The sequence below is a fragment of the Eptesicus fuscus genome, chromosome 13, assembly GCF_027574615.1.
Source record: "Eptesicus fuscus isolate TK198812 chromosome 13, DD_ASM_mEF_20220401, whole genome shotgun sequence".
In the NCBI taxonomy this organism is placed as follows: Eukaryota; Metazoa; Chordata; class Mammalia; order Chiroptera; family Vespertilionidae; genus Eptesicus; species Eptesicus fuscus.
Genome location: NC_072485.1, coordinates 7,946,420 through 8,065,258, shown reverse-complemented (window position 1 = coordinate 8,065,258; position 118,839 = coordinate 7,946,420). Strand labels below are relative to the sequence as shown.

The 118,839-nt window shown below is 46.8% G+C and overlaps 1 protein-coding gene across 1 annotated transcript; it reads right to left on the bottom strand.

Annotated features, from left to right (window-relative positions):
* Positions 1-20,846: 20,846 nt before the first annotated feature.
* On the bottom strand, positions 20,847-82,708 carry NCAM1 (neural cell adhesion molecule 1). The gene is made up of 24 exons (XM_054725004.1): positions 82,681-82,708; positions 82,125-82,199; positions 80,218-80,436; positions 79,017-79,160; positions 78,508-78,645; positions 77,190-77,307; positions 76,576-76,742; positions 69,573-69,715; positions 63,671-63,700; positions 60,009-60,159; positions 59,488-59,672; positions 59,019-59,115; positions 58,540-58,710; positions 57,400-57,531; positions 56,349-56,363; positions 52,641-52,688; positions 51,024-51,065; positions 50,527-50,529; positions 38,942-39,066; positions 36,291-36,471; positions 25,262-25,469; positions 24,168-24,284; positions 22,402-23,217; positions 20,847-20,967 (listed from the first exon to the last, which is right to left on the bottom strand). The coding sequence occupies exons 1-24, from the start codon at positions 82,706-82,708 to the stop codon at positions 20,847-20,849; spliced, it is 3,474 nt and encodes a 1,157-aa protein (XP_054580979.1).
* Between the last annotated feature and the right edge of the window lie 36,131 nt (positions 82,709-118,839).

Here is a 118,839-nt window from a genome sequence, read left to right as displayed (position 1 = left end):
TCCTGGGAGCAGACCAAGTCCAGCTCCTGCGGAGTGAGTCCCTTAGCATGTGGATTGTGATAGGAGGTGGTGGGGCCTGGGGACCCAGTAGTACCACCACAGTGGCTCTCCTGAGGGACTGCGATGTCTCCTGAGAAGAAGCAGGGAGTGGCGGTATCTGGCAGAGCGGGGGTGTGACTACCAGCCAAGCCTGGGGAATTCTCAGAAAGATGTGGGCACTCTACAGTGACCTTGAGCCCGTGGGAATGGATGGAGACAGGGATTATTACTATTAGTGGTTATTACTATCACCCCATTTTCCTCTCCGTCTTGTGAGGCCTTCAGCACACATAGGCTGGGTCTCCAACCCCAGAGTCTTGTCACTTTCGGGATAACAGTCATTTTTTTTCCCCCTTTTTAATATATATTTTTATTGATTTCAGAGAGGAAGGGAAAGGAATAGAGAGATAGAAACATCAATGATGAGAGAGAATCATTGGTCAGCTGCCTCCTGGATGCCTCACACTGAGGATCGAGCCCATAACCTGGGAATATGCCCTGATCTGGAATGGAACCATGACCTCCTGGTTCATAGGTCGACGCTCAACCACTGAACCACGCCAGTCTTAATTCCAAATCACTTACTCCACATCTCACTGTTTTCACCAAACTCCTGTACCTGGACTCCAGAGAGATGGGTAAGGCACGGGCTATCAAGGAGGGAACCTATAGGAAGAGTGTGAAGACAAGAGCCCAGGCAAGAGATGGGAGAGATGGCTGGGCAGGAAGGATGCAAAAGAGGAGGCAGGTAGGTCAAGCTGGAACAGCAACACTCAGCAGCCACAGACACTTGTGGCATCTTCAGGAGTCACTTCCATCTTGATGATGGTGACATGGATCTCTGTCTAGCCCAGGCCTCCTGCCACAGCCCAGCCCTACAAATCTGACAGGATCATTAGACTCTGAATCTCTTGGGAGTAGGGACTTTGTTTTATTTTTGTTTTAGTATTCCCAGTATTTGGCGCTTAGTTGGAGCTAAATAAAGATTCATTGAATAAGTGAGTTAATCTCTTGTTCAGTATGGAGGAAGGCTCAAGTCTAAGTTATTCCAGATGGAAAAGGAATAGGATGTTTATAGTTTCTCTACCTTAGGCTTCCCAGAGAGGTGCATCCTGGAGGACAAACATTGTTACAGTCATAAAATATGTTTTATGGTAAACCACATACTTAACAGGTGGATCACTTTAAAATGTCAGAAGTCCTAGGTAGTCACTGGGCTGTCTGAAAAGATTCCAATGTTCCTCCTTTCAGGTACAAGGTAGGTCCTCCTTTCCCTGTGCCCAGGTGACTTGCTTTGTTCAATGCTGTGTGGGAAGAAGTGAAGTGGGAAGGGTCTTTAAGAGCCAGTGTGTGACTACCATACAAGCTAGCCCTTCCACTTGCCCCAGCACCAGATGGTGGAGGCTGTGTCCGTCTGAGTCCCCAAGTGAGGGGACATGGACCAGAGATGCCTGTCTACCTTGATGGACATGTAGCATGCGTGAGCAATAGACCTTTCTTGTTATAATCCATAACGATTTTGAACCTGTTTGTTACACAGGCATAATATGTCTAATATGGCCATTCAGACCATTGTTCTTCATGTGCTACAATGACAAAACCTAAGGACTTGTGCCGGGGTGTACATACATTATAATCATTGTGATTTACATTTTAAGTGTCAATTCAAACACACAGAGGAAAACAGACTTTTAAAATGTGTGACATTTAGAGAAACTTTATGAATCATATTTTCATCACTGCTTCTTCCACCGACCCAAATCCCCGGTGTGGTACTTAAGATCTACTTTTTTATTATGTCCTCAATAAAGATTGTAGAACACTTGGTCACCTTCCACTGTACAGTGCAGTAAATTTGAGAGTTGGAGATTATTATAAGCCTTCTCTCCTCTCTTTCACTCTGCCCTGCCTTTTGTATAAATAATACTAGCCCTTTGCCTTTTGTCATCAATCATACTTTATAAGCTTAAGAGAAATAAAGAAGAAAAAACGCACATACATATTTTCTGAGGACAACTGCATGAGGAGTAAAGGGACCCTACCTTTGCTTGCAGGAAGTAAAGGGTGCAGACAAGGTCCATCTGGAGTGAGGAGCCACACAGACTGTGAAGATAGATGCCTGGTCGACCATGGATGCTGGGACTGCAATTCATTGGATAACTTTGGATTCAGGATTTAGAAAGGGAGGAAGCTGAAGGAAGTCAGTGCTGTTTCTTCCCTTCCATGATCTCACTCATTTGTGGAATATAATGAACAACATAAACTGATGAACAAAAATAGATCCAGGGACAGAGAAACATCAATCAGAACGTTAAACCTCAGGGAAGGTAGGGGACAGTGGGGGTAAGGAGGAGAGATCAACCAAAGGACTTATATGCATGCATATAAGCCTAATCAATGGACACAGACAACAGGGGGGTGGGGGCATGAATGGGAGGTGGGGGGTAATGGGGGAATAAGGACACATATGTAATACCTTAGTCAATAAAGAAATAAAAAAAAAGAACTCAGAAATTGCATTTGATTTTTACTGCCTAATCACATGTCCTTTTATTTAAAAAAAAACCAAAACAGCAAAAATTCTTGCCTCTTGCTCTTTCAGTTCCCACTTTATGGTGGATGAAGAAATAATTTGAGGAAATAGTTACAGATTTAGTCTGTGTGTCCAGAGAGAGTAAGAGGCTTCCTTGGCATCTCTATGTACAGTTAACAACACCACAATTATTAAACAGAACACGAACTATACCAAGTATCACACTCAATCCTTTATAAGCATTATCTAACTGAAATCTCTCAACAGCCCGACAAGGTCCTATTTCCATTTGAGACAGACAGACAGACAAACAAACAAACAACAAAACAAAACAAAAAAAAAGAAAAAAAGAAATGCAACCAGGGAAGTTATGTCACTTGCCTGAGGCTGAGCCAAGACGGGAAACCTGGTCTGATGGCCCCTTAGCTCATACTCTCCCATCTCATTACACCCCCCTGAGAGCCCTGTTTTCAACTCCTACTATCAGTGACCATCTCGGGACCTCTGGCCCTACTTTGGCCTGGTGGATGCATAAACCTCCATACAGAGAACCTCCATCAGTTTCACAGTCTGGTCCAAACATCTTTCCTAGACCCCGAAGGCCATGTCCGCCACTCCATTAAGAAAGACAGGATGACTCCAGCATGTCCTCCTCTGGAGCCTTTGTATGGATCACAGGACTTCTCTGTCTGAAGAGGAAAGGGGAGCTGGGCATAGAGTGCCAGGTGGAAACGGCGCCCTCCCAACTCCACCTGGTGTGGAGTAATACTGCCACCACGTGGGCAAGCCAGCTACACTTGGAAAACTTTGGTGGCAGAGCAGTCAGTCTGCTGTTCAGACATTTATTTTTATTACTTTTTAAAATATATTTTTGTTGATTTCAGAGAGGAAGGGAGAGAGATAGAGAAATAGAAACATCAACAATGAGAGAGAGTCATTGATTGGCTGCTTCCTGCACGCCCACTACAGGGGTTCAAGCCTGCAACCCAGGCTTGTGCCCTGACTGGGAATAAAACTTGATCTCCTGGTTCATAGGTCATCTCCTGGTTCAAACCACTGAGCCATACCAGCAGGGCCAGACATTTATTTAATGTCTGTTGAGCACCTACTGTTGTCACAGACTTGGCTAGGCTGCTGCTGCTGCTATTCCTTCTTCGATAGGGAATTAAATGATGCCAAGGATTTAGGCTCTAGTGAATGTTTAACATTTATTCATCATTTATTTGGGGCACCTTCATCTAGGGGTAATTTGTACCACTCAGAGGTTACAATGATGCATCAGCTTTGTGCAGCAGGGTTTTTTCCCCTCCAAAGTTTGGGGGACAAGAGGATCCTCAGAAAAATATAGGATTCCAGGATTGCTTACTGTCCTGATATGGTCTCCATCTCAATTGTTATAAAATAATGGGGATATGTGTTTCTTGAAAATTACTTTGCTTTTGTTGTATGAATAGTTTAATAGTAGATTAAAAGAATTTAGAAAATAGAGAAAAATAAAAAATCATCCATGATTTCTTTATCCTGACACCATCACTATTAATATTTTGATGTATTTCCTTTCTGTCTTTTGCACTTTTTTTGCAATGATGCAATGATGCTAGGAAAACAGTTGTCTATCTACATGTGGGCTTTGGTAAAAAGTTTGGGATGGAGATGAAAATGTGAGGTTATCAGTATATTTCTAGCATCCTGTAGCAATAGATACATATAGGCATCTATATACACATGCATGACTATTTCTCTTAAGCCAACATTAATTGTGAAAAGTAAAGTACACTAGACTTAAAGTCAGACAGATCTGTATTCAAATTCCAGTTCTGCCATTTACCTCCAGTGTCAAGATTCTCCAGAAAAATAGAACCAATAGAAGATTGACATCAAACATATAAGATAGATGATGTAGATAAAATCTATACTAATAATAGAGGAATATGCAAATTGTCCAGGACGCTGTCACAGTAACAGTAATGATCAAACAGAAGGCTGAATGGGGTGACAAGGCCAGCAGGGGGTTTAGTGAGGGATGACCAAATGACTTAGCAGTAGGCTGCATGGGGAGACCAGGCCGGCAGGGGGGAACAGTTAGGGGCCATCAGGCTGGCAGGGGAGGGCAGTTGGGGGCAATTGGGCTGGCAGAGGAGGACAGTTGGGGGCGATCTGGATGGCAGGGGAGCAGTTAGGCATCAATCAGGCAGGCAGGGGAGCGGTTAGGGGGTGATCAGGCTGGCAGGCAGAAGCAGTTAGGGGCAATCAGGCAGGCAGGCAGGTGGGTGTTTAGGAGCCAGCAGTCCCAGATTATGAGAGTGATGTCCAACTGCCGGTTTAGGCCTGATCGGGCAGGGACCCTGCCAGGTAGGGGTGGGGTGGGGGGGAGCCTCCCTTCCCCCAGCCGCCTGCTAGGGACCCTATCCATGCATGAATTTCTGCACTGGGCCTCTAGTGTTATATATGAGAGAGAGAGAGGAGGCGGGGGGGGGGGGGCAGGGGGTAGGAAGATTTGTTTTTGTTTTAAGGAATTGGCTCACACAATTGTGGGGGTCTGCAAGTCCATGATCCATAGGGCAGATGGGCAGATGAGCAGACTTAGAATTCAGGTAGAAGTTCATACTGCAGTCTTGAGGAAGAATTTATTCTTCAGGAAACCTCAGTTTTTGCTTGAAGGCCTTTCACCTGATTGGATGAGGATACACTCCTTTACTTAAAGTCTACTGATTTTAGACGTTTACTATATACAAAACACCCACACAACTTGAGCACAGGCCTGAACCTCTTTCAGCGGCGGTTCCACACAAGTGGCTTACCTTGGCCCATCCTGCAGACTTCTCTAAATCTCTGAAAGGTTTACAAACCCCAAACAAGTAGTGACTGGACTCAGTGCCATATACCTCTTGCAAAGTAGCTTCAACCTTGTCACTAGGTTGGTGGCAGCCAACCTCAGTTTATAGCACAGCCTCTCCCAGGCACCACGAAGCCAAGCACAGGGAGCTACCAACTGCAGATTACCTTGTAGCATCTATCAGGTGTCTCTGGGCTGGGCACAGGCAGCAGCTGACCTGGGCCTGTACCAGAGCTCCTTCCAAGAGGTCCCAAAACCAATACACCTGGTGACCAGCTTTAGACCACACAAGAGCACCACCCACATAGATGCACAAACGAAACACCCAAGGATGGTCTCAGGAGGCACCAGAGTATTAAATTCCAAGCAGGATGAGGAGGGTGTCCATGTGGAGAGGTGGCCTGAAATAGCGAGTTGGCACTTAAGAAGGGAGAGGAAGGTATCTGTGTGGTATATGCATGTGTGTGTTCACTGAGAAGGCCTGAGATCAGTAGCACCTCTTGCCTCCAGATCTTGGAACTAGGGCTACTTGTAGAAATGGTTGCTTCTGATGCTGAGGTAAAGAAAGTATAAGATGAGCCTGGAACATCTTGTGCCAGAATGAGATGAAGTACTCAAAAAACGATGGGGTTTCCCAACTGGCTTGGCTCAGTGGCTGAGCATCAACCTATGAACTAGGGGGTTACAGTTTGATTCTCGGTCAGGGCACATGCCTTGGTTGTGGACTCGATCCCCAGTAGTGGGCATGCAGGAGGCAGCTGATCAATGATTATATCTCATCATTGATGTTTTTCTCTCTCTCTCCCTCTCCCTTCCTTTCTGAAATCAATAGAAATATATGAGAAAACAAACACCAATGGGGTCATGTAAACAGGTACAGCTTGAATGGCCAGACAAAGAACAATTTGAGCATTAAATAAGTAATTACATTGGAAAAAAAAAAAGGAAACCAATTGTCTACAATATTACAAATAAAGAAATGAACTGATTAAGAGTTTGATGAGGAGAGATCCAAGATGGCGGTGGAGTAGGTACACTCACTTACTATGAGGATAAAACTTGAATTACAACTAAGTTATAGAATAATCATACTGAATAACCAACTGGAAACAAGCTGAAGAGAACTCTTATGACCAAGAATGATAGAAGAAGCCATATCAAGACTAGTAGGAAGGGTGGAGATGCAAAAAAGTATGGCCCCACACCCTCAGGCGGTGGCTGCGGTTCTGGAGATATGTCAGCGGCAGGGGTTTTCCCCTGAGAAAACTGGGGTTGAAAACCCAGGCCAGGGTCCGGTCCCCAAACCAGAGCACCAGAGCCAGGAAGGGGCACTCACATAACATATGGCTGTGAAAAGCGAGCTTTCTGACCACAATGGAGAGACAGGAGTCCATGAGGGAGAGACAGGAATCCACTAGAAAAATAGGCACAATCTTAAAAGGCCAATGCACATTTTATTTGCAGCTACTTACCCAGGGTTCCAGGGGAAGGAAGGCAGAATAGATGAGAGTCATGTGACATGAACCTGGGATTTATGACTCTGGAGAGCTGAAGGGACAGCCACCAAGATCTTTGTGCTCAGTCATTCTCCCATATTGTAGATGCTATCTTTATTGGGTTGAACACTCCCCGTTGTGCAATAGGAGCCTGGGGGAAAGCAATATCCCCCTCCTTTCTGTACTCCCTTTTATCTCACCCTGTGGTATTTAAGCATCACTGAGGAGTACAACCAGAGGGTCTGTGAGTGACTGAGCCTAACAGGCAGCCAGCAGATGGAGGCTGGTGAAGTTGCATTTCGGGATGCCTTGGGACTTTTGCTGACCTGCCCAGGGGCCTGGTGCTGGTAAAATCCAGCCTTGGTACACAACTTAGAACTTCCTGCACACACCAAGGCCCAGCAGAGGCAGCCACAAACTATGGATTGCTTATAGCTACAAGCAGGTTGCCAAGGGCCAGTCATAGGCAGCATCTTATATTGGCCCTCACCAATATCTTTCCAAAATTGACCTGTGGCCAGCTTCAGACATCAGATAAGCTTCACAACTAGCATATACAAAGGGAGATCTCAGTGGGCACCAAACCCTATTCAGATGAATTCTACTTCATATGGTCAGCACCTGCAGAGCAGCCCCCACTCTATAGTCACCTAGCCAGAGGGTTGATCCCATGCATGAATGGGCCAATAGCAATCAAAACTAAATTACAACAGGAGGGCCCACATAACTTACTCAAGAGACATTTCTGGAGCACCCAGCTCAGGTGATCAAGGAGAGTTCACCCCTAGACCCCATAGGACACCTATACATAAGACTACCTAATGAAGACTTGGAGTCATAGCAGATCTATAAAATTCATACAAACAAACAGAAAGAGGCAGCCCAAATGGGGAGATAAAAAAATTGGCTCCAAATAAAAGAATAGAAGAAATCACCAGAAAAAGAGCTAAATGAAATGGAGGCAAGCCATTGATTAGATATAGAATTTAAAGTAATGGTTATAAGAATGCTCAACAGCATGAAAAAGGACATAAAACCATAAAAAGGACCAGACAGAAATAAAGAATACAATATTTGAAATGAAGAATACACTGGAAGGAATTAACAGTAGGTTGGATGAAGCAGAGGACAGAATCAGCAATTTGGACGATGGGGTAAAAAAAAAAATCACCCAACCAGAGCAACAAAAAGACAAAAGAATAATTGTAAAAAATAATGCCCTGGCCAGTTTTGCTCAGTGGTTAGAGTGTTGGCCTGCCAACCAAAAGGTCAGAGGTTAAATTCCTGGTCAGTATCTGGGTTGCAGGTTCCATCAATCCCTGGCCCAGTCATGGCACATGTGGGAGACAGCCAATTGATGGATATCTTTCACATCAATCTTTCTCTCTGTCTCTCTCCCCCTCCATTCCACCCTCACTATAAATCAATGGAAAAAATATACCTACAGGTGAGTATTCACAACAAAAAATCAGGACAGTTTAAGGGACAATTGGAACAACATGAAGTGTAACAACATCCACATCATAGGGGTAGCAGAAGGAGAAGAGAAAGAACAAGAAAACGAGAACCTATTTGATGAATTAATGAGCAAAAATTTCCCTAACATGCTGAAGGGAAAAAATACACAAGTTCGGGAAGTGCAGAGAGTCCCAGACAAAGTGAACCCAAGAGGCCCACATCAAGACACATCATAATTAAAATGGCAAAGGTTAAAGACAAAGAGAGAATCTTAAAAGCATAAAGAGAAAGACAATTAGTTATCTACAAGGGAGCTCTAATAAGACTGATAGCTGATTTCTCAAGAGAAACATTTCAGGCCAGAATTAGCCTCAGTTGTTAAGAACTCTGACTAATGTAAGTACCAACGTGTATTTATCATATGCCATGTACTAAGCCTCTTTTAACTTTCAAACCATTCTGTGAAGTAGAAATTCTCATGTTATAGATGAAATAAACATACACAGAGAGGTTAAGTACTTTGTCCATGGTCACAGAGCTTGGACATGCCAGAGTCCAATGCAAGATATGTAGCTTTCTCGCTGGAGTCCGTGATCTTTCCAGTGCCATCAGGCCAGGGACATTATCTGTTACATTTGTCACTGTATCTCAGTACCCAACATAGTCCCTGACACACAGTAGGTACTGAATTAGTATTTGACCTTAATGAATACTGAACAAGTGAGTAAACAAAAATGGCACAGTCTTTTGTTCTTGGAGTGTGGTTGGGCTTGGATCATCTCCAGGGTGGGGCAAGTCCTGGTAAAATGGCAGGTGAGATTGTCTTTGTCACATTTCACCTCTGTCCTTAGAGCCCCTTCTCCCCAGCATCCCAGGTTATACTTGCTGCCCTGGAAGGTGAACTCGAATGATGGCTCTGATCAAGGTGGCAATGTGCTTCCTCTATGTTCAGTGCTACAGCCCTCCGTGGGAGTTAGAGCCATTGCTAGCAAAGGCAGCTAGAACCTGAACAGAATCAATGTGCATCTGATGCATCAGGCTCCTTCCCTGTGCCTGAGGAGTGGCTCCATTGAAAGACTCGACTATCTGCTCTTGGGGCTTCTGTGAGACAGTGGTGTTCCTTCTATGTGCATAAAGCTGGTTTCCTCATACTGTTGGTCTACATGAGCCCTCAGGAGTATTACATATTAATCCCACTTTTTCCTCTAAAGATAACCCTGGTGATGTGTGAAGGCAGCCACTTGAAGTCTCCTGGATTCTGCCTCACTTACCTCCTGCTTTGCTCACAGGGTTTCTGCCCCAAGCGAAACGTGCACACCTGCTGCCCACACTCCTCCTCAGACGTGGCTTGAGTTCCTTCACCTGCCCGTGGCTCTGTCCTGGATGTGCCTTCCTCTTGGGTGTGACAATACCACACGTGGTCTGCCCAGGGCAAGGCGGAGTGGTGGCCCGCATGCTCCTTGCTGTGAGTGCTTCCTGACTGGGTTCACATTCTGGCTCTGCTTCTCACTGGCTGTGACTTTGGGCAAATTATGACAGTTCCCTGTGCCTCAGTTTCCTTATCTATGAAATGGGGTTAGGAATATCCACCTCATAGAATTATTATAAGGACTAACAGTAAATATTTCAGTGCTTAGAAGAGTGTCTGACCTAGTTCAATAAGAATGTTGAGTAAAGAAAACCAAGATCAATGTCAGTATCGCAAGTATTTTTGAAAGTCTACACTGCATCATCTCTCATGCTGAGTTTATAGCCAATTAAAAACCCATCCTCTTTTTTTCTTTCTTTCTTTCTAAAAAGAACATATGCTCTGTTGCTAAGACCCATCACCATCAGCATGCGCTCTGGTCTTTGGATCTTCAAAGAGCGTGCAGGAGTTCACATCTGTCCTTCTGACATTACATCATCTCAGCTGCTCCCGGCCTTGCGGAGACTGGGCTTATTTGGGATGCTAACTGCGTTTCAGCATGTGCGGTGAGCTGTGCCGAGCCCGGGGAAGTGTCTTGCTGGCATCCAGACACTAAGCTGGATGTACAGAACTTCCTGCTGTCCCTATGGGACTGAGGAGCCTCCTGAAGGAGAGTCTCCCCAGCCCTTAGCTGGCCGGGGCTGGGCAAGATGCTCCCCAGCCGCCTGCTGCCTGTTCTTCGCATGCAGTCTAGGGACCATCTAGGGACCACGCACAGTGGAATCCGCTGCTCCAATCTGCAGCCTCAGTATTTGTGGGGGTGGGTGCAGTTTAGACAAGTGTCTCAGGAGACTCAGAACGCTGGCGTAGAAGGTGATGGAGGACCGGTGCTGCCTCTGACTTCCCAGTCAGGTCCCCATGCGCGTGCTGGCTGCTAGCGAGAGACCCTCGCCTTGTCTCAAAGAACCCATTGTCTTTCCTCCTGGACCGAGAGTTTGGGAGGAGTTGTGGGCTGGACCCCTGGGCTCCAAACTGTGGCTCCCTTGGAAAGATTCATGCCCTGTTGTTGGAGAGGTGTTCGCAACTTTGCTCCTCATGCTCACAGCCACATTTCCAATGGGCTGTTTATGGCCATCATGACGGGAAGCATTCCAAACAAACAGACTCCTGGGGGTTACCTTGTTCTGAGCTGGAGTTGGCAGCCAAGTGTCTGGGCTCACCTGTTCAGGAAGAGGAAATAGCACAGTGCTGTCCCTGGAAGGCCAAACCAGGACACCTAGACCTGGGACCGGCAGACCCTTCACAGATCCAGCTATCCTGTTTTGCCTCCCATTTGCTCTTCCCAGCCTCCCAAACAGAGGTTCCCACCTCCCCTGAGAAACCCTAAGGAAGGAGGGACTCTGATTTTGCTTGGGATGCCTTGTCCACCAGAACCCATGGCTTTGAATTACAGGCATGGGGTAAGTCCAATAGCAATGTTCCTGCCATTCTGGGTCCGCTAACCCAAGATTCCCCAGGCTGCTTTATCACTGGCTGGACATTGACACCAGCTAGAGAAAGGAGGAGGTATGGTGACCCATGATCAGGGACTGGGCCAGGGAGAGCACACCTTCTCCAGGCACAGGTGACTCCTGGGACTGAACCCCACCTTGGTCCCTGGTGTGGACTTGCTCAGGATTCTGGGCAGTGGACAGTGCTGTGTGATTCAAGTTTAAAGTCATCTTCCTTGGTCAGGTGTAGACTCTATTTGCACTTACACACACAGACCTGCAAAGATGAAAATGCAGGTGACCATGGCTGGTGTGCATGTATATTATCACTTCATTCATACATTTATTCACTCCGTCATGCATACAGCTAGCAAATATTAAGTTCCTACCTTGTGCCAGGTGCTGTACAAGGTACCAGGATAGAGTAGTGAATAAGACAGACACAGAACCTTCCCTGGAGGAGTTTAGAGTTCAGTGAAAAAGAGAAACATTAAATTAGAGATCAAACGAAGAGTGGCATCTTAGGATATAACTAGAAGGAATGTTAAAAATATTTTACAGACTGCATTCCATGGACATTAGCAATAGCACCAGAGCAGAACCCTGAGCCCTCTGCTAGGTTAGATGCTATGATCTGAGTTGCAAGATCTTAGGGCCATCTGAAGGAGCCTATGTGAGGGGCTGGGGAGAAAGCAGCTACTCACAGCAGTGAAGAAGCATTTCAATATTTTAGTAACCCAATACAGTACAACTGTCTACAAGTGCCAGCTATGTACTGGTCCTGGACAGAATGTAGACTGGGGGACTATGCAACTGGATCAGGTGTTAGGAAAGGTGATATTTAATCTGAGACCCGAGGATAAAGTAAGAGTCAAGGGTAGGTATGAGCATTGGGGGTGCTGAAGAGTCTTCCAGAGAAAGTAAGACATACTTTGGAGTACAAGAAGCCAGAGGTAAGAAAGAGCATGGCATTGTTAAAGAAATACACATTTTTCCACTCTTTCTGGCACATAAATTGTGATGGGCTTAGAGAGGTACTTAGAGGTCTCATTAGCCATATTGTGAGGGTTTAGGGGTGGGACCATAATTTGATGGAGATTACATTTCTACCACCCCATGAAATGGCAGATTGAAGAAAAAAATTACATTCAATATTAGAAAAAAGTTTCATTTCTAGTGTCTTACCCACCACATAAGCTTGCCAGTAGAGAAAGGCTCTATGTTCTGAGAAAGGCTCTGAGTTCTTGGAACAAATGCTCCTTTGAGTTTGTAAGTTCCTGTTTGTTTGTTTATTGGTTATCCTCACCCAAGGATATTTTTCTATTGATTTTTAGAGAGAGTGAAAAGGATGGGGAGAGGAAAGAGAGAGAAACATTGATGGGAGAGATTGCTTGCCTCCTGTATATGCCCTGACTGGGATGGGGATGGAGCCTGCAACTGAGGTATGTGCCCTCAACTGGAATCAAACCCAGGACCCTTCAGTCTGCAGGCTGAACTCTATCCACTGAGCCAAACCAGCCAGGGCTGTAGGTCCCTTTTTAAATGCCACCCCTTCAGAGAGCACATCCCTGATTATTCCATGTAAAAAAAAGTTCCTCCTTCATGACCCACTAGTCCCCTTGCCTCACTGCCTGCTTCTTACAGCATTCATCATCATGGACTTCTTATATACCTTTATTTAGAGCGTAAGCTCCATGAAAGTGGGGTTTTTGTTTCCCCAGCACCTAAAAAAGTCCCTGGCCTTGGAAGTTCCAATAAACATTGAAAGAATATTGAATGGATGAAGGAAGTCCCAATGAAAGTAGGAGAGAAAGGCCAATGTCCAGGGAAAGGGGAGATGCTGCTTCTGATGTGCAAGAGCAAAGGAAGAAGGGAGACCACGAATGCAGGTGGGTATGTAGATTTGGGATGGCCAACTGAGGGTGTTCTTTGGAAGAAGGAAGCAAGACCATTCACTAGCTGAGATGAAAAGGATGGCTGAGGGAGGGGTTAGTTTGGGGAAAGCGAAGACATTTTTGTAGAAGAGAATATGAAGGAGTCGGTGAGAAATACTAGTAGGATTGTCAGGCAGTACTAGTGTCAGAGACAAGTTGAGAGTGACTTTAATTATCTCTCGGTACTAATGTGCCTGGTTATGTGGTTTTTCTAGAACAGCACCCAGCTGTCCAGGTGTGAACAAAGAGATGGCAGACAGATGATTTTCCAGGGCTAGAGTTTTACAACATAGATGCAGAGCGAGACCATCAAGACAAGGAAGGTTTTAATAGCTGAGTGTGAGTGGTTGGAGAGCTGGACCAAAGAATCAAAGCTGGGTGTGTAGGGAGGTGAAGAGAGGACATGCTAAATAGGGAAAAATCTGGGAGTCAATAAGCAGAGGCCTCAGTAAGGACAAACAATTGACTTATCGGAAGTAGCGGAGTGAGAGAACTGGATGGGTCAAAGAGAGTGTTGGAGAGTAGGGAATCTGGAAATCTGATTCAGGCTGGTGATGATCAAGTCTACAGGTTGGTCAAGGTGGCTTACTTGGAGTGAAGGAGGTCAGTGGGGACAAGGATGTTAACATGAGGGACCTGTGTTTTGAAGGGGTTTTCTACAAAAAGCATTGAAGTCTCCCAGGATGATGGTGGAACTTGGGAGAGAGGATGATTATGGACCAAAAGCCAAGGTCTTTACAAATGAACAGCACATGATAGTGACAGCCTGGAATCGGTGGGATCAGATGGTCTTTCTTTCATCTTGTCAGTGCAGGCCTGGTCCTCCCCCTGTGCTCTAAGTGCCAGAAAAGGATCATGCATCATTTTCCTTGACATAGAGCTGCCTATGTCAAGGACAATTTTTTTTTCTGTGTCCCTTGGTTATTCTCTCCTCTTCTTAATCCATATTCATTTCCTTGGTGATCTCACCAAGTGCCAGGGGTTCAAAAACATGCTCTCTGATGACAGTTTCTACATGTATCTCCGAATGGACCTCTTGAACTTCAGCCTGTTCAAAATCTCCACTAAGGTGTTCACAGGTATCTCAGACTTAAAATTGTCCAGAACCAAACTCTGCAACCACCCAATTGGCTTCTCCTCCACTCCTTTTAGAAAGTAAATGCCAACTTCATCCTTTCAATTGTTTAGGCCCCAAATCTGGAAGATGTCCTTCATGCTTCTCTCAAACTCACATCCAATCCATTTTCCAATTTTGCTGGCTTCACCTCCAATAGAGAGATAGCATCTGGCCACTGTCCTCCCTCCACTGGAATCAACTTGCTCCAAGCACACTATCTTCTCCTGTCTACATCATTGCCGTGTGCTTGTGGTCTGTACTCAAACCAAAAGCCAGAGGTTTTTTGTTTGTTTGTTTTTGTTTTTAACTTCTCCAGTCAACAAAAGAGAAATGTTATTGAGGCTTCAGAGCCACAGGGTTCAGGCAGGAGGCTGCCCTGTGGGCTGAGGAGGTTGTGGTGGGGGCCCTACCTAACCTTTTCTTTGGGGTGCAGGTTGTTGGTGTGGCTGTACTTCTTGCAGCAGTTGACAGTGTGTGGTGCAGGGTCGGGGGCGGGGGGTAACACTTGCTGCAGTTGTTCTTCTGGGTGAGCTAGCACAATGAGGGCTCAGTGATGCCACTCCATAGACAAGGCACCGTGTGCAGGGTTCACTCTTTTTGGATATCAGAGTAAGAGAGTGCAGCCATCCTCTAGCTGTTTGCCCACAAAAATCAGATGCTGATGGTCAGGTGGGATCCCCTCCCTGTCTTGGATTTTAGCTTTATGTTCTCAGTGGTGTAACTGGGCTCGACCTTGAGGGTGATGGTCTTGCCAGTCAGGGTCTTCACAAAGATTCACATCTCTGTGTCTGCTGCGGAGGCTGCTTGGCTGCCTCATTGAAGACAGTGAGGGCCAGAGTGATCATTTCAAAAATCAAGTTAAGTCATCTCAGGCTCCTGCTTAAATTTTTTCCCTTGGCTTTCCATCTCACTTGAAGAAAAAGCCAAAATTCTCATGGTAGTCTACAGATCCCAGGTGACCTAGCTCATGGATGCCTCTGACTCATCTCCTGCCTCTTATGCCTCTACCCCACCCCTCCCTTCCTCTCTGCTCTAGCCACACTGGCCTCCTTGCTCTTCTTTGAATACACCAAGAGTCCCCATCTCAGGACCTTTGCCCTTGCTGTTTTTTTTTTTCTTCTGCCTGAGATATTCATTCAGATATTTGCATGGTTCAGTCCCTCACTTCTTTGAGGTCACTGCTCAAATGCCACCTTTTCAGAGAGGAGAACTCTGACCTCCCACTCACCTGGATTAAATCAGGAGCCTTCTCACTCTCATTTAGCCATAATAGTCTCTACACAATGCTGTGGTAACAGGTCTGAAGGTGAAGTGGCTTATAACATAAAGGAGTTATCCAGTGGTATGCTGGGGTCAGAGGGAACAATTTTTAAATTTCCAGGAAATTTTTGAGCCACTCATTAAGCATAGTCATTATTAAAAATTAAATTACAGAAATTTACCATTAAAATGATATTCAAAATGAAGGCAATAAATACTCAGAATGCATCACTTGTTATTTTACTGCATTTTGCCATGTGTGCATGTTTGTTATTACTGCATGTTACTATTATGTCTGTCTTGCAACTATTTATGTCTCCATTATCTTTATGCTGGAAATACCTTAATGATGTTCTGCTGTGCAGCTGGACCTAACTTCTCGTCCAGTGACACATTGAAATCAGCCACAGTGAGAATATTTATTATATGCCTCTAAAGCAATAAATGCTACAAATCAGGGTTTGATTTCTTTTTGGTGTCTGTCTAGACTTAAGAAAGTGATAGGGAAGATATTTATGATGCAGATTAAATTTTAAAATGTGCCATGACTGCAGCCATTACACTGTGAATAGCACAGAAAATTGAGGCAGTATTCTAGTATTCAAAAACTCCTGTATGATTCAGCAGAGGTCGCTCACACCATTGATGAATGAGTGAAGTTCTGACACATACATCTTTATTGTGCCACTTTCATCTCACTAGTTAACATAAATGAATATATTAACCAACATTTATGTTGGAACTGCACTCATTAGTCAATTACCACCATAGGTTAATTATGGATACTAAACTTCAGCAAAAATCAAAAGCAGTCTGTGAATTTCAACAGGATATATGGAATCTAAATATAGAATACTATATATTTTATTACTTGAAAATTACATTCTCTATATCAATGAAGTTTATAATATATGCACATACATGTGTGCACCATCGCACCTCCCCCTCCCCATATATATGTACATCCCCTGTCTCTTCCTCCAGAGAGCCAGCTGTTAAACAGTTTCCACTGGGTTTACTCCACAGGCACGCTTCATGTCTGTCATGAGTCACCTGCTCACATCCCTCACTGTGGACCCAGGTAATGGCACTGCCACCACCTGCAGCATTGCTGATTGCTGTGTTGAGGAAGAGGACCACAGTAAGACATACTGGCTGTCAAAGGCTCTCCTAGAAGTGACATGCACTATGCTGCTCGTATGCCGCTGACCACAGCCAGTTACTTGGCCATGCACACCCATTTTAAATGATCAAAGAAGTGTAAGCCTATCATGTGCCCAGAAGGAGAAAGAGAACTGGGAAATTGGTGAACCAGCCTAGTGACCACAACATAGCATCTGTGTGCTTATTGTCTGCCCCACCCCCACACTGGAATGAATGATCCACGAGAGAGCGAGCTGTTTCATTTGCTGCTATATCCTAAGCCCCTTGGAGATGCTCAATAAATACTTAGTGAATGTGAGAGACTAGTCTGAAGGAGGAAGGCTCTGGAAACAAGTCTTCATGGATTAATGAAGAGGGGTATCATTGTATGATTTCTCCAAATCTTGGTAAGCAATGTGCTTTACCCCTCAGCCCCTCCATGCAGCTGGACATTTGTGGCACAGGAAACCACATAGATGCATATGGCTCTGTGTCATTAGAGAAGGTCCAGGGCCAGTGAAAGAACCAGTCCTGAAGGATGCAGACACCACTGCGGGGGAAGACTCACTACCCAAGCCACGACTAGGATGAGGCACATAGGACACAAAAAGGAGGTGTCGCTCAGATTAGTGCAGTGTTGGGACCTGGAGTTGGACGCTGTCACACACCTGGGATGCCAACAGCACTCTCATTTGTTGAGTACCTACTATGTGCCAAGAAAGTGCTACACTGGCTTTCAGATTCAGTGCTTTATTCACTAACCAGTACCTCAACTCTATTAGCTTGATAGTTCCAGTTTGTCACAAGAGGAAACTGAGTCTTGGGGAGATTAAGGAACTCTTCCAAGGTCAAGAAAGTGGCAGAACCAGGATTTGCATAAAATCTTTTTGAATCTGACACCTGGACCTTCTAAACAAGGACTCCTCTATCATCCTGAGAGGAAAATTAGAAACCATCATTCAGGCCATTGGAACTCCAGACACTGCGTTTAACTGACCTTGTTCACAGGTCTAAATAAATAAATAAATAAATACATACATACATACACACATACCACCGGCTCCTCCACATTTGATCCACGACACTCACCCTGAATCGAAATAAATCCCAGTTTGACCATGACTGTTTTTTTTTTCTTTCCGTTTTTATTGAACACAAGTATTCTGACAGAATGCAAAGTCAAAATTCTCAGTTAGTACTCAGTATTTACACCAGTGAGAATGGAAACAAAGGTGGTCTCGATGTTTCACTTGGTAAAAAGTTTATAACAAGAGAGAAGGCCCCCGAAGTTGGGAATGCTGGGTAGGGATGTTAATGGAGGTCTGAAAACCGCCATCCAGACAGACAGCCTAGAGTGAAAACCTGGGGCTTGAAGGCTCCATACAAAAGTGTGAAAATAGAGTTCCACTTCCAGGGCTGCGCTGCGTACACTGCGGCCCCAGGGAGCGGAGGCCCGGGCGTCCGCCCGCGTGCCCCAGCAGGACTTGGCCATGCCGGCATTCATGTGAATACATATGTATGGCACATACACATATAGACACATAGACATTGGAAATCGGCAGAATTGATCCCCCTTCAAAAAATTAAAAAAGAAAAACTATAAGCTTTTATCTCTTAACATAAAAGATAGAACATCTTGAAAATAAAGTGACTCCCTCTTTGACTTTAGAGAAAGCATCGCTCTGTTTTATTTTATATTTTTAAGGAAAGGAAAGCTCACGCATGCAGATACAAATCTATGTATATTGGGAGAGAAGCCGACCAAAAGGTGGGCAGAGGGTTGGGTTCCAACTCATGGTGGACTCTTGGTGGAGGGTGACGGTCTGCTGTCCCGGGCCAGGTTATCTGAGGGTTGACTATACCTCTTTTTCTTCCTCATCATCGGAACAAAAATCAGTTTGCCTAACCACACTGGCTCAGAATGAAACGCAGTCTCCATGAGGTATAGTGTGGGCTTGGCCTTGGTCAAAGCCACGAACATCACAAGATGCAGAACTGATCCTACTGACAACCTGGTGACAGAAGAGCCACCAGTCCCTGCGGACCCTCCGCCTGACACGCAGGAGCTCCCGTTCTGCTGTGTGCTCTAAGAACTGTCTTCAAGGTGTTTGGGCCTGCGGGCCTGTGCCTCGGAACCAGAATTTGTGCGGCCCTAGAATCAAAGGGGCCGAGCGCTGTGGACTGGGATCCTCCATTTCCATCCCCAGGAGATGAGAAAATGCAAAATAACCCCACATTGAGCAAATGACAAGACCATTATTTTTCACAGTTTGAAATGATAATCTAGCACGTTGCCACTGATCAGGCTGCAGAAGTGTCAGGACCTGGGTGTGGCCCACAGCACGCCTCGCTGGTCTCGCCACCCTCACCTCTTGCTGTTGCACCTTCGGAAAGCAGCGCGTGCTGAGACCTGACTTCTGTTTACTTAGCATCATCATCATCAAAATCATTTTTATTCATTTTCTTTGTTTAAAGGCTTCAATTCCTTTTTAGAGTAAATTTTCTTTCCTGAATATTTTTTTTCTGAACTATCTGCTATACCTTCCACAACCAAACTATGTTGACGTTTTATTTCAATACTATGACAAAACACGTTTCACACTAAAATATTCACGCGTCCACAGTGCACAAGCTTGCAGTTCTAAAGTAGAATGAGAAAAAAAGCAAAATTTCTATACAAAGGGCTGGCTTTTCCCTTCTCCCCCCTCCCGTCCCCGTAAAGTTTCTGTATTTCTCCCCCACTTTGTTTCCAATCCAGGAAAGTTGTGTTATGACTCCAGACAGCAGGTTGGTTTTTTTTTTTTTTTCTCTTTTCTTTTGTTTCTACAAATGCTGCCTAAGTGAACAGAAGGCCGATGTTCCTTTACTTCAACAGATTTCCAAAAAAAGACACTAATTCCCTGAAGCACACGTGTTCTTCCGCTCAAATCTAGATTCTGGGCTCAACAAGAGTTGTATGTATGTATTTTATTTGGCTTTCTACAAAAGGGGGATGTTTGGGGTCAAAACGTGTGTTCACCAAGACCAGCCGCAGCTATACAGTCTTCTCGGCTCGGTCCACAAAGCCTAAGGAACCTTTCAAATATTCAGGAAGCTGGGAGCAGATCCCTTTTCCCAGGCACGGCAGGCGGCCGCTGCTAGAAAGCGGTCTACCCCCAGGGAAACACACAAAGAACCGAGAACCAAAAAGCAAAACCAGTCCGGAACGAGATGGATTTTCACCTGAGTTGGAGGCAGGCGAAAACGTCAACTCAGAATAGGGGATCACCGCTGTAAACGGTCATGCGTGTGAAGTTCCTGTGCTAAAGCAAACCTGTGGTGATCCTCCCACCTAGGCAGTATTTGGAACTTAAAAAAGAAAAGAAAAAGGCAACTACTTTACATGGACATTGAAATGCAATGGAAGTTAAACATTTGTCAACTTGTAAACACTGGAAAGCAAAGTTGGCAGAAAGAAAAAAAGAAGAATGAAAAGAAAAAAGAAGTCTGAATACTGCAAATTGAGATCTAGCCCCAGAAGCTGCAATTTGGCATTCTTTCTACAGAACAAGAGTCTACGTGGGAACTGAAGTCAGCTAGAAGGGGTGACACACTTTGCATACTGAACAAATACAAAGTGAACAGAAATTATAACTTACTTATGAGGTTTTTACAGAATTCAAACTCGACTGAGAGTATAAAAATAAACTTGGACTTTGTTCATCGGTTAGTTATAGTGCCTGGAAGTGTTTCTCTCTGAAACTGGTCTGTGCCAATTGGGCAATGCCAAGTGCAGTCTTCCTGAACCTAGATTTTTTTTTTTTGAGCTTCCTAGATTCTTAATTCGGGGTCCTTTTGTTTGATTTTTAAATGGTTTCAGGGAACGGAGTGTCCTAGTTTGGCTGTGGGGTTAACCTTTTTGTCTCATTTTCTTACAAGTGAGTGCACAACAAAGGAACCCTTTCTATAAACCTACAAAAAGGCGATCCCATGTTTATGTTTAGTTTTTTTTAAAGGCAAAAGACACTAGAGGGGTGAGATGTGTGTGTGTGTGTGTGTGTGTGTGTGTGTGTGAGTGTGTGATATTGGAAATGCTCTGGTGAAGCTGTGGTGTCACTTTTAATTTTGATCTTTGCTTGGCTCTCGTCACCCATCACGCTTTGCTCTCGTTCTCCTTTGTCTGTGTGGCATCGTTGGGGACCGTCTTCACTTCGGCTGGTGCGGGCTTCGTTTCTGTCTCCTGGCTCTCCGACTTTGCTTCTACCGGGCCCTTCCTGCAGAGAATCGGGGAAACAGTGCTGAGACCTCGGTCTGGAGTAACTCCCCCTTCAGCCAGCCCCGCAGGAGGGCTCCAGCTAGAGCAGCGGCCTCCAACCTTGGCTGCTGATCAGCGGCACCCGGAGCTCTATAAACCGCGACGCTGGGGCCATACCCCAGAATTGGTCTGGACATGGTGACTTCTAAAAGCACCCAAGTGATTCTAACGTGCAGTCCAAGCTGAGTGCCACTGACCCAGGGGAATGAGACCTCTCCCTTCCGGCCCTTACCTGGGGAGGTGGAGGGGCAGCAGACGCAGCCTTTCCTCACCCTGAGGGGCTGCGGGAGCAGCAGCTCAGCTCGGTATAAACGAGCTGTGCTGGGCTGGGCTCTCCAGGACTGTTTGCAGAGGGCCCTCCTGCAAACCCCCTGCTCTTGCCCGTCCCCATCCCAGCCCACTCCACCCCACCTACCCCTGTGCTCAGTATTGATGCCTCTGTGGCTTGCCTGGGCAGGGGGAGAATGCTCTTTGTTCCTGAGGCAGCTTTCCTGGGGAGTCTGCTGAGAGGCTAGAGTGGGCTGCCATGCTGCAGGGGAAGCTGAGTGGGTCGAGTGGGCAGGGCGATCGGAGCCCTTTTCCTTCCCCAGTGAGGCCCAGGGCTCCTGTGACGGTGCCCTTGTAGCTCTTGGTGGCAGCACCACAGCGCCCCGGGCATCAGCCTCAGGAGCCTCTAGGGAAACCTAGGTCTGACTCTGCCTCAGTCAGTTCCTGGAGCTGAGTCTGGTCTGAGGACACACAGGGCAGGCTCAGACCCCAGCCCCAGATGGTGCCACTGCATCTTGGCACCCCATTTAAAAAACATGTAAGCTTAAGGACCTTCCCTTAAACTTGAAGACCCAACAGTCATTGGATACTTGGAAACTCTGAGTCCTTCCAGCCACTCAGGGCAGAAGCAGGAGTAGATGGGGGTGTGTGGGCAACTGGGAGGGGGTGTGCAGGAGCCTTCTGGACCGCATCCTCTCCCCACAGCCCCGCCTCTCTGCACCCTGCAGAGCGGTACTGTTCTGGTGGGGACCCAGCCCGCCACTGGATCACATGCTGACTGCATCTGGGCCCCAGGATGGCCAATAGGGGCACCTTGGTCTCCTTAGCTCGCTTCCCAAATAATGCTCATCAGTGCCTGACTGCAAGGGTTCCCGAGGGAAAACAGACGCCGCTGCTAGGACGATCAGGATAAAGCATAATTAACATGGCCTACTTAGTGACAGGAGGCTGCTCGCCGCACCTGCTATGCGTCCCTCTGCTCTCTGCCTTATCCCAGCCCTTTGGTTGAGGGTTGCCTCAGAGAAGCCCTGGATTGGGCTGAGGAGACATCTAACAAGAAGGACACAGCACAAACGCACACTACCACGGGACACAACCCGACGACAGAGACAAGGAGAGGCCGTACTCGGTCTTTGCTGGTGCAGGCGAGACAGAGCTGTCTGCAGTGGAAGGAGCAAGCTCAGGGGCTTGTCCACTGGCCCCAGCGGCGGGAGCAGGAGAGCCCAGGGCTGCAAAAACATCCTTTGCAAGGTCAATATCTGGGGTCTTGAAGTTCCCTTCGTCCATTTTAAAGTCCTCGCCCTGGGCAGGGTGTGTGGCGTTGACAGAGGCAGCCTCGCTCTTCGGGCTAGTGAGGACCGTGGCTGCCTCGCTTGGGCTCTTCACAGCACCGGGCTGGGTGGGCTCGGGGTCCGGGCCTTTGATGCTGGGAGCCTCCTGCTTGACCTGGGGGGCTTCTATGGCAGGGGCAGCTGCTGCTGCTAGGGGACTGGCTGCCCCGGCTGAGGTGGGGGCTGGCGCAGGGGCTGGTTTGCTCACTGGGGGGGCCTTGGAGGCCTCCCCCACACTGGCAGGGGTGCTGGGGCTGAGCACAGCCCCCTGGTTAGCCAGGACACTAGAAGACAAATTGCTGGTGGCAGGGGCTGAGGTCGGGGTGTCGCTCAGGTCAACGAGGGGGGCCACCTTGGGGGCTGACGCTGGGGGTGGGGAGGAGGTGGCCACTCCGGGCCCCTTGGAAGGGGTGGCCTGGCCGGCGGGCACAGAGTTTGAGTCGGGCGTGGCCGTGGCTGGGGGGGCAATACTGGAGGTCAGGGTGGTGGTTTCACTGGTGGGGCTGTTCTGAGCAGTGGCAAAGGTGTCGGTGATAGTGTCAGAGTTAGCGGTGACGGTGGTGACAGAAGGCAGCATGTCCTCGACAGTGGCTGTGGTGTCAGCAGGCAGCCTGTGGGAGGACAGGAAGTAGAAGAGAATAGACAATGAAGCTGAGACGAGACAGAGGAGCGGGGGAGGGCCAGGCATGCAGCGACGCACAGGCACGGACACGGCCCACAGAGAAACGAGACGCGAGAGGAAGCACATGCCCAGGCGGGCAGAAGAGGAGACAGGAGACGACAGAGAACGCCGCAGTCAGGCCGAAGGGACCTGCTGGCCCTTTCTCCCTGCCGATCCCTCCACGCTCTGCACGGGACTCCCCGGGGGGCCTTTCTGAGCCTGCCGCACCTTCGGGTCAGCCTGCACCCCCGCAGCAGCCTGAGTCCCAGGGAACGGGGCCCAGCTGCCCTGCTGGGCACCACGGCCACGGTGGGGCACGTCAGGAGTAAGGTGGACAGTGAGTGTTCCAAAGCCCCTAAGAGCCTTGGGTTCTCCAGCCACAGGTTTTGTGCTTCCGTTAGACTCCATTCCCTTCAAACCCAGAGCAGCCATGCCAGCCAGGCGGTCATTACAACCACAGCCGGACGCTGTTTCTGACCGAGGCTGCCTGAGGCTGCAGAGGACAGGGGGGCCAGAGAGCTTTACCAGGTCCCCGTCCCCTCCTCTATTAGGAAGAATTCGGAAAGCCCTAGAATTCTTGGAAAACAGAGTGCTAAGTCTCATTCTCAAAGCTCATGTCCCTCAGTGAAGCTTCGCTCCTGTAAGCTACTTCCAGGGCGGGGGTGTGTGTGTGTGACCTGGGAACAGGGCCTAGGGATCCCACGTCCGCAAAAAGCCCTTTCAGGGCACCACAGCCACCCTAATAGAACCAAGAATGCCTTCTCTCAGGGAGAGAGTGGGGTCCGGCATTTCTTAGCCAAGAATCCCAGGCTGCAGTGCTTGGCCAGGAGCTGTGGGTGAGCCGTGGGCAGGGTGGGCAGGTGGCGAGGGGGTGGGGCTCTCTGCGGAGGTACCACGTACTCAGGCTCTGTCAGCGGTGTGGTCTCGTTGGGCTCTGTGTGCTTCCCTCCGTCGTGATTTGGGGTCCGCTCCTCCTCAGTGCGCACCTCCACGATGGGCTCCTTGGACTCATCTTTCCTGCAAAGAGAGTTCAGCTGGTTCAGTCCCGGGAGCTGGGGAGGGGCTTTCCCAGGGAAGCTGGCTGCAGCTCAGGCACCTAGGCCTGGCCCGAGGCGGGCAGGTGGCCTCTACAGCCAGGCCCAGCGCCTCCCCCTGATCCCCACTCTTGCTAGCTATGTGACCTTGAGCATCTGATTTGCTGCCTTGTCTCCATTTTCTCATCTGTAAAATGGGGCAAATAACAGTATCTACGTCACCTGGCTATTGTGAGCATTAACTGAGACAAGGAATGTAAAGTGCTCAGCACAGCACCTGGCACAGATAAATGCTAAAAGGATCTGTCCTTATATACATGTAAGTATGTACACGTATATGTACTGTATGTTCATGTGTATGAACATGTACATGTGTATGTGTATGCGTATGCAGTGCCTGGCACATGGTGGTGCTAAGCAATGCATTTCCTTGCTCTGTCCCTTCTCTCCTGGACCCAGCTCAGCACAGTGAGTCTGCAGAGCTCCTGCTGGCTCAGGCTCTGCTCCCAGGGACTCTGGGGGACACACTGGGTCCTCAGCTGGAGGAGGACAGGACTTCTCCTCTGTTCTGTTCACTGCTGTACCCAGAGCCTGGGAACAGCGCCTTGCCCAGAGTAGCTTCTTTGTGAATGAATGAGTGAATGGCAGCAAGGCAAGTGTGTCTCTTAAATGCTGCCCCCTCCCCATTTCAGCCCCCACCACCCAGGCTTAGCTCTGAAAATTCCCTCATTTTGTCCTAGGCAGGGATTTTCACACTTCCAGGAAGTTCTAAGGATAAGCTATGAGGTTGAGCTCGAGTCTGCTTTTCAAACAGGGATCCCCCAAAGCCAAGCTTTGAGAAACATTTCTCTAATGCTTGCTTCCCCTCGGGGTCTCCAAAATGGGGACTGAGGAAGCTCCGTGGCTGGGCCCTGGGCTGGGGCAGGGCCCAGACCGTGGTAGCGGCAGGTCTGCACTCACGAGAAGGCGGCTTTGCCCTCCTCCATGTCCTTGCCCTTGGCTCCTGGCCCCGCCTTTCCACACAGGTTGACGGCGATGCACATGAGCAGGCCACACTTGTTCAGGAAGTAGCAGGTGATGTCGACAACCACCAGGAGCAGGACAAAGGTGACAATGAGGATGCCCACGATGGCCCCGGTGCTCAGGCCTGCGGTGGGGCTTCCATTGGCTTGAGTGGGAGGGAGAGAGAGGGATGGCTGGTGGTTAACACACTGAGATGGAGACCCTGGGCCCTGTAAGCAGCAGCCCAGGAGTGTGGGGGAGGGCCCACAGCCCGGAGGACACAGCCATGGCATTTGTATGCGGAGTGGCACCTTGGCTGGTGTTGTATGTGTCCAGACAACAGTCTCTTTATATCTTCAAGAGGAAGGTGGAAACCTCATCTCAGAGACCAGGGGACACAGTCAGGATGAGAGTGGGGACTGGGAAATGGTCTCCATCTCTGCTCTGCACTCCTGCGCCTCCCCCAGACCTGCCCGCTGCCGGACCCCGTGAGCCTGGGAGCAGGAGGTAGGCAGTGCTCACTCGTTTCAGGCTTGGCTGTGGCTCCTGGGAGCCATCAGGGACAAGGTTCTAAATGGGGTGGCAGAGGGTTCCCCGGGCTTCCTTTGGGCTTGTGGGGATGTCAGGCACAATAGGAAGCCCAACACCCACCCCGCCCCGCTTCCTCTCCCCACTTTAGGAACAGCATTGGGCATTGGGCTACAGGGACTTCATGGTTTGCCCTTCTGCACTGCACCCAGGAGCCATGGAGGCCTCCCCGGCCTGGCGGGCCAGGTGCAAGGTCTGGGAATACTCACCATCTGGGAGCTCAGGCGCATTTGGATCAGACTTCAGGGAAACCAGCAGGCTCACCCAGTGATCCCACCCGCATGCACAGGCTCGCTCACACTCAGGACCAATCCACTGTAGACGGACACACATTCTCACACTCCCAGCTCCCACATCCCCATCTGGTGGGCTCTCCGTGAATGACTCAACCTCTGTGTCTCACTCCCTTGGTGTCTACCTAAAACCCCCCAGGGCCCTGGGCCACTGATGGCATTGCAGAGGGACCTCAGGCTCAGCCTTAGGGCCCCCAAAGCCTATGTTATTTGCTTGAAATGGACCCTCTGACCGCTAGGCAATTCCCACAGTGTCTGGGAGACCAGCATTCATGCTGCAGCAAGAAGAACCCATACAGCACTCTGTCTCTAAGCCCACGTGGCAACAGTGACCCCAGAATGAAACAGGGGCACTTCTGCTTTGCTCTTCTGGAAGAAGAAAGTTCCAGAACTGGCAGCTCCATCCCACCACCAAACTTGTCTGAAGCTTCTGCTGTCCTCAGGACCCACTGGGATCACCCAGGTGTGTTGACTGGAGGCAGGAACCATGGCCATACCTGGGTCTCACTCTGCCTTTGCTGAGAACCAAGCCAGGCCCAGAGGCCTGCCAGCACATACCGTTCCAGGTAATGGGACATGTGACCCAAGGTAATGGGCATCATAGAGGGGCACACATTCTTCTTTTTATCATCCATGTGGGCGGGGCCTCCTCTGTCTGCACGAGGGGTCCCTGTCAGGCCCTGCAACCAGCATTGGTCCCAGTCCACTGCTCCTTACTTCAAATTTCAATTCATGGTACGGGCTCCAGCCCCGCATGACACTCACCCAACCCAGGGCACAGGGGGCTCAGCTGGAAGAGACTCCCACGCTCTCAAATATGTTCTGCCCTTTTGGGACCTTGGTCTTGTTTCCAGCCCTTACTCCTCAGGGCTGTCTGTCTGGTCCCTAATAAGCCTGCACTGACGATCCCAGCCTGCCCCCCCAGGATAGCTCCATGGCTGGCCACGGGCTCTGTGCCCCGAGGACCCGGCTCTGGCTACCTTGTCCCTGGGCTCTGGCAGCAGGAAACTGGCCACTGGTTCCTGTGGTCAGCTAGAGCGGGTCTTTTCCCCAGCAGCTCAACAATGCACAATAAAGTCATCCACTCTGTTCCCCATCTCCTCACACATCCACCCAAAGAAGCACAGAAATGCAGGCCTCCCTGGTCTGTAGAATCCTGTATTAGGGAAGAAGCATCAGCCGTGGGCTTTCTCTCCATCTCAACACTGGGCTGCAGTTCCCTGACATCAGGACCCATAGGTATTAAGTACCCACTTCCTGCAGAAGGAACCCAAAGTCCTTGTGTGTGTGGGTATATGCATTTTAGATTCAATGGCACTAATTCTGCATTCTGAGGTTTATACATAAACTAGAGGCCCTGTGCACTGGTGGGGTCCCTCGGCCTGGCCTGCACCCTCTTACAATCTGGGACCCCTTGGGGGATGTCAGACTGCTGGTTTTGGCCCGATTTCCACAGGCAAGGCCGAGGGACCCCACTGGTGCAGAAATCCGTGCACCAGGCCTCTAGTATGCATATAAGATCTTTGGTTAATCTCTTCCTACCCTCCCCTTCCCCCTCTCCCCTCTGAGATTAATCAGTCTGTTCCATGTTTCCATGCCTGTGCGTTGAGTGTCTGCCCCGTGGTGGTCAGTGTGCATAATAGTTACTGGTGGAACAATCACAACGGTTGAACAGACACTTAGGCTTTTATATATATAGACAGTCCTCAGGTTACGTCTGACTCAATGAAACAGCCTTTGTTTCATGGTTACATCGCCATCTCCCATTTATTTATTTAAAAAAAATTCCGTCATTTCGACGTATGTACATATGTGCTTTATGTTTTTTATTATTTATTTACCACAAGTAAAGGTCAGGAATTGTTATCTTTCTTTTAATTTTTTTTTACTGCTTCACTTCATTACTGCTGTGTATGTGCTCCTTGTGAGTGACGTAGGTGCTTATGTAGGTGGGTTCCGACTTGTGGCGAAAATCACGTTATATCGTGCTGTCGGAACGGATCTCCAATGTAACCCGAGGACCTGGGGACTAACCATATCTCTAAAGAGGAAAAATAAACTCCTGGAGAGCTGCTGTATGTGCGGGAGAGGCAACGAAGCTGTCAGCGTGTGCTCTGGGCTCAGCAGACCAGCTCCAGTGCTGCACTGGTTCTGAAGGCAACTCACGAGCTCGTTCAGGGGAGGGCCAGAGGGCCAGGAGGGTGAAAGATTTTTTTAATGAAATGTCATTTTGGAGGTGGCGCAGGCAAGCCTCGGGCAGCATCTCCAGGCCTTGGTGCCTCTGCTCTCTAGTGGTAGGGCAGGGAGGGCACCTCCCCAAACCCAGAACCTGCATCTACCTGTCACTCACTGGCCCCACCCCCATGTCCGCCCAGCCAGAGCCTCAGTCAGCGTATTGGTGCTCCTTGTCTGATTGGATTCTGGGTCTCGGGGTGGGATGAAGCCAGGTGTCACCCTCAGCTGGGAGCCTGTGAGGAGACACCCAGCCCTGACCCTTGGCTCCCAGCTGTACCCCTGCCAGTCCCCCAACCCCCTGATCGCTATGCACCTCACTCTGGGTGTCTTGGTCTTTTATTTTTTTGTGTCATTTGTATAACTAAATGCCCATGATAGTAGCGTCATACTGGAAAGAACAAAATAAAATAACACAAAACAAAACAAACAAACAAACAAAGATTGACTGTGTTATTAAACCAAAAGTAGGGCAGTGATTTCCTGTTTCTTTTGATGTAAAATTAAAATTCTTTCTCCTGACTTAAAGGCCCTACACAAGCCATGGACTCTCCCCCTCCTCCAACCATTGTAATTCATGGCACTGACCCCATCCCATCTCTGTGCTCCAACTGCTTGAGCCTTTGTTTCACCTGCTGAACACACCCAGCTGTTCCCACCTCAGGGCCTGCGGATGCCTAACCTGGAACACTCCATCCCTATCACCTCATGGGTGGCTCTCTGTTGTCCTGCAAACCTCAGCTCCAATGTCACCCTACCCCCCATCTCTTATCTGCTTAGGCACTCCTACCCCAAATCTAGCATATTACCTGTTTTATTCTCTTCTCAGCACTAGTTACCATTTTCTGTTCATTTACATGTGCCCTCTAGATCTCCTAGCAGATAGCCTATCTGTCTTATGTCTCCCCAGCATCTAGGGAACCCAACTTACAGGAAATGTTCAAAGACCGCTTGTAAATGACAGGTTGTTTAGCCTGGACAGGAGAATGCTGTCTCCAGGTATTTACAGATGTGTTGTGAGAAGGAAGAGCAGTGTTATTTGGTTTCCCCCGTGGATATAAACTGTGGACTTGGAGGCAGATTCAGCTCCATATGAGAAAGAACTAGCAAACAGGGGTGCTCAAACGTGGTGGTGGGTGTGACCTGCCTAGGCAGGTGAGCTCCCTGCTGCTGGAGGCATTCAAGCAGAGGCTGGACACCCTTGGCAGGGCTATTGCAATGCTCTGGACCAGGCTCTGCCCTGGGCAGGGCCTAGGATAGAGGGTGCCATCAAGTCCTTCTCAACTGCAAGAGCCCGTTACTGCACATGGAGCCTGACACTCCCCAGTGTCAATCTCTAGAGTGGGGACCGAGAGGGACTATTTCCTGAAGGACTTAGGTAGGTCTCACCTTTATTCATTGATTCTTGTGATTTTATTTTTACTGAAAAGATAAATGCCTCAGTGTAATGTTTCCCCACCTATAGCAGACCTCCTGGGAGCTTCGTTAAAAAGTTATATTCTGGGGCTCCCCAGTTCCATCCAATCAGAATCTCTGGGGGCGAGGCTCAGGAATCAGGCTCTGATCAAGCGCCCAGCATTGGAGGACCACTGTTTCTAGCTCTTCTGCCTCTGAGTTACACGAGGAGCAGCTGCTCCTAAGACTCACCACCCAAGGATGAGCTGTGGAGTTCCACCTGGTGGCCTTGACCTAACTGAGATACTGCATGGATGCAGAGAAAGTAAAGACTATTAAAGGAAAAGGAACCACCCGCACAGGAGGGACAGTGCTCTGTATTGTGCCTGAGCTGTTGCAGGACAACAGAGAGCCAGTTCACCACCCAGAGCCAAGAATTCTAGAGGAAGTTGGGTACCCCTCAAGCTGGAGAAAGAGTGTGTGCAGCCTTCGTAAAAAGAAGCACAAATAGGAGGAATTCCAGGATACAGATGAGAAGGTATTCAAGTCAAACCCACATTCATTATCTCCCGGTGGGTGTTACAGAATTGTTTAGGGCAGGGAAGCTAGAAGGACAAAGATCATGTCCTGCATTGTAATAACATGTTACCGAAGGAAAAAGAAAAGCCTTCTGGGGTCTATCTTGGCAAGCTCTTCCTCCTGGCCTCCCTGACTGACTCGCCCACACACTTGCATGCAAAGAGCGCTTCTGAGGTACAGCTCCTCCATCACCTCGGGGTTAGAGCTGACCCGAACAGCGGGGGTACGGAGCCAGGCTGTCCATTGTCTGTGGTTTCTGGTGTGGGAGAGGTTGGCACTGAATTGGGAATTGCCTTGCCCCCAGACTAGACCTGCAAAGGTCTACTTTCTTAAGTGCCTCACGTGAGATATGGGTCTCATATTTACAGGAGTCGGGTGGTCCTGAGTTGTGTGCCACGGGGTCTCGGCCCAGCAGAAGTGCCTCCTCCTGGCGCTGAGCGGAGTTCTGGTTCACTGCCAACCCTGACACGTCTGCTTGCTCCTGCCAGGATCTGCCAACCAGAAGGCTGGTCTTGGGGCTTTGGGGAAGCATCTAACTACTGTGGTTATACACAGAGCAGGGATCACCACTGAAAACGTTCAGCTTCTCACCATCGCAAGGACACCCCGTGCAACCTCTGTGACAGGGTCTTAAAGGGAGCTGTGGAATCGGAGGCCTTGCTACAAAGTTGTGTATCTGGTGGCCCAGAGCGTGCCCTGCGCAGAGTGGCCACCTCCTGGTGCTGCAAAGGCCCGTTCCCCTCCCCCTGCCTGCAAGGAGCATGGCTGAGAAAAGGCACAGAGCTCGACTCAATGGGCGGCAAGTTTGGGGTTCTGTTTACATGGCCCTGTTGGGTGATCAAAGTTATCCAGGTGCATGTGCAGTGGAGGAAAGAACTCGATACTTTATGGGACACACAACTATCAAATAAAATCAAAACACGCCAGAGAGTTCACGTGACTATTATTTCCTTTAATAATGCAAAGGTGTAAACCTCATAAAGGCCTGGCTGATTATCTGCACAACAACGTTAGCATTCTTATTAGTAGACAAACGTGATCCAAACCAGCTGTATAGATTTTTCCAAAGTGAGCAGAGACCCTGTGGGCCTGGAGGCGGGGTGTGGGGATGCAGGGAGGGAGGGGGCGCTGCTCCTGCAGGCCTCTCAGGGCCACTGTCTTAGGGATAATGGTGGGTGGGGCTGGGCCACAGCCACGGCCAACCAGAATTCAGTGTCCATTGGGAGTGGCGCGTCCTCACGCTGTCTCCCAAAGGGCTTCTCATTACAAACCGCGGCCTGTCTGAATGCGGCCACTGTGGTGACGGCAAAGCTGCTTCAGCAGAGGCCTGCCTGCCTGGTGGGGGTGTCTGAGGGGACAGCGCTGGGTCAGGCTCCCCTCCCTTTGGGCTAGATCTTCAAAGAGTTCCTTCAGAAACACTGACACTGTCCCTCCCGTGCGGGTGGGACTGGGACCTGGGACCCCGAGGAGGGTGCTCCTGAATGACTGTTGCCCAAGGTGACATCGAGGCTGTGCCGGGGGCCAGAGGACAGTGACGGCTCACCTGCACCAGGACTGAGCTCGCCCCCCTAGCCCTCCCTACAGCTCTTGCTAACTGACCTGGATTCCCACCCCAGGCCCAGAGGCACCACCTGCCCCTCCTCAGTGCTCTGTCTTGTGCCTAAGAACCACACTCTCCTGCTGCACTGGGGTGAGGCTGCAGGAGCCCCAGAGGAGAGGACTGAATTGTGGCTGGAGGCAGCGGGGGCAGGAGGCAGTGGGGGCAGGAGGCAGCGGGGGCAGGAGGCACTACCCTGCCTGAGCTGTTGGGTAGCCTTTGGTCTCTGGTGTCTGCACTTGAGCCTCAAAACTGTGAACGCTAGGGACGGGAAGCTCTATCCCAAAAACCATGGGATCACTTAGATTCCCAAAGGGAAATCCAACAGAACTGAAAATTAAAGAGACCAAAAAGAACAAAAATCAGACTTCTGTGGAGATGCTCAGAGAGGAGACATGTAGGATGACATGTGACCACAATGGAGGGAGGGAGTTTTTATTCAGTAGAAGTTCCATCCCAAATACGCACTGATGTCACTAAGCAGGACTCACCCTGAGTCTCTGTGTGGGACTTTCACACATACACCCCTACTTCCTCTCCTGGCCACATCGGGAAGGCATACTCCCCAACAGCAGGGAGGAGCAGCTGGCTTTCACCAGCTTTAAAAATGTCACTAGAGCCACTGACCAATAGGGGTTTGGTGCATTCGGGAAGTATGACAGACTGACTGAGCCCCAATTTATCAACAGTCCAGGCTGGGCAGCCTGGGAGTGGCCTGTGCCCTCCCTGCCGCCCTGTGCGCATGTATGGGCAGAGTGCAAGGTTCATGCCTGGCTCACAGTGGATGCTTCCAATCTGGGAGGCTGACTTATCGATAACATGGCTCACTGTTGAACCACAACCCCCAAGACATGAGGCTCTGTGCTGACCTGTAGCTGTGCAGCAGGTATCTGCCCTCCTGGGAGACACGGGTCTCACAGAGCTGACAGTGTTGGGCACATTAACGGTGGCCTTGCTCGCAGAGCCAGCATAGAGCCAGGGGAACACTGTAAGCAGGACAAGCATGATGGGGGCCAGACCTAGACCATGGGGAGATCAGAACATGTTGCTACCATATTTGAGCATGGCAGAGCGGGCATGGGGCCCCTCTGACAGGCTGCAGGACCATAGCGCTTTCCAGAATGTTTGATCAGCCCCAGTAAATACTCAACAAATCCAATTCTTCTGCTGCACGGTCACAGGGTGACTTAATTTGCCATCATGTCATCAAAATGCTCAGGTGAATCACAGTGGTCCGGCTGCCTTATATGGGCACTGAAATGCAAGCAAAGACAACTAGTATTGAGGGGCCGAGGAGCAGCATGGGGTTAGAATGGGGGCATGTGGAGTTTTTAACAAGTGGATGCAAGCTTTAGGGGTACTCAGAAATCCCCTCTGAGAGGGGTTGTTTAAATCCCCTCTGCTACATCGTTTTCAGGTGAGAACAAAAAATGCAACAAGCAGCAGATGTGCAGCCACGTCTCTGTAAACCTAGCATGATGCCTCTGAAATGCTGTGTAAAGAAAAGCGCTCCCCAGCATGTTGTGCTGCCACTAACAGGGGAGCCTTCCTTAGGAAGTGGCACAAAAATATACGGAAATGGTAAAACGCCTGGCGGTCCAGCTCTCTCCAGTTGCAAAACTTCCTCTTCCACAGAGCGCGTAGGGCCATGGTCACTCTTCCAAAGGGGGCACTGATCATTCGCATAGGAACTGGGCTTTTAAGCAAATTTAACTTTTTTTGTGTTCTTAAGTTCCTAACAGAGCAAAAGAAGAGTCACTGCAGAGAAAAGCAAGGAGGCAAAGGTGTAGGATGCGGAGCAGCCTCCGAGGGTCGCTGCATGCCCAGCAATGGGTCCCCAGAGAGAATGAGGTTGTTTAAAAACAAAGGTGGCAGTGGGGGTGTCCCCGTGATGTCCAAGGTGATATGTGTGACGACAGACACAGGAAGGGGAAGGGGAGGAGAAAAGAGAAGGTAGAGACAGAAACAGAGGAAAAAAAATAGATAAAAAGAACAAAATTAGGTCAAATATAGAAAACACAAGAATCAAAGGTTAATTCAACTTTAGTAAATTAAACGTCGGAGGTTAGAGAAGAGTTCAGTGCCGTTTGTTACCACCAGGCCAGCTCCCAAGCTCAGCAGGGCCAGAAGCAGCACAGCAGGGTGAGCTCGGGGTTAGGGGTCAGCGAGCGCATGAAATTAAAGTGAGAGAACAGAAGCCTCCAGTAAGACACAGATTTTGATTAGGAGAATGTTACCTTTGACTAAGGTGAGGTCTCTTAGCTACAGCCAATGAGCCTACCCTTGGCCTTCCTGCCGCTAGAGCTTTGCACACATAGTGGGAGAGATGCGTTTGATCACTGCAGTATGTGTAGCAAACTGTGCAGAGGCCAGGGGGCCGCCTTTTCAGTCACGAATTGAATTCTTCTTCCTATTGCGCGATCCCCCCAGCCACAGTGCTGTTAAAGAAAACCTCGCTCTGTGCCCCATACCTGCTGACCACAGAATTCCACCTCCCACCCAGCGTAGAGCCACCTCCTCTGAGACAGTACGAGAGCCCTGAGTGTGGTGAGCAGCCCCCGCCTCCCCCCCCCCCCCCCGCACCCACTCTCTCTGAGTTAATGGGGCTCCTGGACAATTAATGAGGACTCTGGCATCTCTAGTGGGCAGGACCCTGGAGAACAAGGTCTTCCCAGAACTTCTGGACCTGACACACCCTGGGAGCTGCTGCTGTGGGTCGTGCCCAGCATATGAACACAGCAAGGCTGGGTCCCCTGCCTATGGGATCTTATCACTGGAAACAAATGCCATCAGAAACAGACTCAGTGCAAAGGGGTTACTCAAGCCTCTCACTCTCTCAGCTCCTAAATGTCCCATAAAGGCCGAGCAGATCTGGACACTCACACCAGACTACTGATTTCAAGAAAACAACTGACCAAAGAATGCGAAGAAAAAGGGGCAGAGGATGGCAGGGCCACCCCCATTCGGGCACCCTGTTAAGCAGTAGTGAGAACATTTCTTGCAGCCAAACCCAGGTGCCCTGCCTTTGACACTGACCATGTGGCCAGTGCCTGCAGAGGCAGGCTCACCCCAGCATGTGTTAAGGGGTCTCCCTGACAACACAGAGGGTAAGACCAATCGATGCTTCTGAACTATGGCTTAAGACCCACCTGCAAACTCCTGGAAGCCCCCACAAGTCCGTCAGACACACACATTCATGCACATCCAACCATTGGGAGCCACAGACTGACTTCATTTTGTTGCTGCTTGAATAACCCACTTTCACACACACAGCTCTGTTGTAGGCAACCCACATCCTTTCTGGCCTCGCTTCCATTGGGAGAAGATACCTGGAACATTAGCTGAGAGGCCAGGGAAACACTATAAGAGGACAAGCATGATGGCGGCCAGACCTAGACCACGGGGAGATCAGAACATGTTGCTACCATACTTGAGCATGGCAGAGAGGGCATGGGGCCCCTCTGACAGGCTGCAGCTGTGTGCGCTATGCCCACCTCTCCTGCTTGTGGATTGCATTTGGCTGGTGTGGAAAAGCAGAGAGTGATGTTGAAGATCTCTGCTCGGAGGGATTTGGTCAATGAGGAGACTGGCCACCAGCAGCAAGGGAGCTGGGCCGGAAAGCAGAACTCTCACTTTATTCCCACATTGAGTTGGTCCTGAATCCCTAGAGATGGACCTGCATCTCCTACTGCTCCCATCATGATCTCTAGCAGACTGGATCATCATCATGGATGGGATTTTCCAGTATCTATTTTCTCCACTTGCTCTGCTTCAAGTGGTTCAATTTAATCAATTGCGAGGCCCTTGGCAGATAGGATTTTTGATGAACTAGGCACCAGGTCTTCCTTCTCTTGGGGGGTCCCCAAAGAGAAGAGATTTCGACCATGGCTGTGCAGGTAAGCAAGCATCAGATAGAAAGCGCTTAAACACAGTTATGTGGTCCTCGTATGAAATGGCAGATGGCAGAGAAGGTCTCACAAAGGAACCTTACTCAGCTTCCAAGGCTTGGCAGGAGCTGGGGCTTTTCCCACCTGAGGGCTCCCAAGGACTGGCTCAGCATCAGTCCTTCAAGGCCAAGTGACACAGGGCCTTTGCCCAGGATGCTTCGCCGAGCCTTCCTGGGAGTCTATTATATCTCAACCCACTGCACAGGTAGGTACAAAGCAACACTCAGCGCTGCATGGGAACCGATCATGAGGATGGCTGTAAGCAAGCACGTTGTGAGGGCTGTCCAGGCACATTAGGAGGTGCGGCACTGCATTAATTCCAAGCGGGGAACTCACGGAAAGCAGAGTGCGCGTACCTGGGATGGCTGTGGGCTGCGCCGAGGTCTTGAACATAAAATAAGCCGCCTTGGACTTCCCCTGCTGGTTCTCGGCCACCACGTAGACCTCATACTCAGCATTCCACTCCAGGGACTTGAGCATGATGTGGTCACTGCCAGATGGGAGCCTGATCTCTGGTTTCCACTCGGAGGAGAGCTTCTGGGAAGGACACAAGACACGAGGCAGCATTAGGCGAGAACCCCGGGGACACTAGCTCACAGAAGAACTTCGGCGCGTCAATAACGATTGGTGCAAAATAATGAAAATAAAAATCAACAATAGAATGTGGTGTTTATTCTTTACCAGCCTGACAAACCCTAAGGATTACACGTCAGGGGGTCAACCTTACATGTTCGCAAACACAAACAGCGGCAGCTGCTAGTGGGACATGCGTCTCAGGTGTAAATTCCGCTGTTAGGTCCAATCCTGGCCACTCCGATGCCCACAGGAAGGTACACTCAGCTCAGCAGAACACTGCACAGGGCAAAGCCTGCAGCTGGCGGCAGAGGGTCCCTTTTCCTCCTTGAATGCTCTTTCCAGTTATATCCCTCACTGCACCAGTGAGCTTGTTCTGATTGGGAATTTATCAAGCCACCGGCAGGTGACCACCTCCCTAACACAACAAGGAGGCTGGCAGAACTCCCGAGAAGTCTTCAGATGGTTTCACCGTTGCTCACTCAGCCCACCTCTTCACAGTCTTTGGAGAGGTGTAGGCTGGGCTCACAAGAGCGTTTAGCAAATGTTTACTAAGTGACGAGCTGCTCCTCAGAAGAGCAGAACATGCTCTAGTGACCTGGGAGGTGGTGTGGCCCACGGCTGAGCTGCAGGGAGACTTATCTTACAGCACAGCCATCTTCCCAGGCAGAAGGACTGGCACCAGCCAGAGACTCGCTTTCAGGAAGGGGCCATGGCCACCACTATTGTGGGAAAATGCTAGGAGTGCTGGTTTCCTTAGCGTCTAACCCGGAAGTGGGGGTGCTGTAGGTTAGCTTGTACATATGCCACTATATGGTCCCTTTTTAATTGAAAACAAAGAAATTCAGCTGTCTTTCCCCTTATTTCTCTGAAAAGCTTCTTTCGTTGGCAAACATCATTACCAAAGAGACAACCAGTATGTAAAGCAAGTATTTAATAAAGCAATCATGATGTTTTATAATACATGTTAATATATATTAATGATATTTAGCAAACATTACGTTTTTAGAGGCTGGTCAAGGTTGTTGAAACCTGACACATCTCAGTGTTTTGCCCCAGCTGTCTTTCCAGCTCAGGCCTGCCTGGCACAGCCACAGTGATTCTTCTGGAAAAGTGACATCTGAGGAGGCCTTCAAGGGAGGCACTTCCCGCCCCAGCCGGCACCTTAGCAGTAACTACTGTATTTACCGGGCACGGGGGTTTCCAAGTGTCACTCACATTTCCGGTTCTTTGCATATATTATAACTAATCTTTATAACAACCTGATAAGCGATTTTGTTCCCATTTTACAAAAGAAGAAATGGAAGTTTGGGGAGACTGGATGATGCATTTGGGTCACATGTTGGCAAGGGGTAAAGCTGGACCTGGACTCCATGTGTGTCCGGCCACATCAGTGTAACAACAGCGGAGGCGTCCCCCCAGCCCTGTCCACTTCCAGTGCTGCCAGGCGTCTGCCCAGCACTTGCTTCTCCTCCAGGACTCTGTGCGGTCTGTGACCGGTGAGGGCTCACATTCCACTTCGACAGGGCTGACCAAAAGGCAGAAGGAGTAAGTCATCTTCCTGGAAAAAGCCTTTCTTGGGGGCTAGGTGAAGAAAGGCAACTGCTCTCTGGCTCAGTATTTCCTACCAGTAAGAAACCCTAGCAATAGACTATCCCCAGTGCTCAGACACTGCCTCAGCAATTGGCCGTGGTTGGCAATGGCCAAGTGTCATTCTTAAACCAAAACAGGAGAGAGATTCTAAATTGGGGGTTGGGGATGAAAGGTGCAATGATAGAAATCTCAGACAGGTGCTGAGCCAACCAGGAAGAAAAGGCGTAGGGCCACGCTCATAGTTTAGCAGGATTAGAACAGCTCAGTGGGGTGAAGAGCTGACGAGGGAGAGAGCCCAGTTGCCTTCATCAGACAGATCTGGGTCTCCACCCTGGTTGGCCCGGCTGTGAGAGGTCAGGCTCTTACTGACTGCACAGCCCTCGCTTCCTCTGCCACATGGTGATCATTGTAGGACCTATTTCATAGGGTCCTGTGGAGAGAAAATGCATGTAATCACAGCACTTGGCCCGTTTGGTAGCGATGATTAGAGAGCAGTGTGTTATTTGCAAAAAGCACAGGGTAATGGCAAAATAACTTTGTACAAAAGTTCAAGAAGCAGGAAAACCAATCATGGTGTGAGTTTGTCACCACCACAGCCATTTTGGAGGTTTTGAAATGGTCCCAGTGTGGACATGAACTAACAGCTGTAGGTCAGTCTTGAGATTTGAAACCCTGTTCAGGGCCCAACCCACAGAGTGATGGTCCAACCAGCCCGGTAAGGGGTAAAGCTGGATCTGCAACCCGTGTCTGTCCAGCCACATCAGGCTCTGCCTGTTGTTGTCCCACCAAGGTGTGTGCCAGGGTCTCGGGGCAGGGCTGAGCCCTGGGAAGGGGCACTTACCGTTCGGTACTTGACCAGGTAGTGTCTGATGGGGGAGCCGCCGTCGTCCTGCTTGATCAGGTTCACCTTGATGGAGTTGCCCTCGTCTCCCATCTGCCCTTCGAGCTTAGGAGCGCTGGGTTCCCCTGAAACAGCCAGTTGGTTCACGTGACATTTTCCTCCACAAAATGAAACCCATCCATCAGAAAAGGATGCACTGATGGGGTGGGGCTGGGCTCTTTTGCTTTCTCAGAAATTCAAATGGTTAAAAAGCAGAAAACGTAAGACTTTGGATTCCAGTTAGATGCCTCAGACTTAGCCCAAACTTAGGCCCTTTGGGGATGTTCTGGGCAGCTCGCTCCCTGGAGATACAGCCCGTCACGCTCCAGAGCTGGGCCTTTGTTCCTGCCTCCCCCTGGAGCCTGCTTTTCTTTTCGCTGCTATGCTCTTACAACTGAAGACTTAACTTTTACAAACCTGATATTTTGGGAAATGGCCTGAAATATGGAAAAACGGGAGCATTTAAGGAGAAAGCTCACATGCATAAAATAATTTTTCAAAGCAGCCTAGTTTCTTCTCTGGATATCTAAGTAATAACATTAAAATAATTTAAGTTCCCGGCTGTGATTAAATAAAGCACGATTTGCCAAGGCAAGTTTCTTATATGTCCTGCATTTATGGCTCAGCTGATTGAGATAATCCTCAACACCTTGTCTTAAGTAACAATCATGAAGCCCCTGTCTTTGTGAGGAGAGCAAGAGAACAAGGTCTTTAGCGGGTTTCAGCAGAAAAAGGTCCCTGTGTGTCTTTATTTGCAGCTTGTGCTCAGCGGACAGCCTGCATCCAAGGCCCAGAGGGAAGACATGCTGTGTGACAGGTCGCTGGGGCGGGGGGCTGGGGGAGGGGGCTGCTCATCAGTGAGTGAGGCATTGATTTACTTTAAGATAAACTATTTCATTAGTATACGCTGAAAGCAATGAGGTGAGAAAACATCTGCTATGGAAAGTTAAAATGAAGACTTAGCACACTTGGAAATGCTGCACTTCCTGTGCGAGCCACCTCTGCATCGGTTTCATGGCCTCACATGGAACGTTTGGGAGAGCCCAGAAAACAGAGACCTTCTGCGTGGGCTGCCTGGGCTTGTGCTCTGGAAGACAGAACCACAGACGTGTGACAAGAGCCAGGAAAGGCTTGTCCATAGGGTTGGGACCTGAGGACCCAAAGTGTACCTCTGGAAACTTGTGAGAAGGCTGCTGGCAAGGCCTGCCCAACCCACTGTCCTGGGTCAGTTATTCTGGGAACCTCAAAACGGCCCTGTGTCCTGCTCTTCCTTTAAGACAAAGAGGAAGCAGAGAGAAAGCTCAGGAGAGCTCTGGTACGCAGCCTGGGCCAGCGGTGTGCGCATCACCTGGGAGCTCCTTAGAAGTGCAGACTCTTATTTTAACAGGATCCCACATAATCCATGTGCACATGTAGGCTTGGAAAGTGCTAGCAAAGGGCACATGTAAACACTACGACAGTGAAGATGTATAACCTTAATGCTGAGCAACCAAGTATTTGTGCTTGTTATGTGTTTGTTTGTTTTTTTAGCCAGTAATTAACAAAAAATAAAAACAAAAATAAAGAAGATAAAGGGGCTTCAGGCAAAAACTTGTCCTATTTCTAAGCCATTATGTAGTCACAGGCCCCAACAATTCAGTGGAGAAAATTTAGAAGTTGGGTTTAGATAATGTCAAGGCATTTTCACATTCTTTTGGGCCGTTCTCAGTCTTAGTAATCCAGTTAGGTCTTATATCACCACAAATGCCCAGTGCTGAGAGGAAATGCCAGGGAGTACAGGGTAGTAGGCCAGCTCCGTGTCACTCCCCAGTGCTGAACGGTGGATGTAGGAGATGCAGGGGAACTTTACAATGCTATTCTCTGGCTGGTTAGGGTGACCAACTCACCAGGATGGCCTGGGATTCTCCAGGTGTTATCACACCAAGTCTTAGGCTGTGGAGAAACTGTTAGTCCCAGGCAAACCAGGGGCTTGGTGACCAGGGACTGAATGGATATGGACACTAGTCATTATAATTTTCTGTACCCAGAAACACAATATGGGCTCTGTGATGAGTGGCCTGTTTGCCTTCAGGAGGAGGGAAGGAGGCAGCATCAGCAGCCCTTCCAACACACCCATTGGGCAGGGACCCAACCCTTCCCCAGGCCCCGTGGGAGGGAAATAGAGATTAAATTATTATTATTTCCTCTCAGATTTGAGCAGGGTGGGCTCCCAAGGCTGAACCGATACCGCCAAACATGGAACTCTACTTTGGGGCATATCTACTTATTTAGACGAGGTGCTTTCTCTGATGTCTGTGAGATCCTTTAAACTGAATGCTAAGGATGCCACAGGAGAGCCTGGGGGGCTGCCACCTTGGACGGGTCTACACATTTGAAAATACAGGCCCTGGACTGGATGCTTTGACTCTGACATCACTGTGCCACACCACGGCCACTGCCCCAGATGGACTGTAAGATCACCACAGCTATTTCCATGACACTGTAAAAGACAGAATTTGAAATATAGGATATTCATCCATTTTTAGGAAATGCACCCCAAAATCAATAATTCTATATTTCTAAGGCACAGAATGGTCCTTTAAAATTTTTTTAAGTTATCTCAAAAAAGTCTTATCTTTTAAAAGAGAACCTACGTCTCTTCAAAGACATATGAATAAAAACCTCACCAACGAATCCCTGTAGAAACCAACAGCCCTGATGAAGGCACTCTCCTATCCTATATAATAAAAGGGTAATATGCAAATCGACCGAAGGGCAGAACAACCGGTTGCTATGACCCACACTGACCACCAGGGGGAAGACTCTCAAAGCAGGAGCTGCCCCCTGGTGGTCAATGCACTCCCACAGGGGGAGCACCACTCAGCCACAAGCCAGGCTGATGTCTGGAGAGCGCAGTGGTGGTGGCAGGAGACTCTCCTGCCTCTGTGGCAGCACTAAGGATGTCCGACTGATGGCTTAGGCCCGGGGAGGCGGGGTGGGGCTGTGGGCCTAAGCCATCAGTTGGACATCTCCTCAGGGCTCCTGGACTGCTAAAGGGTGCAGGCTGGGCTGAGGGGACCCCCCCTCCCCAAGTGCATGAATGTCGTGCACCGGGCCTTTAGTCTTTATTAGGTTCACAGAGAAACCACTACACTATATCACAGTTAGAACATGGTTGTAACATTTACCAGTTAGAACACTATAACTTGCTCTCATTTTATGTCCTTCATTTATGGCTCAGCTGATTGAGATAATCCTCAACACCTTGTCTTAAGTAACAATCATGAAGCCCCTGTCTTTGTGAGGAGAGCAAGAGAACAAGGTCTTTAGCGGTTTTCAGCAGAAAAAGGTCCCTGTGTGTCTTTATTTGCAGCTTGTGCTCAGCGGACAGCCTGCATCCAAGGCCCAGAGGGAAGATGTGCTGTGTGACATGATACTCTGATATGTGTGTACTACTTTCCCACATAACTTAGAGCATTTTATATCATATAATATTCAGGTGTGTCATCTAGAGTGCTTTAAATATGAGTTATTCAACACATGTATATTGAGTACCTACTCGGTACCAAGTAAGCTATTGGAGTTTCAAAGGTGAATAAGACAAATGAAAAAAACTGAGTTATAATCAATTAAAAAAATGCTGGGGCCCATATATAAAAACATAAACCTTTCTATGACAGTATTTCTAAAGGAAGTGCATATTCAACTAACATCATAGGATTCTGACCCACTTTGTGGCTGTGTTACTTATCGTAGGCCCATCAAGATATGGAAAGAGCAGTATTTGTTTAATCAATTGTCTCATGCATCTTCAAATGTTTACTGTCAGTCTTTTTTTTTTACAGGTTAGATAAGGAGTAAAGAAACTATTTCCTGAACTCTCTGCAAAAAGAAGTCTCCAGCCAGCCTGGGGAAGGAGGGGGGCTGAGGCTAAAGGAGTGGGCGTGGCATTCAGGGGGCTCCCTGCTTTGGAGAACACATTAGGAAAGGAAATTATTTAGAGGGTCCCCACGTGCACTCTGATCTGTGGTGGCTGCTCTGATTGAAACCATTATGGGTAATTTCAGCATAACCAATATCATAATTATTTGTAAATGTTGGTTTGCAGTTCAGCAGCAAGAGGCAGGTTGCTCCAAGAAAACCCCTGGGGTTAATTATACCCTCTGAGTTTAGCTTCAGCCATGAGTCTTATTTTCCCCTAAAATATTTTCTGTAAAGACTAAAATAGCAGTACCTTAAAAATGAACCTTGCCAATAACAAATATGAAATGTCAAGCAGTTCTGGTATTTTCTAGAAGAATGTGAATCGTGCATGCAAGAAAATAAAAAAAGAATGCACCATAGAGACCACCAATGGTCAGAAATATTACATGCAGATCCTACGAATTCCTCTTATAAACCATAATTGAAATGCATATTTCTGGCCTTGCAGATTGTTGGTTCTTCATTGTAATTATTGTGCTACTGTGCCCTGAACCTGGAGTCAGCTTCGTCCTTCCCCTCCTCAGCAGAAGCTCTGGGGTCAGATCCCTGCTGCTGGGTGTCTGCATTCCACAGCAGGAGTGTGAGCAAGCTCGGGCAGTCAGACAGCATTTGTGAAGCGTAGAAGGAAAACGGTCTGCTGCTTCTTACTCAAAAAAGCCCAACGCCAGGAGCTGTACCTTCTGAATGAAAGGCTAGGTGCCAACAGGTACCCCTGAGAAAGGCTGGGTCAACCTGGCATCTCCCTTCATCCACTCTGTGTTCTCTCCCCCAGCACTCGCAGTTATGGACATCTGAGATAAACAATGGTGGATGTAGGGGCTGTGTTAGAACCTTTCTCTTTGTCTATCAAGTAGGATTGTCTAGCATTAAAATTATTGTTTCTTTTGTTTATCTTAACTCCTGTTCCCACTTTTCACTGTTTTTAAAAGCCCAAAATGTATGATTTAGCTGTTTAAATATGAAGCCTATTTGATTTTTCCAATTCAGGAACATTCACAATTACATCAAGAGGTTAGAAGTTTGACTGGTCCTTAGGGGATCGGCAAATTCCTTAAGCGAATCAGGACTGAGAGCTATTAGAACACTAAGTCTCCCTCCCGAGACCCAACACTTTGCTCTAGATGCCAAACAAGCCAATCTAACGTGATCTGTGCTGCATACATTCTTGGACCCTCGAACTGTGCCCAGTGTACGGAGAAAGGATGCTTAGCTCCCTATGGCTAAGCTCACGGAGGCGTCTAGCTTACAAATCCCTTCTAGCATTGGATTTCTCAGGAGTTAGGAATGTGAATGTGTGTGCTGGGGGAGGGGTGGGGAGGAAACTGTTCCCACAAAATACAAATTAACCAGTCACAAATGAACTCTGACAGACCAAACCACAAAATACCAGTTCCCTTCTCATGGGTATCATGAAAACACCAACAGATTAATTGATCAATTATCTTTGTTTCATCATCCTAAAAAGAAAATATAACCACGAAGGTATGGCTTGTGGTTATGGGGCCGATCCAGGCTGAGGAAGTTATGACAGAAATAACTGCTATCACCAACAATTAACTCGGCTCCCGCCTCTGAGGCCACAAGGCACATGTTCTACATCACCTCCTGGAGGGCAGACTACTCCTGGGAGGAGCCTCACACTAGTGAACCCTGGGGATGTAGGCACTTTCCACAGCCCCAGTCCCTGTCCTCTGTCCACGGATCTGGGCCGACCCATCACTGCCTGCCCTAGTCCTCTGGCGCTAGCTCCCCACCCTGGCAACCAGCAGCGCAGGGAGTCCGTGGCAACAGAGGCAATTAGAGCAGAAGCCCTGGTGGAAAGTCTATGCGAGCTGCCCGAGACCGTGGCCATCCGACACAGCTGTAAAAATAAAGGAGGGAGTGGAAGGGGTGGTTAGTGATGTTTCAATCTAAGAAGGAAGAGTGGGTGTTACAGAGTTTAGTTCATCAGAACCAGCATGTCCTAGTACGAGTCAGTGTCAGTAGCTAAATAAATAAAAAAAAAAAGATCATTATGAGGGGTGGGGAGGGATCCATGCTCCGACATGCAGCACACTGAGGGGGTGGGGTGGGAGTGGGGCAGGGGCTTCTGGTCACACACATGCTGGTGGGGGAGGGGTCCCATTTACAGAGTCCTCAGTAGCTGACGGAGTCCCTGGGGGAAGCAGGCCCTGCAGTGACACATGCCATGGTAGAAAGAAACCTGTGCATCTCAGGGGCATTGAGGTCCCCGCAGCAAACCCACTACTGGGCTCTCTGGCAGGTGCCTAAGCTTCCCTGCCGTGAGCTCCCACATGGAAAGCTCGGGAGGCTCAGGAGCCAGGAGTCGCTGGGGCCTGGTCCTCAATGCCTGTTCTCACCTCCCTTCTAATTCAGTGCTGCTGGGCCCAGTTGACACTGTGGATGGGAACCCAAGGGGACGTAGCTAGATCACCCAGCACATGCTAAGTACCCCCCAGGCAATTTCGGCATCGTGAACAGGGGACATTGGATTTCAGCAGTTGTTGGGTGTACAGCCCACTGTCCGAAAGACACCCTGCTCACTTACACCTTCGCATTTAGGTCCAACTAGTGCCCAGAGCAAGGAGGCAATAACCGCCCTGAACTAATAAGCTTTATTTCTCTCCCCCGTAAATTTTATTTGCTTTAATCTCTCCGTTCCCTTAAATTTTATTAATAAAGGCCATTTCCTGCTTCTCATCTCACTGACAAGTCCTTTGCCGGTCCCTTTGCCGCTGGCAGGGGAGGGTCTGGCTGTGGAATGCTACAGGCTCTCGTCGAATGTTTTAGTACTGGCCGCATTTTTTACTGACAGCTGAGGCCACTGCTCAAGTGTGTTTCTAGGGCAGCTGCAGGAAACATCTTCAAACATTTCTTCCCTTGCTGAATCCGTCTGGAGAGCTCTCTAACTCACCGGTGGATTAGTTTCTACCTTGTGAACGCTGTGCTTTGTTTCATTCTGAACTATAGCATTGCTCAGAAATGGCCAAGCTTGTTCTTCTTTTTTAAAAAGTACATTTTTTATTAATTTCAGAGAGAAAGGAAGAGGGAGAGACAGAAACATCAATGATGAGAGAGAATCATCAGTTGGCTGCCTCCTGCATGCTCCCTTCTGGGGATCAAGCCTGCAACCTGGGCATGTGCCCTGTCTGGGAATTGAACTGTGACCTCCCGGTTCATAGGTCGAAGCTCAACCACTGAGCCACACTGGCTATGCTGGCCAAGCTTGTTCTTAAAAAAGAAAGTAAAGGGTTTCAACTCAATGTCTGCTCACACTAAGATTTCAGAGGGAATGTCCAGGCTTTGTCCCAGTACATCAGCCTCTGAGCAGTCACCATGGTCTAAAGGAGCCTGATCCCCCTTGGGGAAATGATGAAACCACAATATTTGGGGTGGGACTTGGAGTTAAGAAAATCTTAGATTCCCAACATCCCCTGTCCTAAGACTCACAGATTAGGATACTTTTTAAAGTATGTAAAATATATGATCCGATGTTTCACTGCTTTGGGAACATTCCTACTTAATGGGGACAATGTAAATATCAAATATCTCCTTTTTGGAAATAAGGACAGCTCTGATCCAAGACCTCTTTCCAGGAGTCTGGGTGTAAATGGGACTAAATGGGGACACAGTGGCCATGCCTAGAGAGCCAAAGTCCTCAGAGGTGGTCAGTGTGGAGGGGGCGTGAGAGGGAACATCACAGGACTCACACACGTGGGGAGCACTCAATGAAATGACAGACCAGGAGCGAAGAGCATGCGAGATGAGCTGTGGATGGGTTTGTTCCTGTGGATGTCGCCCAATCAGTTTTCAGAGAAGTGAGGTCAACCGGGGCCCTCGCATGCATGGGCACACTGGGCGTTACTGGGGTTAGTTTCGCTTTGGTGATCAGTGCAGCCTGTATGTGTCTCAGGTTGGGATTGGAAGAACATTTTCTGTGAGAGGAGAGCAGAATGCACATGACTCCCGGGGCAGGTTCTGAAATGGTTGTTCGCTTTCGCCGGGAAAGCTGTGAGCAGGGGCTGCCTTTCTCTGTAATTGTGAAATATTTTCACAAAGTCATGACAGTTGCAATATTAACTAATTATTTTGTCACTGCTCTGTTCTTAATTAGCCTACAATTTTATCTCCTTTGCTGTAATGGTCAATCACGTGCTTCTTGGTCACACAGAGCTCTCCTGTCATGGTAACGCCAGATGACTTTGGCTTTGATTTGTCCCCCCTGCCCGGGAGAGGGTCGCTCTTAACAAGTGACCCCTCAGTGATCACAGCCAAACTGCTCTAGTTCAAAATTCTGAAGTCTCTCATCTCAGAAAGTCCTCAATTTGCATGAATTTAATGAAGCACTCTCATTGGTTTTAAGCAAACACAACCTTTGCAATTGTAGGGTTTCACTGTTGTGAACAAATACATTTTCACATTTTCATGTAAATACGACTCATTTTAGAGCAACTGTGGTTTTTAGAACTACTGGATAAAGTTAAACAACAATGTCATAAAGCTAATTTACAAAACTGCTTTCTGGGAAATAATTTTTACGAACTACCTGGTCAAAATTCAAGCTTGCAAACTGTGCTGTGGCTAAGTGGTTTTACTGTAGAGAGCAGTTTGCATGGCCAAATTCTTAAAGTAAAATATTAAACCAAAGTCTGTCTTGGTATCAAATTGTCATGTTAAGGCTGCAAAGAATGAAGAATTCTGCCTGTGAATTGAAAACAAGAGGAACTCTCCCAAATGGCTTCGCTTAGGAAATCTGAGACGGGAAGCAATGAGCGGGCCCTGGGTGCCAGGCTGTGGTCCCAGATTTATTTCACTTATCAGAACAAAGAATTTTACCTTCTGTTCACCAGCGTGGACGACATCATCAGCACCATGCAAGCCACATGACAAAGTCACATGATACGCACGCACATGATTGGTTGAAAGGAAAGTGGAGAAGGTCACATGGAAAATACAAAAAAATTAAAAACTGATGTAAACAATGGGCAGGGAGAAAAATCAACAACAAAATCACAGACTAAATAAAAGGAGAAATCAAATTAAATTAGCAGCATATATAGGAAACATTGGGAGGACAGTAAAACCGCCCAGAAATGGAGAATCATAAATCATAAAGAGCATTTGGTTAACACCAATAAGCATTAGATACAGCTGCAACACTGCATATTAATAACACGTCAAGGAGCATGTAAAGTGGCTTTAAAACGGGGAGGTGTTTCTGTCAGGACCCAGCTGGCATAGGCAATCCGGAAACTGCTGAGGGAAGAGAAAACGCAAGTCATTATCACAGGTTCCAGAAACATCTCGGCGTCCTTGGGGAACAAGGGCAGGGAAAAGAACATGGGTCGTGAAGGAAAAGTCCCCTGATGTTTAAGGCGTAGACTGAGCTCTGTGAGGACAGGCCGGCACATTACGTTAAGAGAAGTCGTTTCATGTTCCTTTGGTGCAGAGGAGGGGGCCTGGGCTGAGTGAGAGCCAGAGAAGGTAGCCCTGGGCATCTTTCCTCACTTCCCTACTCATGTGCTCCAGTTATCCCAGGGGCCATGACACATGTAAAGGAAGAGGCCAGTGGAGGAAGAGAATAGGTTTCCTTCTGGTGGTTGAGGCAATGGCTCCGTCAATATGAATGGAAACTAAACCCCTAACCCAAGAAGCTAAGAGTTTGATGTTCAACAAATGCTCAGCGTTTGTAGAGACAGTTAACTCTTTAGAACTGTGGCTGCATTGATAAGACATGTTTTGATTTTTACAAGGAAAAAAATAGATAGTTTTCTTGTTTGGATTTATCCACATTCTTTTTTGTTCTATGTTGTGTTTACACTCCAATTTGTTGCTTACATGTGACATGCATGACCTTGTTTTGTTAGAAGGCATTTTGGGTTTCCCACCTCAACTTTCATAGGCTGAGGGGAGTTTTGGGTATTGCCAATTGGAGCTGGGAGAGGAGAAGGGCCAAGAAGGGAGGTGACAATACCACTCTGCCAACTATTTAAGAATATTTTGAGAGAAATGCTTTAACCAAGGTACGTGCTCCCTCGCTACTGTGAGCTGATAGCGTGCAAGCTTCTTGCTGTCCGACACCACACAGGTTCTGCACACGCCCATCAGTGGTGTCCTGTAGGGATTCTTACACCTGAGAAGTTTATCCTTTGATTTTATTTAGGACACCTTCATTCATTCATAATTGTGACTAGATCAACACACACACACACACACACACACACACACACACACACACACGGGACATTCTTTCATTCCAGCCTCATTGACGGACTGATGATTGGAGGATTTTGTGTGCTTCTAGCTGCCGTGCTGTTAGTTCCCCTGCCATTCAGCTGTGCAGCATTTTGCCTTCCTGTTGAGCAATGCATTCATGCTAAATACAGGCTGCTGCCCATTTGTGACTGTCTTTCCTTTATCTCGGTATCTACTGGGACCTACAATTTGGGTCAGTAGTCAAGTGGTTTAAAATAAAAAACTCAAACTTACTTCTCGTTGGATGGCACTACGAAGCATGTTATCTCTGGGCAGAAATGCCTGATATTTAAAAATTAAGCATATGTCAGGGGAGAAACACCTCTTCCTTAAGGAAAAATCTAGATCCAAGATTGTATTTTACTTCCAGAAAAGATGGACCTATGGTGAGGCACCTCAAATATGACAGGACTTGTGCAAATGTGTAAGGCGGCCTTCTCCCCTGTGCCCAGCACACACACTGCACACAGGAGAAGGGACGGGGGGTGGGGGCATCGTTGTTAGAAGAAGAAAGGTGTTGTTAGTTGCATTCCTTTTCCAAATGCAAAAACCCATCATCTGAATTAAACCCATGTGAGCACAGTTCATTTTCACCCACTGCTCTGCTGATGAAATGAAACCTCAAAAGCGCCAGGAATTAAAATTCACTGCAGCACACACACAAAGAGAACACCAAGGAAACAGGCCCGTAGCTACGCTCTGCAGTAGGAAAAAACACCATTTCATGCAACGCAGAACCAGGACAACCTTTTCTTCTCCCTTCAATTCTGTGTGGGAACCCTGGCCCGGGAGTGGGAGCGGTGCTGTGCATACCTGCTTTCTCCTCACCCAGCCCTGCTCATGGATGCATGCCACTTTTCGGGGCACTCAGAAATGTTATAAAATCTGAAACTCTCACACAGCTGAGAACCCACACTGTAAACACACACACACACACACACACACACACACACACACACACACACGCGCGCGCGCGCGCATATCTACAGCTGATCTGTCAGGGGATTTAAGGCCTAACCATAGCGCACTTCATTCGAGTTTTAAAACGACTAGATTGGAGTATGTTACGGCTGTGATGAAGTGCAATATTTTCCACAACGGAAAAGATGATATGGTCTGGCCTCGACTCTATCATCAGGAGATGAATTCCAGAACTTTCATCAGGATGCTCAATACACATACTTGAGCGAGCCCGGTTATGCGTTTTCTGGCCACGCCTTTCCTTCACTGGGAGTGCCCCTCCTTCCCAGGTGCTCTGTGGACACAGCTCCCCCACTGGGCCAGACACAGGGGGCAGGCTGTCAGGACTCAGCCATCCTCTTTCTCACCCTCTGCCTTTCTCCAAATAGCCATTCTCTCCTACTCCTGCCCTCGTTCTCTTCTAGCTACTGCTATATGAGCATGTGTCGTGTATGCATGTGTGTGCACATGTGTGTGTGCGTGCGTACGTGTGTGTGTGTGTGTGTGCGCGCATGTGCGTGTGAGCATCAGTGGGGAAGGACAATGAAAACTGGGAAGAGATGCTGTTCTTTTGTCTTGTTGGGGTTTCTCTAATCCTTTTCTAATTTTGACTTGAGGGTAAATGTTGAAAAGCTTCCTCATGCACAGGTATTGTTTACATAATCACCCCAGTTCCTTGGGTGATGCCGGGTCTGCTCTCTTGGCCAAGCAGACAGCATGCTTAGAAAACCACACTGGTGAGGAGCGGCCATGCATTCACACTGTTGCTTTAGTACAAGGGAAAACCATGGGCAGCACTATGACCCAGAAGTCAGATCTGCAACAAGCAGCAATCTGGCCAAGGGCAGCTCAGCTCCGTACTCACTAGATGATTCTGTGGTTGTAAGGGCAGGAAGAGGCCAGGTTGCTATGGAAACAGGAAGGACAGAAAAGGCTCAGAAAGGTAAAGGAGGAAATGGCCATAAATTCGTAAGTGTGTCTATATATTTAAGGCATTATTATTAAGAAAAGACAGAGATGGCGAAGGAGATATTCTCTCACTTTTTTCTTCCCCAACTTCCCAATGTGCATCTACTTTAAAGAGATTATCAGAGGTCTTGCTGACAAATCACTCTCACATTGAGAAATAGTATAACCCTCATTTATTCTTACCATGAATTACAGCTATTATGTGCCGAGCCCTGTGTTTTTCATACTTGATCTTTAATTCTCACAAATACCTACAAGGTAGGTAAACCTGTCCTTCATTTGAGAGGTGAGAAATCTGAGGTTTGGGGAGGCTGAGTGACTCATTAAGATCATGGGGCTGTACTGGTACACAGAGGTGGCAGAGCTGGGTCTTGAACCAGGCTGTTCCCAGCTCCCGAGCGGAACCCCTGCTGCTGCCGTACACAGCTTGGAACGGCCCAAATGGGGTGGTGGGCCTGCTCCTGACTCAACCAGGTGCAACAGGAGGCTTCTGAGCGTGGGCGGAGTCACCTCCTGTGGCTGTGCCCGAAATGCAGGGACTTCTGAGGTCCTAAGGAGAACTCAGCCAGCCAGTGGCACACCCCTGCCTGCACCCTGTCTGCTGCCTTGGGCACGGGCTGGCGTGTCACTCTGGGATTCGCTCAGCAGCTGTCTCGCTTTGCTCATTCCCCCCAGAAAGAGGTTCAAAACTCTAAACATGGGTAGGCCCGGAGCTCCCTCTGCTGTGGAGAATGCAGGGGACACAGGGCCAGGGCCACCAGTAAGATTGTACGAGTGAGGCTCAGTCAAGATGATAAAGGCTGGGACTGACCAGGTGACATCACTGTCAGGCTTAGTGGCACTGCTCCTGGGCGGGCAAGCACAGCTTGTGAACACTATGATGTTTTGTGGGAGGGGGTCGGGGGAGAGCAAGTACCCACCCTGGTTTATAGAGGAGAGAAAACGCCGGCTGTGGAGGTGAATATGTGCCGAGGCGCCTACGGCCTGGCACATCTGCAAGCAGACACTGCGTATTTTCCCACAAATATTTATGAGAAATGTATGCATTTATGAAAAAAGCAAAAGGTCTAGGCTTTGCTTTCTAATTTCAGTGTCTGAATCCAACTGTGCCAATTAAAATGAAAGTGAAAACACAACACCCCCGAGGCATTTCTTATGAGCCTGCAGATAGAGTTTTCTGGGCAAATTCCTTTGGCCTCTCCGAATATCAGCTCGGGGCCAGCTCACTAAGCAGCCAGCACTGGGCTGGGCTGCAGCAGCCTCAGGAGCCTGCCCGCAGCATTTTCGGTCCAGGACCTCACCCTTCACTTGCCTCCCCTCGGGGAGTGCTGCCGCCCAGGAATCGGGGAGGCCCTGTGCCTGTTTCTCTTCTCATTTGCTTCTCTACAACCCGGCACTGCTTTCCGCCACCAGAGTTGAATTATCACCTGGTGAAGGTGATAACACTAGGCAGACCCACTGTGGCTGGTGGGAAGCAACCTGCAGAGAGATGGATGAAGAAAATGATACTCACTATCTGGGTGAGACAATGGGACGGGAGTGGAAGAGCTAGCAGGAGCCGCTGAGAAAAGAAAAATGAAGGTGAAAAAAAGAGATAAAAGATCATCAAGGCATACAGATCCTGCATGAAAAAAACGGGAGAGCCAACCCTGGGACCTCAGTACAAGAAGCCGCAGTGAGTTAAAATGGGCAAGAAGAACACGGTGCTCGGGAACAGGTGGCTGGAGGACCAGCAGAGAGCAGGGCTCTCTGACTTCAAGCCACAAACCTGTGTGCCTGCCACGCCTGCAGCTCAGGTAAGGGACTGGGCCAGGAACAGCGGCAGAGGCTTTCGACCCTGCTGAAAACGGCCAACTCAGCAGGGCAGCGGTCCCCAGGGGAGTGGAGAGACAGGAGGAGAGGAAAAAGAGAAGACTGGCTTTTTATTTTAGGTATCTCTATGTGTGTTTGTATACTAGTATACACATATATTTCTACTGACACATATATTTGTAGCAAAACCTCTATGTCTCTCCCTAATTTCAATGTCTGAATAAAGCAAAAATGACGGTCCTACTTATTAGTGTTTACTACCGAGCGAGGTTCATGATTGTTTGGCATCTGGATGAGAAAAACCTCTGCTGTCCTCCAAAAAAATCCCTACAGAATGTGATTCTCTGGATGCTGCTTTGTGTATGGAGAGCAATGCAAATAATACTGTTATTCTCACTAAACAAGTAACTCTAACCAATGTTAGCACAGAAAACGGGTAGATGCACCCAAAAAACATTTGGACAGCTCTTCAGTTTTCCATTGGCAAATCTCCCCACCCAAATCACAAAACAAAGTCGCTCGGAGAGCTGGATGAAAATTTGGAAAAACATCACCGTGTACTCAACATTGCCTTGGTCTTCCTTTCACCTTCCAGATGAGGGGACCTCATTAAACCATGCAAGTACAATGTCACTGGGGTCAGAGCAAGGTAGGCTACTAACTCATCATGATTTGACGGTCTGGTTAATTCAGGTAAAAGTGTATCTCTTTCTCTTTTATTTTTATTTTTTGGCTCAAGTTGTTTGCATAATTGTCCATATTATTTTGGCAAAGGGATAGAGTTATATGTGCTTTAATCACAATATATTACAATGCATTTAACTTGCACTTGCAATGTGTCATCTAGGGGGCAAAATGTGAAAACAAAAATCTCAAGATGCCTCTTAAAAAGTAGAGACTCATTCATATATAATCTTTATGCCCTGAAAGAAATCATTTACTTTGCTTCATGGTACAGAAGCAATTAAGAGGTAATATTCAGACAATGAAATTCTGAAGGTGATGCTCAATCATGAAGAATAGATTCATAATAAATTGTGACATCATCTCTTCAGGGCCTCAGCTGCTCTTACAGGGAAGTGCTCACTCCCCTCACCCCCCAAAGCAATCAGAGGTTGTCAGCTTTTCACCTGAGAGTGTCTTAGCAGCTTGAAGACATTGGTCCTAAAAATACATGTGACAGAGGTACTTTCCTAGGTTGGAATTCTATCTGTTTGTTTAAAGTCATAGCTTCCTCATGACCTTTACACACACATTTATGAACTGCACACAAAAGCCTCCAAACAGGTGAGCCATGCTTTCTAATCCGGCAGCTCAGAAGCAGGAGTCCTTGAGGTATTTGTGCTCTCTGGCTAGTTCCATCTGCTCATCCCTGCTTTGACATAGTCATGCCTCTGAATGTGAAGAAGTCTATTATGGAACTGAGAAAGCAACCCCAATATTGAGACATCTCAACGAACTTCAAGCGATGAGCTAATGTGAAATGCACTGGCTCTCGCCTACTCTCCCACCCAGAGCTGGCAGCAATGGCTCTCTGTCCAGTGTGCTGGCTCTGTGATCCTGTACCTTCTCTCCCTTGGGGTGAGGGTGCACCCAGCACCTAACTCTGGGGCTGTGTGTAGTTCTCCTTGTCTAAAAGAAGTTTGCCTTTTAGTTTTTTAAACTGTAATTTTATTAAATGATTGAGAACACTGACCATGCCACTAGCAATGCCTGCTACTGCATTACTCATGATCTACTTGGAATGGAGAGCTGACCCCATCATTTCCTACAGGGCCTCCTGGGATCTTTGTTAATTACCTATTTTCATATATCAGACAACAAACAACAAGGTCTGAAGGTCTCCTTTAAAAAAAAAATTGAACACGGACTTTCAAAGCAGCATCTGCTATGGGAATTCTCACCTCTATAAGGACTGAGCTGGCAATGAATGAAAACCACTTATAGACTTTGAAGTTCAAGGCCAGTGACTCCAATTCAGTTCTCAGAGCCCAGTTACTGGTGAGAAACTCAAAAAGGCCTCCCCACAGCCTCCCTCTCAGCAAAGTAACTAAGCCCACAGGGAGTACTGATAACCCACATGGAGTACTGATAACATCTAGAAGAGCAGGAACCAGAGACTCAGGCTAAGGACAGTGTCAGGACCCGGACGGTGTCACACCCAGAGTGGTGCCTGCCTTCTGCAAGCAGCTGCCAGCCCAGAGCAGACAGCTGTCAGTCCCACCTCACAGCTCCACCCCTTTCTGTCTCCTGCCAGAACTGGTTCATTCAAGAGCCACGTCTGCTGAGATAGTTAATTTAACACTTGCTGAAGATCTCAGAACGCCTACACTGAGCTACTTCGTTTCTGCTGTTGCTGCAATATTTCTGAATTCATTTTTAAAAGATAAGCTTCCCTGAGTGTCTTTCAGGAACTAGGAGCTTTTTATGAAAAGAGTGTTCAGCTTTCTGAATACCTTTCTTCCAAGTCTCTCTGGGTAATACTTCCCCCCACTATTCCGAGCACAGCCTAGAAAGAAGGGGCTGGGCCACAGGGACTGAAGCGCCGGGCATCCGTGCAGGCAGGGAGATCGCATCACAGCTCTGCTCCCAGAAGGGGGGCCCAGCTTCCTGCCACCCTTGCTCCCTGTATTTTCAGAAACAGCTTATACAATTAGGGGTCCTTGCCAGGGAGAATCACCCCTCTCTACATGCTTGGCAATAGAGTTACTAAGTAGCTGGATAGTTTTCCCAGACATAGAAATGGCAGTTGGCAAGTACCTCCTGCTAAGCAACAAGGTTGACTGAGCTGGGGTCTCACTCCCAGCAGCCGCCTGCAGGACGTGCCGTGGCTTGGAATCCAACCTCATGCTATGCTTTACAACTGCAGCTGCCGCCCCACCAGCCCTCCTGGCGCCCTCCAGCTGCCTCCCTGACAGACAGAACGAGGGCACGAGGAGCTCGATTCTCCTATCTCCTAAAAGCAAATGTGGAAATCCTTTCAAATTCTCTTTCCTGTGAAGGGATTTTGAATGGCGGCCTGGTGATGATGTGGTCACTTTTCTGGCATCCTGGCTAAAGGTGAGGCGGGGCTCTAGTGTGTTATTAAGAGACCACCTGCAGAAGCCCACTACGCTTGGCAAACATCACTGTTGCCACAGCGTAAGTGCCACACACAGAAATTAATACATAAACACAACTTCAAAACACACAGAAGTTTCATGCTCTAAAACAGGAGGAGGGTTAGCTTTCGGGAGTAACCTATGGACATTAACCGGCGCACAGCTAGGCTAGGTCAGTGTGGTTAGGGTCCGGACAGCAGCATCTACTTCAGCCTCTAGGGGACAGAAGGGACTGGAACTAAATTAAGAACTGGGACAGAGATGCTAATGCCATGGGAACAAATAGCAAGGTATGAAGAGGCACTTACGTGGAACAGGGGTATCTGCATTTCCCATGGATGGAACACAGATGGAAAGAAAAGACAAGAGACAGACCCAAGGGGGAAAAAAGATGTAAAAGAAATGACTAGGATCCGCAGAACACAGGGCACTGAAAACTCAAATGATCAAATTACTTCACATCCAGAAAGAAGCTATTCCTGTGGGGGGAGATAAGACAGGCTTTCTACTTCTGGGAAGAGTCAGGTCCCCAGCTTCAAAGAGAGGGAAGCAAGGATCCCCATCTGCTTTCTAACTCCAGGAGTCAGCAGCCCTGGGGCTCTGGGACCACTTGTGGAGTCTGTTCTCCGGCACCTTCTCCGGCGGGGTCTCCTGTTCCTCCCAGGGCAGGCCTGTGGAGGGCTACCTAGAGCAGGGCTCGCCCCAGAGCTGCTGTCCTGGGGGACGAGGGAAAGGAAGGCAGGCAGAGTGAGGGAAAGTGGGGATGACAGAGGGAAACAGAAATGCATCCCTGAATGGAACCAGGAAGAAGCACCTGGAAGTTTGAGAAGGAGACCCTGAGGTGCGCTCCTGGTGTGGAAAGGGAGGGGAAGCTGAAAGTCAAAGGCCTCCGCATCCTTTTCCCTTTGCTTTGCTGGGATTATGCCTCTGCTCCTCTGTCCCACAGCACCCCCGTTAATATCTCAGCTTTTCTCTCTGTTAATATCTCTGCTGCATCAACAGTCCCACAGCTCATTATGGGAACTGTCACTGTCGTTACCCTCGCCCTTCAAGTCATAGGTGCTGAGGGCCTTTGTGACCTGTGTCAAAAAGCAAATCCCCAGCCCCCCACTGCACATGCCCTCTAACAACCCCAGCTGTCAGTCTATGACAGTGTCACCAAGACCCCGAGAAAGAGAATAAAGGGACTGGGTGTCAGTCATCACTGAGGGCCAGAGAGCTGGGAGGGGGGGCCACCTCTAGCAGAGGCATCTGAAAGGCAAAAGGCTGTCATCTGGACAATGGGCTGCCAGCTCAGAGTCCCCCACGGCCCCAGGAGAAGAGGGTGGTGGGGGAGGCAGGGCAGCCGACTCTACTTACGGACTGGCTGCGTCTTGAACTCGGAGGCTGCGCTGATCTCACCCAGACCCTTGCCGTTGAGGGCTGCCAGTCGCACCGTGTACGTCGTCTCAGGCTTCAGGCCCATGATGGTGACGATGCCCTCCATGCTGGCTGTTGTGAGAACATGGAAAGGATCACAAATGATAAAAAGCCTACCGGTGAAATGGTGCAGCCGCTGTGGGAAACACTATGGCAGGTCATCAAACAATTAAACAGAATTATCATCGGATCCAGTGATTCTACTTCTAGGTCTACACAAGGAAGGATTGAAGCAGAGACTTGGACAGATATCTGCACACCCACACTCACAGTAGCCAAAAGGTGGAGGCACCCAGGTGTTCCCGGACACATGAATGGAAAAACAAAATGCGGTGCACACATACAATGGAACATTATTCAGCTTTAAAAAGGAGTGAAATTCGGACACGTACTACTCAAATGAACCTCAAGGACATTATGCTACGTGAAATGAGACAGACACAAAAGGATAAATACTGCATGATTCCACTTATACGAAGTACCTACGAGAGTCAACTACAGAGAGACAGAAAGGGGAGTGGTGGCTGCCAGGAGCTGGTCAGAAGGGGAGGGGTGTTAGTGTCTCATGGGTACAGGGTTTAGGATGATAAAGCTCTGGAGATGGACCCTGGTGATGGTTGCACAACAATGCGACTGGATTTAATGCCACTGAACTGTAACTTAAAACGGTTAAAATGGTGTATTTTATTTTGTATATATTTTACTACAATAAAACATAATTACATGCGGAGCAGGGCCTCGCCAGGTTGTCACACCGTAGCAGGGCTTCTGCGTGGCAGGTGGTTGAGATGGCCCCTCCATCCTGCAGGGTCATGGGAACCAGGTTCTGAAGTGCCAGGGTACAGAGGCCAACAAGTCGACGTGAGACGTGACTGTGTGTGCCCTAATTCGATGTTGCAGCATAGGAACATGAACAGATGGCAGGTGACGGCACCTGGCCACCCTCAGGAGGTGAGAGTGGTATGCTACCCTACCCTATGGGCAGTCAGAGTGCCCGGATCTGGTGAATGCCCGGTGAATGTGTGCCCAGCACCAAGGGACTCCTCATTCTGAAGGAAACAAAGACTTTTCCAGACTCACCTTCCTTGGCATCGTACCACTTGAAGTGCCACATTTCCTCGCCCACTGCTTTCCACTCAGCCTTGTATTTGAGGATGGGCACCCCACCTGTGGCCTCTGGCTCATCAAACTGCACCTGTGCTGTGCTAGAGTATGGCTCCACCTGGTCGATGGATGGTGAAGATGGGGTGTCTGTAGGGAGAACACAGATGAAGGCCCAAGTGAGCCTCAGGTAGGACACAACTCGCAATTACGTCTCTGCCGTTTCTGTTCTGTCTTGAAATCTTGTTGCCTCTATCCCATCCTCCTAGCCCCCCTCCCCATACGATTCTCTCCCCACATGCTCTATGCCCAGATCCTCAAGCCTCCATTGCTCCCTGCTTCCTCCTCAGGCTTTGCTGACCCAGAGCCTTTCTTCTCACTCTCCTGGCATCACTAAAGGACACAAAATGGGCCAGCAAGGGTTTTAAAAGGGTGGTGCAGCCGTAAGGGGTGCTCACCTGCTTGGACAAGGATGAATTCCAGAGACTCCTGTCCAATGCGGTTCACTGCGGTGCAGTTGTAGTTTCCAAAATCATTTTCAGAGTCCGGGGTCACCTTGAGAGACAAGGAGCTCTTGGTTTACATGCCCATGGGATGGTCACAGCCTCAGGCCCTTATTTTTTGGATTAAATTCGTAAAGAATAGAAGTAGTAAAGCAGGAATCATTGGCTCCACCCGAGCCTTAAGCCAGAGAGAAGAACAGAGAAGGGGCCATGGAAGAGGACACTCTGCCTTCCAGGCCCTGGTGTTGCCCAGGAGACACAGGAAGGAGCTGGGCTGAAGCTGGAGTTCTTCGAGTTCTTCTCCAGCTAACGGCTCCCAGCTCAGGACATGCCAGAGAAGCAAGAAGGATTTTAGCTGCACTCAGAAGCCCATCTATAGTCAAACTGCCTTTTCCACCCTGCCGCTGGCCCGAGCCCCGCTCACCTCCAGGTAGCTGGCAGAGGGGCTGTTGTAGATCTTGATATTGCTGTAGTTGGAGCTCGGCAGCAGCTGACCATCTCGGAACCACGAGATTGTGGCACTGGGGTAGGCAAACACCTCGCAGGTGATGTTCACCTGGTTCCCCTCCCAGGTGTACACAGCCACGGGGCCCTGCAGCTTGGGGGCATCTGCAATGAGTGGCAATGACTGTCAGGAAGCCTGCCACTGTCATGGAGCCCTACAGATGCTGTCTCCTGGCACTGGGAGGGGGGTGTGCCCTAAAGCCGGGCTATGCCAGGGTATAGTAGAGGTCGGGGCTGTTCTGGCAATCCTGTGAGCTGACGGGAAGACAGAGGACATACAGCGGGTAAAGAGGCTGGGGATGGTGTGAGGAGGTGACCTGGGGACCCAGGGAAAGGGAGCGGAGCTTGCCCAGTGCAGGTTGGGTCCTAGCTGCACTTTTCCCCATCTATCCCAACCCTCCATGGCCCTCCCTCCCAGGTCTTTCCACAGTGATTCCTCACATTGTACTTCGAGGTACATGGACTGGGAGTCCTGGCCGATAGTGTTGCTGGCGGTGCAGATGTACTCTCCAGCGTCTGTGTACTGGATGCTCTTCAGGGTCAGGGAGGACACGCGGGCGTGGCTGCGCACCACCATGTGCCCATCCAGAGTCTGCCGGGAGGGAACAGAGAGTGTCAGAGTCCAGGGCAGGACGGGGGCTAGGAGACCAGGCCATCGCTTGCGTGACCAGTCTCACACCCTCTCCTCTCTCTGCCAGTGTCTAAGTCTCACTTTAGGTTCCAACTAGAGGGGGAGACTGCAGAGAGCACCATGGGAACTTGGGTGTACCCAAAACAGAAATGGGCTCAGTTTATGTCAAGCAGCCTAGCTGTGTGCCAAGACTGGTGTGGCTCAAGGTCCCTCAAGATGATTTTGTTTGGCACGTCTCAAATGGAAGCAAAGCCCCGAGCAGCAGATATTCCAGCAGAAACCGCCTTGCCTCATGGGATTCTGGGAAACCTGTACTCCCTTCTTTTCCTCCCAGCAGTCCACCCATCTGCCAGTGCCACAGTGCATGCACACTGGATGGGAAATCCGAGTGTGCCAAAATGCAAAAAGTTATATAAGAAACCCATATTTATGCAGAGGCCTCACTTTCCTGGATGCTTAAAAGTAAAATTATCTTTTAAAAAGCCCAACAACTCAGAAGTCAGGAGCTGCTGAGCTGGAAGGAAGGGTAACTGGTTCCTCTCTCCAGGGACAGTGGTACAGAGAGTCCCAGGTAGATCTGGGGACCTTAACCCCACAGTCACCCTTGATACTATAATCGGCTTTCTGAGTCTTCAGAATTACTGGCCAAAAAGGAAATAAGCATATGATCCCCAGGCAATGGGTCCTGGAATATCTCCCAGTGTTTCCCCCCTTGACACTCTAGGTCAGTGATGGTGATCCTATGACACGCGTGTCAGTACTGACACACGTAGCCATTTCTGATGACACCCGGCCACTGAGGCGGCCGCATGCTGAGGATGAAACATTTGTGAAATAATGTTTTTTCCTCAAAGTGACACACTACCCGAATTATACTCAGTTTTTTGGTGAAGTTTGACACACCAAGCTCAAAAGGTTGCCCATCACTGCTCTAGGTGAATGGTTCCTGGACTAGGAAACGTCTGGGCATTTGCCCAAGTTCAGATCCTCCAGAAGGTGGTAATCTACAGGAGTCTTCCTCTTCAGAGGCTGGGCCACACTCTTATCTCTAGCATGTAGTATTCTGTAGAGATGGATGGGTGAGTGGTCTGCATTTGTATAGCATCTGTTAAGCAATGGGTTTGGGCCTTTAAAGAATATAACAACAACTGGCTTCAGATTCTTTCAATGTGCTGTCTTGGAAGCCCCAAACCCAGAATTGCATGTCACACAGCAGCCAGTTTGGGAAGCTCAAAGCAAGGCAGCCTGGCCTGTGAGCGGCTTCAGATCTGTCAAAGACGTCCCTGTACCATCAGAGATAGATTTAGTCCAGCTCAGCCACTTAAGCCCCATCACATTTCACAACCATTTCATGAAATGGTTATACTGACAGCTGTACTTTTTTCTCCCCTTCTAGCTGGTCTCTTTCTTCAATTTCACTATCTGGAAATCTTTCTAATTTAATGATGTCAACGCACCAGTAGATGGCCCTCCGTAAAGAATTCTTATTTTGTAGGGGCTCAGGAACAGGATTGATGATGGGATTATTTTCAGATGCCCAGTTCTCTCTCCGGGGGACACAGTTAGTGTGACTGGGCCTTTTGAAATGTTTACTCTGGCACCGGGACAAAGTCCGGGAGTGCCACCTACAGCCATGCAGACCAAACGTTGCACTGATAATTCAGGCTCGGGAGGAGAAAGCAGATGAATTCTGGGCAAGAAGGAGAAGATCATTATGGCAAGAAGACCCTGTTTTGCAAGAGTATGAAGGGCAGTTATAATTAATCCTCTCATCGAGACATTTTTGCCTTTCTTCTTCCAGGTGGAAGTGCGAAGGCTTTTCAGAGCTTACAGAATGAAATTGGCCAGAACCCAAGCTGCCTTCTGGACTTACGCTCTTCATCTGTGAGTGAGACAAATAGGCGGGAACGGAACTTCTGAGCCCCAAGGTGGCACTCATTTGAAATTCAATGATGTCCAGAGTGAGATACTGAAGATAAGGACACTTCTGGAAAACCGAGTGAGGTATTTGCCTTGCTGACAATAAAGCCATTACTTCCGCTTATGATAATAATTCACTTAACATCTTCTTAATGCTCCCTGATAAACCTCAGCTCCTCCAGGTCTAGTTCAAAATGACAGGGAAAATGTACAAGTCCAAGCAGAATGAGACCTGTAGCTGCTCAGAAGTAGCTAATAATTGACCCTCCTCTCCCTTCCCCAGTCCGAGTGGGTCCAGGACTTTGAAGCAATAAAACACCCAGCCCGTGACAGCACTGAGCGATTCCTGTGCCCCAGGAAGGAGCATTTCAGTGAGATGTGCACTGAACTGCAGTCCCTCTGACATGAGAAGGTCTGAGGCAAAGAGAACTGATAATGAACTGGAGCTGAGATGGCAGTGTGTTCATGTGCAGAAACTAACATCAGCGCCTGGGGACAGGCAGTCCTCTTCAAATATTAAACAGCATTACATATTTATAGCCATGACCTGAACACATGAGTTACGTGTTCTGAATAATTATCATTTCTGGAAGACTAAGAGGAGAGATAATATAACCTATAGGACTGCTTGCTAGATTCTACTTTTATAGCATCACAATACCAAAGTTTCATCTGGAGAATAGACAAAAGCTTTTTTTTTTTTTTTCAAAAAGTATTCATAGATTAGGTCCTTGAACCTCATCTAAAGTATACTGGTTTTTATTTCACTATCTGTCACTCAGTTGCACAAATCAGGTAAAAAGTGATACTCATGACCTATGAGCAGGATCTTGGGGGTGTAACAATTAAAATCAAAAGATGAATATTTAGCTTCAATTTTCAAACTAAGTCCCAAATTACCCCAAATGAAACAAGGAATCAGAAATTTCAAAGGCTAATGGCTACCGACTTTAAAAAAAACCCATAAAGCCATTTGTGCCGAATCATTCTAAGCTCATCAATTTAACACTGTGAAAGTAGCATAGACACGTTTAACAGTTTGGGAGAACCAATGAGACATATCATTTGCATTGCTTCAAGATGAGATGTAAAGTCATCATTTACCAAGACCAATCATTATAAAATAAGCGAGCAACAAGATGAGTTGAGCTGGAAGGGAAAGGGCCAAGTGGGTTTTAGATCACTAACCCCGTGCCTTTATGATCCGAAGCCACATCAACCAGGTGAGAATAAAAAAAATTTCACCATTTCACAATGATGGGCCTGGGAATGGGGAGATTTAAGTGTAATTACCTGGATGTGATTTTCCCAGCACCATCAAGAGAATAAGATCCAGTCTTAGAAAACAATAAGGATTTGTTCACCCACTCCCAACACAGCTTGCTTGCTCACCCTAAAATGACACTATTGCTAAGTAACAGCTACCACTACTGACCTATTCTTTAATCTAAGTTACTAATTAGTTTAGCGTGTCTGGTTGTTAACTATAATGGTGAGTTAAACCACAATGCTTTCAAAACTAAGGACTGGCTAGTGGTCAGGTAAGCTATACCTCTTGCTTCTCTGGTCGAGTCCACGAAGCCTGGAGAGAACAAGATATAAAACACAACAAGAAAGCAGTAAAAGTTTACAACATTGCTTTAGAGAACTGATGAATCACACTGTACTCCGTGCACATGCAGCTTCTTTCCAATTCAGAACTTTTCCAAGGCCCACTCTCAATGGTGTGCTTATTACCCAGCTTAGTCAAGGACTTGGCTTATCTTCAGCTCCCCCCACCTCACCCCCACCTTATGCACATTAGGCTATATCATTCAAAGGTATAGGCTTCCCTCAACTCCAATAGACATACACACGGACACCAGCAAACGTATTATAGGCTGCTCCTAGACCAGAATGTCTTAATGTCCCTCGTAGTATCTGGTGACACTACTAGTTCTAACCATATAATTTATAGATACTTATAGAGTGAGTTTCCTCCTTTGGATTTTATAGGACAGCTTATCACAAATACACTAATGCCATTTTGTGCTCATGCATTTTATAACTCTGCATGCATACTATAAAAAAACCAAATTTTTATTTTTTTTAAAAAAGGAACAACAACAAAAAAGCCTAAGACACATTAGGAATGGGAAGTATGAAGTTCTTAAGACTATGGGTCAGGAAGCCTGGAGGATACTACACTGAATGCATGTGGGCTCCAGCAGGCTCCATCTTCAGCAAACACGGTGCTCCAAAGAGTGAGCCAACTCAGGGAAACACAGGTTGGGTCTTTTCCTACCCACATCTATATTTAAGATTTTTTTTATCTGGCACTTGAGCATCTACTCTGCTTACAGTTTTTCTGTTTTCATATTGGGAGTCAGAGACATCATACCTGCATCGCTCTTTCTATTGGATGGCATGACTGACTGATTGTCCCTGGTGTTCAGATAGAAACAGAATAGAGAAGATGCCAGACATAGCAATGCAACCCAGGGAATGCAAATGAGTTGGCAAACATTTAGTAGGGGTCCACTAAATGCAAAGAGCTCCTGTGAGATATGAGGATGAGAATGCTGGATTATGTCACATGAAGAAGAAAGTGAGGACAGAGGAACATGCATAGACCAAAGAAGCAGTGGGCCAACATGTCAAATGTGGTTGCCAATTCCACATCACTTAGAAGCTGGTTTGTCACACACCAGGGCTGCTTGAACCAAGATAGATTTTTAGGAGCTATGTCTATGGAGTTGTTTGTTTTTCAGATCTGATTTTCTTGTGTCTCTCCCAAATTCTTATGGTTTTGTAGCATTTAGAATAAGCAGTTGCTAGTAACACAATTATTTTAGTTGCTTGACCCCCCCCCAATAACTTGTGAAGGCATGTGGCCTGCTTTAAGACAACCTGATATGCAAATACACAATAAAATAAATGAGAATATGACTAGAACTATTCCAAAAATTGTTAGCTCCATGTTTTTTTTTCATATTCATGTTTTATTACCTTACAAATCTTCAGGAATATGTATATAAACTAAGGTGGAACATCCCTTCACTATTCTAAAGTATTCCCTGCTAGAAATTTGTCCACAGGCTGGATAAGCCAGCCTCTGGTTGCTCAATGTAGGTACCTTTTCCAATTTTAAAAGTGAGCACCTAGTTTGTATTGAAGGAGAAATTCTTCCTGGTGATAAAAAGTTTGCAGAGAATTGAGAATTTCAAAAGATCTCTCTTATTTGTGGGCTACTTGGGAAGCTCAAGATTCAAGGTTCATGAATGCTTTTCCTTTTTTCTGCTTATTTCTGCTGATCTCAACTCTTCACCCCTCTCCTTTTCCTTAAGGCTTCGTATGCTTTTCTTATTAAGGCTTATTCACATTAAGGCTTCGTATGCTTTTCTTCACCTGTCATTTCGAAGGGATATTCAAGTAAGGGCACTACGAGTTTGTTCTGCCAGAGACAGATGATGGAAATTATCATCCCAAAGTTTCACCCAGAGTGTAATGGTACCTGGAATTTAGTGCCACTCACTTAAGTACCTGGCAATAGTTAAATGAATCCAGGTAGAAAGAGTAATGAAATGCTGTGGACACAATATGGACACACAAACTTTCTTTGTATCTGCATTGTCAATGACCTCTGCACACACTGGTCTAACTGACCCATTGTCATTTTCAAATATGTTTTGATTTTGGTCAACATATAGTGAGCACTAAGAAATGAACTAATTTTCAGACAAATTATCTACCCTAATGGTATTAATGACCCAAGCTTAGCCCAGCTATTATCAGTCATGGAGCGAGACCAACTCAACCAGCTGAAGCTTAGTAGGTTGACAGTAATCTCCAATAAGTGACTGGACTAAACCCAGAGACAAGATCACAGATAGGGTGTGACATGCAGGTTCACTGTATTGTTTTACTTTTATTTTTATTTTTTAATGAATAAAAACAAGTATTCCATTAGAAAGCCACTAACTATGTGTCTATGGCTGTAAGCCTTTTCTCCTCTCTCCTCAGTGAAGCAAAAGACCTAGATGCTTTAATTAGCTTATATTGTGACTAACTTTATTAAAGAGATCATTAAGCCTTCCAGGGAAGTCATTAAAGTCACAAGAGGATACCGTGGCTTTCAGTGCTCTACCTTCTTAGCCAATGACCCAGAGGGAAGCCCTAGTGGCATTCTACAGGCTCTATACTGGACTATGTCCCAGTCAACATTTTTATCAGTAATCTGGACAAAGATATTTTAAGTAAGTGTTCATATAAGGTTGTAGCAATAGCCAATGCAAATGCTAGATGACAGTTGCATGGGGAAGACCACTCTATTGCCTGTAATAGAGTCTTGTGCTTGGGCTGGGTCTCCACTGATTGCTAAATCTCATTATTTTCAATATATAAATAAAATAGGGGAGCATGTGGATGGAAATTCCCTGGACCAACAGACCTCTAAAGAATAGTTCTGATGAAAGCCATTCTTGACTGGTTGGAAAGATAAGCTCAAAGGTTTTTCTCAAGCCTGAGAGTGTTTATACATGTGGAATTTTGGTAATCACATGATTAGAAGTGGCTACTGGTATTTAGGGGGGAGGAGATTCGGGTGCTACATATCTTGTAATATCAACCTTTATAGTCCCAGTAAAGGAAGAGTCTTCCCAAGTTTTCATAGTGACCCCATTGAGAAACATTGGGTTATAACCATAAAAATATAATTTTTAAAAGAAATAAAAATGAAATTATGCATGATTGGTTAAGCAATCAATTGCATATGAACAGGATAGGAGGCATGTGGCTTAAATGCAGTTCATGTAAAAGAGACCTGAACATTTTAGTTGACCACAAGCTCAATACAAGGCAACAGGATGAGGAAACTGCTAAAGGGGCTAATGTAACTCTAACTACATTACAGCATCCAGATCAAGGGAGTAATAACTCATGGAAGTCTTCATCATTGACTCTGGGCACCACAAAATTTTAATGGAGCACCGGTGAGCTGATACCATCTATTATGGGGCAACTAGTGAGGTAAAGAACAGACTGAAGAAAACTCAAGTAGCTGCTTTAAGAGTTCTTATACAAAGACTGGCTGCCAGAGGTGGGAAGGCTGAGAAGCAGACCTCCTGGTCATCAGTGTTGGCTGACTGCCCTGCAGAGGGCTGACAATGTCACCTTTCAGGCAGGGCTGAGTGACTGTCTGGCAGATATGTTAGAAAGGGGTGCCAGGTAAGACTAAATAAACGCAAAGAGTGGCTTCCTTCCAATCTTCTATGATTCAGGCATTTTATGTGATCTAATTCTCAGGAGCCTTCCTCACCTTGGCAGTTCAATATGATTGTCTATTCTTATCTGCTTAGCATAGCATCCTGATTTTAAAAAGAAAATTGTTTTCTTCCACTCCTACAATTCAGTGACTCTAATCATGTCGATACCTAATTACATATCATGCAACTTCAGATGGAGTTGCACATGAGGAGCAGCTACCAAAGTAAAAGTGAAGCTTTCTATCCGGAGTCTCCCCCAGGAAGAGGCCACCTTTTTTTCTTAATTATTAGCTATCCGTGGTATGAAGCTGGACATCGCGCCTCTTTGATGTAAGTAGAGAATTAATATAAATAGCAACTTTTGTGTAAGGGCTTCATTAGGTAGGTATGTTCATCTGGTGTCAACAGCACTGGCCAGCTTGGAGGACTTGTTCTCACATTGATTTATTCACGTTCCAGTAATGTCACATCAAGTAAACCATTGTTGTTATGGTAAAACAACACCACCTATGAGTATACCAAGCCTCCTTGGTTTGAGGAAGTCTCTGCTGAACACCTTTGGCCTCAGTATTTAGTGAGTGTGAGTATATATTAGTACCTGGTTATTTGTTCTCATTCTGTGAAAATGAATTCACGGATACAAGCTGGAGAACCAAGCTATTAAAGGAGCTGAGGTAGGCAGAAATCTTAATAACTCTTCTGGTCTAGCTTAGCTATTGAGCTATTCCTAGAAAAGATGTAGAATTTAAAAGCATCGTTCATCTGGGATAGATGTTATCTCTGTCCTTCACTGAGGTCAAAGATACACACTGGGCCATTCTGGACAAATCTACTCTTAAGACTAATGTAGGAAAACCTGTCAGGCAGCGGTCCTGTGGTTTAAGCGCTGGAATGCAAGTTCAGTCCACACAACACACATGATGGCAGCAGAAATCTGAGCTGAAGGTTTAACCCCAATGTTGATAAAGAAAGCATCAAGTAAACACCACATTTCTTACTCCAGTACAATATCAAACAGCATATGCGAGTTTCAAAAATACTTAGCAGTTCCTTTGTTGAGTTAAGCCGAACTCAACTCTGGAGGTAAAACTTGCAAAAAATAATGGGTTTTGGAATGGTATTTCTGTTCCTTTTGACTCAGCCTTGCTTTCTATTAGTGGGACAGAAATCAATTCCTCAAGTGCAGATCCAAGTTTGGTTCTAGTGTCTCACACTGTCTCTTTCGGGTTTACTTGAGTTTACCCTCTCTAAGGATTTCCTTTAGGTAGGCAGAAGAGTGAAGATCTATAATTTCTGACATTTTGGTCAATAAGTAATCCATTACAAATGTCCTTTGAATCTAAGGCCATTACTTCTGAGTAGGTGACAAAGCCCATTACTACAGAATATATGAGGTGAGACTGGAGAGGTGCCCGAAGATGGTTTAAGTCACTTTAAAACCGAGCTTCTTTTCCTTCCTGCATTTGGCCTACTCGGTAGCGAAGGGCAACACAATGTGGGGTCCCCTCAATTATTACATGTTGTTCATAATAAAGATAGCTCTGGAGGCTTGTAAATCCACATGTTTTCAAGTGAAACCTCCCCAGTCATTTGAATTTGTCAGGGAGCTTGCTACGTTGTTCTTACACTCTCAGCAAATACACTGTAGAGCCTAGGGCAATCATCATCACGTGGAAACTGCTAATTATTTTTGCCTTTAGATCAACATGATATACAAATGTGATCGAGAATACAGGCAGACACAAAGGCAACCAAGCTTTTGTGCACAGAGTGCATGTATAGCATGAGTATACAAAATACGAGAAGAATTGACAGGTTTGTTCTGACCCTATAACTTCCAGGAGACATTTCCTTGGCTCCTGAGTTGAGGAGAAAATCACCTGGAGCACCAGGATATCAGTTTGCCTTGTTCCTCACAGCCCCAAATCCTGCGTTTGAAAATCACTACCTTCTTCCTCCCCAGAGAGCTACCTTGACCATACCCACTAACACCACACTCCTGCCAATCTATGCAATGAACTGCACCCCTTCCATTGTCAGAGGATGTGGAGCAGGATGCATTCAGGTGTGGGGAGGAGGAGGCCACAGAACCTGGATTCCAGTGACCAAATCCCCCTTCTGGCTCACCGAGGAGAATTGGGCATTGGGCAGACTCAATCCGCTTCAAGTCTGCGTGCCATGCCCTGAGACTCTTGGGCGGCGACATTATACCTTTTCTTCGCTGCTGATGTTTCGGGTGGAAGTTCTCCAGGTGATAGAGGGAATGGGGTCTCCCGAGGCTTCACAGGTAAGAGTGACCTGCTCCTCTAGTTCCATGGCGGTCTGGTTCTCTACATAAGTGATTTTGGGTTTTGCTGAAAAGACAAAACATTCCTGTAATGTTTATCTAACCTTCTCAGTGCCCCAGGTTTAAGTGGTAGCATGAACAAAGGTTATCTACTTCTTAAGTATAGGCTGTACTCTACCTGTTGAAGCCTCAGTGGTTTACCACAAGACAGGCACACAACAACACCACAGTGACTAATAAAAACAACACCCTGTGTAGTAAGAGCACTAAGCAAGGGCAATGGATGCAAGAGGCATGGAGCAGAGGAAGAGCCCTCCTCTGGCTGGCATCTTGGTGGGGACACAGCTTTTGGGCTGGGCCATGAGATTTTCAGTAGGTGAAACTTTGGGATGGAGACTGAGTCATTCCATGGGTAAAACTGGTTGAAGGAAAGCAAAGAAGCAAGAATATGTGACGAGAGGGTTGGGAAGAGAGTCACATGTTTGTGTATCAAAGCAGAGCAGGCAACAACGCATCTTGGCACAGAGTCTTGACCACCTGTTAAGGTTCTTGCTTGAATTCTGTATGGAGGCAGGTAGAGGCCACTGACAGTGTTTGATCAGAGAGATGAAATGGTCATTTGCATGACAAGAAGGTTAATCTAGAAACAATTCAAGATGATTTAGCAAGGAGAAAACCTTGAGGTGGGAAAACAACTTGGGAGCTCTGGCAGTGCCCCAGCTGTGATGTGACAGTTCTGATGGGGCCACGTCAGGGGGACCAAAAGGACAGCTTCGAGAGAGATGCTAAAGAAAGGCTTTATGGGAAGTGGCAAGTGAGTAGGGGTAGGAGGGATAGCAAGAAACAAAAGAAGGAATGAGGAGGAGCCAGACAACGCCGAGATTCGTAATGCCTAGGAAAGTTGTGTGGCATTAACTCAAGTGCAGAAACATGGTGGGTAACTTGGGTTGCGGAGTGGGCTGGGGATCGGAAGGAGATGAGTTGAGATGAGTTCATTTTCCAAATGTTTTGGGTAATGCAAGAAAGCACAAGCATTCAAAGCTGAGTTAAATGTTAACACATTAGAGAAAATTGAATTTTCCCAATTTAAAACAATTATACTCTGAAATTGCTAAACCTTCCATAGAAAAGATAACACTGCACAAATGTAACTTATTTCACTAATAGAGAAAAGGCCAGGCTAGATAAACAAATAAAAAATAAGTAAATTAAAATTATGGCTAATTTTTGAAAGAACTGCATTTCCTTTATATTCAGATTCACCCAGTAACCCCATGTAGGCTAACAAACTACTGCCTACATACAGCCTCCAAATTGAGGCCCTTGATTCTGCTTTAATAAACAGAAAATAATGATAGAGCTGTGCATTTTCTGTAGAAAATATCTGCTTCTACATAAAACTACCACATAGTTCAAATACTCTCCTGAAGTTAATGTGTACTAACAGCCAGCTTAGCAAATCCTTTATTGCCGGCCAGCACATGGGCTCATCTCAGTCCAGTGTGGCCCAATGATCATGCATTTGAATCCATGGAGCCCATGAATAAGGTCTTCCTCTAGGAAGGCTTTGTGTCTACCTTGATAAATAGGACTTTGAGAAAGGCCACCGCTCATATTGGATGCAGTAAGTGTTAAGTGCTGTTGAGGAGGTTTAGTGCTAAAATCACAGATTGAGAAGTTAAAAAAAAAAAATCAGCCAGACAACTGAATTCACTAAAACTGAACATTTTTTTTTTTTTTTGAGGGGCGGGGTGTGTGTGTGTGTGTGTTGAAGGTGGTTTTTGGAATTTCTGGGCTCTTGAAACCTAGTCAGATGCTGTGATCTAGACAGTGTTTGCTGACCTTCTCCTGACCCACAGCACTTGGTCCTGGCCGGCAAAGGTTAACAGAAGATGAAGGACAAGTTAGGGTCTATTAATAATATTTGGTCTCGATGGCTCCATTTCACAGATGGTTATAAAGGGTGCACCATATAAGTCTCTGGAAAAAGGAAAACTATATTCTTATTAAAAACATTGTTAACAATGACTCATTTTGCACAGTCTACAGAGGCTGTTTGGAAGGAAGGAAGGGTCCACTGATGACTTAGTATCTCTGCACTCCAGAAGCAGGGCTATTGTCAGAACTAACTACAGGCTTAGAATGCTGCCTTGGAAATAGAATAGCGATATTAGTCATTGTCCAGATTGGACCACACCTGAGTGTGGAAAGGCGTGCTCTGATCATTACATTGGGACAGTGGGCAAGCAGGGCAGGTGCAGGGTTTCTTCCCTCTGCACACTAGCATCCAGAGGCACCTGTCCAGGTTTTACCTACGAGGGCACTTGCACCATCTTAATTCACCTCTGCTGTGGGCCCTTGACTTTGGATCCCTGTTCTACTCTCCACCTGTCCCATGGGACCTAATGCCCCAGACTGTGCCATTGCCCCTCTCCCTGTGGACCCTCCTGTGAGCACCCCTGATCTCCTCTTCCAGCACATCCACAGATCTGCACCCTGCCACTGAGGGCCAGCCTTGTCTACTCCTACCCCAATCCAGGCTTCTGTAAGCCCAGTCCATGAAGGACTGTGGGGTCCTGCTTCTGTGAACTGAGACATTGGACGTGACCAGGTGCACCTTCCTTCAACTCATTTGTCCTTTGCTATAACTCACAAGGTCTGCTTTGGTCCTTAGGGGTTAGCTAAGCAACGCTTCTGCCACTGATGAACTTGCCTGAGCCCTCAGCAGCATGAGACCTTAAGAGCATTCGTGTGAGCATAACAAGAATCTGTGGGGGAAAAAATACTCCCTCAGAAGGGCTTACAGGGAGAGGAGCAATGGAAATTCACTGCCAAATTTAAAGGAACGAGGATGCAACTACTTAGTAAAAAGAGCGTCTGGCTGATAACTAGGGCGATGCACACTAGAACGTTTCCCTTTCTTAGGAAAATGATGTCATTCAGGTGCAATTATGGCAGACCCTAATTAGATGTGTCCCTACCATACTAATTGCCATCCCTTCTTGATCCACATGAGTGCTGAGCGCTTCTTTATTGTCTAAGCTACAGGTTTCTTTGCTCTCCTATCTCATTGCTGCCGACTCTGATGCCACTAGGGAGCCTGACCCATTTCTCCCCTGGTGCTAGTCCCAGATTGCAAACCTGAGGGGAAAGAAAGGGAGAAAAAGGGTGAAAGAAAGATGCAGCCCAAACTAGCTGGCCTTTCCTAACCTGGTTCTCTGGCCCAATTACCAGTCTCCTAAACTAATGGTGGAGGCCAGAAGGAGGAGGAGAAAAGGAGATCAAGAACATGAATGGAGAGGGAAGGGAGAGTGTACATGGGGTACTATGTTACTCCAGGGAGGCTAGTGAACTCTCCCGCAGATATTACAGAAGAGCATCTCATTCTTGATGGGGCTGGACTAGGCATGGTCCCTAAGAGTCTATGGTTTTCTTCCCTGTCTCTGTAGGCATCAGGCCACCTCTCCACTGTTGCTGTGCTGCATATACTCCAGTGCACATCCTCCCAGCTGCAGCTTTGGGCAAGAAACTGTGGTAGGAGAGAGAGAGAGAGAGCAAGAGAGAGAGAGAGAGAGAGAGAGAGAGAGAGAGAGAGAGAGAGAGAGAGAGAAACTGAGTGTGTGTGTGTGTGTGTGTGTGTGTGTGTGAGAGAGAGAGAGAGAGAGAGAGAGAGAGAGAGAGAGAGAGAGAGGCAGGAGGGGATCCCTGGGGGGCGGTGGGTAGAAAGACAAAGCCTGCCTTGCCACAGTTCCTACATCTCACTTTCTGTACCTCATTGCCCACTTCCCTGGACCTCACCACTCCCTTCACTCAAGCGTAGCCCTGCATGGCTCCTGCCTCACTCCCACACCTCCTTCTCAGTGCAGCTGTCACCACCAGAGAGGCTGAAGCCAAGAGCTGTCCTCAACCAGCCAAGCTAGAACCAAGTGTGCTTCCACAGAGAAGCCAAGTTATCCATGATGGTAAAGGAGAACACCAATTTCACTATCGCCAGTCATTCCACATGTAATTTAGATATAATATGTGTTAAATTTGGTTTCATGGGACAGCAACTACCACTGATAGCTCAGGGAATGGACTTATAAGCTGGGCTTGATTCTTGGACAGGGCACCTAATATCCCTTTGCTCAGTTTCCTCATTTGTAAATTGGAGATAATAATTAATCTACCTCATAGGGTTGTGTTGAGGATTAAAAGAGCTAATTTATTAATAGAACTTCACATAGTGCTTGACACATTATAGTGTTCACTTCTGTTCAGTATTGTTATTATTATTATTATTTTGATGGGGCTAATATCTAAAAGAATTTTCTAGGGAGGGGGGAGAGATCAACCAAAGGACTTGTGTGCATGCATTTGAGCCTATCCAATGGTTAAGTTCAACAGGGTGTTGGGGCATCCGTGGGGAGGGGTGTGGGATGGGAATGGGGGATGAGGACAAATATGTGACACCTTAATCAATAAAGAAATTAAAAAATAAATAAATAAAAATTTTCTAAAACAAGTCATCATTATACATTTTTGGCTCATCTCTCTGCCACATACATTATGATTAATTCACACAAAACTAATTTCTGTAGCCTCAATTATCCAAATACTAATACCTATTACATGTCAAGCACTCTCCTAGGCACTGGGGGACATCTGGGGGTAGAACAGACAGAGGTCCCTGTCCACAAGCTCATATTTGGGACACATGTCCTTCCTGCCTCCATGCCTGTGCCCGTTGGCCTGCGATGCTCACTCATCCTGCCTCTTCTGGGAAACTCCGACTTGTTTACTAGCACAGCATTTGCAAGGGCTTCTCTAACTTCTGTCACACAGGACCAGAGATCCTTCCTACAAAACACTGAGCATATTGCTATTATGAAGTCGTTATAAAGGATGAAATATTTGAGTGTTGACCATCTTAATGAGCTAGGGAACCCACTGATGAGAACAGAACCTACTGATGAGAAAAGAGTGCATGTCATTCATCCTTGTGACTTTGGCAATGGCGAAGTCTATATGGGGCACTCAAATGTTGTTGAATGACACTATCTATTATAATTTATATGTTGCTCTCTCTCATTCATCTCAGGGTCAAAGGGCCATATCTTTAGCCCCTCTGTTTAGGAACAATGGTATTCAATAAATACTTGTTGAATGAAGGAATAAATTAACAAATGCATTTGTCTCTCTCTATAATATGAAATAAACTTAGTGTGACTGGGAAGACCAGTCAGAATTAGAGAAATGACTGTCAAGAATATTTTCAAGAAATTTAGCTTTCACCTTCAAGTATGTACTCAGTTACATACTGAATTAATCTGAATCAAACTGATACACTGTTTATAAACCCAATTGTTATTAATGAATAAATAAGATTCATCTGTGATTAGGAAGTCCAATTGCATATAGATGCTTGATTTTCAAAGCTCTGTGTTTACAAACATGGATCAGTTCTCCTGATCAGGCTAAACAAGCAGGTCCCATGCAGCTTCCCAGGCATGAACCTGTGACACCTGCTCTAGTAGCACTATCTACAATGGACCAGCTTAGCTGTGTGTGTGTGTGTATGTGTGTGTGTGTGTGTGTGTGTGTGTGTGTGTGTGTGTGTGTGTTAATATACTTTTATTGATTTCAGAGAGAGGAAGGGAGAGGGAGAGAGAGACACATCAATGATGACGAAGAATCATTGATCGGCTGCCTCCTACAGGCCCCCTATTGGGGATCGAGCCTGCAACCTGGGCATGTGCCCTGCAGAGGAATCGAACTGTGACCTCCTGGTTCATAGGTTGACACTCAACCACTGAACTACATCGGCTGGGCTTAGCTGTGGTTTTTAAAAAGATGAGCAGAGAGAGTAGAGAGCCATTAGGTTGAACATTTTCCCACCACAAATCCTTTTTTCCAAGGTCAGGTCAAAATTTATTTCAGTTCTAAATGCATGGAAATTAACTGAGTTTATAAAGAAGAAGTGAATAGAGGTGTGAGGACTCTTTTCATGACTTCTATGACACTGTTTCACACAGGCCAGGGAAAGAAGAAAAGGGAAACGGAAGCACTGGTCACTAATATGTACCAAGGGCCTATGATGAGTCTGGTGGTGTTGGGCGTGCCAGAGAAAAGGCAATGTATTCGACTAAGTCTCTCACCTCCACTAAGTGTGTGCTCTGCTATCTTGGAGTCTACACACTTAGTGAAGGTGAGAGACAAAACAATTCCCAAAACAAATATGTAAATGAGGTCAGCTCAGGTACTGGTAAGTACAATGATGAAGACACAGTAAGGCTAATGGAAGAGATTAGTGGAGGCAGAGGAGCTGGTGGTGATACAGTTGCTGCATGAGGCAAGGCAGTGAAGGGAGGACTCATTGAGAAGGTTGTTGAGTTGAGATCTGAATGGTGGAAGAGGAGAAGTAGCTGGGAGCAGATCTGGGCGAATGACATTCCAAGCAGAAGGAACATCAAGTGCAATGTCCCTGAGGCAGGGAACAAGCGTGCTATGCCCCGAGGGACAGAAAGGAGGCCTGAGGGTGTTAAATGTGGAACAAAGTGGAGGAAGGATAAGATGGGGAAGGAAGGTGGGCTAGTTCAGGTTTAGTCTTGCGGCCAAGGTAGGGAGTCTAGATTTTATTCTGATTGCAATAGGAAGTCACGGGAGGGCTTTAAACAGAGGAGTGACACTAAGGTCATTCTCACACTTAAGGAGTGAACAGGAGGGAATGAAGGGGACCCATGGGAGGTAGGCCGGGAGACCAGCTAGAAGGCTGTCTCTTTGACCAGGGGAGCGGGAGAGTGGCTTGAACTGGGGCATAGGTGGCAGAACTGGCATGAAGAGGCTGCATTTGGGATAGATTCTGAGGCAGAGTGGACAGGCTCTTGCGGATGGATTGAGTATGCAGGGTAAGGGGAATTTAGTGACCTTGACCCCCACTGTCCTTACCAAAAACTTTGAGGTGGATGGACGCGTCCTGCTCTCCAGCCTTGTTCTCGGCGATGCAGACATACTCAGCTTCATCGTTCTTATCCACCCTCCTGATGGTCAGCTCCGAACTGTCGTCACTAAAAACGTACTTCTCGTCTTCCTCATTCTCTATCAGATCTCCATCCCTACAAGGTGCACAAAGGCAAAGTACCACGATTTTGACCACAGAGGGAAGATGTTTGTTTTTAATTTGTTTTCATAAAATGCAGTCTGAGCCTATGGGAAAGGCTCAGTCTTCACAAAAAGTTAAGACATCAAATTGTATTTCCAAATATACCTTAGATTCCTCCACCCAAACTTCTGATTCTGTCCCTGGGCTATAAACTGCACTCACAGACATATCAAAGAGGGCCTCCAAGACCACACTCTCTACCCACAATCTGAGGATGCAGGAGGAATCCAATGCACAACGCAGGAGATCCATGCAGGAGAGGAGAGTGCATCCTGTACCGGGAGTCAAGGACATCCCCAGGCAGGCTGTCCCTGCTCCATGGCCATGCCAACCCGGAGCAGGCCCTGTCCTGGCCCCTTCACCATTAGTCCCTGATCCAATGCAGGAGCCAGGATCTTACTTTGTCCAGCTCATGGTGGGCTCCGGGAAGCCTTCAGCATCACACACCAGGGTGACGGACTGGCCGAGGTTGGCGGTGGCATTCACGATGCTTTGCCTGGCCTGGACGGTGGGTGGTACTGAAGGAAAGAAGGGCTGTCAGGGGTGGTTGTGAAAACTTGGAAGAATCCAGTGGCCTGGAGAAGAGGCACTTCTAGGGAACCCTAAGTCAAGGGTCACACCGGGGGTCAAGAGTCCTGGGCAGCTGCAGAGTTAGTGTAAGGGATCTAAATTCAGGCACTTACTAAATAATTATTGTAAACTGAATAAATAATTCACCCCAAAATGGACTAGTGTTTTATAACAATATACAAGTGTGGGCAAAAGTAGGATCACAGGTGTATTATTATTTATTTATTACTATACTTATTATTACTGATCTACTTTTGCTCACTCCTGTATAATGTTGTATTTTAGTAATATAGCTTCTGAAGCTATATTAATGCATTTTATTCATTTAAAATGGTGTTTAATTCATAGTAGCTATTTATTATTATATATTTTTTCAATCAGTGCATATTCAACTTACAACTACCATGGCTAGGGAACTTGATGTTCAAAATGGGACTCTTCATACTGGAAAAGGTTGAAATTCCTGATCCCGGTGATTAAATGGTTAATGCCAATTTGAAATGCACCAGTGCACCAGGGTGACATTTCTCTGGAAATGTCATAAGCAGCCCTGTGCACAAACTGTTTTGCCAAAGGAATGAAGTGGGGGAGGGGTGTTGGCAAAAGTATATATCAATAGCCCAAACAATCTGACCATGTTATACTTATTTTCTTAATACTGACATTATAGTTTCCTGTAAACATCTTGTAAATGTCAGATCGATTCCACTGGTGTGTTTATTTGACATTGCAAATTGAGATTAATAAGCCCATGGGCCATGATTCTGACTATTCTGAGGCCTGAATTGATTATAATATTTTCTTTGCACACTGAACCAGGGGACTAATTTCACAATTACGGTAGCATCAAGGACAACGAAGGCTGAATAAGAATGTATTAGTAAGCACAGGGAAAGTTTCTAGTGGTTCAAGACAATGAAGAGCATTCAAAATCTGCACTAATAGTCCCCATAGTTGAGGGAAACCCAAAAGGCAAGTATATATATTGTTTTTTTACAAAGAACCAAGCAGGAGGCAATAGGAAGTAGGGGGATTCAGCCGAGATTGAATGAGTCTACACTTTATACACCAAAGAGGAGGTTAAAGAGAATGATATTGGGGACCAAGGTTGTAGCAATGGAGATAGTAGGAAGAATGGATCTCCTCACCATTCACAATGACCTGAATGTCCTTGAAGTTGATCTCCCCCCGTGCCAGGATCCTGCCCTCACATCGGTAAGTACCCTCATCTGTTTTCTTGATGTTCCGAATCTGCAGGTAGTTGTTGGACAGGACTATGAATCGGACTAGAAGAGACAAGAGGCAGGTTCATCCAAGGATCAGTTAGAGAACTTGTATCTGTAGGAAGGTCGCTGAGCCTTTCCCTTTTCCTAGCTTCAGTCTTATGGGGTGCTGCTTTAAGCTGAAATAAAAAAATGTGTCTCTGGCTTTGACATAGAGCCAAGAGCAAATGTCTATTGTAAATTTGTCTCTTTCTTTGGAGAAAGTCCCTGAACATACAAGCTACAGCCATATACCCATTTAGGATCTAAACTGCATGTGGTTCTGGGAGGGACACTGGAGTTTGGGTCAAAATGTCTCAGAGGCCGGCAGAGATGGAACTCTAGGGCACTTGGTGGCCCAGGGGAAAGGCAGCTGCCAGGGAATCAGGTCTCACCATCTTTTTTCAGGATGACATCTCGACCTTTGTGTTTCCAGATGATGGTTGGGGGTAGAGAGCTGACCACATCACACACGATCACTGCGTCTTCCCCCTCTCTGAACTCCTGGGGAGTTGGTGCATTCTTGAACATGAGCTTCTCTGGAAAATGAGCAAGAAAAGAGTGAGGGAAAACAGCTGGTTTTCCCATGAAGATCCCTTTCCACTGGCGCCAAACTGCCTGAATTCCAGTTGCAGGCAACTCTCAAGACATATATACAATGGAATAGAGAGGGTTCCACCCAGTACTTGGTCAAAGATGCCAGGTGGAGCGGCTGGCACAAGTAGGGGAATATGTTGTGGAAGTTTGGCAATCAACGTCTATCACTGAGTGCTACATTTATCACACTTTGTGCATGAAACATCTGTGGAGGGAAAGGAAGGTCTTTACCAGGGTCCCTTGCCATGTGGAATAGTGCCATTGAGACACAGTGTGTAAGTAGAATGAACTGGTAGAACACCTATTCTACAATGAACAGCAGGAGTTATCAATCCTTTCTCTGTCTCCCACTCTATGTGGTACCCCAACCTCAACTTTCCTACAGCAGAGAGAATTTTAAAGAATCGAACAGAAGAAAAGCAATAATGGCAATAAATACCGTGACAATCCATACTGTTCCATTAGCTGTCACCCACCATTACACTGGCCAATGGGACAGATGCATGATTACAAGGTGATGAGATACCACCATCAGACCAAGTAGCAATTAGAGCTGCCTGTTCTGAGTGGCACGGAGTGTTCAAATAAATAATATCCCCCTAACCCTTCACTGAGCTTTTTGACTCCATTACCAGCACGGAAGAGTGAAATAAGAGGGGACCCTGAATTGTACAACAGTTAGTCAACACTTGGTGAAGGGATGTGGCACCCATAATAGTTCTCTGGGAACTGTGTAGTTTGAATTTAGAGTTGGATGCCAGTGGGAGGTTGCTGTGACCAGCATGAACCTGGGTTGTGAGTTCTGAGTTGGCCCAGCATCATTTAAGAGCATATTGGAGCTCTTAGTACAATTCAGAAAAGACTTAGGGTGTGGCAAGAAGGAAAGAAGCCCTGTCAAGCCCTCAGCTGGTCCTCTATTGCCATCCCACTCTGCCTGCTGCCCATGTATCTTCCTGGCCAAAGACGAGGACAAATATAGAAGAAGGAGGAGGCTCTTACGGAAGATCTTCACGTTGACGGTGGCCTCTGACTCACTGCCGTCCTCGCCAGTGACAACACACTTGTAAATGCCGGCATCGTCAATGTCGGCATTGTAGATGGTGAGGGTAGAAGAAGAGTCATCATTCCATACCACTGAGATCCGCTGCTGGTTCGGGGTGAGCTTTTCTCCATTGGGGGAGAACCAGGAGATGTCTTTATCTTTGGCCTCCCCTGCCACTGAAGAGGAAGAGATTATTTTCGAACCACAGAAGTTAAAAAGACAAAGTCCCCTCCTGGGTCAGTGGTACTCAGCAAGAGCTACCGTACAGAGATCTTCAGGCGTGATGATTGGGGAGCGTGACCATTTCTGTAGAGTGTCATTCTGGCTTCTGTGTTGAACTGTGATTATGTAACACCACCTACGATATTTGGAAGGGACTCAACAAGTACTGGTGCCAGCATCTCATAGCGGTCCTATCCTTCGCGAGGGAAGAGAGGAGATATTTGCTGAGGACCTACTGTGTGCTGAGCACTCAGCTAGGAGCTTACAGCTTCATGAATGAGAGTGGGGGGCAAAAGGAGTCAGCATATCTAGGAGCTGAGATCGAGGAACTAGCTAGTTTGAGCGAAGTGATCAGTTTGTATTCAAAGGCTCAGATTGTGGTCTCTTGAGTGGAAGATGAGACACTGGTTAGCCTAGGAGTGTGGACTCCAACTACTTTTATCCTAGCATCTGCCTGCACAAACTGGCATGACTGGCATTCCAGCAGCCCTGCCACAGACAGACAAATTCATTTCCTTCAATGCTGAGAAGAAGACAGCTAGAATCAGCCAAATGTCCTTTCCCCAGGCACCGCAGAGAGACAGACATTGCTGCTCAGCTGCCTCAGACACTGAGCTGGACCAGGGCTCTGGACCCGGCCACGTGGCTTCACCCAGCCCTTTGCACACGCCTCTCTAGCCCACATCACCATCCCCGCACAGATGCTTGGTATGGAAATGAAGCCGTCTTCCTCTCAGGGCCCATTATGTTTTCAATAAATATCGCTATTTGCAAGATGTGCTGTGGGCTCCATGCTGCATACCTAGATCATGTAAATTGCCAAAATGAAGGCGAAGCTGGAGTGAACGCATCCGGCGGCCGCAGCCACCTCACCCAATGCAAATCAGGAAAGCATTCCAAGGCCCCTCCTGCTGCAAGTGACTCCTTAAATGTCACAGTTTACACCTAGCTCAGCTCTTTCCTGGTTCCCCCACTTTCCAAATCCCAGGCATATCACTTACAGAGAATTCAAAGCTTAATTCGAAGCCTGATCCTCCACAGGACAGCTCCTGGTAATTATCTGAGCTGTGGAAATGGGGCATAATTTCTAAAGAGAAAACAAGGACACCAGCTCTGCCAATCCTAGAGCTCTGGTGGGGGCAGTGGGACAGAATATTGGATTCACAATGGACCTGGAAACTCAGGACACGCGTCCGCACTGCAGAAGAGACACCAGTGCTCAATTTCCTTTCAGGCAAGTTTTGCGCTTGGATTTTCCTGTTCCGGGGATTCTGAGAATAAGCCTCACACTGACTCACTGAAGCATCATTTCTTCCTCTGCTGTCAGTTATGAGCTCTGGATGCGTTCAGAGTGGGGGCTCGGAGCTGACTCACTCTTCTGGGAGTTGTGCTGACTCTCCCAGGAACATCCCCAGTGCTCCACCACCAAGTGCAAGTCCAGATACAGTTCCCTGTGCTGGGGCTGCCCTTTGAGAGGGGCGGGAGAGGGCCCGAGAGCCTCCTTGGCTCCCAAGTCACACTGTTGACCCTACAGCAAAGCGAAACCAAGAATTTTGGGTGCGGTGCGAGCAGCCAGCACACAGCCCATGGCTGTTGGTCTGCAGGGAGGATGCCCTGCATGCAGTGGGCCCTGGGCACTTGCCTTGGCATAAGAAGAATTTGGACTCTCCAACGCTGATTTCCCCCTGGCTGGGAACAATATCCACCTGCAGAGAAGCTGAAAAAGACGAAGTCCAGTTTAAACACACATTCACAGTCCTAAGAACGAAACCCAGAGCTTTCATTCAAAACTGGCGTTTATAGCAGAGGGAGATGGCTGTTTGGGTTTTAAGAACCGGTCACCATCATAGATTCCACGGGTCCTCCTGTCGATTCCAGGAGTGGACATGGTCAGACCACTCACTGTGGCACTGCTGCCTCTGCCTCCTAGTGCCAGGTGCCCTGGGAGGTCTGGGGTGACCTCCGCACTGAGAAGGCCACGGTCCTACTCCAACCAGCAGCACTTCTGAGAGTCACGGACACAGCAGCTCGACAGCTCCTTTTGGAAACGAGGGCTGTGTGAGAGGGAAGCCTGCTGCTCCAGAACTCGGCACAGGGGTCTCCTGCCAGCCTGTCGCGCCGCCATGCTTAATGACTATGGAGAAGGACCCCACGGGATGGTCCAAATGGATTTGGAAGCAGGAGATGCCAATGCTCACCTTTCTCATGACTCGAGGACCAGTGCATCTCTTTCCATAATAGGAGTCAGCATCAAACATCCCCACCCCGATGAGTCAGACCCCCTTCTGAAATGCTAGCACCCGTGCCCTGGGAAGTTCCCCGAGTACCCTGACTGCTTGACCTGAATTTTCATTTGCACAGCCACGTGCTCTGTCATTGCACTCCACTGATAGGACAAAATACATTGCACTGGATCTCAGATTCCTGTACTCATTCAGCTCCTTGTTTATCTGTTCAGGACAGATAACTGTATCCATGAAAATACAGTTTTAGGGCAGAAAAGAAATGTTTTTGTTCATTTGGATTCCACTTCCTTCTGCCTCCTTTCCTCTTAGTAAATCTGAAGGCCAACAGACATTTGGTTCAATGCATGTAGCTTCATAAAACCCATGGGAAGGAGGGGCTTGGACGAAACAGGCAGGGTAATGAAGACTCCGTGAGCCCTTCCTTAGAACAGCCATTTTCCCTGCACAGTGGAGGTGGGAATGCTGGTTGCCATGGTGAAGAACTTGCAGGCAGAGCTGCTGCAGGTCTCAGTCTGGAAGGGACCACAGTTGTGCTCAGCTGAATGGAAGGATCAAAGGGCCTGAGTGGGGGCTGTGAAGAGGAGCATCTCAGCTATTAGGGGTAAGGCTTTCCTAACCTCCTACCAACAGACAGAGCAGACCATGGCAAAACCCAGCAGGGGCAGCAGAGAAGGATGGCTTGGAGGAGACAGAGACCGAAAAGCGAAGGAGCCAGGGTAAGGAGAGGAGTCAGGCACAGGGTCCAGCTGGGAGAGGATGCTGAACACTCCACTGTGAGGATAAGAGGCGGGGACTCAAAGACTGCAAACACTGGTTTGGAAGAAATATTACTGTGATGGAGGGGCAGCTGGTCTCTCCCTCATGTGGTTAGCTGCTGATTACTCATTTGGGGCTCAGGACTGAATTCTTCCTGAGAGCAGTGCCGTCTTTGCCTCCCTTCCCTGCATGTCGCCCACAGCACACAGAGCTGCAATGGAACACAGTGTCAGACAAGGGACACTGCAGCCACAGCACCAGTGTGACTGGCTGGGCTGCTTCTCCCATCACTCTTTTCCCCGTGGAGTCAGTGCCATTCAATTCTACACTGAGGGAGCCGGAAGGAGTCTCAACCATCACCATGTCCCGCCTCCTCATTTTCTGGATGAGAAAAGCGAGGTTGAGAGACTTCCTGAAGGTCACTTCTAGGTAGGGCCAGGGTGACCCCAGAGCCCAGGCCACCCGGCTTTCAGCTAAGTGTTCTTTCTACTATGCAATGCTGCCTCTGCAAGTAGAGGCTAAACTGTTTCCATTCAAGTTAACAAGCAACCTGTCCATCCAGGGGAGCAACCTGGCCCTCCAACTCACCACCTCCTATTAGACCAGAGCGAGCCCAGAACGGACAGGGCCCACAGTGCTTGGGCGACAGCACAGTGCCATCCACCTTAAGGGCAAGCAGGACCTTTTCTATGTCCTTCTGCAGCTCAAATTCCAAGGTACAAGGGGCCCATGAAGCCCTGACCCTGTGCCCAGGCCATCCGCCACTTGGGTGCTGGCCCTTCCTGGAGCCCCGGGGCACTCGCTAGGGCACTGGAGGCTGCTTCTGCCTGCAGAGTTCATGGCCCACATGCTGAGCACCGCAGCCAGCTCCCACATCTGGATCCCGTTACTCTCACAGAACCTTTGCTGCTTTGAGAAGGATATTCTTACGCCAAGTGAAAAAACAGCCTTCATTTTCTCAGCTCTTTCCAAACAGAACATGACTCTCAAGGGGCCAGAGAACATGGCAAGGCTGAAGGGTTTCTTACTCAAATGTGGCTGGTGTCTACCTCTGGGCCGTGGTGGGAAATGAGAAACAAGAATTTCAAAGGAATTCCTACTTAAGCAGATCCCATGCACATATTTGTCATCACAGACATTTTTAAAGGAGAGAGATCCACTTAGAGACTTGACCCTTTGCACTCATGGAAAAGATGGTGAGATTCCTCCTTCCAAACAGCAGTGCCAGCTGGGCCAGAGGAAGCCCAGACTCTGGCCACCAGTGCCTGGATGCGTTCCACTGCCGCACATGCTGGTTCTTCCTCCCCAAATGCCACCGCGAATGATTAGGTTTAACGATGGTAAGTGGAACTCCTGCTCCAACCTGCAAACTCCCCTCCACTTCCTTTCTTCTTCTATTAGTTCTTTCATTGTTTCCAATAAAAATTCTTAACTTGTGCCTTTCTCTAGTTGCATATATGAATGAAATTTTCTAACCAGGCGTAACTCTTATGTTAAAGAAACTTATAAAAACATTTCTCCCAGAAAAATATCTCATCTCCTACTTTTCATTAACATTGCCTGTTGTCCACTTCATCTTTGATGCAGCCAAAGATACATTTGATAAACCTAGGTGTTGGGCCCATCTTCCTGCAGCCGCTTCACACTATCTGGTTTACCAAAGACACTTCCTTATTTAATCTGATGCGCACAATAGTTCTGAGATATAAAAAGTCCGATATTGTTTCCTTTCTACAAAAGAGGAAATTAAAGTTCAGAGAAATGAAATGACTTGTCCAGGGTAACTCAGCTAATGAGTAGTAAAGTCAGGATTAAAAGTCATTTAATTCTAAGGCTAGCTCTTCCCCACACTGCACAACTATCACTAACCTTCTGTTGGCTGCCCAACAGGCTCCTTTTCTATTAGTTATTATTTGCTCTCTTCCCAAATATGGGCCAGAAAGAGTAGAGTGCACAGAAATCTTATAATCAAGTTGCTGTCATCATTTCTACCATGGTTAACTGTAACTGGCCTCCTTGCTCACAGATAATCATAGCATTACTAGAGGCCCAGTGCACAAATTCGTGCATGGGTGGGGTCCCTTGGCCTGGCCTGTGATCTTGGCTGATCGGGGCTGTCTCGCCCAGTCCCAATCAGGGCCAATTGGGGCCTGCCGGCGGGGAGGGATGGACCGTGGGAGGTTGGTCGGCTGCAGGAGGTTGGCTGTGGGAGAGTACTGATCACCAGGGAGAAGCTCCTGCATTGAGCATCTGCCCCCTGATGGTCAGTGCACATCATAGCAACCGGTCAACCAGTTGACCGGTCTTAATGGTCACTTAGGCTTTTATATATATAGATAACCACCCTTTTACAGGTGGGGAAGTGGGGGTTCAGAATTAATTGTAACGGAGGAGTCAAGAATCAAATCCAGGCTGAATGGACAGGAAAGGCCCAGTCATTTTTATCCCTGTGAACAGACAGAAAAAGATTCTCCTGAGATTGAAATGATCCCTTTTTCCTTGTCTCATTTAGAAAGTAAAATAACCCCAGGGGAGAGTTTTATGTTTTAAAATGCATTTTCTGTTTAAATGTCTTTTTAAAAATTGATATGATATTCTGAAAGATATGCTGACTTGTTTATTAGGAAATAGCTTCAGGTGTGGATAGAAGTTTTCTAACTTCCAACTCCTGTAGCAGAAGCTAGCTATAGAGTTTCATTTGCTAATGAAAAGGGAATTCATGTTTCAGTTCGTCAAAGATGCTAAGGCACTTGTCAGGATGGGCGGGAGTCTTACGAAGGCAAAGCGACAGGAAAACATGATTCTGCTTTCAGAAAGGGGTTCCCAGGTTTCCCTGGAGTCAGCAACTTCTTGCAGCAGTTTATTGTACTGGTGTCCTTTTCAGGTTCTAATGTGCTTGCGGAGGTGGGAACTGAGAGCAGAAAGTGAACCCAGGTCTCTGTCCAGCTGATTGAAAAGACTTTCTGTTAAACGGTTACAGAAACACTGGCTGCTGAGGAAGACAGAGAGCAGCTGTGCCCCAGGCCCAGGGCAAGGCAGGCACACAATGAGGTGAGGCAGAGGCCTGGCCACAATGCCAGAGACGGGCCAACTAGAGGATTAATCTGATCAGTGGCTATGCACCAGATGAGGGGTTATTCTAGAACCTATTTAGTAATGGCTAGGGATTTCTGAAGAAGGCATCCAAGTGTCGCTATAACTTTATTTGGTGAGCTATTATTCTACAAGTGAGCCTTAAATGTCACTTAACCACTTGAACGAAGTAAACGGAATTCTAACGGCTCTTTCATTTGGGAAAGGCAGGTGTCTGCACCAGGAGGGTCATGACTGAGGCAGCCCCACTTGCCTGCAACAGTTTGCTCTCATTGGTAGCAAACTGCTCAAGGGAAAAAGGGCAACTTCACTGCTAAAGCAGCCGAACTCAATGAAAGTAAAATGAAAACTGCCCAGGCAGTTCTGCAGGGTGATTAAGGCCAAAGACTCTGGGCCAGACTGTGAGCTTGAATCTCAGCTTTGCCACTACTAGCTGTGTGATCTTGGCCAAGTTATTTAACCTCTGGTGCTTCTGTTTTCTTATCTGCAAAATGGGGAAAACAGAAACCCTCTCTTAGGGCTGTTGGAAAGAGGAAATGAATTAACATATGAGAAGCACTTAGAATAAGGTCTGGCACATAATAAACATTTTATACTTGTGTATTCTTCTTATTTTTTAAGGGTTTTTTAAAATTGATTTTTAGAGTGAGGGGAAGGGAGAGGGAGAGAAAGAGAAACATCGAAGTGAGAGAGAAATATTGATTGGTTGCCTCCTAAACTCACACGGACCAGGGATCGACCCCACAACCCAGGCATGTGCCCTGACTGGGAATGTAACCAGCAACCTCTCAGTGCATGGGGTGATACCCTACCAACTGAGCCACACCAGCCAGGCTGTATTATTGGTCTTAATAAACCTATATAAACAACCCTTTCCAAAGAAATTATATGGTTACTATTTTTGAGGGAAGCCATGTTTCTCTTTATGGTTTAAAATAAAGTAGTAACCTTTCCTAATGATCCAGTTGGTGGTCAGGTGACCTGATTCTACTCTTCATTAATTTAAGATATTTTACCTGCCAGTCAGAACTTTTTTTTGCTATAGAAGATGACTGTATTTGCCTGGCCGGTGTGGCTCATTGGTGGAACCAGTAGGTACGATTTGATTCCTGGTCAGGGCACATGCCTGGGTTGCAGGTTCAATGCCCAGTATGGGGTGTGCAGGAGGTGGCTGATCAATGATTCCCTCTAATCATTGATGTTTCTACCCCTCTCCCTTCCTTTATCTGAAATCAATAAGAACATATTAAAAATAAAAAATGACTGAATTCAAAGTCAAAAAACAATGTGGGTACCGTAGGCAAGTCACTTCACTTTGGCCTCAGTTTTCTCATCTGCAAATGTGGATTATAATCAAACTGAATTCTTGTGGCTGGATTGTCATGAGAATTAAAAGTCAGGAATGAGTCCTGATTAAGATGTCAGAAACTGGAGTCAGAGAGGCCTGTGTCCACTTTCCAGCTCTGATGCTTAGTAACGCTGAGTTCTCAGGAGACTCTCAGCGCCTGTTTTCCACATCTGTAAATGAACATAACAACCCTGCTGATCTCAGGGCTGCTGAGATGATTTAGTAAAGCAATGTTTATAAAGTGCCAAGTACAAGGTCAACTGTGTTGGTTGTTTTTTAAATGACAGTGCATGTATGATAGTACTTTGAACTTAGACACACAGACAGAGACACACACACACACCCCAAACAAAATCCCCAATAATGCTTGTAATGAGAATGAGATAGCAGAAACCTATAGTGTGTATTTATATTTATGTGTACAATCATTGTGTATACTTATATTTATTGACACAAGCATTGAGAGCCTAGATAAGAGTGTGTGTGTGTGTGTGTGTGTGTGTGTGTGTGTGTGTGTGTGTATGAACAGAATAAGGCAACTTGTCAGATTGCTATAATTTCAAGATGCAGCTGGACATAGGTAAATTGGTCTCATTTTGGGAGAGAAAGACAAATGAACTATCAGGAATGATGAAGGGCCCTCATCTACACTGGACATGTGAGTCCTACAGTTCTAGGTTGAGCTACTGTGGACAGCATCTGGGAAGAAGAAAAAGACTGTTTTACTTTCAAATATTAACCCAAACCCTGCTGGTGTGGCTCAGGGGTTGAGCATCGACCTATGAACCAGGAGGTCACAGTTCAATTCCTGGTCAGGGCACATGCCTGGGTTGTGGGCTCGATCCCCAGTGTGGGACATGTAGGAGGCAACTGATCAATGATTCTCTCTTATTATTGATGTTTCTATCTCTCTCTCCCTTTCCTTTCCTCTATGAAATCAATAAAAAGATATACATATATAAAAGAAAAAAACATTAACCCAAAAGTTGAATGTCATGGCAAAGAAATTATGAAATGTGTGTTCTTGCAGATTTGGGCTTTAGGTTCTATATAATGGCGTCATAGTGGCAGAACATATTCTAGTTGCCAATGGAAGCATCCTCATTGCTTAAAGCTGGCTCATAGCAGCAACTAAAATCATCTAGAAGTCATACTTAGGGCCGCCAATCCTGTGGTCAGCCTAGCTAGGGCCCCACCTCTCTAAATGCTGAGAATTCTAATTCCCATGTAAACTTAAATACCCCGAGGTAATCTAGCTTGGGTTTCCAAGCCAACTGAGATAAGCTTATAACCAAAGCCTTGGGAGACCCTCTGTGTGAAGCCCCCACAGGACCCTCGGCCCCTGGTTTCTTGACACGCCTGCAGCCTAGAGAGTGAAGAATGCCCTCAAGAAAGCGATGCTCGTTCCACACCAGCACACAGCAGATGTGTGAGTGAAGAATTCAAGACTAGAGGGGGAAGGAAGAGGACTCTTGATGATGATGGTGGGTTCATTTGTTCTGCCATTAGATCAAGACCAACCAATACAGACAAGCTGCAGGTAGGATGCAGACATTGCTAACTCAAATTCACTTGAAAGAGATGCTGGGCTCATATCCCAAGCAGTTGTCATTTTAACAAAGCCACACAAACTGGGCAGTGTTTCATTACAAAAGTGATGCAGTAAGGAGTGCAGGTGAAAATTCTCTTTAACCTCCTCAAAACATGCGACTCTTCCAAACAGGGTGATGGGGGAGGTATGGAGAAGGTGAATATGGCTTCAGAATTCTCCAGCTTTCTATGCCACGTGATATTATAACTGGCATTATAATATAGTAAGGCAGAAAAAGTATTAAGCCACTCTGCACAACTGAGGCCAGGTGATTAGTTTGATATTCCATCACCCCAAATAGTCTTTCCTACAGAATTCCGATAGCTAAGCAACAGAAAACAAGTCACCAGAAGCAGGGGGCCTACTTCTTAGCGTAATAAATTACATGAGCTGCTGGGCATCAGAAATAGGTGGGCACTGGCTCGGTTCCATTATCCTGGCTTCAGATCAGAATGCAGAGCCAAGGCAGATAACGGCTCCAGCTACCGAGTCCCTGGGTCAAAGTGCGTTTCATTAGTTCTAATCAGATGGTTTAGTTTTAGAGAGAGAATTCAGTGGTTTCAAACCCCAGTTGTTGTCCCCACACATCATCCAGAAGCTAGAAGACTGGACTAATGGCCCATCATACGTGTCCTGTGCTTCTGGTTACAGGGCAGCAAGATCTCCATGTTGTTTTAATCTGCTCGGAAGTAATAGGTCCTTACTCCCTTCGCCAATCTCCATCCCCAAGAATGGAGCATCTTCTGATGGGCAGTCAGAAGAAATGACTCAAAGGGATAGTGAGCAGGGTCATGACCCAATCAAGCTCCATGCCACGTCCACAAGTCAGATGCCAAGAGAAGCCAGCCTGCCGCTGATGGAAGGAGCTTGCTGGTTTACTTGTTTTAATGGAGGATCATAAAAGAAGGAGATGCATTGGTGAACATATTGTAGTTATTTTCTCAAAGCAGCAGAAAGAGGGATCCCAATAGAGGCCCAAAGGGGCAGATTCCAGGCCAGGTGTGGGCGTTAGCCCAGTCTCACACAGTCCCCAAGGGGAGAAAGCAGGAACGTTCCACAGCCCCTTCCACTGAGGTGCACTTAGCTGAATGCATGCGTGTGTGCCAGGAGGTGGCAAATGTGGTCTAGTTGCACCATGATTTCTTAGTCTTCTACTACATTCCATTCCTGGCCAGGATTATAGAGCCCTTATTAACGAAGGTTGGAGCTGGAGAGGACCTGAGGCATAGCCTCCAGCCCCTTCACTGTACAGATAGGTCATGCCAGGAGTGGAAGCCTAAGGTCCCTACTGCAACATTTGGGAGCCACGGTGTTCACCCCACATGCTGCCCCCGAACCTGAGGCCTCTTCATGTTCGGTGTCTCATTTTCTTTGTGTGTCCTCAGTAGCTATTTCACCAACTGTTTTTTCTCACCTGTCTGCCCTAGTCTCACCTCTGTCCCCAAAAGAGCAAGAGTGGTCAGGGGAGAGACAAGCTCTATTAAGTGCAACAAGAAAGCCAGACAAAGGGCAGGTGCTCTGCTAGTCCCGACCCAAGCCGATTAAAGTGTCCGGGGCTTCCAAGGCCAGGGGCATTTTGAACAAGCCCCTCAGGTTCCCTGCTTCCTTTTCAGACTGCTCTTCCTGTTTCCCTTCCCAGCAGACCCAGATGCAGGCCAAAATGCAGGGCAAGGACGTAAATAGATGTTAGGACCTCAGCCACGCTTTTCCCAGATAAATGACGTAAAATCTACCAATCTGCCTTGATAACCCAGGCCTTCTTAGCAAACTGCTGCATTCTGTCCTGTTGCTTCAGGATGTCCTGACAATGTTTTCCTAGGTCTGCTCTCCTGAAACCTTGCTGACGAAATGACTCATTGAACTTCTTTTCTTCCAGCCATAAAAAGGTACTGCTACAAGGCGAATAGCTCTCCTCCTTCCCAACAGCTTTTGCCAGCACGACAAGAAACTGGAATTATATCTTTCAATATTTGTCCAGCTGTTGTTTGCAGATGTTGTATTCTTTACACCCAGAAAATAAGAATGTAGAGAATGCTAGCATGCAACTTCATCCTGAGAATTTTAGATCCGGCTCGTGTCTTTCAAAAATGTCCTTACGTATTCATAGCTTTAAGCACATCTGGGCTATAGAAGATACAAAGGCTTATAATATCTCAAACAACCAGTGCAAAGAATTGTTAAATTTGGTTTCTGTCAAGTGAAAAATCCACACTCTCAAACTAAGACATATATGTATATACAGCTAAATATATGTGTGTGTGTGTGTGTTTATATATATATTTCTATGTGCCAATCACCATACTAAGCAGTTTATTTAATTCATATAGTCCTCATAACAATCCTACAAGATAAATGCTATTATTATCCTATCTGACAAATGAAGAAACTAAGGATCCAAAGGATTAAGTAACAAGCCCAAGGTCAAGATTTGAACCCAGGCAGATCCGGTCCCGTGGTCCTTGATCCTAAGTATGTATTACTTAAAGTCGGTCTGAATTAAAGTCAACTTTCATGAAAAAGGGTTGATTTTGTGCTGGATGAACTGGGAGACAAGCACACAAGTAGAAAGAGACACTATATAGTGATTCAGGGGGTGGAGACAGGTTCCAGGCCACACTCTTCCCTTCGTGTAGCCCCGCCTTCATCTCTGCACTGAGTCCTCTCTAGCCCCTCCCCTCACCACCAAGGACCCTGGCCTCCACGCCACCTGCAGTCCTTCCCTCCTGCCAGCAGTGCTCAGCATCTGTGGTGGCCACCAAGAGGGATCAGGCCAGAGGCTTTGAGTTGGAGTTTCCCATCTGTGGGTTACACCTGATCTCCCCCACTTTGGATTCTGACTAAGCCATTTCATCCCTTATTAAATGTTAATATTAAAATTATTCTTTGGTGATACCTAAGTTGTAACTGGCTTTTAGCTTCTCTGCAGGGTGTGCATTGAAATGGTTTATTCTTGTAGCTACTCAACTGGTGCTCTTTCAAAGCAGTCATTCTCCTTAAGAAGCCATCTGTAGAGTGTCCATGGTAGAGAGATTCCTACCAGAGTTCATAATCTGTTCTACTGGATGGAGAGTCCATTCCTTACTCCCTTGGCCACTGTCACCCCTAATCAGATGGTGCCTGGCCTATTGAATAACACATAGTATAAAAATTATATAAAAATTTGAAGGGGACAGAACAGAAGAAAACCCAGACATTTAAAAAAATAATAATTTTATAAATAGCATACCCATCATTCTGGAAAATCACTTTATTGCTTTTTTGAATTAGGGAACAAATAAGAAAACTGTTGCTGGTACTACTAATTAGGGTAAGAGGTGAAATGTCATTATCTATCACTGTGACTTCTCAGGAATTTAGAACAGAGCAGCCACAGCCCAGATAGGATGGTGAAGAGGGGAAGGGAAGGGGTGGTGGCAAATGGTGGCCGTGAGGTGGTCCTGGCACATCCAAAGTATATCTCTACACTGAGTCTGTGGTATTATATTTGTCAGTCTCACCATCCACTCATCCACAGAATTACCCATAACATTACTTTCTTATTTTCAGTTAAAAGTCCTCTGGCTACACTTATGGCCTCCTATCTTCACTCAATATGACTTCAGGGACCCAGAAAAGCCCCTGAAACACTCCCCAGGCTGGTTACTGACATTCCATCTTCATTCTGGGAACTTTTACCTTATGATTTACATGCCTAACAGCAGCAAGGGCCTCTTGCTGTACTCTAGGTTGCTATCAGTCTTTTTGATTTACAATGAATTGAAGATTTGGGTAGAGGTTGTTAGGAGGACTGGGGATAATGGTCCAGTGGATAGGAGGGAGAGAACAAGCAAACACACAATGTTCCTACTCATCTTTATTTTATTTATTTATTTTTAAATCTTTATTGTTGAGAATATTACAGATGTCCCTCTTTTTTCCTGCCATTGCCCTTCTTCCACTCAGTTCCCATCCTACCCTGCCTCGGGCCTTTACCATCTTTTTTCTGTGTCCATAGGTAAGATCTTTGGTTAATCTCTTCCCACCTCTCCTCCTCCCTTCCCTCTGAGATTCCTCAGTCTGTTCCATGTTTCCATGCCTCTGATTCTGTTTTATTCACCAGTTTATTTTGTTCATTAGATTTCTTATTTGTTTATTTTTTATTTTGATTTTTAGATTCAATTGTTGATAGATATTTATATATTGCCATTTTATTGTTCAGATTTTTCTTCTTCTCTTCTTCTTTTTCTTCCTCTTCTTAAAGAATACCCTTCAACCTTTCATGTAATACTGGTTTGGTGGTGATGAACTCCTTTAGCTTTTTCTTGTCTGTGAAGCTCTTTATTGACCTTCAATTCTAAATGAGAGCTTTGATGGGTAGAGCAATCTTGGTTGTAGGTCCTTGATATTCATCACCTTAAATATTTCTTGCCACTCCCTTCTGGCCTGCAAAGTTCCTGTTGAGAAATCAGCTGACAGTCATATGGGCCCTCCCTTGTAGGTAACTGACTTCTTTTCTCTCGCTGCTTTTAAGATTCTCTTTTTGTCGTTAATCCTTGGCATTTTAATTATGATGTGTCTTGGTGCTTCTTTGGGTTCCTTTTGTTTGGGACTCTCTGCACTTCTTGGGCTTGTAAGTCTGTTTCTTTCACCAGGTAGGGGAAGTTTTCTGTCATTATTTCTTCAAATAGGTTTTCAATATCTTGCTCTCTCTTCTTCTTCTGGTATTCGCATAATGTGAATGTTGGTACGCTTGAAGTTGTCCCAGAGGCTCCTTACACTCTCTTCATATTTTTGATGGATCTCCTCCATGTGCTAACTATGCTTTCTTCTTGCCCAGAATAATGCTATAGTCCTAAAGAGCTGCTCACAATAAGTCAAGGACTTTGATGTTCAAGGACTAAAATGAGTAGGATCCCAAGGAGCCAATTCAAAGGTCAGGGGCAGATAGGAGGCTCAGCCATGAGAAATAGACACGAACCAAACTCCTCTGATGGTGGCGGAGTTTTCTCTTAGGAAGAATTTCACAGGAAGAGGCGATGTTCCTTAACTTTCCCCAAGGTGACAAACTCTGGCTATGAGCCACTTTAACATCAAGTAACTAAACTTTCTTATTCCTGGATCCTTATCTCAATAAGAAGGAAAAACCAACTGCAAAGAGACACATTCTCTCTTTAGGAAGTTCATGGAAAATTTCCTCTCAACTTCAGAGGCCAGATCCTTTTCCTGGCTGTGTGAGTTTACAGTGTCCACTGGGATCCTGTCTGGCAGCTCCAGTGTGGAGTCTAAGGGCCTTGGGTCTTTCCATCACACGCTCTCTCTCTCGCTCTCACTCTCGCTCTCGCTTTCGCTTTCTCTCTCCCTCTTTCACCCTCTTTCCCTCACCCGGTCTCCCAGACAGTGAATTCCCCTCTGGGAACTAATTTTTTGAACTCTCAAAATGTTACCAAGTTATATTGTTCAGGCAAAACTGAACTCCGTAAAAAGATCTCAGATCACTGGCTACTGATTTTTCTTTATTTAGAAATAGAATCAGCCTTGACAGTAGCTACACTTGGGAGTGCAATAACTAGTTTCTATTCCAAACAGGATGACAGCCACAGAACCGAGGAGACCTGACTGGTGGTCACTTGAACATATTTAGATGAGTGGCACTCACACAATAATGCTGTTTTGTGTTGCCTTTAACCTTCAGTTCTCGTCTCTCTGTGTATGTAGCTTCCGACCACTGCGTGCTGCTTGTCTTCAATGACACAGCCCTCCAGCGCTGCAGTGCCGCGCCTTAGAAGCGCAGTGCATCCGCTGGCTGCCAGAGTGCCTGTGGCGTCCTCTGGGTAATGCAGGTCTCTTTGAAGCATGGGCAGTGATAGAATGAGCCACTCATTTCACATGGGCTGGGATCTCCCCCACAGGCCTGTCTTTTGCTGATGGAGTCCCTGCATTTATTCCCCTTCAGTCCCTCTCTCCCCATCCCACCCTGCTACAATTCTCAGGCCTGGCCTTCCGAATACTTCTATAAGACAGACAGATAGACAAACAGAACAACAACACACCCAACAACAAGAGCAACAAACTGGGGCCCCCAAAAGCACTGATACTGATGAATTCCTCCTCCCAATTCGTGCATTCTACCCTATTTTGTAACAAGGCAAGCTTCCTTTATTTCTATAAATAAGTCATAACACTATGCCAGCATCACTATGGCGGCTTTAACCTTTTGCACTCGGATGTCGAGTGTGACTCGATACGGTTAGCATCGGTAGCAGCTCTTTTTATACTCTTTGAATGTATCAATAATTTGAAATATAAAAAAATCCAAATAAATAAGTTTGTATGAAAAGAAACTCCAGTTTTTTATTCTACTGCCGTGCTTTGTAAAATCTGGGGTATTTAGAAAATTAAATCCGGAGTAGAATAAAGGAATCGAGAAAAAAGCAAGTGAGTGCAAAGGGTTAAAGATGTCGGTATCATATAGAAAGCCATTATACAGTGACAACCTGACAACCAAGTCTACTAAAGGGCCAGAATCACCAGGGTGAATAGCTAGAGGAAAAGAGGATGCAATCCCAGCAGCATCCACACCCTCCCTCAGGTCACTGAGGCTGCCTCTGCACTTCAGCCCGCTCGCTGGAGGTGCAGGCCATTACTCTATTCCTCTTTGTCTTCATGAGGTCCCACATACATTTACATTTCACCAAGAATTTCTCACTGAGTCTATTCAGGCAAGATGACATTTTGAATAGCCTAGAGCAGTGGTTCTCAACCTTTCTAATGCCGCAACCCTTTAATACAGTTCCTCATGTTGTGGTGACCCCCAACCATAAAATTATTTTCGTTGCTACTTCATAACTGTAATTTTGCTAATGTTAATGAATCGTAATGTAAATATCTGTGTTTTCCAATGGTCTTAGGCTCTACAACAGCAGTTCTCAACCTGTGGGTCACGACCCACAGGTTGAGAACCACTAGCAGGGTCGCCTTGGAGGTGAGGCCCACAGCTCAGAGGTGAGGCCCACAGCTCAAAGGTGAGGCCCACAGCTCCTCTAAGTGTGAGGAGGTGATGCCCACAGCTCAGAGGTGAGGCCCACAGCTCGGAGGTGAGGCCCACAGCTCGGAGGTGAGGCCCACAGCTCGCAGGTGAGGCCCACAGCTCGCAGGTGAGGCCCACAGCTCCTCTAAGTGTGAGGAGGTGAGGCCCACAGCTCGGAGGTGAGGCCCACAGCTCGGAGGTGAGGCCCACAGCTCAGAGTTGAGGCCCACAGCTCGCAGGTGAGGCCCACAGCTCGCAGGTAAGGCCCACAGCTCCTCTAAGTGTGAGGAGGTGATGCCCACAGCTCAGAGGTGAGGCCCACAGCTCGCAGGTGAGGCCTACAGCTCGCAGGTGAGGCCCACAGCTCCTCTAAGTGTGAGGAGGTGATGCCCACAGCTCAGAGGTGAGGCCCACAGCTCAGAGGTGAGGCCCACAGCTCAGAGGTGAGGCCCACAGCTCGGAGGTGAGACCCACAGCTCGGAGGTGAGGCCCACAGCTCACATGTGAGGCCCACAGCTCGGAGGTGAGGCCCACAGCTCCTCTAAGTGTGAGGAAGTGAGGTCTCCTCTATGTGTGCAAACCCTTAGATACCAGTTGCAAACGGTAAACCTGCGAAGTTGGGAATAGGTGACAAAAGAGCATCAAAGACTGCAGTCCGGAAGGAAAGTGCTCTGCATCAGAGGCTGTCCCTGGGGACTCCCAGGATTGGCACAGACTAGACTGAACAGAGTACAGGATGTTCCCTTACCACCTTTAAAAAGGGACACCCCTTGGTTCTTTCTTTTGTTGAAAATCGGCCAGGGCCATGGAGGGCTGATTGGGGCCTATTGCCTGATCTTAACTGTCAAAGTCTGGCTGCAGGGTCTTCTACGGCCATGGAAGCCAGACCAGGAAGGGGTTTGGAGGTAAAGAAGTACACGGTCACTCCCTCCTCTGAGCCTCCACAGCAGGAGCTCCCGCCTCCATTATAGCACTCTGTGCTAGAATGTAATGTAGTAGCATCCTTTAAACGGTCGAACTCAGTAAGGGCTGCACCTCTGCATCTTCAATGCTCAGCATAGTGCGTGGCACAAAGTATGCCCTAAAAGACATGTGCTCAAATAACCTGAAGATCATTGCTTGACTATTCTTTGCTGAGGTTCACACCAGGCTAATGGTTCCTCAAAGCATGGGATGCATATGTTCAGGCCCTGAAATATATCAGGCTACCTGCGTAAGCATTACCTGGAGAGTTTAGGAAAAACAGATGTCCTTGAACCCCTGAAGATTCTAATTCAGCACCTCTGCAATGGGCCCTGCGATTCTAATTTAAAAATGCTTCTCAGATGATTTTGATATGCAGCCAAGTGATGGATCACTGGCCTACGCGGGAGAAATGATGAATTGCAAACAATATCAAACTCATTTAAACTCTTCAAGCCCCTGCCTGAAGTTTTTTATTTTTAACAATTATTCTTATGTTGCCTGGCTTTGTCATTTATCACATTAAGCAATGTGACACAGCTCTACAGAAACTCCCATTTCATGCATTTATTTTCAAGTGTGTCACACCAGCACTTTAGGAAGTATAACCTTACACTCAGAGCCCATATACATGTAAACATCTTGTTTTTCTAAAAACTGATAAGTCCTGCAATTAAAATGGGTATAATAATAAAGGATAGGAAGTCACAACGAGGCGCCACTGCCCTAAATACTCGGTTTGACACCCTGGGTCCATCGAGCACAGGATGACAGCTCGTACACTACAAATGGAAGCTATCAGTTAAGTGTCAGTTGATCAGTACAGTCTTTCTCTTGCTTTGCTGAGAAGGTCAGTGTGAAATGTTCCCCATAAAATCCACGTGAAAGCTCTCACAGCTGAATATGCTGGCCACTGAGTGGGTGGGGTGGGAGAAATCTGTTCTGGACTCTGCACACCCTTGTTCACTGGAAGAGAAGGGGAAAGGAGGGATGCAAGAGGCACCAGACACTCTCTTTCTCAAATGTGACTTTGGTGTTCTGAAATAAAAAGTCTCTAGAAACTCTGAATTAGCTATAAATCATAAAACAAGACAAATTACTGCTATAGTATCTTCAAAATGGCAGTTAAAAAGGTTGCCCAGAGCTAAATGGCAGTCTTAGCCCAGAAAGCTTTCTGGCCCATGGTATGAGGAACTGCCTCTTACCTTCATCCTGTTATATTGATGAATTTCAAACCTCTGCAGGAACATTAACCAGGCCTGCTGAACCTGGCACAATAAAACTTCCAATTGTTTCCAACAGTTCCTAGCTGAATTCATTTTGCTTTCAAAGCGCAGAGTCCCAAGGACAAACGCTCCTCTTGTAGGTAAAGAGTATTATTTATTCTTAAATCTCCATGCTAGCTTGCTGATTCTCCTCCCACTCCCCAACCTATGCCTCATTTTATAAGAAAAAGCCATTTGATGATTCATTAGCTCCTCCCTGAATGTGGGGATTAATAAACACTGGCCATTCAACGTGGCCTTACATATTCCCCACAAATGGCCTACACATAGGAAATGTAGAAGAAAGTGTATAAATACATTTTCCTATATGCTATTTTCCCCCCTCTATTTTAAACTATCAAGTGAAATTCAGAAAACTACCCAGAAGTCTGTCACCACAGCTTGTTCTGAGGACAATGATCACAGGACGCAAAAGGACAGACACCCTGTGTACCATGCGGGGACCTCACTTGCTTTTCCAGTGGCCGGAGCACCTGAGCACAGGAATGCCCCAACACCAACTGCTGGCTGGTTAAATGAGTTGTTGCTGAAAGTTTCTTGGTCTCAAAATTAGAAATCGATAACACTATTTAAGAGATGACTCAAGTGGTGGAGGAAAAGAGAGAGGAAGAGAACCATGCCAAGCAGCTTAGACTATTAGCTACCTAGAGCGAGGCCAGGTCTTTTCTGTAATTTCAGTGTCTCATACTTGGTTTTATACCCAGCAGGTTCCAATATATACTCTCCATTTCCTGACAGCAGCCTTTCATCTCATTTATGTCTTATCTCCTGAGATGAATATTGTTTCCTAAATTCCTTGGTTAAAAATGCATTTTAAAGTTGTTTTCAGTGGAAATGCCTGGGTCAATCCCTAAGAGGGAGGCTGTACGGTCCAGTGGAAAGAGATGGCTGTACTTGGCAGGAGATCTGGACTCTGGTTCTAATTGCTTCACAAGTGCTGTAGCCCCGGCATCCGGCTGTAAAATTGGGATCAAAGTAGAGGCAGAGGGTGGCAAAGTGGGAAAAGCAGAAGAAAGAAACAACAAATCCAGGGTTTTCGTTCTAGCCTTCCCCGCAAAAGACCAAGAGGATTTGAGGAAAGTCATTTTATCTTGCCTTTAGAAAAGAAGAGGTTGGACTAACTGAGCTCTAAGGCCCATTCCACCTCCAGAGCCAGATGTCTGTGGCCAAGCTGACAACTTATCAGGGGTTCTCTCTTCCCATATCCCTGCCAAGCCTGGCTTGTCCCTGTCCTGCAGGTGGGGTGGGGAGGCTTCACCTGCTGGCACAAGCCCACCTACCTCCTGAGTGACCATCAGTGATCCTGGCGGCTCACCTGGCGGGAGGTGTAAAGCCAGTGTTGCCACCTTAAGCCGGGGGTCCTGGAGTGCCTAGGAGGCGCTGACCTCTTGCCAGCCCCTCCCAAAGTGGGGCCTTGGTCCCCGGATTCTGCTCCTGGCTGAAGTTCAGGTCTAAATCTGGTGGACCACCCAGCACTCAACGCTGCCACCAGTGGGCAGGGAACATGCTCCTAGTCCAAGTTCCTACAGCCATGCTCCTGCCCCAGTCACGCCCAGTTCCTCCTCTGTGAGACAGAGATGGCGATGTTGTCTGCACCAGAGTGGTGTGAAGATCATGTGAATGTCACACGGCGTGCCTCATACATAGCAGGCACCCTATAAGAGATAATCATTATTACTGTTAATAACTCTAATAGCAAGTGCCAGATAGATGTTAACTCCACCTTGTGAGTGCCTGGGAAAAAAGCTCAAGGCCAGCCCAGTGGGTGACTGACAGGTGTACAGAATGAGCAGACCCACTTCCCGCACCTCTTGCCTGACCAACACCGAGAGTCCATAAGCTAAGCCTGGTGGGTTTCTCTAATGCACTTCCAGTCCCCCCTGGATGGACCATCTGGTAGAAGAGTGAGTTGGAGAACAGAGAACAAGACAGACTATTCCTCTATCAAGGCTTTCACCCCCTTTGGGGAACATTCAAAGAGCCACATGCTTCTTCAAGTGTTAAGCAATCCCTATGGACTTAAAGGAAGAGATATTGTTAGAGAGTGGGAATTTTTGAGCATGCTTCCAGAGAGGCCGTGGACTATGCCCAGATAGAGATGTCAGTGCTGACACCAGGCCAGGCCTTGAGATACGGTCTCATAGCCCCTTCCCAGCACGTAGCCTTCTTTCTTAGAACACTGTCAGCTTTTTGGAGACCAGGATGACCTTGTGAATAACATGGTCGTCATTGGCATGATCCTGACGTTGCTTGGGAAAAACTGTTTTGTCTTGGGTTACTTGTTCTGCAAAAACCGGATGTGGTTAATGTGCTTAAAAGCGGTCCTACACAAAGGATCGCTGCTGCTCTCTGGTCTCCCTGCGTGGAGAATGGCAGAGCAGTCACCGGGTCGTCCGGCCGCCCGGCTAATAAAGGCTCCCTAAATTTTAATTTGGTCTGGGCTCCAGTGGTCGTTCACTCGCATCCGCTCCACAACAATATGAATAACTGAGGACAGTAAGTTGTATTTTGCCAAATAACATCATTACGACAAAGGCTAAGAGGAAACTGAGGTGCTAGAAAGAGCCTGCTCCCTCCATTCGTTTTTGTTATATATATTTTTTTCATTCTTCTTGGGTTTATGTATTCTTCTTGGACACGTGTATTCTGATGTACCCCTGGGGCCTACTTCAAGAAATACTTTTTGAAGCTAAAGTGGCTAAGTGGTCTTATTCAAAGGCTCTGGAGGCCAGTATGTTAAAAATGGAGTGGAGTCCCTCGGTCTCATCACAGGTGGCTGTCAATGTAATGAAATCATGAGAGAAACAGAGGCTGAACCAGCAAGTACCACCAGGACTCCGGTTGCTTCTAAGGTTCAGTCCAGTTTCTGGTAAGAAGGAAGGCCATCTGGATTCAAACTACCTGGTAAACCCTTTCCTAAGAAAAACCTGGCCACATCATCAGAATACTCACATTCATAGCAGGTACTTGGGCCTCAGAACCTATGCCTGCCAAGGCCAGACAGATCCCACCAGACAGAGCTCAGGATGCCACACGGGGACCTGGGCAGCAGGAGAGTGGGCAGCGGCTTGGAGCCACCAAGCTGACAGTGCCCGAGAGTCTGCCCAGGCCTCTCCCCCAGCACACACGCCCACTCAGACCCCAGAGATTCCTCCAGGCGGACTCTCCCGGCCGAGACTGTGGGAGCTCATCTTTATGTTATCACTGAAACTGAGATGACAATGAAGCCCGGCAGAAGAATCACATTGCTATTCTAGACCAGGAGTATTTTTATCCTTGTTTGACACTGTATCAAGAAGCAAAGAGGAAGTACACTATGAATAAGGCTCCCTCCTGGGTACAACACTCACATCATCTAGCAAGATTTGACTCTGAGCCAGATGCTTTACAAATGTCATCTCTGGGACCTGCCACTATCCCTACACACTCGCTGACTGAGTGACTGGCCCTCCCATCCACCCTTCATGCCAGGCTACTCTTGCCCATTTTATTGGTGTGGCGCCTGGAGCTTAGAAGGGTTAAGTAGGTGCCCGACATTGCACAGCTAGTAGATGGGGAGCTAGACTTGAGAATCAGGGTTGTTCTGCTCCACAGGCCATTTCCTTTCTCTTATAACATGATGCCTCCAGTAATGCAGTGGGGCTTTGAATGGAAGATTGAATTCTTCTACTTTTTCTACTCTAAGTACAGGTCCTTGCTGTTTATTCTTAGGGCTAGAGAGAAGAAAGCAGACTTAAATGCTACAGGAAGTCTGTCCCCTGCAATGTGAATTCACGTGTCACACCAACACTTCCCAGAGATCCAGGGTTTTCCTTAAGCATGCTCTGTAGGGCCCAGGCATTAGGCTTTTTGAGAGTTTAGTCTAGAAAACGCCTTGTAATTCTTATGCTGAGGAAAACACTACCCCAGAACTCTTACTCCTAGGTCTGCTTTCTTCCTCTAGCTAATTCTTCCCAAAGAAGGAATCTTGGGGATGGCCATATGCCTCAAAAAAAAAAAAAAAAAAAAAAAAAAAGAATGTTTTCTCCTACCTTTCAACTCCAAAGCTCGTAATGTACTCTTTTCATTGGGGTATTTTTAATATTATTTTATTTTTATTTTTCTAATTGATTTCAAAGAGGAAGGGAGAGGAAGAGAGAGATAGAAACATCAACGATGACAGAGAATAATTGATTGGCTGCCTTCCGCATGCCCCACACTGGGGATTGATTGAGCCCACAACCCAAGCATATGCCTTGACTGGGCATCGAACCATGATCTCCTGGTTCATAGGTCAACCACTGAGCCACTCTGGCTGGGCTAATTGGGGTATTTTTTATCTGCAAGGTGAGACAGTGAGCCTCTTCAGGATAAGGGTAGTGAAGACACCTGGTCTCTCCATCCTCTAAATGCTCAGCAGCCACTGTTTCCAGTAGACGGTCCATGCACATCAGATGAAGCGAGAAGCACAGCCTTTGCCACATCAGTGCCCACAAATGTAGGGGTGAAGGAAGAGGAATGGTAGTGGTAGCTGATGTTGCTGCTGCTCTGTGCTGCCCAGGAATGTGGGGTCCTGTTTGTGTGCTGACCTCTGGGAAGTCACATAACCTCTAAGTCCTCAGTTTCTTCATTTATCAGGTCATAGATATTGTGTGTGAACGTTCTTTGACCCTAGAATATGAATAAGTTGGATTCCTCCCTTTCTACTTACTCTTGTTTTCCAAGATGCTGCTTAAACACACTGTCACAAAAGCCATGTGTCTGCATATTTTAAAAGACACGATTTAAAAGCAAAGGAAAGCTCAGCATTTCAGCCTCAGGAGGTTTCAAACATCCTCATATTTCTAGCAATTTCCATGTGGTTTGTTAGAAGCTCTTTCTAATATCTTATTGGTGGTTTTCTATACTCTATCATATCCCCTGAGGGATTGGAGAGAAGAAATGACCCAAATGTTGATGGGAAAGCCACACAAAGACTATCTGGCAGCGTTCTGATTAAGCAAAGCAGACAGAGCAAAAGATGGCTAAATCGTATACCTGCCTCTCCCTCGCTACTGTGCTGCCGAGCCCCACACAATAGGCCTTTGGAAGCAGCCAACTTGTCAGCATCATTCCCTCGCACAGTGGGTGAGCTGAGGCAAAGATAATTTTCCAGCTTGTTTGGCTATCAAAAGACACCAAATTGCTCAGCTGAGCAAATGTGATGCCCTTCAACTTGTTGCAAAATTCTTAAACAAACCTTAAAAATGAAAATGTGCTCTCACTTTACTTCATAGCTAAAGGATGGTGAATTCGTACTTAGAAATTAAGTTGATGGGTACACATATAAACATACACTCTTATAGAAAACAACATTAGGCTTTAAAACTATTAAAATTGGTAATTACATATAATTAAAAATATATGATGCACTTTCATCACACTTGCCTCCTGCCCATTGGCACACTGGTAAGTGGCTCTTTGTGGTGTGGGAGCCCAAATTTTTAGCACATGCCAATTTCTATGGTGTAAATACTCCCACCAGGAAATTTCAAGCTCCCAGTGTGATGTTTCTGAATGCAAGTTTGGAAGAGATACATACAATCAGGAAGCCAGTGTAACAGCTTCAGCACACTACTGTCTTGCCTGAAACTCAAGCCCTGATCCTGGGCTGCAAGGGTGAGTCATCGAGAGCCTACTTCTTCCAGGCCTAGCATTAGCAGGTAAGTGAGCTGATGCAAATTAGACTAAATGCTTCGGCTCAGCAGAGGTCGGCCATCCTAGAACAGAGGTCTCCCTGTAATCTTCCATGCAGTTATCACTCTCTAGACTCTACATCCAGGTTCTTCAGTCTTCAGTGAACATTTCTTGTCCTGAGGTCAACTGAGACTGACACGCCTTTTACTCAGGAAGAAATTAATCTTCTTTCTTTTTAAAAAAATATATATTTTTATTGATTTCAGAGAAGAAGGGAGAGGGAGAGATAGAAACATCACTGATGAGAGAGAATCATTGATCGGCTGCCTCCTGCATGCCCCCTACTGGGGATCAAGCCTGCAACCCAGGCATGTGCCCTGATAGGGAATCAAATCATGACTTCCTGGTTCATAGGTCAATGCTCAACCACTGACTCACATTGGTCAGCCAGCCTTCTTTCTTTTTTACTGAGCTCCTTCTCCTGATCCCAGGAGGCAGGCTTGCTTTGTTATCCTGTCTCTGCCCCAAACCAGGCTGTTTGTCAAGAACTTGCAGAAAAGCAGAGTATTCAATAGTTTGCTGGACCCCAGGATGAAGGCGCTTCATCAGAGCCCCATGGATCTGAGGCAGAACCAGCCTGGATACACTGCCACATGTCCAGGCAGTTGGCTTATTCCCCTAAGTTGTATCATCCTGATAATGAAACATTAAGTAAAAAAATCTGTGTATAGCATTTGATTCCCCAGAACTTAACAACAGTCATCTCTTAGTATCCATGGAAGCTTGGTTCCAGGACCCGTGGATACCAGGATCTGCAGATGCCCAAGGTCCTTATAGGAAATGGCATAGAACAATGCATACTCGTGGCCCTTGGCATCTTCAGATTGAAAATAGTTTTTTGGTTGAATCCACAGATGTGAAACTGTGGATACAAAAGGCCAGTTGTATACTTATTGAAAAAATCCATATATAAGTGGACCTGCGCAGTTCAACCCTGCATTGTTCAAGGGTCAACATTGGAACTCCAATTCATTTCTAAGGGTAAAAAGCTAGGGTTGATGTTGGGAGATGGGCCCTGTAATCCTATTTAAGTCACTATATCAATTCACATGAGGGTCTGCTGTTCCAAGTTATTTTACTCTCCTATGTCTTTCCATTTGGATCCTTTTCTTCTGTCTCCCAGACTGTACTCTGCTCTCAGGTTCTCTTTCTGTCTCTCCTCCTTCATTTTCCTCTTTTAAAATGGAGACACAAAGAGAATGGAATGAAAAAGAAAGAAGGAAATGTGTAAGATAAGGATATTTGTGTTTATTTCATCTGTACTATCTATCTCATGCTTGTTTCTTAGATATTAAATCCCACACAGTGTTTGAGGAACTTCTTTTTAGAGCTCAATTATCCATTTATATAGTTACTTTTCTAAAATAGAATTCCTCCCACCCACTCCATCTAGTGGATTCTTCTTTCTCTGTTGCTGTAGGCATCCCATTTGAGGGAGTTCGGGGAAGACCCATGGGAGGAAGAATACGAAGGTAACAAGCAGCGGGTCAGAGAGGAAAAGCAGAAAAAGCGATGCAGAGCAGTAGACTCTTTGAAAATCTGAGGCCTCCCATAGTGGTGCCGGGTTTCCCCATCAGCCTAGTCCACTCACTGACCCAGGCTCCCTTCACCCCCACCACAGGCTGACCTGCACTCTACCTGTTCTTTCAGGCTTGTGTCTGGTTACAAATGATAAGAAAAAGGTGAGGGCCCTTCTCCCAGATGACTTTTCACTGTGGCTTTTTGAGGTCAATGTATCCTGTTTTACTTCCTGGAGGAATTACAGGCCATGTCAGATGGTTTATGGGAAGACAGAGGCCTGAAGAGCTGCCCTTTAAGCCATCTGACAGGGCAGCAGCTTATACCCAGCCTGCTGCACCCATGGGTGAGGGGAACACCAGGGTTACAAACATTCCAACTATAGGTGAGTGTGAATGTGCCATCTGTGAATGTGGCAGCAGGAAAACACATCCGATATGCCTGAGATAACCTTCTGTGGTCTTGCCAATGATCCCCCTACCACACTGTCAGACAAGAACATCTATCAAGAAGTTTGAAGATAAAGCAGGAGTATGAATTCCAACCTTCCAAGGCCACATTTGTCCTTCCTGGTGACCAATGCAGTCTGTCAGTTTCACGCCTTTTCACATGTTAATTTTTCATCCAGAACACAACCCTCAAAAGAGGTTGATGGACAGACTTTCCTCCACAGACATGGAAATAAATGGTATATTTTTTAATGATGCAATGAAAACATTCGGAAAGCGTTTGTTGTATCTGCCTTTAGGAATCTGTTAAGCTAAATCTGCTCCCATCCCAATGACCACAGAGAAAACCTATATAAATAAAACATGCAAAAAACAAACAATGGGGTGATTTACAGATGTCTCAAATCTTAAGATACAACTCAGAAAGAAAAGTAATCTTTGCAAAAACCCATAACATCTCCCTTGAAAACCATGAAGTGTGTGTGTTTATCCTCCCAGACCAGGGTCGTTCTCAGAGGTTGGGTGGATGGGGGTGTGACCTCAGAATGAACCAGATGCTTTTTCAAGATGTCAGTGCATTGAATAGGTGGTCAGATAGTGCTTCACCTAACCTCTTGTAAAATAGAGCAATTCAATCAATTGTGGATGAAACAGCTTCAAGTGAGCTATAGGACACCTAGCTCCCTTTCTGACCTTGGGCCACTTCCTTATATAAACTCTTCAGCAAAATCATAGCAGGATCCAAGGTAGAGTAACATAAGGAATCTTCACAACACACCATTGTTTTTAAAAGGCTCTGAGCATCCCTCCTCAACCTGTAAGCCTCTCAAGGGCCAACTGGTCTTTGATCTCTGCATTGCCAGGATCAGCCCCATTCCTGGCACATGGCTGGGATAGCACACAGTGGATGAAGTGACTCAAATGAATCCACTGTGATCTCTGGGCTCCTGGCTCTGTGCCCCTATTAGCGCCCCTGATGATTAGACCCTGTTCTATGAAGATATGTTGTATTTTATTAAAAATGCAGCATCTGGTGGTGGTTTGATCAACCACCCTCATTCTTATCACCCTTTATTTTTTACTCACTAATCATTTGCTCTTATACCCACTCACCAACTTCTTCATTGCCTCCAATGTACTTAAATAACACTCTGATTTTCATTATTCTTGTTCTTTACTTCTTTTCCTCTCTCTTGTGTTTTTATATATGCATATTTATATACACATATAAATGTGTTAGGTTTTAAATTGAGGAACATAAATATGTGTACAAATATGTAAGGAGTATGACTGATATTTTTCACAATAGTGAATGGTATGAAAAACATAAAAACACAGATATTTTATTATTTCTTTATATGAAGACAAAGAGAAAAGCTCAAGAATGCACCCATTTCAGTGAAATAACTGCTTCATTAGCAAGACCCTAACCCTAGACTTGGGGTCCAGGCTGACTCCCTAGAAGCTTATGCCTGGCCTAGGTCTAAAATCAAATTACACATGCGGTATATTGGAATATATCACATCTCTTATTGAGGAATGGGGCTGATGTGCAAAACTCTTAAATCAAAAGAATATCTACCAGGTGAATAAATCTGTGACATACATGTGACCAGCAGGGCGAAGTTTCCCAAATAGGGTTGATGTACACAATTCCAGTGCTTTCCAAATTGTTACAAAATGCACGACTCACATTCTACTCCTTGCCACCTTCATTCAAACAGTATACACAGCCTCCATCTCTTGGGCCAAAGGTTATTGTGGTGCCGTCATTCACAAATCAGCACAATTGGTAAACTCTATTAAGCTTCCATCAACTCCCCATGTTGCATTAGAGACCTCAGTCAACCTTTTGCCAACAACCGTAAAATGTCTCCAGATGGTTAACACAGCACATCAAAGTTAGTATTCTAAGGCTTCAGTCAATCCAAGAAATACAGATCTCCCCCAAAGGCATGGTATCACCCAGCAATCTCAATTGCCAAGGCACCTCTGGGCACTTTTATTTTGTAGGGGCTGCAAGGAGACGCCTTTATGGCCCCAATTGACGTGCAAACACCTCCCCCCCACACACACACACACACACACACACACACACACACACACACACCCTCTTCTCCAATAGATTCAAAGGCTCTGTTGCCCGAGGATGGAGACATAGGTGTAGGTGGGATTGGAGTGAAAGCAAATGTGAACATAACCTTTGATGAGATACATGCAGAGGAGGCTTTCTTGCTGGAACCCCACCCACCCGAATCCATCTTTCTTGTTTTCCTCTCTTCACCACCATTCTTTAACTAATTGCCACTTCTTTACCTTGGTGAAAATATAAATAGGACCTGGTTTCTCTATGGTTTCCCACATGCAAGTGGAAAAAGACTAAGCTGAATGTGAACATCTTCACATTCCCCAGTTTGTAATTTCATTAAAGTCTGAGCCAGCCAAGAGTGGTTGGAGGAGCCGGCTGGGGATCGCTCCCTCCGTGCCTCTGGGCTTGGGAGGACCAGACCGCTGAGCACTGGCTGGGACCCACGGGCTGGTGGCTGGCTCCTGTGCACGTGAGCTGCCATGGCACAGCCCTACCAGTTGACAACATTTGCGAGAACAAATCACTATCACAGATGTTTTCTTTCTTCCATGTTCTCTAAAACCCCACAACTTTACTTTCAGATGTGAAACCTTGCTGCACCACTTGTGCTCCTTTGTGTGAACATTAGAAACAAAGTTGAGGCTGCTCAGAACTACCGGGTGCAGGGTAGGAAGTGGGGGGTCTCAGTGCCGGTGGAGCAGGGCAGTGAGTCAGGAAGCCTGCCGCAGGGAAGGAGGCCTCCCTGTCAGGGTCTTCTCAGGTGTTCTGAGGATAGGGTGGCCAGGACATCTTCAGAAGGGGACACAGATTTAAACTGATGTGTATGGATTTTCCGTCTTTGGTCTGCTAGGTCACAGCACACCATAGAACAAACTCCATTGTCCAGCTGAAGGCATTCTTCTGCTGCACAAGGCACACAGAGTTTCACTGAACACCCACTGACAAAGCTATCAGACCAGAGAGGGTTTCTTTTAAAATATCTAGCACGTTCATTGGGTGTATGGGATGATTTAGGAAAAGTGGCCTTTGGCATTGAGCTGGCCGGAGGCAACAAACATACGAGTTCAGAGACTGGCCCTCCTGTGCCTGGCCAAGTCTCCATTGCTACTCATAACCCCCAGGACCAGGCCGCCAAGCAGTGCTGCAGTGCTGACCAAGGCTGGCTGATTCCTTCCACAGGCCTGCCCAGCCTACTTCCCTGCCCTAGAGAGAAAGGAGCGGAGGCTCTGAAGGTCAAGTGCAAGAACATAAGCCTGGAATGAAAGAATGAACCCAGAGATGGACACGTTGCTTCTTCCCCATAGTTTCCCCAGCGTGTCATGCTGCCCTGAAATGTGTATGTTCCAAGTGAGGTGCTAAGATCAGTCACACACTTCCGACCCCATCACTAAGTGCTCACAAGCCTGACAAACGTATGTGGACAAACTGCCGCTATTAAAACAGTGGGGCCACACACAGCAGCTTCCCATGCAGATTCCAGTTCCAGCCCACGTGTGGGCAATTCGCACTGTCATGTGGTCCTTCTTATTGTACTAGGAGGGCTGAGGTCCAGGGAAGCGATTCAGATCAGACCCCAGATTTATGGAGATCCTTACCCCAGTTATAACTATGCAAATCAGGGCTGGATCTTGGCAGAATTTTTCTAATTAAAATTTCACTCAAATAAAATCAGCCACATTTTGACAGACACAGAGAAAAAAAGCTTTGTGGTTTTGTGAGGGATTCTTCCTCCCCCCCTCAAAACAAAACAAAACAAAAAACTAATCAAAAACAGGGCTAAGGATGTAACACTAGGGGAAGGCCAAGAAGCCTGTCCACGCTGATGGTTACACATGAGCAATGAAGGAACGTTGCACCTTCAGAGGCCATTTTTTCCCAAGTTAACATCTTCTTAAAGCTGCAGGTTACTTAAAAATCTAAAACTCCATAGACCCTATGTGGAGGCTGGAGCTGCTAAGAGCAGTATTTTTCAAAAGTAAGGCTTGACAACATCATGGGAAAATGATTCAACATCATTTGCATTTCAGTTCGATCCTAGATTAAGCCTTCAAAAACCCAGCTGCCAGGCTCAAATTTGCAGATACAGATACAAATTTCCTTTTTATAACAACAGCAGACCTTGTAAAAGGCAAACAAAATAGACAATGAAGCGCTTAGAACATTTCCAGCTAAGAAGGAAAAATAACCCACTGAACGATCCAAGGCAAAATACCTACTTCTCATGGTAAAACAGCTTTATTCATTTCCACTTCCTTCACCGAACACAATTTAAACGCCACATAATTTTTGCTATCAACCCCTCTCCCACAGACTGTAACAGCTAAACTCCCAGTCTGTCTGCAACATAATTAAACAAAATGTGCAATCTCCTAAAACCTGTGAATAAACAATATAAGGCCAAATAAAAGACCCAGACAAAAGAACATACTGAGATCAACCCCCAAGCTACGGTATCCTGCCATCCTGCCAAAGAGTCCTGACTTACAGAACACACTGCGGACCAGAAAACAGTAATTCCGGACACAGTGCGGAAAAGGCTGTTGGGGGAGGGGCACTGCTGGGAGCACAGGTGAGGAGATTTATTTGAAATGTAAAGGGGATGAACTTTAGGTAGTACATGAGATAAATTGGCCTTCATGACAGCTGCTGGAATCTTCCATAAGTCTGTGAAGACAGCTAGGAAGAAGTTCCAGTAGCCCAGCTTGGACTGATGGGGACAGAACTAAGGACCTAACAGAAATGAGAGATGAGACGGGCTGTATGAGTTTGCTAGCACTTCGAAAACAAACGGAGGAGTGGTTTAAACCACAGAAATCCCTTCACTCACAGCCCTGAGGCTAGAAGTCCAAGATGAAGATGTCAGGGGGCCAGGCTCCCTCTGAAGGCCCAGGGAGGGTCTGTTCAGGCCTCTCCCCTGGCTTCTGCCACTTCCTTGGCTGGTGGCAGCATCGCCCCAGTCCTCACGTGGCGCTCTCCCTGTGTGCCTGTCTGTCTACAAATTTCCCCTTTTTATAAGGACATTGGTCATATTGGGTTAGGGGTCAACCGTATTCCAGTGGGGATCTCTTTTTAACCGGACTAATTACATCTACAGTGAGCCTATTTCCGACCCTATTTCTGAAAAAGGTCTGGGATACTAGGGGGACTCCAACATATAAACATTGGGGGATACACAATTCAGCCTACAACATGTACAAAAAAAAGATGAATTAATAATTAGACAGTAAGTGATCATAACATCCAATTCACTATTAGCTCCCAGAGGGCAGTAAGTTATTCCTCTTGATGATGCATCTCAGGCAACATGCCTTCCAAAACTACCCTTCGGGAACCAGTGTGTGTGTGAAGGGGAGGCAGAGCACGGTCTTTGCAGCTAGAGAGACCTGGGTTCAAATTCCGACTCAGCCACTAAGTGCTGTGTGCTTTGGGGAAATTGTTTAGCCTCTCTGCACATCTGTTTACTCCTCTGCAAAAGAGGTGACAACATCTACCTGACAACCCTGTAGTGGGGATTACATGCGATAACATGAATAAAGCAAGTGTAAGATCTTCTGGAACAAGGGGGCAGTCAGCACGCATTAATTCACCCTCCTTGTCCCGCTCCTGCTTCTCTCTTGATCCCTGCACTTCCTGGAGAGAGCAAGCTTTCTGAAAATCAATCACTGCCTTTGACTTTTAATTATATTACTGCAAATTTTCTAAACACAAACACAGTGCCACACCAACATCAGCTCGGATCACCTGGCCCTTACTTAGAGCATAAATAATTATTTTAATGCTTTTAGCAGTGTTGGAAAACAAGTTTAATTGATTTTTTTTCCACCCAAGAGAGCTCTGACTCATGTCTTCCAATGTCCATTCAATGCAGAGGAAAAAGAAAATGCCTTAATTTTCCCTTAGTTTTCAGCCCCTCTCTTTTATAAGCAAATGGACCAGGAAGACATAAAAATAAACTCAAAAAAAGCATCCCTAGGAAGCAAAGGTAAAACAAAGCAGAACAAGTACAAAAATCATCCTACTCCCCAAGACTAACTCCTCAAAATGATTCTCCACATTATTTTTTTATCCTTGTAGATTTTTTTTTCAAATAGAATATAAGGTTGCATATTTCTATGTCCTCTTAACATCTGGCTAGTGCATTTCTTCTATTTCACCCTTTAACCCTTTGCACTTGCTTGCTTTTTTCTCAATTCCTTTATTATAATGCTAACCGTGTCGAGTCACACTCGACATCCGAGTGCAAAAGGTTAATGTTAAATAAGTATTAGACATTGATTTCAATGATCACTTGCAGAACTATGTGTGGAGCAAACATGCATTGCAAGTTGGGGGTTTAGAAGTGTCCTAGATGGGAAGTAGGAAGGACATAATCTGTCCTCTCTCCCTTCCAACTTTTCTGGGCTTTTTTGCTCTCTCATTGTCACGCATCTACTGCACGCTTCTGTCACGGGACACCAGAGAGGACGGGCCTGGCAAAGAACAGCAGTCCTGCTTTCAGAGTGGGTAGCATTTTAATAAGGAGAAGTCCTTTGACAAAAACAAATTCAAGAGTAAACTGCTGTGAGCCTCGCTGGGAAAAGGTTGTGGTTCAGGGCTATGGACCTGGTATGCGGTCTGGTACCCTCTCCCCCAGGTGCCATGGGGTGAGTGTCAGATCCATATTTCTGACTGCGGCCTCCTCCTCCTCCCTGAAAGCACCATTCTAGTGAACACCAGCCTCGCTGTTTGCAGGCTGTTCAACGTTCCCAACGAGATGGCAAATATTGGGATGCTTTGAAAAGCACCACAAAAATATAAATACATTTTTCTAGAAAAAAATATTGTTTGATCTACAAAAGAGGCGAAGGAATGGAGTCATATTATTTCATGCCTCTTGGGAAAGCAATCAATCAAACACACGAATGACACCAGGCTGTGACAAATACTTCCCACCCTACTCTGAAACAGCAATGTCAAGGACCAGGGCCAAGGTCTTCATAGTCATGAAGTGACTTAGCCAAGTGGCAGTCATCTTACACTAAGAGGCCAAACAAAAACCAGGGAACGTATGACAAGTGAAAATGCATATCATCTGCTCTCCTACGTGAGCTAAAACTCCACACAATATTTTTTGAGGACCTGCCATGGGGACAGGAGAAGGCAGATTCTAGCTGTTTCCAAGCAAACAGCTCTTCTCTCTGCACTGATTTGACTGGTTTTACACTGGGGAGAGTTCAGCCCTCGTTGTTCCACCAATAAAGGCAAGTTGAAATGATCTGCTAGGATTATCACGTGGATAAACAGGTCCGTCTACCTGCCCATTAAACCACATGAACAATGGTCCCAAGTTCCTGCTTTTGGAATATGGTTGGTACTAACTAGGTCAGTCTTGTCCGGGTTTCCCATGCTGGTTGTTATTTCTACAAAGCAATCTGGAGATGGGCAAAAGCCGAAAAATAAAAATAAAAATGTTTAAAAAGAGAGGTAATCTTTGTTCCTCTCTTTAACAGGCCCACGAGGACATTTATATTCTGCCTCCAAGTTCATGCAACAAAGGCCTGTTAGTCTCCCACAGTAACTCCACTGCAAAGCTTGTGCTTAATTGCACAGTTAACACTGCTCTGGAAGACAGGTTCCCTGGCCTCCCTGCATTTGGATTCCAAGCTCCCCACCCCACACAAGCTGAACATTTTCCATTGATGAAAAATGCTGTTAGTGCATCTTTACTATGACCCATGGTTAAATATAATTAACTCAGCGTTTCAACAAAATAAACGGGATCAAATTGCTCTGCGATTTGGGGTAAGAAACAAGGTTTCTTCCTTCCGTGTACAGACTAACCCAGGAGCATCAGGGCAGACCCGAGAAGTTAATAACGCACCTCAAACAGAAGTGGGAGGGGCACAGTAATTACTAGGTGATGAATATGAACACTGCAACGAACTACAATTACTGACGCTTGAGTGACACAGGGAGCAAACCAATCCTGGAGAATGCATGCTGCCCACTGTTTGCAAAAGACACAGCAGTTCCCCCGCCTCCTTGAGGATCCCTGCCAAGTCCCCCGGTGATGCCTGAAACCTCAGGTAGTACCGAACCCTATCTATGCGATGTTTTCTCCTATACATACATATCTATGGAAGAGTAATTTATAAATCAGACACAGCAAGAGACTAATAACTAATAATAACAGAACAATTACAACAATATGTTGTAATAAAAGTTATGTGAATGTAGCATTATTAATAAGGGCTAATTGAATGTAATCACTGGTATCTGGAGACAGTTGAGCCAATAACCACGATGGCTGTTAAGTGACTAATGGGTGGGCAGCATATCCTCCTGTACAAGCTGGACAGAGGGACGATTCACATTCCAGGCAGGACAGAGTGAACGCCTCAAGATTTCATCACCTTACTCAGAATGGTGCATGTAAGAAATATGCCTCTGATTTATCTTCATAGAAAAGAAACAGCATGTGGCCAGGCAGCTGCTGAATTTCCCCAGAGCAAACAGAATGTGGGGATGGGGAGAGAGGATGAGAGTTGTACACGTGGCTGATAGCACATGTCCTAGGAAGATTCCCCTAGACAAAGGGAGGTGGAGGCAACTAGAGAAGGCCCCAGCCCATTTTTTAAATAACCCAATGGGAGACTGCAAGACCTAGGTGACCTATTAGGAAATAGGCAATGAAATAGTGCTCAGCCAATGAGGAACTGAAGGAGGGTCTAAATCAGGCGTCCTCAAACTATGGCCCGCGGGCCACTTGCGGGTGTTTTTGCCATTTTGTTTTTTTACTTCAAAATAAGATATGTGCAGTGTGCATAGGAATTTGTTCATAGTTTTTTTTAAACTATAGTCCGGCCCTCCAATGATCTGAGGAACAGTGAACTGGCCCCCTGTTTAAAAAGTTTGAGGACCTCTGGTCTAAATAAATAGACTATGTCCCTTGCCCTACACGTGATCCTGTAAAATGGGCGCCCACTCTCGAGAGTGTTACTAAAAGTCTCATTTTTGCCATGCTTCTGTTTCCCAGTCCGTCATTTGAAATTTGGACAGGTGAGCCATTTCTCAGAGTGCACAATTTAAAACTTACGAATTGCTTATGTCTGGAATTTTCCACGTCCTATTTTTGAGCCACAGTAGACCACAGGGAACAAACTGTGCAATGTGAAAGGGCAGATGAGGGGCAACCACTGTTCTGCAGGTGCCCTGAGTCTCGGGACGAGGGAGGCTCTGCCGCAGGGAAGCCTGCGTCTCTCACAACGGCAGTTGTGAGTCGGAATTTTAAACCCGTGTTTACAAAAGCAACAGAAGCAAACTGGGCCAAAGAACAAGAGACGAAGGAGAAACAGAACCCAGACCACGAGACTGGCTCTCCAGATGCAGACTGATGGTTTGTGTACGTAGCGCCTTCATGCAGGCAACAGTTTCCAAGGAAAGTCCTTCAAATGGATCTGGATTAAGTTCATCAGCCAGCTTCACCAGGGAAAAGTTTTACTTCTACGATTCAATTTTAAACAATTCTGAATTCAATATATTTTTCTTTTAGATCAGGAAAAATGCATGATGTGAGATTCTGGCCTCATAGTGCAGTCACAATCTAACTTACTAGACAGTTTTCAAAGAGGTATATATATAACAGGTGCCTTAAGATCTGGTTCAACGCCTCAAAGCTAGAAGAAAGGACCAGGCAGTTAGATGAACACTCCCCTCTCCCCCCCCCACCAAAAACACAAACAAAACAAAACTGTTATGCTATATTATGAAACCACAACAAGCTGGTCACACTAGGTCAGTCCTACAAAGGTCTGTGTATAAACCTGGCAGAACGTCAAGGAGTAAGTCTCACTCACGTTCTAAGCTGAGCTGTGTGACCCCTGGGCAGAAACTGCTCCCCACATGCTGAGCTCGCATGGCCCACCGCCTCCCCCGCAGGGAGCTGTAGACGCCTCTGCTCCACCAACTCAGCTCACATCCCAGGGCTTGCCTCCCACTGTGAAGTTTGGAATTGTGGCTTCTGAGTTAACTAGGACTGTTAAGTAAGGGTTTGGTGAAACAATGTTTAAAAATTAAAAATTCATTTACCACTCTGAAACAGTGGGTGGTAGCTGTGGCACCCCCCTCTCAGAGAGGCCTATGGGGAAGTGGCCTGAGGCCCTGTGTGCCATAGACATGACCCTATCTATACCAGTGGGTTTAGGGGAGCAGACCTTAGAAGGTGGTTCTCTTCATGGCTCCCCCGGCCATGGGGCTCTATAATGCTGCTCACAGCCATTTAGGAACGCACCATTTTTCCAAGATTGGAAGTGAGGGAGCTTAGGAAGATATGTACACATACAGAACATCCGAGCACTTTCCAGAAGTGAGGCAGATCTAGGCCAGTGATTACCAGGATACGCTCGGGGCCTGGCTTCCTTACACGGATAGTCTGCGTGTGTTGCTCAACGGTTCCTCAGATCACAACGGGATCAACACTATGTGCTTAGCATGTCCTATGTGTTCTTCAAATCAGTACTGCAGCACTCTTCTTTTTTTTCTTTTAATGATATGTTTTTATTGATTTCAGAGGGGAAGGGAGAGGGAGAGAGAGAAACATCAATGATGAGAGGGAATCATTGATGGGCTGCCTTCTGCATGCCCCCTACTGGAGAATGAGCCTGCAATCTGGCATGTGCCCTGACCTGAGAATCAAACTGTGACCTCCTGGTTCCTAGGTTGCCATTCAACCATTGAGCCACACTGGTCTGGCCATACTGCAGCCCTCTTTAAATGCAAGTCAGAATCCATTACATCAAATTCCCAAGAGCCAGAAATCAAATCTGTGTTGACTGAATGAAGGAGTTAATGAGTGAGTAAATCCGATAAAAAGCCACTTTTAAAAATTTGAAATCAGATCTAACTCAGCTGAACTTTGTATTATTAAAAACTACTAAAAGTGATTATATTTGCATTTATTTCTTTGGTGCCTATCTGGAGATGTGAATTGTAAAGTTTGTAGACAGGAAGTAGAACCTTTTTGTTTGGTGATGATGACTGGCTGAAGGCGGAGCTCCAGATCTCCTCCCATGACACGTTATTGGCCACGAACCTGAGGAGCTGAATGGCGCCCTCATTACCTAACAGTCAGTTTTCTTATTCTCATGTAGCAAAGTGCAGGCATAATAACAACCTCTACTGATACTGGCATTGTTCCTTGGATTCTGTCATAACATATGCAGTATATCACATGACCCTTAAAACCATCTGTACTTGAGGGAAAATAGACTTGCTTTACAGGTGAGGAATCAGGTTGAGAAAGGTTAAAGTGACCCACCCAAGGTCATACAGCTGTTGCCTTGGATTTGCAATTGTACAAGCAGCCCTGTGGCTGGCTCATGGACGCAGTACCCACTGGAGGGCTCTTTATTTTATTAAGTGGTTTCGTATGGCTTTCCAGGGTCCTTCATCTGCAAATTCCTGACACATGTCTTGCCCCTAGCAACCGAGTGCCAGGCCCTGGGAGGCGAGGGCCATGGCAGTGGTCCAGGTCCTGTGCTCCTCCCCTTCCTCTGCTGCTGCCTTTTTGCTCTTTTTCTGATGATCACTTCTCCCAGGGAGAAGGCGGGGAATATGAAAAGGCGTGGAACTGTATCAGTACATTTTACTACTTAGGAGCAACAGAAGCAGGGGAGCAGGCAAGAAGCCAGTCGCTAATGATGGTTTTCTCCGCCCTGGAGCTGAGCTGCCACGGAGGAATTCAGACAGCTGGCACACCCCTCAACCAGGGCGAAACCAGAGGCTCCCTTATCCACCCAGTGGTGGTGACAGGCTGGTGAGGATGTAAGAAAGTATTCCAAATAGATAACTGTCCAGTGAGGGGAGACAAAGGCTACACAGATCCTAGCTCAGAGCAGATATCTCAGAGGTTTAAACTTCATTGCCTGGAAAGCTGTTTTTAAAATTAGCTACAGGTCATTACCTGGTCTGCAAAGTGGTGATTCCTAGTACTTCCCAGTCTCCACCGCTTGTAAGGCAGGTGGAGGGCCTGTGGCTGAGTCAAAAGGAAGGAAGTGAGCTCATTGGGAGCCCAGAGACCACGCGTGAGATTCCAGATCTCAGCTCTAACAAGGACCTTAGAAGTCATCTCCAAACTGGCAGGTCTGAGAGCTACAGGCCTTGCCCAAATCCACCCAAGTGCACAGAAGGGCTTTACTTACCCTTCTTCTGCTTTCTTTTTGTCTTTTTTAAAAAACAAGGTAAAAGCATAAATGACTACCATTCTGCTTTAATATCTAATTCTGTTTATGTTCTATTGATTCAGGCTTTCTCTCCTCTT

Coding starts and splice junctions, on each gene's coding strand:
- NCAM1 (XM_054725004.1), bottom strand. CDS start 82,708: ATGCACTGGTCCTCGAGTCATGAGAAAG. Junction 60,160..63,670: donor CTCGACCAGAGAAGCAAGAG/GTATAGCTTACC, acceptor CCCTCCCGGCAG/ACTCTGGATGGGCACATGGT. Junction 51,066..52,640: donor CCCATTGTCTCACCCAGATA/GTGAGTATCATT, acceptor CTGTTTCCATAG/CAACCTGGCCTCTTCCTGCC.